At 34.1% G+C, this 132,879-nt stretch overlaps 7 protein-coding genes and 1 non-coding gene across 8 annotated transcripts; 5 read left to right on the top strand and 3 right to left on the bottom strand.

Moving 5' to 3' along the window:
- Window positions 1–15,952: 15,952 nt before the first annotated feature.
- On the bottom strand, window positions 15,953–17,776 carry LOC105968169 (uncharacterized). Its single transcript, XM_012992792.2, has 2 exons — window positions 17,468–17,776; window positions 15,953–16,517 (listed from the first exon to the last, which is right to left on the bottom strand). The coding sequence occupies exons 1-2, from the start codon at window positions 17,704–17,706 to the stop codon at window positions 16,124–16,126; spliced, it is 633 nt and encodes a 210-aa protein (XP_012848246.2). The 5' UTR covers window positions 17,707–17,776; the 3' UTR covers window positions 15,953–16,123.
- A 34,182-nt stretch (window positions 17,777–51,958) lies between these two features.
- LOC105961509 (uncharacterized) lies at window positions 51,959–55,818 on the top strand. Its single transcript, XM_088825850.1, has 3 exons — window positions 51,959–52,290; window positions 53,301–54,639; window positions 55,666–55,818. The coding sequence occupies exons 1-3, from the start codon at window positions 51,959–51,961 to the stop codon at window positions 55,816–55,818; spliced, it is 1,824 nt and encodes a 607-aa protein (XP_088681976.1).
- Window positions 55,819–65,882: 10,064 nt separating this feature from the next.
- On the top strand, window positions 65,883–69,090 carry LOC105968158 (trihelix transcription factor ASR3). Its single transcript, XM_012992780.2, has 3 exons — window positions 65,883–66,985; window positions 67,602–67,652; window positions 68,493–69,090. The coding sequence occupies exons 1-3, from the start codon at window positions 66,271–66,273 to the stop codon at window positions 68,798–68,800; spliced, it is 1,074 nt and encodes a 357-aa protein (XP_012848234.2). The 5' UTR covers window positions 65,883–66,270; the 3' UTR covers window positions 68,801–69,090.
- A 6,996-nt stretch (window positions 69,091–76,086) lies between these two features.
- On the top strand, window positions 76,087–78,791 carry LOC105968165 (2-oxoglutarate (2OG) and Fe(II)-dependent oxygenase superfamily protein). Its single transcript, XM_012992788.2, is given in 4 exon segments — window positions 76,087–76,155; window positions 76,531–77,059; window positions 77,147–77,468; window positions 78,321–78,791. Coding segments are annotated over 3 exon segments (1,032 nt in total). The 5' UTR covers window positions 76,087–76,155; window positions 76,531–76,574; the 3' UTR covers window positions 78,546–78,791.
- Window positions 78,792–97,864: 19,073 nt separating this feature from the next.
- On the top strand, window positions 97,865–105,928 carry SFC (ARF GTPase-activating protein). The gene is made up of 19 exons (XM_012992640.2): window positions 97,865–98,465; window positions 99,241–99,317; window positions 99,941–100,041; window positions 100,495–100,565; window positions 100,990–101,052; window positions 101,531–101,575; window positions 101,865–101,930; window positions 102,009–102,056; window positions 102,159–102,254; window positions 102,351–102,392; window positions 102,482–102,697; window positions 102,813–102,944; window positions 103,019–103,243; window positions 103,342–103,428; window positions 103,515–103,850; window positions 103,957–104,102; window positions 104,203–104,296; window positions 104,382–104,890; window positions 105,387–105,928. Exons 1-19 carry the CDS (start codon window positions 98,421–98,423, stop codon window positions 105,502–105,504), a joined length of 2,517 nt encoding a protein of 838 aa, XP_012848094.2. The 5' UTR covers window positions 97,865–98,420; the 3' UTR covers window positions 105,505–105,928.
- Window positions 105,929–109,826: 3,898 nt separating this feature from the next.
- On the top strand, window positions 109,827–112,007 carry CRN (Protein kinase superfamily protein). Its single transcript, XM_012992641.2, has 2 exons — window positions 109,827–111,148; window positions 111,242–112,007. The coding sequence occupies exons 1-2, from the start codon at window positions 110,277–110,279 to the stop codon at window positions 111,543–111,545; spliced, it is 1,176 nt and encodes a 391-aa protein (XP_012848095.2). The 5' UTR covers window positions 109,827–110,276; the 3' UTR covers window positions 111,546–112,007.
- A 416-nt stretch (window positions 112,008–112,423) lies between these two features.
- Window positions 112,424–114,051, bottom strand: LOC105967978 (tRNA dimethylallyltransferase). Its single transcript, XM_012992564.2, has 7 exons — window positions 113,843–114,051; window positions 113,646–113,763; window positions 113,513–113,556; window positions 113,304–113,414; window positions 113,088–113,180; window positions 112,886–112,995; window positions 112,424–112,791 (listed from the first exon to the last, which is right to left on the bottom strand). The coding sequence occupies exons 1-7, from the start codon at window positions 113,932–113,934 to the stop codon at window positions 112,664–112,666; spliced, it is 696 nt and encodes a 231-aa protein (XP_012848018.2). The 5' UTR covers window positions 113,935–114,051; the 3' UTR covers window positions 112,424–112,663.
- Window positions 114,052–119,269: 5,218 nt separating this feature from the next.
- TRNAL-AAG (transfer RNA leucine (anticodon AAG)) lies at window positions 119,270–119,350 on the bottom strand. The gene has a single exon. It is a non-coding gene; the product is annotated as a tRNA-Leu (tRNA).
- Between the last annotated feature and the right edge of the window lie 13,529 nt (window positions 119,351–132,879).

The raw sequence follows: 132,879 nt of genomic DNA, 5'->3' as shown, positions 1-132,879 counted from the left end.
TAGCCTCACACGGTTGTTGTGTTCCTAAGAATTCATTGTAGAATTTCATGAATTCTGGTTGGACCTCCTCACGAGAAGTGGTCATCGTCCCATCCGCCCGACGAATAGATACCATATTGTTCCCTTTTTTTATTCCTCTTGACCATGTCGTGGAAGAAAGTGGTTGGTCGATCACTGTTCTTTAAGTAGTGTAGCTTCGCCTTTTGATAGTAGAATCTCCTTTACAACTTTGTAAGAAACTTTGCCCTTGCCGCTCATTTAAATCTTCTTGCTGCAAGGACACATTGTTGATCATCATGAAGCTGCCTCTGAGTTTCCTCAAGTTCAAGAGATGCATGTTTTGCACGTTCCATTATGTGGCCAAATTCCTTTCGGTTAAGACTCTTGAGAGGGAATTTCATAGCCTTTAGATTTTTTATCACCGCCCATTTCCGACTCCCACAACGATCAGCTGTCCATACTTCTTGTACAATGGTCTTAAACTCCCCGTGCATTGTCCACATGTTGAATAACCGGAAAGGGCGCAAGACCGGCTCTCCATCATCGCGCCGTCTTCACTAATATCTGAGAGTGGTCCGATACCTGACCAAACGGTAAGAAGGTCGTCAAGCTTTCTCCATACGTATGTAACCAAGTCGGATTCACCTTAGCTCGGTCAAGCTTGCTCCAAACAGTATGATTGGACCAAGTATAGAAAAATCGCGTAGAGGTTAAGTCGTTTGCCCGGTTAACCAGCAACACTCCTGGATATCATTAACCATATAAGGGGTCACCACATTGCCTCCCGATTTTTCAACCAGTCGTTGTACTGTGTTGAAATCCCCTAAACATAGCCAAGGCAAAGGAGATCCTTGCCCGTAGTCCGCTAATGACGTCCATAACGGGCTGCGCGAAACAATCGAAAACAATCCATATACAAAGCTAACCTGAATTTTTCGATCCCACACCAGACAAGTTACTTTTCAATGGATCACTTGTTCCATCATTCCCAACATTTCTACCTGTACCACTGACGGATTCCATACAATAAGAATTCGGCCCGCTCTATGAAGTTGGAAGTTATTAGTCTGTTCTCAATGTCGGAATGTCCGGGTCATTATATCCAAAACCCCCGGATTCCACACCTTCGTCTCCAGTAATCCACAAACATCCACTTTATGCCTCCTTATGAGGTCCAAGACCTCATTTTGCGTGAGGGAACTATTCAATACCCTCACGTTCCAGCACACAACAATCATTTAACGATAGGAGGAACGATCCCCCTCTGCGGCAATGGAGTAGTTTGTTCGTCAGGTACACTTGGAGTCTTCATCACATTTGTTTTAACTGGAAAGACATAGTCCTTCCCTTTCGGCGTAAGGACTGCCGAAGCAAGGAGATCTTTCTTCTTGATAGTAACAAACGGGTTAACACCCAGAGTTGAGGCAGTAGGAGTTTCCAAATTCGCCAAATCATCCACCGCTCTTATGGGCGTCTCATAACAGTCCGTAGATGCATCATCATCGGCCACTTCCTCTACCCCATCTTCTGCACCCAATGCATCGCTAACACTCAAATATCGATGACAGTGCGGGTGCCCGTCCACAGAATAATTGCAGCTGCTGCCTCATTCGACGACTCATGGGGAGTCACGGCTGTAGTTTCCTCTGATAGGACGGGGTTTGCTTCCGTTTTGAGGCCTCGTCTTTGTTTTATACAACATCGGCCTACACTTCTCTGACATGTGGGACATCGTCTTTCATTTAGTGCAATAAGATGGTACGTAACTATGCTCGATCGGAACCACGTATGTTTGGTTCAAAGAGTTAATCAACGTAAGTAACTGGCGTAGGTGTTTCATAGCGTCCACCTGCACTTGAATCTGTGCATAACCAAGGCATCGCAATTCCTTTGTGATCTTGTCCACTTGGACAGGTCAGCCAATCTTTTGGGCAATCATACTTAGTGACTTTTGGTTTTACAACTCCCCCGAAAGATTACGAAGCGTCACCCAAACCGAAACATACACGATCTCCCGAATATCAAAGTTGAAGAACTTAGGAATCGTGCGAAAGTATAAAGTGGAAGTACCAAAATTATACTTCCCTGCCTCCCTTTTTTTCGTCCTATCATGGTCCGTTTCGAATTTGAACAAAATCCATCCGGTAGGATATGATGGATTTGGTACTTCGACGGAAACCCCATCATGGTTTGATGTCCTTGATTGCGTCGATTCCTAGGAATGGCCCCATAAAGTAACCAACGCTCAAGGACACACCCCTCAGCTCCAAATCTTCAACGTCTTCCCCGAATCGTAATACGTCGGAGTCATGCAGTCTTTCCATCGGGTGGAGCGCCAAGTCAGCCGACGGAGGGCGCGCTCCATTGAAGAAACTTGCCCACGTCTTCGGTGCCTCCTTGTCGCCGGTGGGAACCGTCCACGATCTTCAGCCGCCTTGGACATTTCAGCATGGGGATGGCCGGTTTAGTTTGCTCCGTTGTCATGAGAGCCTCCACACCATCCTCCAAGCCATTATCCGGTTCCTTTGGCAAGGGCTTTGCCAAACCCTTACTCGCCTCCAAACCCATATCTACCCCTTTCTTCGCCCTCCCTTCTTCGCTATGTGCAGTGGTGAGTAAGTTTTGTATCTGCTGAGAATGCACGGAAATCCTAATCCCAGAAACCCTAATCTGTTTCTCACGAGACCCGCCGCTGGGAACCGAGACTCATTGCGCCAAACGATTCAACAACCACCGTGTGGAACCCTAGCCACCGCCAAGCGCAACCGCATCCAATTAACCCTAGCCGCCACCGGTTACAACCGCTGGTTAATCCTCGTAACCTCAAGGTTGGAATCCACCCAAACCAGTGCCCCGCACCAACGAAATCCTTACCCGTGACCGGCACAATTGAATCTCACCGTTAGCCCTTAGAACTCGAACAAACCAAAAACGTAACTCCTTTCCGACAAATGAATCTCCCCTAAATTCACAATCACTAGGAGCGTGCCGATGACACGAAGTCAGCGATAGGTACACCGTTCGATTCCGTCCACCGGAGGATGAGTGTCGCCGCCGAAAGCACGCATTGTGGCCGAAATTAGCATTTGCAAAATTATTTATTGCATTTTTGTTTTTTTTTTTAATTGCTGGTAAGATTCATAATTTTGTTCGGTTTTATGTGTTTTGAGTTGTATTTCATAGCCTTAGTGGGGCATGTGAGGAACGAAAACAATAATTCGACTTAAATGAGTGAAACAAATAGAAGATGGTTGTGCTCGAGTGCCAATTAAGAATTCAAATTTGAAGTTCCAGCTTTAAGAATAATTGTTCACAATGTAGATGGAACTGGAATAAACGCATGTTGGCGGCGACACCGCACTTGTGACTTTGTAGTTAATCTTACACTTCATTATGAATTATACTCTAGCTATCCATCTTACACTATTTAAAGTGTTCTAATCAAACCTCATTTTTTAATGTGGGATAATGCCTTCTCACCTCCCACTTCCCATAATTAATCTTTTTAAGTGGTCATCTTTATGCATTAATTTCTCATTCATCCAAACTTGATTTGAGAAATTAACTACAATAAAAGCATCTACTCGATACGTAAATCGTAAATTTATATTTTATTTTGATTTCCATTGAATGAAACACACTTAATATTTGGTGAAAATTGGGCCTATACCCATTTTTTTCCAAGAGGTTTTACGAGCCTACATGCTGCACAACGTTGTACCATTTTCTATTGGCTCATTCTAGTCTTGTAGCAGGTAAAACATAAAATTTAATTTATAAATGTAGCACGAGTCATTTTAGACTATTTTTAGCAAATAATAAAACGAGTGACAAATTGAATTTTCTGTTGAATTTGTTTTTCAATGGATACCCTTACCAACTGATAAGTGTTCGTTTTGCACGATTTTTACTTATCGAATCTTCGAGTTTTGGTCTTCGTTCGTCCGAGTTTCGGCTTTATTTGTACATATTTTGCGTTTCTTGTTTTATTTCTATTTTAGGTAAAGAGAAGTTCTTTTTCAATTCGAAACAATATTGGCAGCGAAGCCAAGATCAAACCAAACACATGCAAAAGTGCATTCTCGCAGGTTGTGGCAGTGTTTTGTATTTCAAGAATAACTTTTGCATACGGTCCCTGATTGAGCTGATTCAAGTGTTCTTAGAAAGCTAACTTCATGGTCTACAAATTTTGTGAAATGAATAATTGTCGAATTTGGGCTACAAAAGGGTCAAAACAGGGTTTGAAGTTGACGCAGACGGTCAGATCGCGATCCACTCTTCCTGTATCGCAATTTGGGTTCACTTTACAGAACATTTTTCGACCAGGACCCAGATCGCGATCCAGCCTTCCTGTATCGCGATCTGGGGGGTCTCACAGAACATTTTTTGATCAAGAACCAGATTGCGATCCACCAGTCCTGTATCGCGAATTGGCAAGGCGGTGCACAATTTTCGAGGCTGCCAGATCGCGATCTAAGAAGCCCAGAACGCGATCTGGGCACATAAATCGAGACCATATTTTTTTCATTAATTTGTTACTATAAATAGATGGTCTCTTTTTTATTTTTGAAGCTCAAGAACTCTTCTTCAATTTTTTCTTCGGCTTTCATCAGTTCTTCGAGGGAAACTTCGACGAGGGTTTCGACTCGGGTTTTTCATAAGCGTTTCTTTACGTTTAGTTTATGATTTCTCACGTTCTTCATTTTGATGATATGTTTGTAATGATCTGAGCATTTTCTTTTAGGGAAATGAAACCTTGTATATATTGATTTTCATTTTTCAGATCTGTAATCTATTTGTTGTTATTTGATTTTGTTTATGTTTTCCTGTATTAAATGCTTTCGCTTGTTTGACCAACAGTTGAATTGATTGTAAATGGCTAGGAACTCGAGAGATGATTTCTCATTTGATTTTAGGAAAACATAGCTCGGGTTGTGGAAACGGAGACGTGATGCGCCTCGGGTAGCCCTTAAGGACTTGACCTAAATGCTCTCTTAATATCAGGTTCTGAACGGAGACGTCGGATCTGTGGGTAGACTCTAACTACACTGGAGACGGGGGTTATGGTATTTTAGTATCTGGGTTAGCGAATATAGAATTGACAATAGATTCGGATCTGTATATCTTGATCGATAGTACATTGGTGGATTTTACCCTATAAACCATCACACGTTGGAATTCCTCATTTGTCCTGGCGGACCGTTGTTTTTATTTATTGTTTCTTTTTAGCTTCATTTCTTCCATTCTTGATCGCCCAGATAAAATTTAGGATAGTATAATAACGGTACTTGGTAAATTTAGGAACTTAATTCCATGTGGATCGATATCTGAAATTCACTATTCTACAAAATGCGATACTGTACACTTGCGGTTTTTCATACGTAGGTTTTACGCGTATCACCAACATAACCCTAAGCCTTGTCTTTCTCGCCTTTCTCTCCCTCGCCTCTCTTACCCTTTTATCTCTCTTCTCGTTTCTCACCCCAATTCCAAACCATTCTATCTTCTCTCTTCTCCATCTCACCATACCCAATATTTTTCACCACCGTAGCCGTCTTCTTTCTTCCATATTTTACACAACGGCGATGATGGCGGCGTGTGGTGGTAGCAATCGGACGGTGGTCAATTCATATTCATATTTGATTTGCCGACGAGAAGAATTTTTTTTCATCTCGATTTCTCTACATGTCTCACGACGTTGGCGAAGAGAGACTGACGTTGGTTGCCGGAGAAGGTGGCACTGTCCGCACAAATTTGATGTAGGAGAAGGGTCGACTTTGGAATTACTGTTTTGATTGACAAAGAGTTAATTTTCATGCCATAAATGGTTGGAAATATATTGAAGTCTACTTTCTAACTAAAAAGCGGTTTCCAAAACAAAAAATGGAGGAAAAAACTATGCTCAGTTTTCTAAAGTTTGCTAACTGTACTCTCGGTACAAATCAGATGCAGCACAAGGTTCAATTTTGTAAATTAAACTGCTTTGATTGACATGGACTTAATTTTGGAGCCATACATAGTTATAAATCTCTTGAAGTCTAGTTCAAAAAAAAAATTGTTTACAAAGACGAAGGTGTAAGGAATAAATTATGCTCTGTTTGTTAAAGTCTGCCAACAGGCTATATATAGTCATACATAGTCAATATGGACTTTGTAAATTTATTAGCTATCCCTTCGATGATGCTAATTACTTAGATCACCTGGGATGGTGTGGCAAATGAGTTGGGAAAGCAAAGCGGATCAGTAGCTCGCCAAGAAGATGATCCTGAGGTCCCTGCGAAATAAACACACGTGAACTAAGGCGGGGGTTGATCCGGCGGAAACCCCTCCGACGCTCAAGTCAGATGTACGGATCGTGGATATGGCAGAGAGAATATGTGCTCTAGAATACTTGTGAATAATAGAACGTACATTAACAAATGAGTAAAAACCTCTATTTATATGTCGTTGATTGTGATTGGGTTGAGTTTACCTTGTTGGGCCCAAACCTTATTTTGAAGGTGTTTGGGCTTCCGTGTAGCACGCCCAATTATTAGATAAATTGTGGGCGTATTGGGTCGGCCCAATTAGGTATATCACGCTTGTTGTTGAATGATTTTGGTTAGATGATTTATGTTCTGTTTGATGATTATTTGTATTGAATGTTTACTTGTGCTTTGAAGATGGTGTTCATGAGAGTTGGCAACAACAACTTTAATGAGCAGGCCGATTGGAGAGAATCAACTCTTAGTCATATGTAGTCATATATAATATTATAGGTTTTTTTCTTAAGGACATTGATTCTGATGGTTATTTTAGTTGAAAATTTTATACATGTGACTTTTTGGATATATTGGTGTGGCTACAAGTTCACTTGTAATTACAAGATTCAAATTGTGAATTTTGTGTGTGGATGTTGATTGGATTGTTTTCGGTAACAATAGGCGATCTTCGTTTTTATTTATATAATTTGGTAAACATGAATGTACTGCACTATATAATAAGATTTTAAAGTTGAAAATGTAAAATACGGCAATATAAAGAAATAATATGACTATAGTTGATATAGTCACATACAGTCATATTAGACTATAGTCATATTCGACGTAGTAAACTTCGGGGGAAAAAATCAAAATTTTTAAAAATATATATATATTTTCATCAAAAAAATAAAAAATAAAGAATAAAAAAATAAAAAACAAATGCAGTCCAAAATTAATAAATACAGTCAATGTAATTACTGATGCAATAGCCTGATTTAAGTAGAGGATGGGTATTTTCGGTATAAAAAAGGGGTATTGAAAATGATGAATTTAGGGTCGGATTTAGCTCTATTTCTTAGCGGTTTGAAGGGTTTATTGCTAAAGGCTCCATTTTTTAAAGCTAAGTCTTTTAATTTATTAAACATTCATTAAATATATATTATATTGAAATTAATTTTTTTTTAAATAATCTTTGTTGCTTTTCTTTAATTCATTTACAATTGTACACAAATATAAAAAAAATAAAATTAAATTTATAAATGTTTGAGATTTAGTGTAAAAAATTATTACGAAAATACATAAAACGAAAAAAATAAAGAAAGCCAAAAATAAAAGAAAACATAAAAATGAAATAGAAAACTAATAAAAGAGGAAAACAAAATAAAGAAAAGTGGCCAAAAGAAAAAATAAAGCAAAAAGGAATATAAAAGGACGAACAAGAAGAGAAAGAAAACAAAAATAAAGAAAAAATAATTGTATTTGTTGAACAAGCGCTCTGAGCGCATGATTTAAGCTTGGGTGATAGCATGAGTCATGATGGTGATGATGCTAAATAAATAGATCACCTTAAATAAATGACATAAGATGAGTTAGGAGAGCAAAGTGGATCACTGGCTCACGAGATAGATGGTCCTGAGATACCTGCGACCAGTAACACGTGAATTAGGCCCTGTGTTGGTTCGGCGGAAACCCCTCCGATGCTCAAGTCAGACGTTCGAATAGTGAAGTAGTTGAGAGAATACGAATTGTAGTATTTCTTAGATAATAGGGTGTACCTTTAGTAAATGAATTAAATCGTTATTTAGACCTTGTCGATTGGGCTGAGATTAATTTGTTGGGCCTAAACCTTATTTCAAGGTGATTGGACTTTCGTAATAGTGTTCTTCTAAATTGGGCTCGTGGCCCAGTTGTTAGGATAGTAGACTAAAAGTCTCGCTTTTAGCTACATTTTTATTAATAAAATAATTTATTATCATTTTATGAAAATCTGCACTAGGGTATTCAATGCATTTAATTGATTGTTTGTCAATTAATTAAAAGCATAAGTCTAATATTCTAACAGTATTCGAAATGGTATGCTACGATGCACAGAAAGATCATTTTGAGATCATTGGAAGTCTAGGGACATAGAAGGAGATCGTCCATGAGATGTCGACGATTGTCGTCGGTCATCTCGTCACCAGGTGTCGAAGTGATCTTCATCTCTTTTCCTCTTGGGAGGAGCGATGGCCGAAGCTTCTTCGATGCGCACATGTTTCCCTACACGACTTAATAACTCTTCCAGAGTGGCTGGAGATTTTCCTGAAATAGATTCCTTGAATCTACCTTGCTTCAAGTTTTGTTGAATGATTCCAGAGAGCATGCTTCCTCCCACATTAGGAACTTTATGAGCTGCCTCTACAAATCGTTGAACGTTGTTGCGGAGTGTTTCGCCCTCTCTCTGGGTGATAGTGAAGAGGTACGCGGGAGTCTTAACGTAATCTTTGTTGATAGCGAAATGGTTAGTGAAGCGATCCGTCAGTTGGCAGAGAGCTTCAATGTGGGCAAGGAGTTAAACGAAGTCAATGCTCGTTCGGAGACGTTGTGCGGAAAATCTTGCACACCGCTGCATCAGTTGAGCCATATAGATTTGCCATGGCGTAGAACTTTTCAAGGTGCTCATGTGGGTCAGTAGTTCCATAGAACTGCGGTAGACTCGAGACCTTTACCCGTTGGGGTAGTATCTCATTGAGTATTGCGACAGTGAAGGGACTGCGCCTTATTGGAGGTATTGCCCTTCCACCAATAGGATTACCTATGTGGGGAAGGTGATTTGTGCGAGATATCTGACTGTTAATTTCATCCTCTCCACCATTGTGTGGAGGAGCTCGTTGGTGAGAGGCGTTGCCTCTTGAAGGTGAAAGTGGGTCTTGTCACCCAGTTCTGCACCATGGCAGTGAGTAGATTGTTGCATCCGAGACCTAGGGTCTGAGGAGGATGTGTTATCCGGTGGCGATGGAGGTCATTGTGCCACGGGTGGAGCTGCAGGGGGAGCGTTGACTCTCGTTGTGTCAATGTATTATGCCATTGCTTCAGTGGCAGCACGAGCTGAAGCTTCCGCAATCATGTATTGGAGAGCCTCTTCGGTTATCTGAACCGTTCGAGGAGCGGGGAGTGGTGGATCCTGCGGGGGATTTATCTGGACATCACTAGATGGATCCTGATTACGAGGAGGAAGTGGCAAGCCAGAGCCTCCGCGAGGTGGGAGGTTGTTAGCATTGTCACTTTCTCTCCGAGTAGATGACTCAGGGACATCATGCGCGCTACGTGATCCTGTATGCCTTCCCACATACGAAGCCATAATGATGATATTAAATAAATAGACCACCTTAAATAAATGAGATATGATGATCTAGGAGAGCAAAGTTGATCACTGGCTCACGAGTTAGATGGTCCTGAGATACCTGCGAATAGAGAACACATGAACTAGGCCGGGGGTTGATCCGACAGAAACCTCATGACGCTCTAGTCAGACGTGCGGATAGTGAAGTCGTTGAGAGAATACAAATTGTAGTATTGCTTAGATAATAGGGCGTACATTTAATAAGTGAATTAAATCGTTATTTATACCTAGTTGATTGGCCTGAGATTAATTTGTTGGGCCCAAACCTTATTTTAAGGTGATAGAACTTTCGTAATAGTGTTTTTCTAAATCGGGCTCGTGGTCCAGCAGGTAGAGAGATTGTAGACTTATTGGGCTGACCCAATTAGGCATATAAATCAAGTATATATATTCCCCTTTCCCTTCCCTTCTAATCGGCATCTCCAATAGAGTCCCTAAAATTCATGAGTTTCCATATTTTAAGGACATGGGTAAAAGGACTGAACAACAATGGAGATTTAAGGAGTTTCTAAAATAAACACCATATCTAAAGCTTATAAATATTTTCCCATATTTGAGATTGCATATAGATTCTAACTTAAAGTTGCCGACGGTAAATTAATAAAAAAAATTAAGACAATTATATTTTTAATTTTGTTGTTGAAATATTTATTTTTGTTACTTGAAATATTTATATTTATTATCTGAAATATTTAGTTTTGTTGTTGAAAATTCGAATATAAAAATTCATCTTTTTTCCTAGGTGAGACATATTAAAAAATTAAGATAATACAAATGAAAAATAATCATTGGAAATTTAATCTACGAAACTAAGCTATAATCTAGTTATAATAAGAAATAATTTATAAATAAATACATCAAATTAATTTTACAGAACTCCTCACGGGAGATGACATTTTTTTAGAGACCTGAGTTCTCTAAAAGGAAATTAAGAGGCTCGTTTAACTTACTCCATTAAAAATGTCCTTAGCCCTACCCACGTCCACTGCATGCCATTCCACCTCCACACCCCAGCCGATCACTCCTGGCTAGGGGTGTGAACGAGGCGAGCTTGCCTCTTTTATTAGGCTCAAGCTTGAGTGTATTTTAGCGAGCTCGAGCTCGTTGAATTCTTTCTTTGTTGGCTCGAGTTCGTGCTCATGTCCATTTTGTCGAGCTCGAGCCCAAGCTCATTTTATTATTTTTTTAAAATATTTTTTTAATTATTATTTTATTATTATTAAAATTTATTTTAAAAAAATTACAAAATAAACAATAAATGTAATTATAAATATGTTTTAACATTTATATTGTATTTTTATTTATTTCTATAATATTTTATATTATTATACATTATTTAAATAAAAAATAATATATAAAAATAATAAATAAGGCCGGTGAGCTCACGAACAACTAAAAACTGGCTCGAGCTCGGCTCGTCAAAAAGCTCGAGCTCGAACTCGAATTCGAGTTCGAGCTTTTTTCGAGCCGACTCATCGAGCTCACGAGTTGGTTCGGCAGGTTTACCACCCCTACTCCTGGCCCTTGAAGATGCCTTCATTATTTTTAAAATACTCCTAACTAAAACCCTAATAAATAAAAAAAAACCCTAGATGCCCTGTTAATGGCCAACTAGGTGTTTTGACAAACAAGGATTATTTTTTTGGCTGAATGATAAGTAACATTACTGTCAATTACTGACACTATAAATAAATTATTAGAGGAACATTACTAGATCATTAATTAATTAATTACCGAATAAAAAATGATAAATATTAAATTACAAGACAGTAAAAAGAAAGAGAATGATTGGAGAGAAGGTGTGTGCGTACTGTAATCATATGATATTTTTATTGGTCTTTTTCAAAGAAAAAATTATGACAAGAGGTCCTTGTTTTTATTTAGTAAGCGGCACTATATACCAATGTTTTGAAAACCGGACCGGACATCGAACCGGACAAGCAACTGGGTCACGGTTGGACCGGTCCGACCGGGGTCCGACCGGCTTTTTTCATTTTTTAATTATTTGTATGATTTTAAAGTGATAATGATATAAATATGCACACAAAGTATATGTATAAATCATAAAATATCATTTTTAAGCATTTAATACTCAAATAATGTATCAAAATTTTTAAATAAAAGTAATATATACGCATGAATTTTATACCAAAAAAATGCATAATTGAATCTTACATATACTATTTATATAAAGTTTGAATAGTCAAATTAAATTTATGATAGTAAAATAATTTACTAAAAAACATCAATACAATTAAAAGCCCAAAGCCCAAACCCTAATTTTTTCTGGCATTAACCTTGCGCCTCCGTCGTAACTTATTGGCATTACCCTCACCCTATTTCACCTAGTTAATATTCTCTGGGTTTTTTTTTCTTCATATCTCTTTCCCAAGCACTGCCATTGCCAATCTTTCAGCAAACCACACACTAAGAAATGAAGTTTTCTCTCTCTCTCTCTCTCTCTCTCTCTCTCTCTCTCATTTTAGCTTTCATAAGGAACCGGTTTTTGGTGACGGGTTTTGCCGGTTTTGGGCGGTTCGACCGGAAAATTTCCGGTTTTCAACAATCGACTCGGGTTTTTAGCATTTTTGGGTTTATGCATCGGATCGGACCGGCCTGATGGCCGGTTCGCGGTTCAACCGGTCGGACCGGCCGGTCCGGTCCGGTTTTCAAAACATTGCTATATACTATATAGTATAGTCTGCACTCTGCAGGCATATGCTCGAGATTCTCTCCTATTACTATTTCTACATATAATAAATAGTACTACCCTCCTAAATTTCTTGGTTATTCTGAATTCAAACATTTCCAGAATAAAAGTAAACAATAAATATTACTTTTCACCCACCACCACCTTTTGAATTTTTGTATGTTTTGAAATTTTAAGCACACATTATTTTCATTATTTATTATAGTTATTAGTTATCATCTTAGTTGAATGGGTAATTTCCTATAGGCCCCTAAAAATTAAATTTTGTAGTTGTATAAGTTCATAAATTTTTATTGTAAAATTGTCCTTAATAAAATAAAATAAAAAAATCTTATATATAAAAGAAAGAAACGCTAGGGCAACCCTAAGAAACCCTAATGTCATATTTGTAATTTTTTTTTCAATTTTTATCAAATTTTTATCCCCTTAATATTATTTTAAATATTATTTTCGAATTTTATCATATATGTATCCCCAAAATATTATTTTAAATATTATTTTTTTATTTTTATCATATTTTTGTCTCCTAAATATTATTTTTATCAAATTTTTATCTCCTAAATATTATTATAAATAATATTTTTTTAATTTTATCAAATTTATATCTCCTAACTATAATTTTAAATATAATTTTCAACGTTTAGCAGATTTTTATCTCCTAAATATTATTTTCGAATTTTATCAAATTTATATCTCCTTAATAATATTTTAAATAATAATTTTGATTTTAATCATATTTTATCTCCTAAATATTATTCTAATTATTATTTTCGTATTTTATCAACTTTTATCTCATTAACATTATTTGAAATATTATTTTCTATTTTTATCAAATTTTTATCTCCTAACTATTATTTTAAATTTTATTTTCGATTTTTATCAGATTTTTATCTCCTAAATATTATTTTTTGATTTTTTTATCAAATTTTATCTCCTAAATATTATTTTAAATATTATTATCGATTTTCATCAAATTCTCCTAGATATTATTTATAATAATCTGATTTTCGATTTTTACAGAAAAGGGTAAATAAATCTAATTTTCATCCCTAGCGGATTTTGTGACATCGTTTTACAGAATGTCTGCAACATTTGAATTTTATTTCTTCCCTACCTAAGGCTTCTTCTTTTGGTAACCCGACTTTAGATTTTGCTTCTTATATTCTTCTTCATCCTATTGACTGTGTGGCAATTAGTTTACATTTTTTCCATCATGGCTTATAGATAATTTCATTTTGTTAAATTATGTGTTTCATTAATTTATACCAAAGTTTTCAACTTTTATGTAACAATTATTTCATTTTATATGTTATTGGACATGTTATTGAAAGGGATGATTTGAGAAAATTAACCAAAAATGGGCGGAGCCACAAGCTATTGGAAGTCGACCTTCAAGACTTATTGTTTGTTTGCGATATTTAATTTATTGTTTATATTTATTTTTGTTTCTTAATTTTCCAATTGTTAATTCCAGTGGCAAAACAGCCTTAAAATGAGGCAGTGGAGAGGGGCTTAGTTCCGATGCAAGATGTATAGATGGCCTTTTACGATGGTATGTTGTCGATAGTTTAGTTTTGATTATATTAACTTAGTTATTAAATCGAATTACTTTTAAGCTCAACATGAAAGATATAATTGATGATTTTTTTCCTGGTTCAAATTTTCAATCTACTGGTATTATCTGATTCAATTCATTAGGAAAATTATTCAACAGCAAAGTTATGTCTTTTTTTTGTGTGTGTAGTATACTTAATAATGTTCCAGTATAATAGAATTTTGATGATACGATACATCAAACGTTTGTTTATATTCTTACAACATCAAAACAATGTAATTTGTTGTCCCGTGCATCGCACGGGTACAATTACTAGTTAAAATAACCCAAATGTCTCTCCCCATCCAAATCGATTTTAACAAAAAAAAAGGACCGCAATCTCTCACTTTCAAAATCTCTCAAAACTCAGAATCAATGCAACCAAACAAATATTATGCGAGAGTTCTCCGTGAATTGAATCGAACCCTAATATTGCTAACTTTTGTATTTTGGTCTTCCTTTTTGGAACATGAAATCACGAATTACAAAAGCAAATAAGATGGTGCAGAAACGGAAAAGGTTTTGTGAACCACACTAACATTTGACGAGATTCGATAATAATATTTCGAATATCAAATTATCGACAGTTCGAAACAATGAATCAAAGGAGTGAAATCGTGACCCGTTGCCTATAAAGAGACACAAGAACCTTGGTACGTATGTGAAAACGTCACAATCAATTACTGAAGATTGATTGATAAGTCGGGGTTAAATCTCGAAATCCTCCGATAAGTTCAGAAAAAATCTTAAAGAATTAGAGATAAAAATCTCATAATTTTATGATGATCATTTATTTATTATGATGAATAGCAAGGCATATGTATATCCTCCAAACTTGGAAGCGTTTTGGAATTTATTTTCATTTCATTTTGAGGAAATATGTTTTGGGGAAAAAAATTGAGAATGAAAGTAATGTTTGTTTATATTTTGGAAGGAGACAAAATACACTGTTGCAGTCAAATCATGTTTAAAGGTGTTAGAAAAATGTATTTTGAAGAAAAAAAATTGAAAGATGAAGTGATGTTTATCTGTTTTTTAGTGAAGACATATTTTACTGTAGCGATCAAATTATTTTACTGTAGCAGTCAAATCATTTTACTGTAACAGTCACATCATGTCTGAAGGAGAGATAAACTTTTGAAAATGTTTTGAGAAAATTATTTGAAAAGTTTAATAAATACAATTTTGTTTTGGGGAATCAATGAAAACAAAATAAAAATGCTTCCAAACATTGCTTAATAATAGTCTCTAAAATAGGGTAATAAAATCATAAATCTACTTAAATAAGGGCTTGAAACAAGTGAATCACTAAATTCAAGAGTGACTAGAAAAAGGCCCATAAACACATTTATATGAGATTATTAAGAACCAACAAATTTAAGGTAGGGCAAGCCTTCGTCTTCATTCTCTTTTGTTCTTATTTGCATAAATTGAATCCGTAACATTAATACTTGTAATCCAGTCTTATTAATTACCATTCAATGAAGCTTTCTTAGTTAATACTTTTAGGATCACTGCAACAAACTTCTCCTTGAATTATTTAGCTCGATTGTAATTAGCCTGGTTGGTATTGAGATTGGATCGTCAAGCCAATTGTTAGTTAGACCTATCATTTTGCATTTCATCCATTTGTTTTAAGATAGTTTAATCACGCAATGTTATGGTCTCTTAATCACAAGATCACAAGGAGCTGATAGTGGAGTATCGTACAATTCATATGCTTTCACAAATTTCATTGATTTTGGTTTTGAGTACTTTGCTATTATTTTATCATATATTTACATGTGTGGAAAAAATTCTCGACAAAAACGTTTTGTTGTTATCGGGCAAAATACCTAACACGGAGCACAAGTATCGCATACAAGTAATAAAGTTGACTGATCCTAAGAGTCGGATTCGATCCCATATGGAGTAACTGATCTCTTCCTCAAAATACCCAACCATTAACAAAATTTCCGTGTATTAGAAAACGATTTGTATTTGAACCACCTTAAATTTGTGTTTGGTGTATCTCAATGTGGATTACTATCACAATGAGTGCATTGTTTCTTGAAACTTAATCAAGTGCTGCAACAATGTCAAGAAGTAAAGTTTTATAAACTGAAAATAAACTTTCCTCCTTAAAAAAAGTACTATTTAATTATTAACTAAATAACAATTATTCGCTGATATGATCATATGATCTTCTTGAATAACTAGTTGTTAGACCAAAAGATGACCTCATTGACACGGTTATCATACTCAAATGGTGAGTTATAGCCGGCAACCGAATATGATTTCCCAAACGACGATTCCCACGGGGTGCCCTTTACACTCTTCTTAAGCGCCAGTGCTTCACTAGCAATATTTCCGTCGTTCATGAATCCACCAAACCTCCTTACGATACCATATTTTTGTCGAGGCAACTTGGCCGGACGGAGTTGACTGGAACCTGGAGGGTATTTTTGGTATTTTTGTGGCACGTAAAAATGGACGACGAACGTGGAGTTGCAGAAGGGCCCCGTCGAGGGGTGAACGTCTACTAAAACGGGAGCTGTCATTTCTATTTTAGCTGATTTGTAGTTGTTCCCTTGAATGTAAGCAAATAGCCTGTTGTTCATCATAATTATATAATGGAGTTAGTGCATGTCCTAGTACTATCCATCCGTGGAGCCAGAATTTTATTTTACTCCAACCGTTCCCAAATAATAAGAAAATTAATGCGACTAAAGTACCCCTAACATTAATCTTAGCTTCATTTATTCCCTCTTTACTAGTTAAAATTAATGAGGGCAAAGTTAATAAAACAGTTAATTAATGCATAATTGAAACTCTAAAGTGACATATAATATGGACAAAAAAAAACTCCCCAAATTAACACTTAATTTGGAACGGATTGAGTAATTCATTGGGAGGGTCCATGATAGTGTATATAATACCTATAAAATATTCTCTCTGTTCCACAATATCTGTCTCTTTTAATAATTTCTGTTTGTTTCATATTATCTGTTACTTTATAATTTCAATGCTGCATTAGTTACGTATTTTTCAATTGTACTCCTATTAAATCTCCAACAGCCGTTCTGCATTAATTAGTAGGCAAATGTATTTTGGTCTATCTATATCTATTTTCCTAAAATCAAAACAATATTTATTGAGATTTTTAAGACTTGTGCCAAAGTGTAAAACAACACATATTTAGGAACAGATCAGGGAATAGTATACTCCCTCAGTTTCACAATAACTGTTAAAAATATTTTTGTTTCATATTATCTGTCACTTTAGATTTCCAATACTGCATTAAATGCAATTTTTCATGTTTTAACCTTATTAATTCAACTATAAGTATTAATTATCTCTTATCACATCATTAAATAATCAAGGTTATTTTGGTCTTTCTAATATATTTTAACTAAAATCAAGACACATTTATTGAGCTTCTTAATCCTTGTGCAAAGCCAAAAACGACACTTAATAGGGAACGGAGGAAGTAATATTTAAGAAATGCTAAAGATAGAGAAAATGTAGTTAAAAGAGAAAAAAAAAAAAAAGCAGCTTACATATTGAATCCACGACCAACTGCATCAGAGTAAGTGGTGGAATTAATAGTGGGAGTAGACATCCATGTAGAAACCTCGTACTTCCTAACCTCAAACTGTTTCCCACTGTGCGTCACTTCATATTTCGGACACTCGAGTTCTTTACAGTTGAACGCCTCTTTGTATCCTTTACCCTCAGTGCTGATCTTACAGCAGAACAAAACCAAAATTACTAGAACAGATGTACTTGTTCCCCTCATTCTTGTATTAACGAGTTCTCAAAATATTGGTACGGTTTTTCTTTGCTGGATTAATGGCAAATGAGTGTATATATATATATACAGAGAGAGAGAGAGAGAGAGAGAGAGAGAGAGAGAGAGAATAAGATATGGAGAGTAATAAATTTGACGTGTTTGTACTTTGTAGTGAGTGGCTAAAATGGGCTCAACTTGGCATATGTGTACAATGAGTGGTGCACAATGAAAAGTTGACAATTATGGCAGAAGTTGGTTTGAATAAAATAGTCAAACTATGGATTGTGGACGGTGGTATATCTTCAAGTGTCAAAATTTATAACTTGTGGACGAGAGGAGTTTTGGTTTCATGTCATATAGTCAATTATGAATTATCTTTCCTTTTATCAAGACTCTAAAGTGGAAAAAATAATGGCCAATTTGCTAAACACCATCAACGCTAACTCGGGTAAGCAACATAAAATTTTTATGTGGGAAAGAAAATCTGTGTCAACTCTCTCTCAGTATTTTTTGTTTTTTTTCTAGTGCAAAAACCACCCTTGTATTTTATTTTACTTTGTATGAAATTTCATTTTCCGTAAAGAGTTCTCATATTTAATTATAGAGGGGATTTACACAAGTTTTTCTTAACAGGGAAGGATTTAGTGCATATTTTCTGCAACACCAAGGAGTTTTATGCAAAATAATTTGTTCACTTAAAACTCAAATTATTTTTAACAATTAAATCGAACATATTTATACAAATACAATATGAAATATAGAAAATTATTAGGTGCAGTGAATTTTTTCTTTTGAATTCTTGAACTTTTTATATGATATTTATTAGGGAATATTAGTTGGACATTCCTTATTTTAGACATACTAGCATTTTCCCCCCGTGCGATGCACAGGATATTATTTAAATAGTGAAATTATAAGAAAATATAGTACACTAATATAGTAAAATTTAATAATGTAGTATAATTCATATTGAATTTCTAGCTTTATCTATTAAGATTTGAGATATATTGATGAAAATTAGGAGATCAATAATTGTTGAAAATTATAGTTAAAAAATTAGTACATAAAAAATATTAAAAATAAATAATTACATAAATAGCAATAAGGTAGGATTCTTCACGAGTTAGTTTTAATTTTGATAATTATTAAAAATTATAGTTAGAAATTAGTAGAGAAAAAATATTAAAAATAAATAGTTACAGAAATATTATTAGGGTAGTTAGAAATTAGTAGAGAAAAACTATTAAAAATAAATAATTACAGAAATACCATTAGGGTTTTTTAGGGTTGCACAACGTTTCTTTCTTTTATATATAAGATATATGTGGAGATCCAAATTGTTAGATGAATATATCTATATGTCCTTGATTTGTAAAATTAATATGAATTAAATTAAATTATTAGTATATAGACAAAGATATCCTTAATTAATATTTATTTGAAAATAATGTTTTTAAAAAAAATGAGGGAAGAAATCACATATATCACTCTCCTATCTTACGGCTTTCTCCTCCTATCTCTCACTCCCTGACTCGCCTCCCTCTCTCACGCACATTTATGTCTCCCTCTCTCGGTCTCTCTCTCTCTCTCTCTCTCTCTCTCTCTCTCTCTCTCTCTCTCTCCCCTTCCTCTCCCGGCTTTGAGATCGTACACCGGGTAGATCTTTACCATTCATATACACACAAACACACACACACACCCACATTGGTATGTGTAGATCAACGATAAAAAATCACCCGGTGTAACCTTCACCGGGTGTAGGATAGATAAAACCTCCTCTCCCAAGCATATTTCTCCCCCCCCCTCGCTCTCATACATATGCATTTCTCTCTCCTCCAATATTTTAAGTATTAGTTTTTGTTTATTTTTATTTTTAATGTACTTTAGAATTTCAATATGTATTTTTCTAAGGTGTTTGCTGCTATCAGTGCGATTTTTTCCACTCGCAGTGCAAAATAATTCATTTTTTTTTTCAAATCTTCTCCTAATCTCCTCTCAAATACTCTCAACCTTTAATTTTTGAAATTGGCAAATCCAATAATTTTCGAACAATATCAGTTTGAGCACAACTATTATCATCATGGATGAAAACGGCTTCGATTTTGAGGTGAAAATACAAGTTTTTTTTTGTTCATTTCCAACAGTTTTAATCATTTCGTATTAATTCTCACGAAATAAACTCTTTCATTTCGTGTAATACATCACGAAATATGTCTTAATATCATTTTGCTGTTTGTTTCGTATGTTTGGGTATAAAATGTTACCTTTAATTACGTTTTATGATAATTTCGTGATAAAACCTACAAAATTAAAGCTACTACTTCGTAAGATTTTACACGAAATTGTACCTTCGATTTCGTGTAATGTCATACGAAATCCCTTAAATATTGTCTATTAATTTAAAATATTTATGCAGGAACTAAGAGAACAATCTCACGATCATAGTCACTTCTTTGAACGTGGTATTGTGTTTGATAGTAGATAATCGTTAAATATGTGGGCAAAAGGCACAACAATTAGTCATAATCATCAACTGGTTAATCATTGTAAAACAGAAAAATCTCATATTTTAACGTGTACAAGATATCAATCTGGACGACGCGGACTATTGAAGAAACGTTCTTGTCCGTTCAGGTTAATTGGCACAAAATCAATGGATGATGGATTATGGCGATTGAGTGTGATAATGGTAATCATAACTATATGCCGTATTTGAAAGTTTAACATATGTTTAAATTTGTATTATTTTTAAATTTGCATTTTAATGTTTAATTTATGTTTTGAAATATTTAATTTGTAGTGTTGTATTTTGCATTTTAACGTTTAACTTATGTTTTTGGAATAATTAAATATGTAAGGTTGTTTGTTATTTATTTTAATGTTTAAGCTATGTTTTGGAATGTTTAAATGTATACTTTAATTGCTACACTTGTACGTAGTTTCTAAATTCATGAAATTAGTCACGTATAATCTATATATTATATAAAAGTTTTATGTCGCTTCGGCTTTCCTACGTCTTTGATTGAGCTGATTATGTTATGTGTTTCGTCGGTCTCATATTCATTTCTTTTTAATGGTTCGCAGTTCGGGTTCATGAAGCCGGCGAGAGGCCTCCGCCAGGGCGATCCTTTGTCACCATACCTCTTCATTAGCTGTGCTGAATGATTGATTTCCATGATTCGAAGGGCAACCTCGATCGGTGCCTTACAAGGGGTTAAAGTGACACCGACAGCTCTGATGGTAACTAGCCTTTGTTTTGCAGATGACACCCTCATCTTCTGCAAAGCAACTGAAGCTGGATCGATTACTATAAAAGGGATACTTGATAAATATGCTCGCACCTCGGGGCAGGTCATCAACTACGAGAAGTCACCGATGATGTTTAGCCCAAATTCCACAGTAGAGTCCATTCACCAAATTCTGGGGTTTGAGGTTGTTGAGAGACATGAAAAATACTTAGGGATGCCTGTAACAATGGGAAAAACTAGAAAAGAAGTGTTCAAATTCATTCGAGATTGGACATGGGCAAAAATTCACGGGTGGGGCGAAAAAAAACTTTCAAAAGCAGGCAAATAAGTGATGATTAAGGCTGTCCTTCAAGCGATTCCCACGTATATTATGAGATGCCTTTTGCTTTCGATTGGTCTTATCCACGAGATGGAATCAACAATCCAAAATTTTTGGTGGGGTAACGGATCAGCACGAAGCATGGCTTGAATCGCTTGGAAGAAACTTTGTGTTTCTAAGAATTTAGGCGGTCTCGGATTTCGGGATATAAGGACTTTTAATGTTGCTATGCTTTGTAAACAAGTTTGGTGAATTATGACGGAGCCGGATCTCTTACTGTCACGAATTTTGAGAGCAAGATACTTCCCGCATCGTGATATTTTCTCCGCAGAATTAGGACAACGACCTTCCGCGACTTGGCAAAGTATTTGGCTGGTGAGGGATCATGTGTTAATTGGGCTTAGGTGACGAATTGGAAACGGCCAGTCGACGTCCATCTGGGGCGACCCCTGGTTGATTGGCGACGGCGGACCTAGGGTTTTTACCAAGAGACCGATTCATACTTCCTTCCCATATAGGGTATCAGACCTCATCGATTCGGATTTGCACTCGTGGAATATTGCATGCATTGAAGAAAAGTTATGGCCGGTTGATAAAAGTCGTATACTTGATGTCCCCATTGGAAGCTCCAATGTTGAAGATCGGTGGATCTGGCGATTCACCAACCATGGCAAATTCACGGTACGATCTTGTTATCATCATATTCTTATGTCACCATCTTCCAGGCAACGCGAGCGTAAGATGATGGCACCCTCACCAAGTGGCGCGCATGCTCATACATTTTACCCACGAGAGCCGAGCTTTTTCGGAGGAAAATCGTCGATGACCCCTCTTGTAGGAGGTGTGGGGCTGCACACGAATCGTTCCTCCACATTACCACTAAGTGTGGTGGATCGCATTTTATTTGGCAGCAATTCCCGTTTGCCGATCTATCAAGCATTCCCACCTCTTCCACCGGCCGATGGACCGAGTGTATGCCTCAAATTTGGAAGGTGAGGCTGGGTGTTTAGCGACTACCGTGATGTGGAAACTTTGGGATAATTGGAATCGGGAGAGGCATGGAGAAGAGGGTATTCAGACCGAGGACGTAGTGAGCTAGTGCCAATCATACCTAGTGCAAGTGAGTCAAGGCAGTATGGATAAAATGATGCTTCGAACAATCTAACACCCGTCCCATTGGAAACCACCGAACGAAGGAGTGGTGAAGATCAATGTGGACGCAGCATTCCCGTCGGGTGCGGAATACTACTCGGTGGCCTATGTCGCACGGAATAATCAAGCTGAATGCATGTGGTAGGGTGTCTACAAGATTCACGGGAGACTGAAACCTGTCAATGGTGAGGCATATGCGGTGCTATTTACACTAAGGAAAGCTCAATTAGCTTCATTGGAGAGGGTCATCATCGAGGGGACAACCTTCAAGTTATCACTGCTTTGCGAAATAAAAACTCAAGCTCAGCCTCGTTCGGAGCCTTTATTGAAAGTTGTTTATTTATTGCGAGAGACTTTACTTTATGTAGTTTTGAATTTATTAAACGTTCGGGAAACTCTTTAGCGCATACTATTGCTAAAAATCACGGTCATGCTTGTAAGGAAGGCCTAAATATAACCATGGATTTGGCGAATATCGTCTAATAATATTCTCGTTTCCCCTAAAAAAAAGGATATATGCCCTAAATTAGGAGTGAAAGTCGTATGGATCGGATCGGAATTAGCCTTTCTGGAAAATTTCCAAAAAATTTCGGAAGTACAAAATTAATTCCAATTCCAATTCCAAAATTTCGGAATCTTAAAATTCGTTCCAATTCCAAAAGACCCGGAAATTTCGGAATTTCGGAAAAAAATCGGAAATCACATAAGCTTAAAAATTTCAAAACTTAGCAAAATTTTTCTAAAATGTTCATAATTTTCCAAAAATAAGAACGTTCATGTCGATAAAAGTAAAACTAATAACTACTAAATTTCAATTCAAAATATAAATAAAAATAAACACAACATAATATCTAATAAAACTCTTAACAACAATTCATTATGTGGAAATCCTAAAACAAATCTTATAGGTGTATTTTTCGGAAAAATAAGTATTATATAATATTTATTATTTATAGGTGTGTTTTTTGGAAAAAAAATTTGGAATTTTTTGGAATTAATTTCGGAAATTAAATCGAATCGGTAATTGGAAATCCAAATTTATTTTATATAGTTCCAATTCCAATCCGAAAAAATCGGAAAATCTCAAAAATCGGAATTTCGGAAGTCGGAATAAAAAAAGTTGTTCCAAAATAGGAACTTTTCGGATCGGAACCGGCGAAAATTGAAATTTTCGTTCCAACTTGCACCCCTACCTTAAATGAAGGACATGTGGCAAATGTTGATGTCATAACTCCAAATTGCTTAGTTGGAGTAAAATTGATTATGTGACATCTCATATTGATTAGCTGGCTTTTCATTTTTAGTATGTTCTTAAGTTATTTCCTATTTAATATTTGCACAATCATCTAAATATTACCATATATATATATATATATATATCAATGTTGTAAAAATCGGTAATTGGGTCCGAGTCGGTCAGGCACCGACTCACGATTAATCGGTGCGGCGGTGATTAATCGGCGATAAATCGGAAATAAATCAGTTTTTAAAATTTAATATAATATATTTCTAAATAATATTTATAAATACTCCAAACATATATAAAAATATATTTAAACATAGTTATATCTCCATCATGTATATATCCTAATAACATAATAAAAGTTTAATAATCATACGATCATAATACATAAATATCCTTATAAAATATAAATAAAAAAATAATTTTTTTGAATTTACATTTATTCTTGAACATTCGTGGCATACATCATTAGTTCTTTAACAATAACAATTAACATAAACAAAATAAGGCATAAACTCATATTTTCTTTTATTAAAATCCAACTTTTATTTTGAATTATAAAAAAAAAAAGAAAAAAAAAAAAGAAAAACCAATTTTTTACCGATTTTTGCCACCGAGTTTGACCCGCCTTAAAGGTTTGATCGCCTCGGACCGACTCAGACCGCCTAAAACCGCCTCACAGGCAAAAAACCGATTTTTCAAACCTTTACACTAAAATCGTAAAAGTTTTGGACAACCTCCGCTTCGGAGACCGATTAATCAGCCGCCTCGGCCGATTTTTAGAACACTGATATATATATATATATATATATATATATATATATATATATATATATATATATATATATATATATATATATATATATATATATATATATATATTATTCTTTTCTTTAACGCATTTAATCTATATGTAAATTCAAAAAATAATTATCTTATTTATACTTTTAATTTTCGAAATATATTTGTTTGAATGTCCATTTTTTATGAATATTCAGATAAATTATATATAGGAATTGGTTTTCATTGTAATAATCGACTAATTTTAATAATTGTTTTATTTTTTAATTTTTGTAATTATAGAATTTCGGAATATGCATTCAATAAATTATATTTGTATAAAATACAACATATAAATATTTTTATTATTTCATTATTTCCTTTTATAAAATACAATGATATATTAATAAAATACAATAATGAACAATAAAATATTTTATAGATATAATATTATTGTTTTTTTTTTCTGAAAAATATATAATATTATTATTTTACTTCATATGAATATTCAATTTTTTTATGTTATGTATATAATTTCGAATTGTTATATTATGTTTATATTTTCGTATTTTTATATATGTGTAGATCACACAATATTGTATTTCCATTATACACAACATCCTCACGTATTTACGTAGATTTTGACAAAATCGAAAGGAATATAGAATATTTTATTTCCATTATATACGGAAATTGTACAAATTTACTTGAATTATGTACAAAAATATACTCTATTAAATAAAGTATATTCTACATAGAATTATGTACAAATAGAGTTATACAATATTACCATTATATTCGATTAACATTCTCAATATTTGGTCAAAATCTATGTAGAATATAATATTTGGTCAAAATCTATGTTGAATATAATGGTAATATTGTACAACTCTATTTGTACATAATTCTACGTAGAATATACTCTATATTTAAATGTATTACATTATATACTCTGTTTTATTTCATAACATCATCAACATTTTATTTCCATTATATACAACATCCACACAATTATTTATTTATTTATTTATTTTTTTGACGAGAAAAATGGATTTCATTAGGCATAAATAGCCAAGGATTGGGGAAGGATAGATCCTTCAATACAAGATGAATCTGCCATTGAAGCAAGGAAATGGGCCAAGAGATTACCAGTCCGTTTAACAAAAGAGAAAATACATGAAGTAAAGAAACGAGAAATAATTAAACATTTTTCCACAAAAGCTCCGGAAGAAGAAGATGGAGAACCACCAGCATGAAGGGCATCGATAACGCATTTGCAATCTCCTTCTGGAATAATAGACCTCCAGCCTTTTCCTTGGGCTTTAAGTAGCGCACGAAGAGCCGCATAAGCTTCACCATCAACCGCACATGGTCTCCCGGAGAACTTTTCCACACTCCACCAAATCAGCACCCCTTTCCAATCCCGGGCGGCCATTGAAACCGAATAATAATCTTGATTAATAGGAAGGGCCGCGTCGAAATTGACCTTAATCATTCCTTTCGGCGGAGGGCTCCATTGGGTTGGATAAGCAGGCTTCCTTGAGACATTATAAACCAGCAGGGCTTGCCGAAAGCTTTCAAGGAAGTTGCTGCTCCAACGCACAAGTTCATCCTCCTTCATACCCTCCTCCCCATGCAAGATTTTGTTGCGACAGTCCCATAGTTTCAAAGCCACCACAAGAGCTAAGAGAAATGTTTCATCCTGGTAGCTCCTTCGCATGTAGTTGAACCAACCCCACATCGAAAGAAATTGTTTGGAGGGGTTAATTGTAAAAGGGAATTTAGCCCAGATTTTTTCACTTCCCCCACAATCAAGAATCACATGCAGAATGGTTTCTCGATCCCTCCCACATCGATCGCAAACCGGTGAAGTTTTAATATTCCGTCAAAATAGATCCGCCCCCGTAGGCAAGATTTTCGAACTTGCTCTCTAAAAAAACATACGAACCTTTGGAGGGAGAGAGAGTGCCCAAATATTCTTCCACTTCCTACTAGATTCGCCACTACTCGAAGCCTCCCTCCCGCTTCGTCCTCCCACCAAATGATGCTGATCCGAAAGAATGTTGTGGTAACAGGATCGCACCGTGAATTTGCCGTTGCTAGAATAATGCCAAATCCATAAATCTTGCACCAAACGACTACCAATAGGCACCAATAAGATGCGTCCTCTGTCCACTGGCCAAAAAATATCCTCAATGATTGAGGTATTCCAAGAGTGTGTAGATTGATCTATAATATCAGAAACTCTGTCGGGAAACGAGATTGAGATCGATCGTCTAGTAATGATTTTAAAATTACCATCATCGCCGAGCCAAGAATCGGCCCATATAGATGTATTCCTGCCGTCACCAATTCTTCTTCGAATTCCTCTAAGAAGGAAAGAACGAACCTTGACCATTCCCTGCCACGTAGCTGAAGGCCTAGAACCCATTGCAGCTGAAAAGATGTCACTATATGAGAAGTACCTGGTCTTGAGAATTTGAGATAGTAGCATATCGGGCTGAGTCAAAACTCTCCGAACTTGCTTCGTAACAAGAGCATAATTGAAACTTCGCAAGTCGCAGAAACCCATCCCCCCTGCAGATTTTGGTGTGCACAACTTTCACCAAGACATCCATGCCATTTTCTTATCCAGCCCATTTTCCCATCAAAACCTACGAATCGCCGATTCCACATCATTCAGAATTCCAACTGGAAGAAGGAAACAACTCATCAAATAAGATGGGATCGCCTGCAACACCGCCTTAACCAACACTTCCTTGCCTGCCCGAGATAACTGTTTTTCTCCCCACCCTTTAATTTTTGCTCAAATACATCCCGAAGAAAACCAAATATTTATTTTCTAGACTTTCACATTGATGCTGGCATGCCCAAATATTTATCATGCCGGTCCACCACCTGAAAGCCTAAAATATCATGGATAGAATTTCTCACCGCTACATTAGTCGATGGACTAAAGCAAATCGTAGTCTTCTCATGGTTGATCTCTTGGCCGGAAACCCTAGCATATTGATCAAGAATCTGCTTAAATTTGCGAGCGTTTTCATCTGTTGCCCCAGAAAAGAGTAGTGTGTCGTCCGCAAAGCAAAGATTTGAAACGATAGGCGCAGTCGGCGCAACCCGAATTCCTTGTAGTTCTCATCTGCGAACTGCCCCTTGAACCATCAAAATAAGTGCCTCTGCACAGCAAATAAAGAGATATGGACGAGAGAGAATTTTCCTCATAAAAATTCATTTGATCCGATCGTACGCTTTACTAATGTCTAGTTTGATAGCCATGTAATTCGTTTTACTGCTAGTCTTTGTTTTAATAAAATGATTAACCTCATAGGCAACTAAGACATTATCAGTAATTAGACGGTTTGGGATGAAGCCGACTGCGTAGGGGAAATGATATCATTCAAGACTTTTTTGAGGCAATTAGCAATGACTTTGAAACCTAACTTGTAAACTACATTACACATACTTATGGGTCGATAGTCCGTGATTTTCTCAGGGAGCTTAACCTTAGGAATGAGGACAATAAAGGTAAAGTTAAGCTGGGCGGGAAGCTTTTTGTTAATAAGAAAATCAAGTACACAGGATATAACATTAGCACCTAAAACATGCCAATACTTTGTGAAAAATAAGACATGAAAACCATCGGGGCCAGGAGATTTGAGTGGAGCCATATGGGATAGATCAAAAGTTACCTCATCGGCTGAAAACAAAGAGGAGAGCATCTGGTTAGCTTCGCTCATCACCCTTGGCTCTAACTTCTCCAGAACCTCATCTATCTCGTTTACATTGGGATGAGTACTACGAAAGATATGGTCAAAATATTCAGCAATAATCGGCTCAATCTCCTTGTCCTTATCTTTCCAATTTCCAGACCGATCTTTCAATTTTTCCACTCGATTAATTCGATTTCGAGCCGTGGCCTTGGCGTGAAAAAAATTGGTATTTCTATCTCCATCTTTCATCCATTGCACCTTGCTACATTGTCGCCAGTAAATGTCATTGTCCACGTACAACTTCTCGAGATTAGCCTATATTTCTCGAGATTTTTCTCTAACAGAAGTTGTTTGCTCGCCTCATTCAGCAAGTGTAGTTTTTTCTGGAAATCGAGAATTTTGTTTTGTGGAGACTGAGTAGACCGGTTCCATTGCATCAGGCCTACACTACAATCTTTACTTTTGTTCAGCACATCCGTAATTGGATCAACCCCACGTTGATTTTCTCACGCATTACGAATGATCTCCTCGCATTCCTCTTTCCGGACCCACATGGCTTCAAAACGGAACGGTCGTTTCCTGATGCTCAGGCTAGAATTTCGAAAACTACTCGTAGTCAGTAGAATGGGCGAATGGTCGGATCCTGGGTATTCCAAATGTTGAACTCGGGCTTGAGGAAATAAAGAAATCCACTCACTGTTAGCGCAAAACGGTCGAGGCGACAACGAATTGTCTTGGGGCTTTCTCTTTTATTCGACCACGTAAAAGGGAAGCCTTCAAAACCTAGATCTCAAAGATTACACTCATCGAGAGCTTCCCGAAATTCTTCAATATAATGTGGAGGTTTTGAGTTTCCTCCGTGTTTTTCGTGTTATCCAAAATCTCATTGAAGTCTCCTCCGATAAGCCATGGTCTACTCCGCTGATTGCTCAAAGTACGAATTAAGTCCCAAGAAAGAGCTCGTCAATCGAGTTCAGGGAAGCCGTATAAAACTGTACATCGCCATCTCATGTTCGTACTTTTGCAAAAAACCTCGACATCAATGTGGTTAGGTGAAAGGCTCACGAGATCAACCTCAATATGTTTTTTTCCAAAGCAGGGCCACACCCCCCGATTTTCCTATCTTCTCCACAGCAACACCAAAATAATTCCTCTTATTCTTTAAATGATCAATATACTGTTGTGTTGCTTTCGTCTCCGAAAGAAACACCGAACAGGGGTTAAACCGTCGGAGCATCTCTCCGATAACATGAACTGTCAAGAGACCCCCAACCCTTGACAATTCCAAAAGAGGCTACTCATTGGTCTCTCACTGAGATGGTAACCCCTTCTTCTTCGTCAGCCGTTAAGGTGAGTTTTTGTACCATATTTTCCATAGTTCCGTCCATGGATGAGAATAACGGGATAGATGAGGCGAGGCGTAGAGGAAACGGGGTGGTAGCGATGCCTTCACAGATGCAGAACTGAAAAAAAAGATCAAGAAAAAAAAAGATCAAGAAGAAAAAAGATAAATCAGCAACCCTACTGGCCGCCAACACAAGACCCTAGCCGACGAGATAGAATGAGCAGGAATAATATATGGGTTCAAACAAACAACCCTAGAAGATAACCACCACAAAACCCTAGTCAATGAAACTTAATAGATAAATAAACCAAACAAAGCTAAAACGCACGATCGGATATGTAGAAGAATTAGAGAAAATAAGAAACATAGAATCAAAAGGAATTAATTAGATGAAGAAACAGCCTCTCATGATGAGAGAATACAATTTTTTATTCAATATATATACATTTCACCATTAATTAGTATACTACGCTCATTAACTAATATACTTATATATATATATATATATACATATATATATATATATATATATATAATGTAAGATTTTTTTGAGAATTTGTTGTCTTTTTTTTTCTGGTTTGTTTCTGTTATTTGTGTGATTTGATTTTCTTACTAATATATAAATCTTTTGAATTTTTATTTTTTTCCATAAAACATGATTCATGCTCAATACTATCTCCACATTGATTTTCATTTTTCAATACTACCGTTACATTAAAAAGTGTACAATTTTCGTATTATATGGATCTATATTACATTTTTTTTTTCATTTTTCCTTTGTTATAGATTATCATAATTATATATACATTTATATTCATAATTATTTTTATGTTCACATACGAGTACTATTTTAATTTCTTTCTTTCGGGTTGTTAAATTTAATATACTTTGTTAATGTTTTTCATATATCTTTTTCTATTTTTTGTTTATTTTTTATTTACAAGGACCAAAACCAGGGCCGGTCCTAGAGTCCGAGAGGCCCAAGGCGGAGAAGGGGAAAGACGAAAAATGAGGCCCCCTTTAACGATGATTATGTTAAAAAAAAAAACATAACAAAATAACAACATAAAAAAATACATAATATAGTTAAATCCATAATTCATAAATATTCAATACAAAAATACATTTAACAATCATTAAAATATTATCTTTCTTGCCTTCTTAGCTGCAAAATTATCGATCAGGCTCGTAAAATCAAGCTTCCCTATAATATGTTTTTCAATGGATAGAAAAGCTAATCCATTCAGTCTTTCTTGGGACATAGTTGACCGAAGGTAAGATTTAAGCAACTTCAACTTTGAGAAACTTCTCTCTGCAGAGGCAACTGTAACAGGTACAGTGATGAGTATTCTATAAGCAATCCATGTATTCGGGAAACAAGTGTTCATTTCTTTCAAATAATTCAATACTCCAATTGCCTTTTCAATCTCTTTTGGCAAAAGTTCTCTTAACATTCTCAATTCCGAAAGCAGATCTCGCCCATTAACATCAGAACATGTACCACATTTCAAATGTTCTTCAAGTTTCATACAACTACTCTCCAAGCTTTCATCATCGACAAGTTTCCATTTTTTTATATTCCACAGAAAACCAAACATGTCTTCAAACTTTTGAAAATCTTCAAATCTTACCCTTAATGAATTAAGAGCTTGATCAATCACAAAGAAGACAAAGTTTATTCGAAAGGATTCTTCGGATGTTAGGATAACATCTTCATTGTTGTTCTCATCAAAGTGTTTTTTTCGACGGGTAACTCGTTTCTCTCGAAATATTGGTTGAATACCCATTTTTTTTGCTATAACTTCAGCTTCATTCCTGGCCTTCTCATATCCGGTTTCTCTATATTTTTCGAAGAGAATAATGAGTCTTTTCAACTGTTCCAAAGCAACATCCATATGCATTTCTTCATTTTGAAGAGTCTTGCTAACAATATTCACAAATGATAATAAGTCATACCAAATAACCAAAGTTAATAAGAACTCAAAATTCTCAAGCTCGTTTGTTACGAAACCAAGAGCCTCACTGGTTGCTGCCCCATCTTCATTGCTATTAGCCAAATCCAATAAAGCATTCCTTATTTCTTCGGTTTGAAGAAGTAATGGTTTTACGCTTTCAAGGCGACTTTCCCATCGTGTTTGTGACAATGGCTTAAATGTTAGGCCACTCACATTATCTTTTAAGATGCTCCATCGTTTTGTTGAAGCTGAAAACAAACAATATATACGATGAATAATGCCAAAAAAAAATTTACCTTGTGAACAACAACCAGCCATATCACTGAGTGCAGGATTGAGACTGTGGCAGCCGCATGGTACATAGAATGCTCTTGGATTTCGATCCAATAATCTTTTTTGCACACCTTTATGTCTTCCTTTCATATTAGAACCGTTGTCGTATCCCTGGCCTCTTATATCTTTAATATCAAGTTGAAGATTTTTTAACGCCTCTTCAAGTTCGCTGAAAAGTCCAAGTCCTGTGGTATCATCTACTTTGAGAAAGCCCAAGAAGTACTCCTCCACTTTCACTGGACTTACCGTAACATCTACACATCGAATCACAAGAGTCATTTGTTCTTCATGACTAGAATCTGGAGTACAATCAAGTATAACTGAGAAATACTTTGCTTTTTTTATTTTCTCCACTATCGTGCACTTGACCTCGCTTGCCAATAATTGGATCAATTCATTTTGAATTTTGGGACCAAGATAATGAGTGTGAATCTCACTCATTTGGATTCGCCTGACATGCTCCTGCATTATAGGATCAAATATTGCCATCATCTCAATGAATTTCAAAAAGTTTCCATTGCCATCTTCGAAAAGTGTCTCATTACTACCACGCAATGCCAAGTTTTGCTGTGAAAGAGTTTTAACAAGAGCAATTATCCTTAATAGGACTTGTCGCCAATAGTCCTTCTCTCTATTCATCTTTTCTTGCAAAGATTTATCAATTGTTTCTCTTTTACGCATTCTCGTCTCGGTTTGAATCCACCACTCACGCAAATAATATGATCGTTACTGCATTCATGACCCTTTAGCCTGCTTCAAATATTTTTCCAAGCATTAAAACCTTCCGTGGCCAATTGCACTTTAACTCCATCTTGCTTGAACAATTTACAACAAAAGCAAAATATCTTATCTCCAAGTTTTGAGTAGACTAACCATTTCCTCTCTTGTTTTTCTCCATTTGTTAGTTGTTGTGTATAATGCACAGAAGAGAAATGTCTACCTTGATCATCAAGAGGGTACTCAAAGTTGATATCCGCAGCTCGTATAGGACCTCTTTCTACTATCAAGTCCTTCATTTTCTGATCTAGCTTAATCCAATTTACCGGGTCGTCTATGTTCAATTGTTCCGTATCTTCTTTTGCTTCTTCAAATGGTAGCCCACTAGCGTCTCCAATTTCGATATTATCTGTTTGGATCTTTTGTTCATTATCGACAACAACATGAATGTATTCTTCATTGTCAATCTCATTCTCGTGTACTTCTTCCAAATTAACTTCATCTTCAGCCACAACTTCATCTTCAACTACAACTTCATCTTGAACTCGGTTTATATGCGGAAAAATTTTAAAAATATCATCCTTTTGCGAGTTTGTACACTCTTCTATTCTTTGTTTTTTCTTTCTTTTCGCATCCCCGCACTCAAATTTTCTAGGACCCATAGCACTACAAAAAATATAAAAAAATACAAGAACCTAATTATTAAACTCAAAGTATAAACTCATTGTTTATCAATAGAAAAAGAAAAATTAAATTAGGACAAGTGGACAACAAATTGATAAAAGAAATATTATGAGAGTGGAGGCACAAACCTATTTTTTATTCTTTTGTCTCTCGATCTCTCTGTTGTATTCTTCAATCTTCCTATATTTTTTATTTTTTTGTTGGAGTTGAAACCCTTGTATCTTTATTCTGAGACAGTGAGTTGGTGTGCGTGCGTGTGTGTTGTTGTTCTGTATTATTCTTTGATTCCCTTTTGTTGTTTTTTTTTTTTTTTAAGTAAGACTTTATGAATGTTAAAGTAAAAAAAAAAACTGCAAGACTTTATCAATGTAAAAGTCAAAAAAAAAAAGTTGCGGGTTCTTTTTAGATGGGCCAGAACAAGAAAGGGCTCTTTTTAGTTGGGCCAGAACAAGAAAAAAAAAAAAAAAAAAACTGTGCTCTTTTTAGTTGAGCCATAACAAGAAAAAAAAAAGAAAAAATAATCAAGGTCCACAGGAATTCAAACTTGTGACATATAGAGTCCATAGAGGCCCTAAAAATTTATTTGTAAATTATAAGTAAACAAACATATATAATGAATTTTTCCAAATTTGGAGGCCCTAAAAATTTGAAATTTTCGGAGGCCCAAGGCGGTGGCCTTGCCTGCCTTGGGCTTGGGCCGACCCTGACCAAAACTAAAGTACAATCATCTTTCTACCGCCGGTGGCATAAAGGGCATCATTCTACAAGAATGATGTTATTCGAGGAGCAAATGTAACAATTAAATTATTATTTTTTAATTATGTGTTCTTATATTTGTCTATAACAAGTGTATTAAATTTGTTTTTAATACATTTTTTTTGCAGATTTAGTGTTATTTTTTTTCACCCGTGGTAGAACATCTCAACTACCTTACAGTGACTCTACAAAGGCTATGTACAAGAAAACGAACTGAAGAATTTTATTTAAGAAAAAAACTTGAAAGTGTATTTATATGTATTTGTATGAATATATAGAAATGCATTTGATTACTCTTTTAATTGATGTATTTCTTATATGGATTGATTACTTTGATTTCTTTTATTCTATTTGTCTCCAACGGTTCTATTTTTTTTCCCATTAATTTCCTTCTTAATAAGGAAATCAATTTTTTTTTTTACAAAAAAAGAATTTATTTGAATCCTTAAATAGCTGAATCATTTTATTTTTTTATAGAATAGTCAAATTATTTTCGCCGGTTATTCAGATCCGGTTTTTTTTTTTTTGGAACAATATTGAAATATATATGGGATTCCGATTTACGATACAAATTTTAATGTCCGAGACTAATTCCAAATTTCTGATTTTTTCCCCGAATATCACTCTTATATCACAATTATTATACATTTTATATTTAATTGCCCGAGTAATCAGATTTAGTGTTATTTTTTTTCACCCGTGGTAGAACATCTCAACTACCTTACAGTGACTCTACAAAGGCTATGTACAAGAAAACGAACTGAAGAATTTTATTTAAGAAAAAAACTTGAAAGTGTATTTATATGTATTTGTATGAATATATAGAAATGCATTTGATTACTCTTTTAATTGATGTATTTCTTATATGGATTGATTACTTTGATTTCTTTTATTCTATTTGTCTCCAACGGTTCTATTTTTTTTCCCATTAATTTCCTTCTTAATAAGGAAATCAATTTTTTTTTTTTAAAAAAAAGAATTTATTTGAATCCTTAAATAGCTGAATCATTTTATTTTTTTATAGAATAGTCAAATTATTTTCGCCGGTTATTCAGATCCGGTTTTTTTTTTTTTGGAACAATATTGAAATATATATGGGATTCCGATTTACGATACAAATTTTAATGTCCGAGACTAATTCCAAATTTCTGATTTTTTCCCCGAATATCACTCTTATATCACAATTATTATACATTTTATATTTAATTGCCAAAAAAAATAAAAATTTTCCGATTCGTGTTTATTCATATGTTTGAACTAACTCCGTTCTTATTTCGATCCGATCCGTCAGATTTCCACCCTTCTGTTTGAACTTACTTCCATCACTCTTTTATATTGATTATATCAATTTTATGTAGTACTGTAGATATATTCTATTTATTAATATTAAAAATAATAATTATATATTGAAGTGTTTCTAAATATATATTTTTATTCAATAAGAAGAATTGCATTACATAGTAACTCCTTTTTAACTTTTTATGTATTGACACTTACAGCGTTGTATGAGAATCCGTAATTTAGAAAGTATGTTCATTTGACTTTTGAATAGATTGGTTGTTAGATATCGAAACATCGATTTCTTTTAAAAGAAATAAAAAAATGATTTGACAATTAGCGTCTTTATAAAAGTGCAGCTAAAAATATGAAATTCATCGCATTAATTATTTTAAAAATTAATTCGTGGTGGCATTGTTAATGACTTATTGTATTTCAATAGTGCAAAGTGCTATTAATCTTTTTTCAAAGGTGTGAAGTGTCAAAATACTACATTTAAGGGGTGGAAAGTGGAATTAATTCATACGAATATATATTGAATATATATATATATATATATATATATATATATATATATATATATATATATATATATATATATATATATATATATATATATATATATATATATATATATATATACACGATGATTATTTGGTAAGTTTTGCGATATTTAAATGGAATAAATTCTTATTTTATATAATTATTGTTTAAATACGTAAATACTTTATAATAGACTACATCATTACTGTTACTATTACTATTACGATTACTATTACTAATACTAATGCTAATACTAAGACTAACACTTTTACTATTACTATTAAATTACTATTACTATTACTATTACTATTACTATTTGTATTAGCACATTAGTATTAGTATTAGTATTAGTATTAGCATGAACATATTAGTATTACTCTTAGGATATGATTAGAATTAGTATTAGGATTATCATTAATATTAATATTAAGATTTAGAGTTAGATTAGAATCATGATTATGATTAGTATTAATGTCAGTATTATTATCATTATGGTTAGAATTAGTATTAGGATTACGATTAATATTAATATTAAGATTTATGATTATGATTAATATTAGTATCAGTATTAGTATTAATGTTAATAATATTATTATTGCGATTAGAATTAATATTAGTATTAGAATTAGGAGTATGATTAAGATTAGGAGTATGACTAAGATTATAATTAATATTAATATTAGTAATAGTATTTATATTAGGATTACTATCAGTATTAGAATAAAGATTAGTATTGTGACTGCAATTAATATTAGGATTAGAATTAATACTAACATTAATATTATGATTAAGATTATAGTTAAGATTAGAAACATAATTAGGATTAAGATACTTATTAGTATTAGTATTAGAATTATGATTATGAATAGAATTAGTATTACGATCAAGATTATGATTATAATTAATATTAATATTAGTAATAGTATGAGTAATAGTCATCGTAAGTAATAATTTTGGTATTAGTATATTAGTATTACTATAGGGCATCTCTCGGTGGGGGTCTTACAAGGGATGGAATGGGTTGTACCGATTTGTACAACGTTTGGTTTGGTTGATATTACCATCTGACAGTTGGGCCCACCGATTTAATCCCCCAATCGAATTATTGTTAGTCAAGCCAAAGTTGGCTTGACTAATTATCACATACTCAATCACATACTGTAACTCATGTGAAATATTGAAAATATCCTTCGAAAATACCACAATTACGAAATTAATAAGTATAAATACTAAATAACCTTCATCTTCCCCTTCCATATATCGTGCCCTAGTTTTTTTTCAGGTAAAAATCATACCTTTCAATTTCGTTCCAATCTTCCATTTTTTTCTTCCTTCTGGTGCTAGACTCTTAATAAATATTTTATTCTCACATATTCTAGATTATCGGAGTAGTCGCCGGCGTTGGAACTGCAATGGAAGGTTGACCAAACGGGTTATGCTAACTGCTAATGGTAGAAGGTACATCTCTATTTTTACAACGTTTTTCGGTGTTTATATGGTTTAATAAATATGTATAATTTGATTGACTGGTGTAGGGTTTCGGTTTTGGGAACAAGGGAGGCACCTGATTTGAAGAACATTAAATATCGAGGTAAATTTCAGCACTTCACACTTTTCTCCTTGTAGTGTTTATATTAATTGATTCCTTCAATTTCATTCATAAAATAACAGTTTTTTGGTTGACAAACACCATCTCAGTTGCTTTTAGGTAATCTCCTGCAAGCTATTTTCGCCCACTTTTACACTGTTAATATCTACATGTATGCGCTTCTGTATAAGGGTTTTGAAACAAATTAATTTCATGTGTTTTATGGATTCTTTGTGTATATGCTTATGCAAGCATTAGAAATTTGGGTTGATATATTGTGGCTTTGGTATTTTAAGAAAACCTAAATGCATAGTCTGCTTGATTTTCCTTTTATATTTCACTTAATTATGATTTATGTTACGAAGATGAAGTGAGGAACAACATATTTTCTGCAAATATGAACAAAGTGTAATGTCTGTTGTGTTACAGTAAGTTTAGAGTCTGAAGTCAAAATTCGAAGGTCTTTTATAGTTTTCAGGATTACAATTGATTGATTATGGGTTTCATTTTGCTTAACAAATTGATTTGTCCTACAAATTAGTTTGTTCACCATCGCTCAGCTTCGTAAAAGATGGCTGAAAAACAAAGACTTTGTCTACCATTCTCAAGATCTCAAGGTAACCTAACACTCTTGATATCTTGTTTTATATCTTGTTTTAATTTAATTGTCCCTTTTTTGGTTTTAATTTAATGTTGATAGTCGCGTGTAAATTTCTGCTTATTTCAGGACTGAACGAACAGTGAATGATGCACTATGAAAGTAATTGTTTGTTACATCTCTGTCCGAATTCGGGTTTTTATTATTGAATTCAATCTGAGGATTTTAATTTATTTTTTTATTATTATATTGTGGTAATTTTTGTTGCTTTGCACAGCCTGTATTATGAACAATGAGAATTTTACATACAGTTTCTAGTGTACAGTGCCGGCCCTGAGGGTATGCCACACAAGCAGGTGCTTTGGGCCCCCCATCCCAAGGGGGGCCCCCAAAAAATAAATATTTTATCTATATAAATATATATATATAGATATTAAAGTAATTTTGATATATTTTATATTATTTTTCACACAGTAGCTGAAATTGATTGTTGGTATTTTTTTTTTGGGATAAGGGTGTTGATCAATACAAAAGGCAAGATTTCTGTTGTTGCTTATTAAGTTATATATAATCATGATTTTGTTGTTACTTCAAAAAATGCTAAATGATTGATATTATATTAATATTTTCTTGATATGATTTATGCATTTTAGTCCTATTATCTCTAATATAAGTATATATTTTAACTCTTTTATTGTGTTATCAAAAAATTTCACAAAGTTTATTTTTTCTAATATTTATGTATTTTTAATAGATTAGTATAAGTATTAACAAAAAAAGTTAATATATATATATATATATATATATATATATATATATATATATATATATAAGGAAAAAAAGAAATTTATTTTTGTCTAAACTCGCTTAGGGCCCCAATATTTGCAGGACCGGCCCTGCTAGTGTATATGAACTGGTAGTTACTCGACATATAGACTTGCTATGAATCTTCCTTTAAAAATAGTTTAATTTAATAGTTTTGAGGATTACAATTGAATATGGGTTCAATTTAAAATCTATACCCAAATCAAGAAATAGTGAACAAACTAGTAGTCAAGAAACAAGAACAATAATGAAATTAATTGGGGTCGCGATGTATACGCGCTGCGCAGGAAAGGAAACGGCGACCTGGGTTGGCAGAAGTTCAAAAGTGTTTTAGTGTAGCTGATTGCCGAAGTCATAGACATAGCATTGCATCCCATGTGAACCGAATTCTTCAGCGGCTTTGTTACTCGAATTCTTTCGAAAGTTAACGTTGTTGTAGCTCATTACGAGATATGAACATATATCCGTTCACACTAATCTAGTTTTAGGGAAAAAAAACAAATTATAGGAGAATTTAGGTTTTTTTCCGTAGAAAATTGTACCCAGATAATGAAGAAAAGGGAGAAGTATTGGTCAATAATGAGAGAGAATTGATTAAGTAAAAAAGGTATTATAAGGGCAAACCTGTAATTTACCTCAAAAACCATATAACACAGTGTTATCACCCAAACAAGATATTGTTAGTGCAGGTATTATTAGTTGCTTCCCCATAACTCCAACAAAATAATGGATTGACAATTTAGTCCCAGAATACCATATCCCATCCATAGCTATCTATCCAAACTACCCAGCCAAAGATGCCCTTAGTATTATATGTATGCGTATGAGTATGAGTATGAGTATGAGCATTTGTATTAATATTAGTTTTAGTATTCGTATTAGTATTAGAGGTGGCATAAAGGCATTCATCAAGCCTGAATAGGCGACTATTATCACTTGTAATGTTGTCTACAAGGAGTTTTTTCATGGAATATGAATGTACATCATAAAAATGTATGTTGTTATTCAAATACAAATTTGTTATTTGTATTATTCATATGTATAATTATTTTGCCGTGTTAAATTTATTTGCACTTTATGGTAATTATATTGTCGACTCCACTGATTTTTTTTTTTTTAAATCAAGGTAATTTAGTATAAATAACATTTATCTCTTACACTTTTAGGTGATTTGTGATACAGTAATGTGTATCACTGATTGCATTTGAACAATGAAAATTATGCATGTTACTCACAAGGTATTAGATGAGTTATAGACGATGACAGTGCATGTGTTGCAAAACACTACATTGATAATTAAGTTTCCTGTTAAGGATCTGAGTGTATTGGACGAGATAGTTATACCATTTTGGTCAGATAATGTATCTTATTTTTTATATCACACTTTTCGTAGTTTATATTTTCTTCTATCATTTATTTTGTTTATCTCGGTACTTCAATCAAATTAATTGATATTGTTTTTAACTTTTTTCGATTATACCATATTATACATCAACTATTCAAAGTTTTTGTTCGACTGTTTTATCTAAAACATATTTTTATTTTTTATATTACACTCATGCATCACATTAACATCCTTTTTTTCCATTCATAAAGGTTTTTGATTTACATCATCGACGTGTTTTAGTTATTAAAAAAATTGAACTTCGATTTTATTCCCGTGCATCGCACGGGTAAGTTACTAGTAGTTAAGAAAATCATAAAACTAGTAAATTAAAATACAAAACAAACTAGTAAATTAAATAGTTCGTAATAATAATAAATAAAATTAGTAAAATAATTAGTTCTTGATAATAATAAAAAAATAGTAAATTAAATAGTTTCTAACAATAATAAAAATATCAAGCAAATTGCATAGTTCCTAATAATAATGAAAAAAACTATTAAATTAAATAGTTCATAAAAATACATAACTGGCAAAAAAAATCTATAAACTACCGCCTCGCTCTCCTCGGCTGTTGCACCTCTTGACGACGATCATCGTCGTTGTCGTCGTCGTTCTGGTTGATGCCAATATATTGAGCGGACGGCTGTATACGTTGGCACGAATGGAATGAGCCTAGACCATGTCCCACATACCACCCGAAAATGGGTAGTTGACTTTGAACGTTGCACCTCATTTCGGACCGTGTAAACATGGCTCCATCGATGGAATCAAGCCGCGCCAAATATTCTGAAGAAACCAAAACTATCGGACGCAACGATCAGGCATATACGGCTCTACGATCCACATGTATTGGATTCCTGCCATGATACAATGTACGAGGGATACTCTCGTGTATATCCCGACCATACGGTAGCTACTCGACCTAAACAGAAACAAAATATAAATACATTTGTAAAAATTCATATTTAAAAAACTATAAATACATAAATCGAAAATTTTTATATTTAAAACAAAATATAAATACATAAATCGAAAAATTTCATATTTAAAAAAAATATAAATACATAAATCGAAAAATATAAATGCATAAACAACTTGCATCATCCGCCGTCATATTGTTGAGTAAATCTCGAACATGCTCGACCGTGCCTGCTTTTGGCGACGCGTTACACCTCTTCCATCGAGGCTGAAATTCGCGGTACCGCTCGCTCTCCTCCGGCGGGTGAAAGCTCGGGAAGTACTCGTATATCCAGCACTGCAATATTTTATTTAAAGATATTTAGTTAAATAAGTAATAGAAAATACATTAATTCAAAAACATTATGAAAAAAATAAGTACAAAAAATATATTAATTTACCTGAAGAAGGGTGGTGCAACCCGCCAAGCTCCTCGACTGCATATACCCAGCTCCATGTATAGATTGGCCAAACAAGCCGAACCCCCCGACATCGTGCCGACCTGATCTAGTACGGCATCCTCGAGCACGTGCATATACCACGGCTTCACCCGATCACACATCTTGTCGGGGAAGAAAATCGATTTGAGAAGAAACACCAGATATATCTGAACTCGGCGTCTCATGGGCGTGTCGGGCATCAACAACTGTGCTTGTATCATCCTCCATGTGGGGCCCCCATGCTTCCATGCCTCGTCAATCTCTTTAAAATCGAGGTTCATAATCTCGGACAATAAATGCACGCAGTTTGTCCGCTCGATGCTCTCGTCGTACCTAGGCGCGACCCCCCGTCCCTCCACATGGGCACCTAGGACTTCGTGGAGAGTGATAGTTATCTCTCCCCACGACATATGGAAGTTGTTCGTGGCTGCCACCGCTCCACGAACGCAAACAACAACAGACCATCTATGCGCGGTAGGAAAGAGCGGGCTAGGGAGTACAAACCGGTCATCCGTAGAAAATGCTTGTCTGCAGTGACATCTATGCCTAGCGAGGCGAGGGCATCTCCAATTTCTCGTAGTTGAAATGGGACAAGGAGCTGATACGGGACTCTACTCGTCCAACCGGACGTTCTAGCAAGCATTTATTTAGAACACATATTAGTTAATAAACTATTAAAATATTTTAATATAAGATACAAAAATTATAATATTAAAATTAAAACAAGTAATTAACTTACTTCTCCCCTCCAAATATATGCCGCTACGTGCGACTTGAAACTCGGAATCAAAGACGGATCCCGCGGGCCACCGGAAAATAGACCATCTAGCACAGATGGATTGACACAACTTTGACATCGACCTCCACGAGCGACAACCTAAGTCTCGTGAACGGGGTCCACCGCATCCTCCTCCTCCTCCATAGCATGGGAAGGCCCGACATCGAGATGTGCAACCGAGGATCTGACTTCACTAGCTCTCTCGGTCTCTCGCCAACGTCGTGTAGACATAGTCATGCGCTTGCGCTCTTGATGCTCGGCCTCATCACGAAGTGCTTGCATAAGTGCCTTTGAATTGCCTTTGTTTGCCATCTGTAAAATAAACTAAACACGTCAGTCTAAATAATAATAAATAAAACAAATTAAATTTTGCTCCCATTTCGTGGAAAAAGAAACGAAATTTATGCTTACATTTCGTAACTTATCTCACGAAATAGAAGCATAAATTTCGTGTCTTTTTTCACAAAATGGGAGCAAAATTCCTGAAACACACAGGTTTCGTGCACAGTACAACATAAAGAAAAACTTGAATTTCGTAAGTTTTCTCACGAAATTTAAGCTTAAGTTTCGTAGTATTACACACGAAACGTAGAAAAAATAAAAGATAGCCATAATTTCGTTAATAAAACTACAAAATTAGCTCTTTAATTTCGCGATTTTTTTCACGGAACGCATATTTTTTTCGATAACTTTCGAACTCATGAAAACGTACAGATTTTCGATGAAATTTGTTAATATACAACTATAGAACATTGGATTAACGAAATGGAGTTCGAGTTTTACCTTAAATCGTTTTCGGATTGCTCGTTTTATTCACGGTAATTCGAAGGGTGTTGGAGAGGGTTTGAGAGGATTTTGAATTTTTTAAAGAAAAGTTACAAATGAATCAAAAGTGCAAAGCAATGCTGTAAAAGTTGCACTGTGAATAGCATTTCAGTTTTCTAATTGATTTGTTTCAGCAAATAGCAAACAACAAAAAAAAACAAGCAATAAACAACAATATATATATATATATATATATATATATATATATATATATATATATATATATATATATATATATATATATATATATATATATATATATATATATATATATATATATATATATATATATATATATATATATATATATAGAAAGGTTATAAGATTACTGTAATATGAAATTTACTTGTTATAATATTTAGTATAATTTCACCATAAATATTTATTTAAATATTTTTCGACATTATTTTTAAATTTTCAATTATTTTTTCCACCAAATATTATTGTTTTTCCAAGTTGTAACAACAAACTGCAAATTGCTACAACAACAAAATGCAAAATACAATTTGCAACAACAAGTTACAAACTACAACAACAAAGTGAAAAAATACAACTGAAATGATAAACAAACTACAATTTGCAACAATAAAATAATAATATAATATTATACAGAGAGAGAGAGAGAGATAGATTTGAGATTTGTTTCCCTCATATTCCAAATTTCTAAAATTACTATCACATATATATTTAGTAGGGGTATTTTTGACAATCTGAATAAATTTTTTAATAAAAATTAAAACGTATGACTTGGATTTATTCACATAAAATCTGATATAGAGGGACCTATAGCAAATTGCCCCTATTTATTAATTTATTAATGTATTGAAAAATGATTTTTTTTAAATATACATTTATATTATTAGAATTATTATATATTAATATAGTTTATTTTGGATAAGTTATATTAAAATAACATAAATAATTTGAGTATACGTTTCAACTTCCATTACGAAAAAACTGTCTCATGTTTGGGTAATTACGACCACCCCTTCAATTTCTTATACGTCTACCATTATGATGTCAAATTTAGTGCAATCTTCTAGATTATGTGGAATATATTCTCCAATTTGTACCCGTTTACCCCATCGAGCTCCACATTTTGAAACAAGATGATCATAAGATGTGTCTATTGGCTTGTAAATACCAGATTGTGTTTTGCACAAAACGAATACAAACTATAATAAATTCCACGAAATCTAGAAGATAATGTTGAGTTTAACACCATAACGATGGACATGTAAGAAGATTCATAGTAGAGGAGTGGTTGTAATTACTCTAACAAGAGGGATTTTTTTCGTAATAGGACTTACCTCAGAGGTGATTGTAATTTATCCTATTATTTATAGACTAATGTTGCATCCAGTTGAGAAAATGAGGATTAATCGCATTTTTACATAGTTATGTTGGGAATCGGGCACGTGTACGTAGCGGAAAACAAAAATTTTATATGAAAAATTATTTCATTCATATAAACACGTACTCGAAATAAGCAATTAATTACGTACCTTAACGCTTCCAGCGAAATTTAAATTACAATATGCATATTAATTCGATAATTAAAACATATAGCATGCTCACGATAAATCATAATATTCATGCAAATGATTTCACGAAAAACATTCAAGCAAAAACATACATAAACAATTTCATGAAAACATTCGATGTTTAATTTAATCTAATTAAATTATAACCTATTACTTAACGGATCCGAAAAGTTACCTCTTGAAGCGTGAGGCGAGTTCTCGGATAGAAGCAAACTGCTAGGGAAAACCAATCTGTGTAGTTGGGAGGAGCAGCGGCGGCCGACGCGCGGATCAGCGGCGACGCGTGAGATTCACGCGCTATCTTCGGGCAGCGCGTGAGGGCGCGTGCGTTGGTGGTTCGCGGAGGAGTCTCGGCAGATTGACTTATTTGTCTTCCTCCTCTCGGATTTCACCTCGTACACCAAGTTCTACTGAATACGTGGCACTAGACACGCAAAAGTTAGAATTAACGGAAGAATAAATCAAAAGGAATTGAACTACAGAAGATTATCGGCGTGTGGGCACCGATTCCGGCGACAGGGTGACGACGACGGCGGCGCTGGAGGATGGCCGTGGACGTGAGGAATGATTATTTCGGAATCATTGAAACGTCCTCGTCATTACGAATGCCAATTCTCGATTTCCAATTTCTAAAAGTGGAAACCCTAATTCAGTGGACCTTCTAAATTTGGAAACTTCCTAATTTAGAATGTTCACTAAGATGTTCGCCTAGTTCTTTTCCTTTTCTTATTCTCATTCGTAATTCCAAATTAAGAATGTTGGGCTCAATCATATTGACTTCCAACTATACAAAGATTAAACATTTTTATCTTTTACCGTTTATTCAAAGAACTCGAGTGCACAGAGCAGTGTGACCCTCGATGGTTCAGGTGTAAGCTAGCCGTGGGTCCACAACTCTTTGTGGTTTAAACTCGTCCCTACAGTTATAATTAAGATGAAGCTCGTTTCAACTTAATCACCCAACGAATCAAGATTGGCGTCTAGCAACTACGCGTTACAAATGAAGTGCCTGCAAGAACCGTGTGATATAGTTAACGTACCGTACGATCCCTTCGAGTCATATGTCCCGATTGAACTAGAGGCATTGGTTCATCGAGAGCCCCTTAGTAGTTCAATAACCGTGTGATCGTTCTAAGTGTTGTAATCGGTACGTGCATGACTTAGAGAATCGAATTCCCTAATCATCACTTAGTCAGCTCTGGCCAGAGACTTAAAGATTACAAACTATGATAACACACAGGACATCCAAGACTATTCTAGCGATCGAATCCCCGATTACAATGCACAGATCTCCCACTAGATTTCGGACTGCACGGACACTGGCCCTTGGGGCGGGCCTCGGTGGAACTCAGGGACATGTCACGATACAGCAAGTCCTCTAGTGAAGTCACGGTGATGTGATCTAGGTCATAAGAACTAATGGTGTACAACTAACCATAGAGATCTCTACTCGATTATTGAGAACCACTAAGGTATTTCTAGGGTGCGGGAGTTCAGTGAACTCGTCAACTTACGAGCACCCACTTATGCATGCCGATATCACAATACCGTTTACTGATGAGATGCAGTACATACACTAAGTGCTAGTCTCTTAGTGGGAATGGCCGATATCCTCATTGGTGGCGTAACCCTTCGACTAGGAACACGATTTAACAGTTATAATATTTAAGTAAATATCTCACGATCTTAAAAGATCAATTACAAGTAATTATAATAATTGTAAGGTCTACATCTATGTTTGAACAAGGGACAAAAATATAGAATGCCAAGGTGTTTCATCATTAGTACGAAAAATAATGATTATTTATTACAAGAATAAATGGAAAGACCACAGCCACAAGTTGGCTAGTTGGTCACTTACTCCAACAAATTAATCATAATTACATTGTGTTTGAACTTTGTAACATGAGTGTGTATATAATTCGAATGGCACATTACAAATAAGCCCATCATAGGATACTTATTCATAAAGGGGTCCAGAAAAAAAAAACTATTTTACAAAAAAATCCACACATTGTCCAAAAGTGTGTAAAATACTAAAATACCCCCTCACGTTTTAATATGCTCCAATTTCATCGTTTAATTTAATTAAACCTCAATTTGACCCCAAATTTCACAAATTATTCAATTTTAATCCAAAACTCAATTTTGAGTACAATTTCGTCCCTCGTCGCCGTTGACTTTTTTTTTCCCTCTGGTGATTTTTCCATCAGCTTCCAGCGTTGACTTTTTCGAATTCGTTTTTCTTTTTCTTTTCCTTATGCCGCCGGAGACCTGGTGGTCAATGCCGATCTCCGGCGGCATTGAACTTTTTTTTGAATATTTTTTCCTTTAACATTTTTTTACCCTATTTAAACAGTAACACTGCAGTGGTTGACATTAAAATTGCAAATATTCTTTTTCTAATGGGTTTCTAAATATAATAATTCTTTTGAATCATGAATTAAAAAAAAAAAAAAAAAAAAAAAAAAAACAACTCTCTTTTGTACAATCTCAAGAACAGTTACAATTCAATAACCAAACAACACCCTTTTTAATGGAAATAATAACCATTCTTTCACCAAGTAAATTAAATTAAATCGATATATATCGCGCAAAAGTGTATACATAAATACGCTAATGAAAACACAAACTACAAAACTAGGATATATTTCATCATAAAAACACAAAGACACGCGCACACAAAAACACGAGCAAAAATATACGTATATCTTAAAACAATACACAACAGTACGCGCGCAAAAATGCATGCGCAAAAACGCTTATGACAACACGAATTACAATACTATGACATAAATACACATCACATGCACAAAAACACTCGTACTTAACAAAATGCACACACATATACATACAAAACAATATACAAAAGTACTCGTGCAAAAATGCATGCACAAAAAAGCTAATGAAAACCCGAACTACAATACTAAAACTTGAATACGCATCAACAAACATGCACAAAAACACTCGAAAATGAAACATGCAAAAAAATACACGTACAACAATGCAGTAAAGCACTGGCGCAAAAGTGCATTTGCAAAAACGCTAATGAAAACACGAATTACATTACTAGGACATGAATGTGCATCAAACAAACACAAAGACACTCGCACATAAAAACATGCACAAAAACACACATATGATGCACAACAGTACTCGCGCAAAACTGCATGCGTAAAAACGCTCATGAAAACATGAACTACAATCCTAGGACATAAATACGCATGAACAAACATACACAAAAACACTCACACTAAATAAAATGCATAAACATACACATACAAAACAATGCCGAAAACCATTCTTAAAAGTGCTTGCGCAAAAACGCTAATGAAAACACGAATACTGTACGAGGACATGAATACACATAAATAAATACATGTACAAAGACATTCGCACATGAAAACATGCACAAAAATACACGTGCAAAATAATGCACAAAAATACTTGCGCAGAAGCGTGTAAGATATACATAGGTCTCGTAACAAGTTTTATGATGTTCGTATCAGTAGGACTCAAGAGATCGCCTGACATCAGTTGTATTTGAATAAAAATTAACAGAAGTTTATCGAAAGTGCAAATTATAAAATTAGATTAAAAATGGAGATTTGGAGGAAGATTTCAAATACAATAAATATATATATAAATCCAATGTGATTATTCGAAAAATAGGGTAAATTCCATTTTCTCTCCTTGTACTTTGGCTCGATATAACTCTATCCCCTTCTACTCTCGATTGCATCGATTTGTCCCCCTGTACTTGAAAAATTGTCTCAATTGGTCCTCGCCTTTAGTTTTCAGGCCATTGACATTAACGCCGGTTGATCTAAGTCTGAAAATTACAAAAAAGCCACCCCTCCGAGTTTAAATAATTATTAAAAAAAAAATCTAGCTCGTTTTACTAAACGGTCTATTACAAATAAACTCATCATGGCTACTTATTGATAAAGCGGTCCAGACAAAAAATATTTTTACAAAAAAATCCGGACAAGGTCCAGAGGTGTGTAAAAGACTAAAATACCCCATCACATTCTAATATGCTCCAATTTCATCATTTAATTCAATGTAACCTTAATTTGACCCCAAATTTCACCAATCATTCAATTTTTACCCATAACCCAATTTTGACTACAATTTCGCAAGTCGCTGTTGTTGTTGTTTTTTTTTTCTTGTCTGTTTTTTCCGCCGGTTTCCGGCGTTGACTTTTTTCGATTATTTTCCTTCTTTTCTTTTTTCTGTCGCTGTTGACTGCCGGTATTGACTTTTTTTATTTTATTTTTTTACTTCAACATTTTTTGGCTCGTTTAAACAATAATATTTCTATATTAGCACAATAATATTAACAAAACAAAAATCACTATTATTGTGTAATGGAGTAATATTAATATGTTCATCGCTCAACAAAGACAAACATAATAAATATTCAAAAGAATTAATATTGATGTGGTTGAGAGTAATATTACTGTCAACCACGTTAATATTACTGTAACGACAATAATATTACCGTCAACCACAGTAATATTATTATGTTTGCAGTAATATTACAATAGTAGGAAGTAATATTGTTAGGTTTATCGGTCAACAAATCAAACAAAATAAAAAGGCCGAAAAAAAATAATATTGATATGGTTAACAATAATATTTTTTTATTTACAGTAATTTTACCGTCAACAATAGTAACATTATTACGTTGGTTGGTCAACAAATCAAAAAATAAAAAATAAAAAGCAAAGAAAAGAAAATAATAATATTGATGTGGTTGACAGTAAAATTATTGTATTTACAGTAATTGTATTGTCAACGGCAGTACAATTACAGTAATTGTATTGTCCACGGCATATGCTAGATTAGAGTGGAGATTTATGTTGAACTATGAAAGGCGTATGGTTTTGGTGAGCATGTTAGAGATTTAATTTTAAAAATCATATGTAATGTATGATATTATATAAATATTGATGGTACTATGGTTGGTCATTTCAAATCATCTAGAAGAGTGAAGCAAGGTGATCCACTATCACCTCTTTTGCTCATTGTTGTTTAACAAGTATTGTCGCAAAAGCTGAAAAAATAAGGTCAATTGAAAGCATATACAATGGGAACGAATGTGCAGTCTATATCCTATTTATTGTATGCGGATAACATGTTAATCTTCATTAATGCTAGTACACAATCTCTTTCTGGCCAACAGATAAATCTGGAGAAAAAAAAGCACTTTATATGCTTCAAAGAAGCTTTAGATTAGTAGGACTCAATATATAGCGGATATCATGGGTTGTTCCGCGAAGCAACATCCTTTCACATATCCTGGAGCTCTTTCGTTCAAAGGGGAGATAAAAGGATATACACTTTCACGCTTTAATCCACAAGATTACTAGACGAATCGAGAGCGGAAAGTTAAGTTCTTAGGGCTTTAAGTTATTCATAGATCTCAACTTGGGATATGTACTTTAGGCATCTTATTCTATTCTCATTGGGAGATTTGAAAAATTTGGTGTAAAACATCCTTTAAAGATATTTCCATGACTGCAGACTCTATTATTCATAAGGACCCCCATTACGTTCACATCTTGAGTAATCTATATCATACCAAACGTGCTTCATCCGTTTGAGAGAGAATTATTTAGAGAAAATCCAAGTTCCAATTTTGTCTCCTATAGTCAAACGTGGAATGTGGGTAGGTTGGAATAAACCGGATGAAGACCTTTTGAAATATATGTGATGGATCCAAAAAGCATAATAATACGGAGGGGAGAGGTATACTTAGAGATGCTAATGCCCATTCTATAATTATATTTTTGGGCCAAATGTGATCGTTTAGATTTTATAAGTGCTGGGTGGGAGGCTATTTGTGATGCAATGTCGATTTGTTGTCATCTGAGAACTACCAATGTGATTTTCAAAACAGATTCGTTCAGAGATGACAATTTAGCTATTGGAATGATGCAAGGCTTTGAACTAGAAAATGTTTTATCTTCTTAGGGAAAAAAAAAAACATGAATGTTGGTGGAGTCTCTTAGATCTTCCGAGAACAAAATATGGTCGATGCTATGGCCCGGTAAGCACATTACCACAACCAACGTTTGTATTACAATTCAATCCATGGAGTTCCAAGACATATCCAAACACTCATTGTTCATGATAGGGTGTGCATTCCAGTATCGTCGCTCTCATAATGGTTGTCACTAAGTCTTAGCTAGATAGTTTATTTTGCATTTCGTTGTTTTTTCCCTCTTGTTTTGAGGCTTCGTGTAACAGTTGTTTTGTCAACTTTAGAACTAGATTTTTATTCTTCTGTATGGGGGCATTTTTTCCTTGTGTTAGGCCTATAAAGTTTTTAACGAGCCCCCTTTTACCTTTTTGTGTATTGAATAAAAATCTTTTTTTGGCAAAAATATATATATATATATATATATATATTTTTGTAAGTGGCCTTGTAATAATTGCTTATGCTCTTGCGAACTCTCAAGAGTTCGCGAATATGGAGGATTCTTCCATACCTCTTGCATTGGCGTATATTGCTTAATAAAATTGACATTTTCATCCAAAAAAAAAAAATCTTCCCAGTTTATGACCTACAAAATTACTAAATCAAAATAGTGAGATCAAGTTTTTCTGACAATTTCTTTTCTATGGATAACATAGATAATCGGTTAATATTTTTGCCACATGGTTGACTGTATGTAAGATTTAACTAATTTCAACTTTTCGAAACTGGTTTTATTTTATTTTTATTTTTATATTTGGCCAAAAACACTTTATTATTAGCAATGACAATAATTGATATAGTCAATAGTGTTTTTTAAGAAGCTCATGCATTCGGAAAACTATCATCCATCGCTTTTAAGTAATTCACTACTTCCGATTATCGTTTCGGCTTGTTCCTCCAAAACTTAGCTTAGTAGTTTTAATTTATAAAATAAGTAGTACATGTAGATAATAGATTGGGGCAAGTACAGATAAATCCCAACTCAAAACAAAACATACGGGTCAGTCCCCAGCAATGTTTCACAAGAGGGTCAGTCCCTAAAGCAAACACAAATATGCAGTTCAGTCCCCAACCCCACTTTTTTTCACTTTATACACTCTCTCTCCTCTTTCTTCCCTTTATTTTCTTCTCTTTCTCTCTTCTCTCTCCTCTCTCCTTTTTCTTCCATTTTTTCTCTTTTGTTTCTCTCTCCTCTCATTTTCCTCATATTCTTTGTTACTACTTTTTGTTTCCCGACCGCGAAAAAAAACTAAAATTTCCCACAATGGCAGCAAATGGTGAATCAAACCCCTTCGCCACTGGTATTCATGGAAGTTGTCGGTACAGTGATTATCTGCACATCATTTCCCTTAAGAATGATTCGACTTTAAACGAGATCTATGAATCTATCTTAATGAAGTGGAACGATATACATCCCAACAAATTGGTGCTCCAATACTTGGATCCTCGTGAAAGAATGTTTGTCACACTGACTTCTGACGAAGACGTGGTGAATATGGTTACATTGCATTTGGTAATGCACATTAGTGTGGTCGACATTGTGGTGAGCCGCACTAATGAACTTGATGGGCGTAGAAGGAGGGCCCCCAACCACGGGTATGCACCCATTCTGTTTTGCATGCATTTTTTCAATTTGTTTATGTGATCATAGCATAGAATATAATACTACATAGTGTCGTGTTAATATAGTGATAGTGTAGAACAACTACGCTAGTAGTATCATATAAGGCTACTGATAGTATGGAATGATTGTATGTCTAGTATCTTAGAAATGGATTTCTCGTATGCAAGCATTCCACTAAAAGTACTTATTTCAATTGTTAAAATTTATTTGTAGTCCACGGTAATAATCCAATTTGTTTCATTGTTTTTGCATTTTCCAGTGAGTTTGTTAATGGCTTAATTCCACTTTCCACCCTTGAAATATACCATTTTGGCACTTTGCACCCTCGAAATAAATTAGTAGCACTTTACACCCTCGAAATACAATAAATCATGCATAATGCACCCCAAATGAATATTTAAAGCTAAAAAATATAAATTTAATATTTTTAGTGATATTTTTTTAGAACGCCAAATGTCAAATATTTGTTTTATTCATCAATCATTTTGAAACTATAAAGTTTAAGAATAAAAATACATTTCATCAACATATTTAAAAATTATATTTTTTTATCAAAATAAAATATTTTACGAAAAAAAATCATTAAGCTATTCCGTTATCAAGTTATCTGAAAATCATATTTCCTTCTAAATATTTTCACCTAATATTTTTAAACAGTTACATAAAAGATCCATTAATCGAATAATTTAGTGATAAAAGCTTATTTTTTATTTTTCTTTTGTAAGAAAATGTAGTTTTTTTTAATAATCCAGTGTAATTTTTATTTTTTCGCACTTTGTCCGCTCGAAATTAAGTTTGAAGTTCAAGAAAATAACAATTTTTTTTTTATTTTGTACCCGGAAAATAAAAACACCAATGAAAAATGAAATTGCCTTTATTATTCAATTGAGGGTGCATTGTGAATGATTTATTATGTTTTGAGGGTGCAAAGTGCTATTATTATTTTTCGAGGGTGCAAAGTGCCAAAATGGTATATTTCAAGGGTGCAAAGCGGAATTAAGCCGTTTGTTAATTCCAACAGTCCGTTGCAAATTGAGTACAATCCGCTTGGAGATTCAATTGATGCATGGAGACATTGCATGCGTGGGGAGAATCAAATTTTCAAAGATGCTAATGATTTTAGGTTTATGCTAAAAATTTACTGCATTGCTAACAATCGAACCTTTAAGTGCAAGAAAAATGATCAACAAAAGATCATAGCCATATGCATCATTGAAAATTGCAAATGGAGGGTTTATGCATCAGTTCATAAATCAGACAAGTTATTCGGCATTCGCAAATGTATTCTTGAGCACAGTTGTGGTGATGCTACTCTTCGTACAAGGGGTCATCCCAAAGCCGATGCTACGTGGATTTCGCAACATATGAAACAAAAATTGAGAGATGAGCCAGGTTATAAACCAATTGCTATTTTGAATGAGGTCCAAAGAAAGTACGGTGTGGAGCTTGAGTACTATACGGCGTGGAGAGGTAAGAAAAAACCAATGTATGACATTCATGGGGATGAGTCGAGTTGTTATGATAAACTGAGACGTTATTGTCGTGCATTAAAACTGAATAACCCTGGTAGTTATGTCGATTATGAGATTGACCCTCAAACTCAAAAGTTTCTTCGGATCTTTATTAGTTTTGGAAATTCTATTTTGGGTTTCCACCGTGGGTGTAGGCAAATGGTATGTTTGGATAAGACTCATATTAAAAATAAGTACAAAGGTTGCTTACTTTCTGCTGTGTCCAAAGATCCAAAAGATGAGTTATACACATTGGCCTATGCAATTGTTGATGCCGAGAATGATAGAAATTGGGAGTGGTTTTGTAATAAGTTGAAAGAGATTCTTGTTTATCACAATGGGGGTTTATTGAAAAATTACACAATTTTCTCTGATCGTCATTCGGGGCTTATTAAAGCTATTTCACTGGTATTTCCTGGTAGCAACCATGCTTATTGTTTGCGACATTTGGAGGATAACTTTATAACAAAGGTTCGAAGATCGTATCCATTGCACAACAAAGCATATTGGGTGAGTATTCTACATAAGGCTGCAATTGCTCCTACTCGGCAAGAGTTTGAGGAACATATTTCTCTTATAGTTCAATCAATGCCTCGTGCGGAATCATTTATCCGAGACTCGGATCCCAATCGTTGGGCCAATGCATACTTTTCTGGAGATAGATTGGGAATAATGAACAGTAACCAAGTTCAATGCTGGAATGGTTGGGTTAAAGATGAACGATCTTTGCCAGTTCCATCCATGACTGATACAATACGAATCAAAATAATGAATATGATAGGTAATCGATGGGAATATTCTTTAGTCATGGTTGGTACAGTGTGTCCAAGAGTTGAAAATAGATTATTAATCAACTATATGGCCTCTCGTTTATTAAAATATACCAGATCCAGTTGTACGCATTATGAGATGTATGGAAAGGATAAGTCGTATGATGTTGATTTAGAGACTAGGACCTGTACATGCAAATCTTGGCAGTTGGATAAACTTCCGTGCAAACGTGCATGTGCATGTATTGAGTCGAAAGGATACTCGGTATTTGAATTTGTTGATCCTTGCTTCCGGGTTGATTTGTACAAAGAAGTATATAAGTACACAATTAACCCAATTCATTCATTTGATGAGGAATTTGATTTGTACAATGCACAAACAAATCATGGTCCGGAAGATGTATTTATTAATGCACCTGGATCGAAAGCTCAACCAGGCCGTAGAAGGACGAAAAGAATTCCATCGCAAGTCGAAACCCGTGTTACGAAGTGTGCACGGTGTGGTAAACCTGGACATAATCGCCGTACGTGCAAACAACCAGTCCCGTAGCAACAATCAGTGATGACAAGGTGGAGGAGAGCACATGTGGTTGCCCATCTCCCCCACAAGGATTGCAATGAATCAAACGTGGCTGTTTCTACTTTCTTTTTATGTTGTTTGAACTTTGTTGACATGTACTTTGTACTATTTATCCATTTGCACTATGTTTTATCTATTTGTATTATGTACCATGATATGACTATTTTAGTTACAATAGGGCGCACTGTTTTAGTTACAATAGTATTGTTGTTACGTTCATATGGTATAACTTACAACATAATATAGTTCACAGAAGAATAATAAATGAATCGATTTGAATTTTATAACCGTTACAATAATATAGCCGTTATTTTTGTCGTCAGAACTTATAAATAACACGTAATTATGTTCATTGCTTCTCATTCATGGCTTCTTCCAGTAGCAACTCTCAAAAGAGTAGCTTAAAATATAAAAAGGATAACTGCAAGCATCGTGATTGTGGGGAAAAAACAATAATCATGGTTTCGGAGACAAGTTTGAATCCAGGGAGGCTATTTTACTGTTGCCCAGACCATGGCTATTCTCATTGGTGTGAGCCATTTGAAATTGGGCAAACTTTCTCCCACAACTATTCTCGATATGAAGAAAGTGAAGCTACGAGTGGATCGACGAACCAAGTTCATCGCGAAAGTAAAGTGAAGAATTCCAATGATGAAGCTGGAGTAATTCAAAGTTTGATAGTGTTAAACCTAGTAATATTTGCAGTTTACATGATTTGTCAAACCTATGTAATGTTTCTTAACTAATCACCATAATAGTACGAGTTAGAAGTTAGTGTCGTGTATTGTAGCTTGTTAAATCGTATTGTAATGTGAATGTGTAAGTACTTTGGGTACATCTTAATAAATTAACTCTATCGATGAATCAATTATTGTTGTTCGTAAGAAATGTACTCATACAATATAGTTATAGTTATTGTTGTTTTACAGTTCTATATATCACGTGCACAACTCACACATAGATCGTACAATATCTACGTATTATAGTTCCCACAATATAGTCCTTATGTACTTTATTAATGGTACCCTTGTTATAGTATCATTTGAGTCAATACGACCATAGAAAACCATCTCATCCATCATTTATTCATTTTGTGACTCATTTACAAGAATTGAGACAACTTGGGAGTTGATAGGTGTTGAATATGGTCACTTGTGATGAAAACAACCACTTATACATAGAAGCGTTGTAGATTAGTAGTGTATCTTGTAAGGAGTTTGATACATTTGTCCCTTTTTGGACCCCAAAGTCAAAACTAACCTGAAAAAACCTTACAACCTTAATTTAAAACCTATTATATGTCTTTCCCACACTTATGGATCACAAATGTATAAAAACAATCGAGCAATTCAAGTAATCAACATTATGGTATTGGTTGGTGTAACGACTAGTATATTTGGTGGCGTGTATATGGATGGACGGAACGGTTGTTTAGTATCCGTGTGCCAACGATATAGTCCTTATGTACTATACTAATGGTACCCTTGTTATAGTATCATTTGGGGTCAATACGACCATAGAAAACCATCTCATCCATCATTTATTCATTTTGTGACTCATTTACAAGAATTGAGATAACTTGGGAGTTTATAGGTGTTGAATATGGTCACTTGTGATGAAAACAATCACTTATACATAGAAGCCTTGTACATTAGTAATGTATCTTGTAAGGAATTCGATACATTTGTTCCATTTTGAACCCCAAAGTCAAAACTAACCTGAAAAAACCTTACAACCTTAATTTAAAACCTATTATATGTCTTTCCCATACTTATGGATCACAAATGTGCAAAAACAATTCGAGCAATTCAAGTCATCAACATTATGGTATTCCTCATTTTCGGCAAATGGTATAGACGGGATAGGTTATACGCATCGACAAGAAACTATCAGAGTATTAAAAACCAATGTACAAAAAACTTAAACTATTCAAAATAGGTGTCACAACACCACAAAAGGGTACAAGTTAAATACCATCATCGCACAAAAACACTAAACTAAAAGTACTTGTTCATGCAAAGACAGTCAAAAGCAGATTTTTCATGACAATCACAACTCAAAAACACCCATAAAACAGATTGTTAAAAAATAATCAAAAATAATTTTAAAAATCGTTCAAAATATGTTCAAAGCATCAGCATCTACTCGCTCTCTATCCACTCCCTGGTGCTTTAAGAAGACAAGTGCTAGTTTTGGACGGATTTTTTTGATCAAGCAAGTTTTCGCCTTTTCCAAAGTCTCAGCATCATCTCTAGCATGGCAATATGCCCACATGCAGACAAAAATCCCGCAATCATCATTCCCATCTTGTTGTCTGCATCCTTCTACCCATTCGACACGTGAAGGTATCTCCAACGCGGTTTTATTTTCAATCACCCTGCTATAATAACTCGCCTACAAAAATATACTATTATATTAGTATACATGTATTCTCATTACCATATTACAGCACCGTTCAATCACAATACCCAAACTATGGATTAATAAAACATATACCACATTCCCCAATATATAAATTATAGAAGTAATCATCGATTTGAGGACTTACGATATAATTTGCAATTCATGGGCTCGTCGGAGAATGGGCTAGGGAGTTCCAATGCCGAAAAACTTTTTCGTTAGGGTCCAATACAAGCAAGAACCAGTGGATTTTTAGGATTTATAGGTATCAAAACATATTTTTTTTGGTGTAGAGACGTGCTATTCCAAGCTTCTCAACTGCGGTAGATCCAAAATATGTTAAGCTAGCTCTTGAAAAACGTACCCAACTCTGTATCACCCATCTTTTTGAATTCCATTCGATCTCGTGCCAGTATCTCATGCTAGGAAACATAATAAAAAAATATATAAGATAAACCCAAACAGAATGCAACATATTTGTTAAACCAGGTTATACCTGGGCAGGGGTCTTGAGATAATCAATCTCATGCCCATGCTCATCCATGATCGCTTTAGAATTTAACAGACTCATGTATATGTCGATATGTTCCCCACTCAGATGCTGATCAAACAAAAGATCGCACATATGCTTTCCAGTCTATACATTTGGGCCTCTTTCGATCACAATTGCACTACAATAGAAATAAACATGCACTATTTGTTTAGTACACCGATACTACATAAGAAGTAATTATATACCATATGTTCAGTAAGTTAGTGATTTTACCTCAAATCAACATCAACCAAGTACCCATCCAGTACTGCCCTCTCTACATCAGTTAGTACATCTCGACATACATAGTCTGTTCTCCCCCGGTACGTAGAATTATCTACGACAACCTATATCCAAAGTAATCATTAGTGATAATAGTAATAATAATAATGATAGTTATTATTAAATTATAATCATAATTACTGTTGTGGGCAGTTTAGAAGAGACTACGCTGCGTTCTTCCTCGATTGTCTTCTCTTGCCTTCAACCTTCTTTCCCTCTCCATGTTCAGCACTTCTTCCAAGGTTTCTTCTACTTTATCTTCTTCTTCTTCTTGTTCTCCTTCTTGCTCTTTTTTTCCCCATCTCCAAGTTCTTCAACAGCATTAAAAAATTTATCTTCCTTTTCCACTTCTTTTTTCCCTTCATCTTGCTCTTCTATTTCTTTTTCCTCTTCAAAAATAAAAGTTTTTCTTTTCTTGTTCTTCCCTTTTGTCTCTTCCAATCTCACATTCTTCCCCTTCACTTGTTGTGCATTTCCAGAATGCTGCTGCAGTTCACATAAAATAAACAATGATTAGTGTAATACAACAACATCACGTTGGTTTACAAATGGGACATGTCCATCTCATTAATAGTACTCTTTACTTACACGCCTGACTTCCACTTTTCCACCGACCTCCAAAGCTGCAGCAATAGGACCAGATAGTTCTTCCACATGTGAAACCAGAAACTTTTTATCTTCTTTGTGCACGGAGAATGATATAACCTAATAAACATATAAACATGTTTATTAGGTAAGCAAGTAACACAATGAAAATATATAAATCAAATTGTTACCTTGTCTGGTGTGAGTTCCCTAAAAAGATGTTTAGCCTGACCTTCATCGGTTGGTATTTTGGAGTCAGACCATCGAAAAAATCTTGGGTATTCGAAAACGCTTATTGCGTACCCCAGAGAACTGATCCTTTCACTCACCCATGCCAACAATCCAATGGTGCAACCATCAAAATACCCTCCTGCCCCAGCTAAGTGTGCCTCAATATTTTCAATGAGCACATCATACACCAACTTTCCCCACGCAAAATCTCCTACGCGCTCCATTTGTCAACATGTGGATAAACGTACCCCGACAGTTGAAATTTTCCCTTTGGCAATAAGAAAGTATTGCAAGCGCAAATAATGTATAACCTACTAAAATCCTCAGTGGATTGTTGGTCGGTTTTAACAGCATACTCCTCCAATTTTTCAGCAATTTGATGACGCTTTACTTGGGTCAATTTACCCCAAAAAACACGTCTAGTGAAAGGAGTTTCTATTTCCAGGCTTTTATCGATGGGCACCCCCTTAAACTGTAATCCCATCATGATGCAGAACTCCCTAGGATCAAATACGACGGGGATAGTTTTACCTCCAAACCAGAACGTACGTTCCTCCACGTTGTATGTCTTCTTCAACAGATTAGACACATTTAAGAAAATATGGTATATCTTAGGCATGTTTAAGAAATGCCCGAAAGGATTTTCCTCCAAGGCAGCAAAATGTCTGGCCGTCATCATTGGTTTAATTATGTCCATTTGTTCTTTGAAGGCGCTAGGAGAGCACCTGCAAGCTTGTTGGGCATCATCAACTGCAAGTGTATTACGATTATAAAGAAAAAACAATAATCAGAAAAAATACAATTGTAAAATAATAATGGTACTATGTAGTTATTGTAATTATACATTCACTATGTTGTATAAATACCATACACCTACATTACCTATACTACTAGGAAATACTACATATACTATTTAATTACATCAGAAGAAATGCCATTACCTTGTTTTGATACCTTCTAACTACAATAGCACTACCGTTGTGTAGTAAGACTTATATTATTTAAACACATCTAATGCCCAAAATCAAACCCTTGTTATGATCAAAAATGATTTGGGGAAATACTAATGTGTCAGGCGAATGATACCCAAGAGTGAAAGTGTTCAAAATCATGCAATTCAACAGCAAATGAACAACTTTTGCAAACATAAACAAGAAAACAACATTTATTGGAACCAGTTGTTCGACTTTTTTACTTGAGAAAACCCCAATCTCGCCTTTGGATACTACCCACTACTGGAAATGTTCAAAATCATTCAATATGAGAACATGCAGTTTGTTTTTTGCTAACCTAAGAAAAAAAAAACAACAAATTTCATAATCGATTCCTGAATCCTTGCTTCTCCTTCCCCTTCTTTGCCCGCACCATTCTTCTACTTCGAAAATTATTACTTTACTTTCCTTTGTTGTCTACTTTCTGCCTTGTTGTGGTTATTTATACAAGCAAACAAAAACCGAAAAACCTGAAGAATCGCTTGCACGAAGAAAAACTGCTTAGAAACCGCTTAGAAAATGGTTCAAAAATTGAATGACAACGGATAGTTAAAAAGGTCTAGAGCGTGTCTCTCAACCGGCGCGTGAAAAAGTAGGTGAAAAGGTTTGTCAGAATTCGCAGGTGATTTAAAAATAAAGTAAAGGGTTTTTCGGACTTTGCACACCAGTTAGAGAGTTAAGTGCATATTTATATTTGATTTAGGGTCCAACATGCTTATAAAATGTTGTTGGGGACTGACCCGCACTTTATGTTTGAGTTTAGGAATTTATCAGTATTTGCCCCTAATAGATTATATATCATGTTTTAGAAAGAAAAAAAATATTTGAGCTTAACACAAGCCTTCAAAACCTTCACCATCTACCAACTTTAACTTTTTTAGATCTAATAAAATCCAAATTGTGCTTCACACTTTAAAAATCTTCAAATATATCTTTACTGTTGGTTTTTTGCCCAAATGTGTTTTGGGCCAGAAAGCCCAATTTGCTCCATTTTTTATACACCACCATTGAGTTAAGCCCAAGAGTGAATAAGTGAGCCCAAATCTATATATGAGCCAAATCCATCCGTTGGATTTCTGGCTGAATCTGGACCGTTTATTCCCTCACTTAAATACTCTCTTCTCTCTCTTCTTCACCCTTATTCTGAAACTCTAGCTTTTACTCCTTCTCCGCCGCTTCTGCTTCTGTCTTCTTCCTCCCTTGTACTGCATTGACTCTGTCATGGCTGGAGGTCAAAGAGCACGGTACATGGCTGACTTTGACTCTCCAGTACAGCCTTCACCGGCTCTATTTGACTTCTGTCTCTATAAATACTGGCATGGAGGTTGGAAGAGGATAAGACACAGATAAAACCCTAGACTCGACCTAAATCTCTCAGTTTTTCAATTTATGAGTTCTAAAATTGGGGTTTTGGTGAGTGGGTAAGCTTGAGTGCTTGATCTGTTCTTTCCTTTGTGGTATTCTGGGTGAAACTAGGGTTTGTGTTGAGAGAGAAAGAAGATATGTTCTTCTTGTGGTACTCTGGTGGTGTATTGTGGAAAGTGTGAATCTCTGGTGTGAAAATTGGAAGACTGAGCTGATATTGTTAATATATTTATCTTTCAATTATATTCACCTTTATTTCTATCTTTCTGTTTTACTTGAGTGTATATATTCTCCTTAGCAGTAATCAATACTGCTTAAGGGGAACTTATACAAATTTAGGCTTTATGGAGCTTGGCAGATTTATAAGAGTCCGACGTTAAATAAGAGCCCGATTGATAACAAACATGACAAATTCAATATTTAAAATTTCTTCTTCTTATTGGGATTTGTATTCATTCTCATTCTAATCAAATTATCTTTATGGCGATGGATTCAGTTTCATTACATTTTTATTTATTTGTCATCACCTCTAATATTACAGTTCTGGCTTAATAAAGTATTTTATTTCCTAAGAAAAATCTATTTATTTGTACTCTTCAAATATATAAGTTTTTTCAATTGTTCCAAAACTTCATTCGTGTGCTTGTTTTTATAATAATGTGTCTCCTAACATTGTTGACATAAAATACTAACATGGACAACCAAACTTATCAAAACTCAAAGCTTTTGAGTTTGTTTATTATAAAACATTCAAGCTCACTAGTTATTGTCACATCTTCATCATTGTGTGTCAACTCAAATAAAACATTCCTCACTTCTTTAGTTTGTTGTAGCAATGATTTCACATTTTTAATGCAGCTTCCCTTCCTCTCGGGAACATTGACTTAAGAGTAAGACCATCAAAATTAGCTTCCATAAGGAACAGAACAAAATAAAAAGTAAGAAAAAATGTAATAGGAAATTCTTAGAGTAAAATATTGATTGGATTTGAAAATTTTGTCTTAAATATTTTTTTTAATAAGGAAATTATTGATTTTTAAGTTTTAATTCAATAATAAGGGGTCCTAACTAAATAAATATGAATGTATAAAGGGTACTTTTTAACTCGAGCCTCTAAAGTTTATAAAAAATTGAGGGCTCAACTCTCAAGGCGACGAACATCTTTGTGGTCATTCCTCGGAATAGCTTGTGGTTATACTCTTTATTATAAGTGTCTTTTTGTAAATATGCCGTATATTTTTTTACTACAGATCTACACACAATGGTGCGGTGCGCTTAAATATACGTATTAAACGTACACGTATATAATTAAATCACGATTTGGTGAAAGATGAAAGATGGAATAATAAATCTAAGTTGGTGGTGTACAAAAGTTGGGAATTTTCATATGGTAGTTTGGTCCCCACAATATCACAAGGAGAATATGACATTGTACCAACCCCTACCCTTAATAACAAAACGTGTGCTTCAGAAGACCCATTCCTTTGAAGTTTGAAACCTCCCATTTTACTAAGTAGTAATGCCGTCTTTCCTTTGGGGTCAAGGGCATTTTGGAAATTAATTACTTGTTGAATGGGCAGTTTGTCCAGACAATCAAAGGTGGCCCTTACTTTATTTTGGGGACCATTTATTGGCATTAAGCAAAAAGATTATGTGGCTAATGATTCTTTTAATAAGGTATTTAAAGATGGCAAACAAGGAGGAAGTGGTTAAAAAGAAGTTGGTAAGCATAGGATAAGGTTCCATTCATGGCTCTAATTTTTATTGCTATTTATTGTTGCCTCTAGTCGCCATTGACTTTCAATTATGTCTAAATTGAAATGGAACTTTTTTTAATTGATTTCTTTTTTGAATAAAAACTACTTTTTGAATTTTTTTAAATTTTGATTTCTAGGTTTTGAATCGTTTGGATTTGAATTGGACTAGGGGTGTAAACGAGTCGAGCTCGAGCCGAACTCGTCTTATTTCGTGAGCTCGAGCTCGAGCTCGCCACAACTTTACAAGGCTCGAGCTCGAGCTCGAGGAACCTATAATTTTCAGCTCGAGCTCGAGCTCGTTGTGTTTCTAAGGAGCTCGAGCTTGTATACGAAACGAGCCCGAGTTCGAGCTCGGCACAACAAAAAACCCATCCATCAAATTTATTTTTTGAATTAGAAAAGTAATATTATTCTTTTTTATTTATTATTAATAATATCCATTATTATATATTATTAATATGTATTAAAAAATATAGAAAAAAGGTAAAGCTCGCGAACCGGCTCGCGAGCTGTCGAACAATTGAAATGAAGCTCAAGCTCTACTCGTCGAAAAGCTCGGGCTCGTGAGCTCGAGCTTGAGCTCGAGTACGAGCTTTTTTCGAGCAAGCTCCAGAAGCTCGCGAGCCGGCTCGTCTTATTTACACCCCTAAATTGAACGCGTATTTGAGATTTTGATTTCCGATTCGATTTTGGATCTGCAAATAATACTAAACATTCCACCATTTTTCCCAAAAAATAATACTGTTTATTAATATTAATATGTATTTTATCTATCGGTGAATAATTAAATATAATTTTTGGATTACGTCGATTTTTATATGAAAATTTTAAATTTTCAGATAAACTATTCTCCCCCCGTTTGGATTGGAATTGAAACTAACATTTTACTTTTTTACTTTTAAAATATTAGAAAAATTGTTACTTTTGATTCGTTCCATCTAATTTCATCACATCCTTCCAACCACGCCACAAACTAATGTTTGAAACGTTAATAGTCACATCTTAAATTACTAAAATAAATAAATGGAAGGTAATTAACATGCATGTTTTGACTATAAGATTAGGTCGAAATATATGGATTTCTTTTTGTAAGGGTTTTTGTGTTTTTTGCATAAGTCCCTAACTAACCATCTTTATTATTCTAGGCTTATGAGTATATTTCTTTCGTCAATAAGTTCATCCCGTTAATATTTATTATAAAAAAAGGAAAAATTCATGTATATAATAAAATTACCCCCAACTCTTTACACTCAATTCTTAATTGTAACCCGAATTTAATCAATTTTGACCACAAAAATCCAATTTTAACTTTTTTTTTCAAAAAATATATTTTTGCCGCCGGTCTTTGGCGTTGACTTTTCGATTTTTTTTTCTGGTCTGTTTTTTTCGCCACCGCTCTCTGACGTTGACTTTTTTTAGTGGTTTTTTTTTTAATTTTTTTACGCCCGTCGCTAAACGTTGACCGTAATTGTGTTGTCATTAACAGTAATTATACTGTCATTGAAAGTAAATTAACGTAATTATACTGTCACTGACAGTACATTAACGTAATTGTACTGCCGTTAGACAATACATTTATGTAATTGTACTGTCGTTGACAATATAATTAGAGTCAACGACAATATTATTTTTTTTTTGTTTTGTTATTTTTTTAATTTTGTTTGATTTTTTGACAAGTCAACATAATTATATTACTGTCGTTGACAGTAAAACAACTGTAAACACAATAATATTACTGCCAACTACATCAATATTATTATATTTTGGATTTTTTTTTGTTTTGTTTGACTTATTCACGGAATAATGTAATAATATTACTATCTATTATTGTAATATTACTGTAAACACAATAATATTATTGTGGTTGACGGTAATATTACTGTTGTTACAGTAATATTATTGTCAACCACAATAATATTAATTCTTTTGGCTTTTTATTATGTTGAACGGTCAACATATTAGTATTACTCTATTACACAATAATAATGACTTTTGTTGTGTTAATATTACTGTGCTAGAGATTAATATAACAATATTACTGTGTTAAACTGTAGTATAATTAATTTTACTGTGTTTGACAGTAATATAGTTAATATTACTGTCAACCACATCAATATTGTTGTTTAAACAGGGCCCAAAAATACGTTAAAGGGAAGAAAAAAAAGTCAACGCCGAAGACCAGCGGTCAACGACGGCGACAGACAAAATTGTCCATATAATTGTGTTTTGGGTCAAAATTGAATAATTTATGAAATTTGGGGTGAAATTGAGATTAAATTGAATTAAAGAATGAAATTGGAACATATTAAAATATGATGGGTTATTTTAGTCTTTAACAAACCTCTAGACCATGTGTTGATTTGTTTGTAATTGTCTGAATTATTTTATGAATAAGCACCCATTGATGGCCTTATTTGTAAAATGCCATATTTTTTAAACTTGTTTATTTACATTTTAATTTAAAATGGAAGAATTACTAAAGCACGGCAAAGAAAAATATCCCAACTAAAACGCGTAGGGTCACAAAATTCCACCCAAGGGAAAGTGACTCTCCAATAGTAAGACAACAATTTGATTTTTTCTCAATTAATTAATTAAAGAGTGCCCTTAATTTATATGTCCAATTTAAAATTGAGAAAGTAACCCTCATCATGGGAATAATTATTGAGTACAATACTATTTCTTATTTGTTAGATATTGGATTAAAGGTAAAATATTAGCCTAATCTTAATCATCATCACTAATACAAAATCTTGATTAAGCTTAAGGGGCTCTCTCCCACCCAAACAAAAATATAATAAAGAAAAAAAGAAAAAAATGGGAACCTCTTTCTTCCCCTTCGGAAGGAAGAACACCGTTTAAAAAGAAAACGCCGTTTATTTGACCTAGTCCGTTAGCCACGTGACCTTGAAGACTTTTATAAAGCGAAAGTCACGTGATCTCTCGAATGGCGCTGGAGCAGCTGAGTTTAGGTACGGGACCCGTTGACGGCGGAGCAGACGGCCGTCAGCCGTCCGGGGATGGCGGCGGCGGTGGCGATGAAGGAACGAAAACAGCGCGGCTGCCGCGGTGGACTAGGCAGGAGATTCTGGTGCTGATTCAGGGTAAAAGAGTGGCGGAGAACCGCGTTAGGAGAGGCAGGGCATCCGGGTCTGCTTTCGGGTCGGGTCACATCGAACCGAAGTGGGCATCGATTTCTTCCTACTGCAAGAGGCACGGGGTGAACCGGGGGCCGGTCCAGTGCCGGAAGAGATGGAGCAATTTAGCCGGAGATTTCAAGAAGATCAAAGAGTGGGAGTCAAAGATTAAGGAGGAAACGGAGTCGTTTTGGGTTATGAGGAACGACTTGAGAAGAGAGAGAAAGCTGCCTGGGTTTTTCGATAGGGAGGTCTACGATATTCTTGACGGCGGCGTCGGCGCCGGCGGCGGTGGAGAGGATTTGGAGATGGGTGGAGAATTATCTCTAGCTCTGGCCCCTGCGTCGGCGGCGGTTGGTGAAGAGGGGGATCAGGAGGCGTTGTTCGATAGTGGGCGGAGCACGGCGGCGGATGATGGGCTGTTCTCGGATTTCGAGCAATCGGGTCAGGAGGAAGCGATTCGGAGCCCCGATCGGAGTAAGGAGACTCCGGTTAAAGATATACCCGCTCCCACTCCGATTTCAGGTAACCTGAAAATGCAACGATTGTATATTCACAAATCGGAAATATTTGCTTCTCTTATCGACTACCGTGCATGTTATGCTTATGCTTATGCATGCAGAGTTATGCATTTGTTGTGGATGAAGTACACTATAATAATACCACGGTTTTTAACTTGGTTCTGCATTGATGATTATCGAAATCGAAACTTGATGTGATTCCATTTAATTCGGTGATCTTTTATATTTTGTCTTTGGGCATGTAGATATATCTATAAAGGATATTAGATTTTTTTTGTAAATGAGTTTTTTGTCTGATTTATCTGATCGCGTGGTGATAAAGTACAACAAATGTATGTATATATATATATATATGAGGAGGATGTCCACTTGTATATAATGGTTGTTGAAATTGCTGGTTTGTATAATTGTATTCTGTTTGAAATACCAGTGAATGTTATAATGATATCTTATATGTAGTAGTATTCATCGCGCATCCTAACTTATATAATTTATACGAGAAAAGTTCCATCGTTGTATTGAAAGATGGGACTGTCACGTGTGAACATTACTAGCTAAAATTCATAATGTTGTTAATATGCAAAATCTGCTCGTTTTGACATTTTTTTTTTTCATTGCAGTTGCAGAGAAGAAGCGGTATCAATTGTTTCACGAAGAATCTCCTGGTCAAGGTACTTTGACCTGCACTAATATAATGCGTCTAATTGTTGGTTAAGGAAGATAAGCTTTTTGTTATTCTTATGCATTTTCATTTCGATGGTAATGACTCGAATATAATGATGCTTTTATTTCATGTAAATATTAAAGTGTTCGTTGTTCATAGTCGGTTTTTGAGCGTCTGCAAAATCATTTTTCTCTAGAAATAAGTTGTTTTAAGCCATAATCTCAAAAGCATGTATGAGATAGCTTTTATGGTTTAAAAGCACTTCCGGAGGTAACTAACTATCAACGGTATTTAACATTCATAACCTTATTGTTTTTGTCTAAATGATTATTTTTTATATATTAGATAATTTCATTAAAATAAGCTAAAAATTAAAGTTGATTTGCAAACACCCCAACCTTAGGAAATGAGCATTTGTTTTCATATTTAAGTGGTGTTTGCAAATTTTTAGAAATAGATTATGAGCTTTTTTCTGCACATAATCAGTTTTTAGGAGTTTGCAAAACAAGCTTCTGCTTTTGCTTCTCTTAAAATAAGTTGCTTTAAGCTATAATTTTAACAGCACCCATGTACCTGTTTTTTCTAATTTAGTTTTTTTTCCAGCTAATTTGCAAACACCCCCAACTTTTAGAAATTAGCACTTAATTTCAACTTAACTCACAATCACTAACTTTTGCTTTTAAATAAGCTCTTACCATAAAGGCTTTTGCAAATACCCGCTTCGTAAAATCGACGCTTGCTTTGCTATTTTCTGAAAATCATGACTGGATCTTTATGCAGATGAGAGTTTATTTTTTCTGCTACTTTCGTCGAGCCATATTTTCTGAATATGGCTTTTTATTTGTAGGGATAAATAACGACAAACAACCTGAATCGGAAGAAGCCACTGCTCAACAAGGAAGGAAAAGAAAGCGACGTGAAACTGATGTAGACGAGGGAGAAACTAATACAAATACAAATACAAATACAAAAAATATTGAGCATAAATTGGTCGAAGCTTTAGAGAAAAACGGGAAATTATTGAGCTCACAAATCGAAGCTCAAAACAGCAATCTTCAGTTGGACAGGGAACAAAGAAACGAGCATGTCAATAGCCTAATCACCGTCCTGAATAAGCTTGCCGATGCTTTCGGAAGAATTGCTGATAAATTGTAGCCATGCATGCTGCTAGGTGTATATAATAACTATTTGTTTATACATACATACATAAATTCGAGGATTTCTTTTTTATTTTCTCTATCATATAACAAATTCGAGAATGGCTTATTTACTTTATTTTATTTTGGGAGTAAACCTTTTTGTGTTGGGTTATTTTTAGATTTATTGTTACAGGTGATTGATTGATTCTGTAGTAATGATGTAACTTAATTGACAATGCTACACATTGTTTTCCTTTTAACTTCATTGTACGAATTTATATATAGAGAGTATTTTAGTGTGGTAAATGATAATCCTTATTTATTGACATTTTTATGCTTTTTAACTGTTTCGATCTACAATATTTTGTACGGTAAAAAAGGGTACAAAATATTGTAGAAATACAATATTTTACTTGTAGAAACTGAAGTTCAATAAAATTCCATTAGTTTCTTTCAAAAAAAAAAAAAAAAAAAAGGAAAATACACAGACATAGAAATGGCGATAGAGAAACGAACACGGAAAAATGGCATGTTCCAAAAATGGGAAATTGAGCTTTGGGGAAACGTGTAATATTAATAGTATAGGGGTATATTTATAATAGCGGTAATATGTTGGGACTTGGGAGGCCCTCAAGGCCCTCAAAGGAAACCTAATTTAACATAAATGATAAGTTCAAATTCAATCTTTTAATTAAATTATTTGTTTGAAATTATATAGGTGCCACACCCCTAAAATTTTTTTATATATTGCTCTTATACCCTAAATTATCTAACATATACCATCACGTTTATTCAATTTCACATTTATTTCCTCTCTCTCTCTCTCTCTCAATTATGATGTGGATCGACCAACAAAGGAAAACAATAGTAACCAACAACAAAACAAATATGTAACGTAGCTCCTCTTCATGTTGATAGCAATACGGAAAACAAAAATATACCCAATTGAAATTGATTTCACAAAACTAAAGTCATACAAGTCTAAGATCTCATAATGACTAATGAGTTGTTTTATTCAACCACGTTTGATAAACTCCTCTCTAGGATGATTTTTTTTTTTTCTCAAACCACGTCTCATAACTCCCTTCCAAATCTTACAACCTGATATATGAGATTTATTCAATGCAATTTACGTAATTAAATGCTTCCATAATTAAATAATTTATTGTTGAAGGGTGTTTATGTCCATATGCTTATAATTTTAATTCATTTAATTAAAAAAAAATTGGTCAAAGGACCTATAGTTATACTAACTAGTAATCATGCCCGTGCGTTGCACGGGAAGCATTCAACAAAAGGAAAAAAGAATAATTGTTTAAATAACTGATGTACAAATTGTAATAAAAAATCAATCAAATAGTATTGAAATATATCTCTGAAATTTAAATTACTCTACTATTATCTTATTTAATTGTACCACATTTTTTTCATCCTACAATCGGTGTACACACACACGCCTGGTGTCGATATATAAAATATATGTTAAATAATAAATAATACAAAGGGGACGACAATTTGAAATACCAATTGTTTCTTATTTCAATACCGCCTAAATAATAAACATGTAATGACATTTATACCTTTAATGAAAATCAATATCACACAAACATAAAAAATCTCATTTTTCTTTCTTTATTACTCCACACACAAACCCGTCATACCGCTTTGTTTCTTCTTTACAAACCTTCCTCCCACTCATGTTTCTTCTTCTTCTTCTTCTTCTTCTTCTTCTTCTTTTTCTTTTTCTTCTAATTCTTCTTCTTTTTATTTTTCTTTAGTTTATTCTTCTTCATGCCTCTTCTTATTTTTCCTTCTTCTTCCCGCTTCTTCTTCATGCTTCTTCATGCTTCTTCTCCTCCTCTTTTTCTTCCTCTTCTTCCTCTTCTTCTTATCCATCTTCCGTTTCTTCCTCTTCATCCTCTATCTCTTCCTCATCTTCGTCATCCACGTCTTTTATCTCTTCTTCTTCTTCTTCTTCTTCTTCTTCTTCTTCTTCTTCTTTTTCTTCTTCTTCTTCTTCTTCTTCTTCTTCTTCTTCTTCTTCTTCTTCTTCTTCTTCTTCTCCTCCATCTTCTTCTGCTTCTACTTCTGCTCCTCCTCCTCCTCCCCATTCTCCTTTTTCTCCTTCTCCTCCTTGTTCTTCCCTTCTTGTTCTTATTCTTCCTCTTCCTCTTATTCTTCTTCCCTCTTCTTCATTTTTTTCTTCTTCCTCTTCCTCGTCTTCTTCTTCATGTTCTTTTTTTTTCCCCTCTTCCTCTTCCTCTTCTTCTTATTTCTCTTCTTTTTCATGTTCTTTTTCTTCCTCTTCTTCCTTCTTACAATGAGAAACTGCCTCCTCTGAAAGCGAAACGAAATTCTACTATCTGACGGTGTTAACGACAATCTTGGAATGAAGACCTTCTATCTGACATTAGAACCTGTTATTATTTTTGCTTCCAGAACGTGATTTTCCAACCGAGTAATGGTCAATCTTGTACCATTACACAACCCATTGGACTGGTCTATATTCCTCAACAACATAACTGGAACACCTCTCTTCAGCTTTAATTCATGGTTTGGCAGACCTGAAGATGTAATAGTATTCAAAAACTCTGGAGTATGAATGTCATGATGTGAGTCGACACTCTCGCAGTACATGGACTATCGACACTAAGATAGACTCTTTCATCTTCCGGAATCAAAGACAACATGTAATCATTAATCTTCTCAACGATTTAATTTGTAGGTTCTAATATAGTTTGTTGTTGTAAGAATTCAGAATCCATGATATTAGCGAGCAAATTTGGGTAAGATTTTTCAACAATCGACGCTAAATGGTTACCCAATGATTTTATGAGCAAATGATGTGATGATGGTTGGTCCAATGCTTATAATTCTGCACTAATGGTAGTGATTCGAGCGTTCCCACTGTTTGGACCAAGCATGAAGTTACATAATATGTATGTTTTTCCTTGAGCTTTGAACTTATTCATATGTTGTTTTTTTATGGTGGCATGTATCTTGCCGCCGTGCCATAAGTATCTATACACATATATAAATTATCAACACTACACAATTATGTTGTAGAAGCGATAATGATAAAAAAGAAAAATCATATAAAGAAAAAGTTTTGCATATCACCTTAGAGTCCATGAGCAGCATGTCGAGACTAACTATTTCATCTTTGTTTTCGTAATGCGGAACAAACCACAATAACATTACTTTTACAATAACTCTGCAATCCATTAAACTCGAACTAAAGTCAACAATATTGCTGATATTGGGAGCCATTGTGCAACTTAACAGAAGTTTAAGTTTAAGAAGAAACAAAATATGGAGATATAAAGAATGAAAAGTGAAATGAAGGTGTAACAATGAAATATATATATATATATATATATATATATACTGAAATATAAAAAACCGACAAAAAAATTGTAAAAACAACATTTAAACCCGAATTTATAGTGGGAGGACTAAGTAGTGGGTCAATGTAGTTGGCAAATGAAGCCTAGTGAGAAGTTCATTGAAACCGAATTTGCTTTTAGTGGGAAGTTTATTTTACATGATTCTCTCTCCCTCCAATATTAGAGGCCATAATTTGTGGAAGAGGTTATATATTGTTTATGAATTATGTACCAAAGAAGATAAAATATTGGACCCGACAGTTAGTTGTATCAATTATTTATTGTTATTAACTTTCTTTGTTTTTTATTATTTAATTTACTTATCATGTAGTTATTTAGTTTATTGGTAACCATGAAATAAGGAAGTTTATTTTGTATATATTCTTCGTGTATTCAATTTTGTAAAATTGGAGGAATTTTTTTGGTTGAGAAAATCGCATGAAAAACTGTTAGGATATGAATTGTCGAAAATACCCCTAGGTTAAGGTCTAGGGTTGTAAGTCAAAATATATTCCTTCTATATATACTAGTAATCGTGCACGTGCGTTGCACCGGGTCGCATTCAACAAAGGAAAAAAAGTTATTGTTTGAAATAAATGATAGTACAAATTGTATAAAAAAATTATATATGTGAAATTCAAATTACACTGCTATCACCATATTTCAATGTTATCATAATCGGACGGGACACAAAATTGGATAGACGGGTCACGGTTGGACCGGTTCAACCGGGGTCAACATGAGTTTTTTCATTTTTCTATATTTTTAATTAGTTTACTATTTTTACAAATATAAAAATATTGTTCTCTATGTATTTGTTATGTATTCCTCTTGTTATCTCACATTTTTATTCCAATATTTATAATACAATTTTAATATACCATTTTTTCTCCCTCTCATTTTTCTTCTTACGTCATTCCATCTTCACTCACATATCCCACCCCCAACATTTCTTTCTTCTTCTTCTTCTTCGTTCTGCAACCTTCTGTTCTTTTTTTCTCCTTTTTCTTTATGTTCGCAGGAAACATGATCTGCCTCATCTACTCCTCTTTCTCTTCGTTTTTTTTTTCTCCATCTTCAGGCTTCACTTCATCTCTTTTGCTCAGCTTTGTTTTTTCTTCAGCCCACAGATCTAGCCGAACCACAACTTCAATTGAATCACCTACGACCCATATCCAACTATCGAAGGCAATCCCCCCCAGATCCAACCACCACAGTGATCCTTAGCCCAAATCCGACCATTTACCACCGTTATAGGCTAAACCCGGTTCGTTAATGGTTTCCGGGTCTACCGGTCGAACCGAGGTTTTGATATACTGACCCTAATTTATGAATTTTCTGGTTTCTGTAGTAAAACCATACCGTATAGTTGGCGGTTTGCGGTCGAACCTGTCGGACCGGCTGGTCCGATCCGGTTCCGACGACATTGTCTTATTTTATTGTAGCATACACACACACACACACACACACACACACACACACACACACACACACACACACACACACACACACACACACACACACACACACACACACACACACACACACACCGAGTGTCAATATATAAAATACATGTTAAACAATAAATAATTCAAATGTAACAAAGGGAATGGCTATTTCAAATATCAATTGTTTCTCACTTCAATACCGCCTAAATATTAAATAGGTATTGACATTTATACCCTTGATGAAAATTAATATCACAAAACATAAAAATTCTCATTTTTATTTCTTTAATATCACACACACAAATCCCTCGCACCCCTCTGTTTCTTCTTCACAAACCCTCCCTCGCACGACTACTACTACTTCTTCTTCTTCCTCCTGGTTTTTCTTCCTCATTCTTCTTGCTTCTTCTTTATTGTTCTTCTAGCTCTTCTTCTACATCTTCCTTGTTTTTCTTATTCTTCTTCTTCTTCTTCTTCTTCTTCTTCTCATTCTTCCTCTTTTTCTCATTCTCCTCATGCTTCTTCTTCTCCCCCCCCCCCCCCCCCCCCCCTCTTCCCGTTGCTTCTTCCTCCTCCTCCTCCTCCTTATTCTTCTAAATAAATATGAGAGCAACTCCAATGGTACAACATTGAAATGGATCGTCAAATATTTATTTGATTCTCATTTTATATTTTGATACTCATATACTCCAACTGCAAGCATTAAATGGATCATCAAATTTTAAATATAAGTATAAATATATTTAAAATTGACCCATATAAATTGATGATAGGTTTTTTGGGTAGTTAATGTTTTGATTCTTTCAAGATGCACTTTTACATCTTCGGAAGTTGAATATCAAAATAGCTACCAATTTAATTCCTCCATTGAAGATGAAAATTTAAGTTTTGTAGCATTATAATAGAAGTTTTACCATTTAATTCTCCTATAGATTCCTCCATTAGAGTTGCTACGAAGAAAGAAGAGTAAAAACAATACTAACTATTAAACAACTTAAAGAAAAAGGGCATGATGAATTATTAAAATACATGATGATAAAGAAATTCTAATAAAGACAAAATTGATAAACGTATATGGCATATACAAAACACATACACACGACAACGAAAATGTAAACAACCAACTAATTGCGAGGCATATAGTCTCTCAATAAAATAGCACAAATACACCATAATGCAAAATAATAAGTACGCATAATTAAATGAGCCTAGCATGAATATTTGTAGATGTACAACACGTTGCCAAGCATTTGGTGTATGATGTGAGATGATGATGGTTTCTTTTCTTCTTTACTTAATTTTTTCCGTTTAATGTCTTAGAATTGTTGAGTAGCTGCAAATAATGGTCAAGAGAAAACAAAAAAAAAATGCATTATTCTTAAAGTGAGGATGCAACATCTCGAACGAATTAAAATATAGCAACAAAGTCTTGTAAGTTATAAAACTTAAATATTATAAATAAATTATAGCAAAAAAAAGCTTTGAACTAACAGAAGCACATAATAAATATTGTCTGACATAATATTTTTTCCTTCTACCGAATTGTGTGAGTAGCTCGCTCCAACCACGAATTATTGTTGATACGAACAGGCTTGCTGCAAAAGAAATTTACAATATGTCAAACACAAATGCAAAAATAAATAAATAAACGGCATAACACAGTTATTAAATAAACGAAGAAGAAGACGAACAAAATTTTAAATGAGAAAGAAGAAGAAGCTTGGCAAAAAAAATGTGATTTTTTGTGGAGTTTTCATGAGTTTAAATAGAAGAATGAAATTGGTAGGGGTTGAGATCATGGTGTGATAACTTCTACCATGATAAATTAGTGGAGGGTTTAGTGGGTGGTTAGAGTGGAGAAGAAAAAAAAAAAAAATATATATATATATATATATATATATATATATATATATATATATATATATATATATATATATATATATATATATATATATATATATATATATATATATATATATATATATATATAAATATAAATAATTAGAAACATACCTACGGTATATTTAAATATATGAGTTGGTGTTTAAATTACAAATTAATTAATGATTAAATTAGACATTTATTAATTTATAAAATTAACCCTAGGTTTAGGTCTAGATTTTAGTTCAAAATATCTTCGTTTTATATATAAGATAAGATCTAACAAATTGGATTCATACATATATAAATTTGAAATAATGGGATATAACTAATTATTCCTAATTTAAATGATAAATGGATACCCATAGATAATCGATTATTACTCGTAATAATTTTGATACTCTGAGAAGAAAATTAAATGATTTTGGTATGATTATGATTTCCGTGAGAAAAAACATTTAAAAAGGAAAAGATACACTCTAAATCATGGACACTTGTCAAGTTTTCACTTAAGATACCCAAAAACAAAAAATAAGAAGAAAAGGGGAAAAAAAAAAAAGACAAGTTTTCACTTGTCTATTCCATTGTCGTCGTCTTGGATTCTCTGTTTTGCTCTCTACGCCACAACTACCCTTGAGAACCAGCAAATTAATCAGGTTCGGATTCTCTACTCACAGTCAAGATCACAATTTTTGTTTTTTCTTTTCTTTAATCGCGTGTTTAAATTATATTAAATTAAATTAAGGTGAGGGCTTTTCATTTTTCTTTTTTTCACATCTGTCTTGATTCTTCAATTCAAGTTTTTTCTCTTCCGGGTATGTATGAATATGATGGCGCTATTAATCGTTTTCTTTTCATTTCATTTTTCTACATTATATATTTATTTATTTTTAATTATGCTTAGCTAATTGCGTTGCAACATATATATGTTCACACGATTGTGTTAGTGTATGTATCTATAATGAAGAAAGAGTATGTATTATTATGATGCATTGTCTTATCTACAAAAATAATTTCAATATATTCGACAGATTAAATAAATCATTTTGAATCCCTTATCAGAAAATCTCGTAAAATGGAAGTTGGGGGTAATCAAATTAGAGTGCAGTCGTTAGTGCAAGAAGGTAAAGTTGTAGTGCCACCTCAATACGTGCAGCCGCCGCAAACCAGACCGCATCGTATTCTTCGCGACACAAACAAGGGCGACGATGTCGTAAATCCACCCGTGATTGACCTCAGCAAAGTCAACTCCTTACACGAAGAATTGAGACGAGCGTGCAAAGAATGGGGAGCGTTCCATTTAACCAACCACGGAATTCCGGTTGAATTATTGGACGAGATGAGGAATGTGGGACGCTCGTTTTTTGCAGACTGCACTATGGATCAAAAACTCAGTTACGGGTGCGACCCCGATTCGCCTGCTTCCGAAGGATACGGAAGCCGAATGCTGGTTCAATCGAACGATACCGTTTTGGATTGGAGAGATTATTTCGATCATCATACGTTACCGCTTTCTCGTCGGAATCCGTCCAAGTGGCCCCACTTTTCTGAAAATTACAGGTGAATCTGCTTTCTTGATTAATTTTATTTTTCGGCTTCGATTTTGCGCTATGTGTAGAGACTGATTGGAAAGAAGTGAATGGGCAGAAAAGTTGTGGCGGAGTATAGCGATCGAACGAGCAGCCTAGCTGAAAAATTGTTGGGTTTGATATCGGAGAGCTTAGGGCTAAATTCTTCGTGCATCAAAGATTGTGTAGGTGAATTTTATCAGAATATTACGGTGAGTTACTACCCGCCTTGCCCGCAGCCAGAGCTCACTCTTGGTTTGCAATCGCATTCCGATTTCGGTGCCGTTACGCTTCTGATACAAGACGATGTGGGAGGACTCGAGGTGTTGAAAGATGGTGAATGGATCTTTGTTAATCCGTAACACGATGCTGTTTTCGTTATTTTGGCTGATCAAACCGAGGTATTGTTCGATTGGCTAACATTTTTTTTTTCTTCATTTTCTTACGATGCTGTCACTGCATGTTTTGCGCAAATTTTGTGATTGCCCGTGGTTTTTATGCAAAATCATTTGTGTTTTTATGCAAAATCAAAATAGTAACTAGTTTCTGATATAAATAGGTGACTAGATGGTGGAGACTAGGGGTGGAAATTGGAACAACATTTCCGATTTCCACCAATCCCGATCCGAAATTTTCAGATTTTGAAACAATATTTTTTCAATCCGAATTCCAAAATTATTTGGATTGGAATTAGAATATAGATGAGATTCCGATTTCCGATCTGATTTTTAGTTCCGAAAACACTTTCAAAGTTCTGATTTTTTTTCCGAATTCTGCAGTTAAACTACCAATATTATTATGTATTTTTATTTTATGTGACCAAATATTAGAGATTTCTGAATTCCGCCGGTCCCAATCCAAAAGTTTCCGATTTTGGAACAGTTTTTTTCATTCCAATTTCGAATTTCCCATTTCCGATTTTTCCAAATTTTTTTTGGAACGGGATTGGAACTAGCTAGTGTTTCACATCCAAGATTTTATTTATTTATTTAAAAAACTAATTCTGAAAGGTCTAATTCCTATCCGATCGGTCCGATTTACACCCCTAGTGGAGACTATTGCGTATTGACCCCTCGTGCGTTGCATGATAATATGATGCTTCTTTAGGTGTTCTGTTTCTCGACAAATCTGGTGTAGAGACTTGAAAAACGTTCAAGACTATTTATATCTGGTGTCGAGAGGAGTGTTCTTATGCTGATAGATTTGATTATCATCGTCTCATTTTATTATATATTATTTCATTGTACTTACAGATTATAACAAATGGAGAATATAAGAGTGCTCAACATAGAGCTATAACAAATGCCAGCAAGGCGCGGCTTTCTGTTGCTACATTTCACGACCCTGCAAAGACGAAGATAATAAGCCCAGCTATTGAGCCGCATAAATACCGACCGGTGATGTACGGTGACTATGTTTCGTCATGGTACACTAAAGGCCCCGAAGGAAAACGGAACATCGATGCGCTTCTGCTTTAATTCGAAAAAAAAAGAAAAAGGGAATATGCAGTTAGAATATGCTAATTTAATAACTATTATTTAATGCCATATGTTTTTGGTGGTGTAGTTTAATTGAATTTTTGGTGCAAAAATTCTCATCAATAAAGCAGGGTATTGTCTGGAGCTTTGTTGTGAAGTGTCCCCATCTGTCTGACCTTTATTACTTTATCTTTTCTAACACTCTTTCTTTCTTTCTATTTTATTTATTATTATTGTTTTCAGAAATTAATCTCTTTATTTATGTAGTACTTGAATTTAATTTTATTAATTGATCTCGTTCTTTTTCTGTCCCACTGCACTCTGCAAGCTTTTCACAATTTTTACATCCTCTGTTTCTTGGTTGTCTGCATTGCACGTGCCTGTTGTTAGACACGGCCATAGGCCGGTTTTCGGCCCGGAATTGGCCCGTTGACGAACCGGCCTGAACTGTTGACCAGTGAATCGGCCCGTCGTCCTCGGGACGGGCCCAGATCTAGATCTAGAAATAGTTGAACCATGAACCGCGGGGCCGGCCCGGCGGTTCACCCGGATTTAAAAAAAAAAAAAGAGAAAAACAAAATCAAAAACAAGCAAATAACGGCTAGTGAACCGGCCGTTATTTGTTTATTTTTAAACCCCCCTTCCCATTTTTTCCTATAAATACCCTCACACCCCAACCCAATTTCTCACCAATTCACTCACAATTCTCTCTACTTCTTCAATATCAAAGTTTAGTAAAGTTCAATTCTCTCTTTAGTTTTTGCATTCTCGAATTTCTCTTCAATTGTTAGTCCAAAAAAAAAAGTTGTTTTGCATTTTCGAATTTCGCTTCAATTGTTAGTAAAAAAAAATCAAAAAAAAAAAAAATTGTCTTACATTTCCGAATTTCTCTTCAATTGTAGTAAAAAAAAAAAATTGTTTTTAATGTTAGTGAAAAAATGTCTTCAAGTTCACGTCGTAGCGGAAAAGGAAAAGGAAAATCCGTAGTTCCTCCTGAAATGGACTACAAGTATGATGGTACATGGGAATGTGATTTTCCATCAATTCTCAATACCTACACCGAAGACATACCGATCATTCTCGAGTTGGGCGACTACACCAACATACTCGACGATGATGACGATGAGCCGGAGGAAATTCCACCGCCACAACCATCCGGGGGTTCAGTTCCTAGGGCTAGGGCCTCTAGGTCTAAGCGGCCATCTCAATCATCAACCACCGAAGGGATCAGTCCCGGTGATGATAGTGATCTTTCTAAATCCGACATTTGGAGGTTGCATTATAAAAAAATTGAGAAGGCGGACGGGACTTGTCAAGCTCAATGCAATTATTGCAAGGTAAGTCCGTTAGTATCCAAAAAAATAGTTTTCTAGTATTAATATTCGTAAGCTAATTTAATATTTATTTTTAATTTGTCTAGTCAAACTATGCCTTCATAAAAGGAGATGGATATGGATCTTATTGGCGGCACTTGAGGAATAATCATCCCCAAGTTCTCGGTATCGACAAAAGTCAAACTCAATTGCAAACCGGATCTTCACAGGGAGTAACAATTCTTCTTTATTTTAATATTCGAAACAAAAAGAAAGAGAAGGTTGGGCTATGGTTAATGCTATGGGTCACCTTTCATTACGTTTTCACGAGATGTTCATACCCGTTGGAACTCAACTTATAAATTGTTAAGCCAAACTTATGAATATCGAAATTTGTTATGCAACTTTTTTAACACACAAGTGCCTGCTGCTGGATTATTTGTTTTAAACAATCAATGGGGTGCATGCTTTGAAATATGTAATCTTTTGCAAATTTTCTCATAAGCTACTAATGTCTTATCTAGTTCCTCAAATCCAACAAGTCATTTGGTTATTTATTATTTGTGCAATTTTGTCGAGGGATTTATGAGCGCTGAAATAAAAGATTTTATATATAACTGTGTGGTTGAGATGGAAAAAAAAATGGTTGAAATATTATGAGAAAATTGATGAGATATATTTGGTTGGTTGCATTTTGCATTCTAGATTTAGGACTTAATTGTTAACTGAGTTGTTAAAGGTATATTACGATCAATTGTTTCTGGAAACTAATATTATCGTTGATTTTGACCCTAATGCTCCTCCTCCTCCTGTAAAACCTAATGTGGATCTTATTATACTTCAAGCTACTAGTAGTTTGCATGCAATGTTTGATGAATATGTTAGTGAAATGAGTGGATCTCAAAATTTACAAGTTAATCTAGAGTCTACGGATACTTCCCATATGACGACGGGCCAACGATTGGTGTTTGAGCGCTTAAAGCTCCCGAGGTCCATGGGTTCAAGTTCCAATCTTCGATTGGAACTTGACCAATATCTAACCATTCGTTTTAACTTTCCTCATGATGAAGATCCAAGTGCCTTTCCAAGTTTGATGTATTAGATTGGTGGAAGTCAAAGAGTTCAGCGTTCCCCATTATGTCGATGATTGCAAAAGATGTTCTCATTTGCCCCCATGTCCACAGTTGCAGTCGAAGCTGCATTTAGTATCGCGGGCCATATATTGGATCCAAGAAGAAGCAATCTCCGCCCCGAAAATTTAGAAGCACAAGTTTGTTTGGATAATTGGGGAAAACACAATTTCTGACATAGAGACGACCACCTCGCTGTTGATGATGATGACGATCGCGATGAAGCGTACGTCGAAAATGGGACTTCAGTTTCAGCAAGTCGTGCTTCTACTCTACACACTCTGTCTAGCGACGACTAGGGAGGTAAGTGAAGGTAAGAGAACTATGTGGACTTTGATTCCGTAATGGATACGTAGGCAACGTCATTTTAATTCGAAATTTTTAAAATTTTGAAATTAAAATTAAGTTCAAGTCTTTTCATTTATTTCCTTTTTCTTTTTCTATTTAAAAGTAATTCTTTTAATTTATTTATTCATCAAGTATTTAAAAAAAATATTCAATAATTTTCGGCCGGTCCGGAACCAGAATGAATCGGCGGGCCGGGCGTGTGTAGTACAGGCCGGTTCCGATTCCGAAAAAGTGAACCACGAATCGGAGTGAACAAGCCCGAACAGGCCCATGGCCGTGTCTACCTGTTGTTCCTTGTTTTGCAATCTCCCATGGTAAAATTTACCAAGTGTAAACTACCAAATAATCTACGTATTTTGCAAATTAGTTATACATACTATATCTGACAAGGGCAATTTGAGAGTATCAACATATATCATCCATGCAGGGGCGGATCCAAGGACTTTTCGTTGAGAAAAATACATAATATACAAATAATAAAAATAAGTAAAAAGAAATATCTTAATTTTTTGTAGCTCTCATATATTCAAAAACATATTACAATCATTTAAATTGTGTTTTATGACTCTTCAATGAGTAAAAATCATTTATAATAGAGTATGTACTAAAATTATCAACAATTGTCTTCTCTCCACTCTCCAAAAACCTTATCATCCATTTTGTTATGATGCCTGATTGTAGTAAGCTTCACAATAAAAAAAAAAAACTCGTTTTGTAGTAGCAGTAGAAACTAAAAGAAGTAAAATTAGACGAATCAATCTATCAACAAAGTAATGCACTTCAGCTTTTTTCGGTCTTTGTTAATCATTCACACACTGCTGGAAAACATGTTACCCCGTAAGGGGAGACCTAAGTGGGTGGAGTAAGAGAGTTTGTGTCATTTGACTTAAGTCTGAATTTCCTAAATAACGATCTCTAAGTCGAGATCGTTGCACGTGGTTAACCTAGTTTTGTTTACATCCCTCGTGTGATTTGTTGGCTATTGCACGAGAGTGGATGTTTACTCAGTGAAATGTTGCATCTGAAACTTCGGAAGAAAGTCTGCATTGTGTTGTATGTAAAATCTGCAGGATAATATTTTTCGACAAAAGTGAAAATATCATCTACTTTAAAGGACTTATCTTTCCCCAAGATTAAGCCGGTCAACACAGGGCTTTGACGGCTGGACGATAGCTTACCGGCTAGCTCCATTGAGTATGAATCCTTATTATCCAAATCACAATTAAGATTCAAGAGTTTTAACGTTCGATATTTAAATATGCAACTTAACTCTTTTAATTATGTATACATCGTGTTCACAGAGATATCAAAATGAAAAATGATGTTCACTTGTAATATTAATATCTCATGGTGGATGAATCGACTTTACTAGGCCCTTGTAAGCACAATTTATATCAAGCACTTTTCACAAATGTTTTAACATCGTTTATAAAAGTATCACATCCATTGTCTTTTAGTTTCCAAAAAAATATATTTTGTTGTTGAGACTAAATACATAACATTTAAAATATCTTGGTATCTTTTTTGGAAAACTGACAAAGAACAATAGTTGTTCTTATTACCTCTTTCAATAAAAACATGATAAAAATAAACTTACATGACATCATAGTTGTATAAGCAGAGTCAACATCGTCACCTTAAGAATAATTTGTTCCATTACCTATAATATTTTGAAGCACAGTTCTAGTTGCACCAAACATTCTTATCAAACTGCAAATAGAAGAAAAATGATAATTTCCAGTTCGTTAAACTACCAATCCAGATAGCTCAACTACAAATCTCAAATTCATTAATGGATATCGAACGAGAAATTTCAGATTGTTGTGTAGTAATTAACTCGGCATTTTGCTTACAAGAAGCACCCATACCATTAACAATGAAGTCCAACTTTGAAAAACAATTGATGAATAAAATCCACCTTTCTAATGTCGTAATTAATGCCAAATGAAGTCAATGCGCAAAATAATGCATGTGATATGCATACATGCAATCTTGTAAAAATAAAGCTCGTAACTCAATTTATTCACCACGCATATTATTCGGAGATAATCGAAAAAACGTTTTACGATAATACCCATATTGTCAATATATTTCAGAACAAGGTCATTTGTTCTTCTACTGAATCGTCTTGTGCTTCATCAACAAGAACACAAAATTTAGGATATATATTCTCGAATCTTCTTTGTCGCTATAAAAACAATAATATGCAATAAAACGCACATTAATTTCCATTGTTTATCTTCTTTCAGTTGCGAAACCCTTCCAACATATATGTATTCGCAGAAAAAAATGACATTTGGCTTCTAAAAGAAAGATTGCATTGTAAATGATAAGCAACATTTTTGGTAGGTAAATACTTTGATCAAGAAGAAAATTTGGAAAATCAAGAATATTAGAATCGTCGACGATTGTTCCATTGATTGAATAACAATATTCATATAAATAAACATGGCCCCAATTCGATGTAAGCAAGATGGATTTCATCTTATTGATTTAATGGATATGTTCACATTTGAGTTAATTTTTTTGGATCATGTTCTAAAGAATTGCTATTAAACTCATGATTAAATTTAACTACAATTTTGGTAATAGAATGTTCTGCAGGTTCTTGCTCATGTATGAGTGATGAACTACCAACATTAGATGATGACGGTTATTTACGAGGCACTCGTAAAAATGCATCGATTATTTCTTTTTCTCCTTAATTGTGGTAATAACATTAAAAAAATATAATCTGAAATCCAATTAATCAAAATATTCTAACACTTGAAATATCAAAATCAAAGAACCTGTAAATAAATATCAAATATATAATTTTAAAATCCAGAGAGAGAGAGAGTTTGGTGATTACTCTACACAAGAGGAATTAGAGCTTTGTGTTGGAACAAAATTGTGTCTCATGTGGATCTCATGTCGAGTTGTGGTTGTCGTTTGTTTTTTATCAAGGAAGAAAAATAAAGTTCTATGTTGTGATTAGAGAAGAAGCTAAAGTCATGTGATATGGGGCAAAAGTTTTGACTTACTTTATTTCTAATTAAATTTGAAAATTCAAATAATATTGTAAAAACTCAAAGTTCTAGATGGGCCAAATCTAATGCATAAGTAATAAAAGAAAAAAAAAATCAAAATCACGTGCATTATGGGTGCGATCAAAATTTTTTTTGTTGTCATGCCTCTGCATCTATGGATTGTGCATTGGAACACCATAATCATACTTTGGTTATGATGTTTGTGGTGTGATGGTAGTCCGTGGTGAATACATTCTACATATAGTTCGAGGTTTGATCATGCTCGACGATGTATTTACATCTTAGGGTTAATGGTGGACGACCGAGATTTGGCTCCGTTGCTCAATCTGGTGACCACGATCCAATCAATAAAATAGTTATTTCAAATGAATATATTGCGTATTAAGTCGGACTAGGTTAGAAGCAGGGCTCCATGCGCATAATATTTATTAGTACAATCCTTCTTGAGACCCTGATATGCCCCGTGGTGTCCTGGATGGCTCCACAATTGGAGAATATGGTAGATGTATATGATATATTTGGGGTGCATGTGCACTTGAATTATGTAAATGAAATTGACACAGGTTGTCTGGTAAACTGTATCGAGGTGTCTTCTTTTTATCTTGACTTCGTTCGTATGCAATATCCAAAACTAGTGCCTCCGCGTTATGTCAGGCTCCTCCTCTCTGACGGTTGAACTCCCTTCCATGTTGAATCCTTCCAATCGATGGACCTACCTCCTCCCAATTTTTTTTAAGATCTCTTCTATTTGCATAGAAGAAACAAACTTGCGATAAATCATGAAACTTTGTGTTTCTTCAGAAAGCCTTAACGTCGATATATTTTCTCTTAAAAAAAACATGTTTTTCACGATGGAGCAATGTAGAGACCAAAACATTTCTTTCAAAAAAGGCAAACTGGAATACGTTGCATAATGCTCTTTTTATATATGTTTGAATCCTTCATGGGCAAGAAACCTATTTGGTTAGAAAATCACGACCGGATAAGAAAAATGAATTCTATAGAATATAGGAGACTAGCTCATTCCTTATAACATATCCAAGTAATGACAATATTAGAAAGAAATATATATATATATATATATATATATATATATATATATATATATATATATATATCCTAGATACACGGCATGTGCAATTTAACAAGGAATTCTTGGACTTCAAGTTACTTCATAAGAGGACTTGTGGAGCTGAATTTTCTTTTGAAGCACATGTTTCTTTAAGAACACGTAGAATATCAATAGGATTCTAACAGCTATCATTTATATAGGATAAGGAATGATGGCATGAATATTTTGAAGAAGAAATTTATTCTTGGTAATGGTTTTGTCATTTTGTATTGTAGTGTTATGCTACTGAAATACATAGCTTATCAAGATTGACTTGTGCAACTTGAATAAGTACATCAAGTGTATGTTCAAGTACGTCAACAAGGGCTATGATGGGGTTACAACTACAATTTATCAGTTTACAATACAAATGTACGGTGCATAAAATTGTGATGAGATAAAGATGTGATATGATCCAGCCATGCATTGAAACTAGTGCCGAACTAGCCGGATTGCAAACTCTTTCAATGCAAGCTGAAGAAGATGGTGACATATGCAAAGAAAGAATATTCTGCATTATTGGTGCCATGGGGATGAAAGCGGTTCTACTAATGAGGGATGCGATGACATCTTCTTCGAAAGGCTAATAATGAATTTGGCACCAATCACAATGGCTGATCATGAACAAGGACTTATATGTACTCCGCTTTATACTTGTCCGAATTCGAGGACGAATCCTTTGAAAGAGGGGGGAGTATAAAACGATTCTGACAAACTCCAAGATGAATAATTGAAAGAAGCGAAAGCGTAGGAGTTTAAAGACGTTACTCGAGTTGGCCTTGAAATATAAAGGCTTCAATCAGACCTTTGAAGATTCAGTGGTGTGGAATTGGAATAAAAGAAAGAGATTAATTCATTGGAAAAGCCGACTTACATGCATCCGAAATTATCACCTATCTCTGGCATCTTTACCATTCGGGTTATAACTCTCTCAAACGACGTCCAATTAAGGTGATTCAAATTGCTATGGAAATCCAACTGGAAGTTCAACAATTTTCATGTTTTGAGCGGAGAGAGATTCGAAGTGTAACAATGTCTTAATTGAGCTGGAAGTGCATGCACGTGCACAACCAAATGTCTACGCAAGTTTAGAAGAGTGATCGAGAAGTCGACTTGATGTTCAAGTTATTTAATTTAATTATGCACGTTTTTATTTTACGATTTACTATGATTTTATTATTTTAGAGTTCTTTATGGTTAGAATTTTCTTATTAATTAGTTTTTTATTATAGTTTTGGTAGGAGTCGTTTTTCTTGTGAAAAAATAGTCTTTTTAGATCTTGTAAATAGGTTGCCAAATTGGATTATTTTAATGGACGAATTTCGATTAATATTTGAGATTATTATCTCTATTTCTTTAAGAGCTTTTCAAACATATCGGAACCAAGGTTCTTGCTTCTTTATAAGCAACGGGTCGCGGTTCCAACCCTTTGATTCCTTGTTTTTTTGATGTTTTGATCTTGCTTCCGCGTAAGGTAGTGGAACTCGTAACAAGTTCTACGGGGTTCGTATCAAGATGTATTATGACTGCAGGAACCTTTTGGCATTCGAGGCCACTTGAAGCACATTGATATTTGATATACATTACAAAGATCCTCCGTGACTTAGCTTTCATCTGCTTAACAATCAAACGGTTGTATTCAATGATAACCAATCGTTACAAAATGTGTTGAATAAATTGTATGCTAAACTAACAATGTTCTTTGCTTGTTGAGGTAAATAAGCAATTTATCGAAACTTAAAAAATAAGTAAGCAAAATTTCCACATCAACTCGTGCACAAAGGATGATTCTTACATATGGGAGTCAAGAAAAAAAAAAGAATTTTCAATAGGGATGGTTATTTCCTCATGAAAAAAGAGAAGACTAGTAGTTGAGGACATTACTTGCTATTCAAATATATTGCACAAGTTATGAGGATATCACAATAGTGGATACGTTGTTTACCCAAATTTTAGAATGCATGTTATGCTTTGGGATTGCTGGACGATTAGAAAGAATATATGGATATTATAAAATAAGCAAGTAAGGTAGACAAACAAAGACTATACATTAGAAGGATGTTTGTTATTATCTTGCGTTTGAGTAGTTTGAGCAGACCATAACAAGTTTTGAAAACACTGAAAGCGTCATAATAATTCAAGTATCTCTATTTCTTATCCATATTATTTTCATTGCTTAAAAATTTTAAACCTTAGTTTTATTTATTAAAATGATCTACAACTTTCTGATAAATGCAAGCACGCATAAACTTTTTGTGATTCGTGTATTCATATTCTGCACGGACAAGTTTATTTGCAAAATAATATTCTTATTGCTTCTTCAAGATTGTCTTTTTCAAAGTACTTTAATATACATCTATTTTATTTTTAAAACATTTATATGATTGTTGTTTAAGTAATGTGTAGCGCTAAGTGAACGCGATACATGAAAACGTGCATGTTGATTTATATGTAATGTCATCGTTGTCTACTATAACACGCACTGTTTTGATTGATAAGATTCACGTTAATGATTCGAACGCATTGAATGAAGGAGTTGTAGCATTTGGTACGAATGATGTATTGTATTTTGCATATCACGTTTTTTTAGTCAATAATTTCATTTTATACATTACAACATTGAAGACTATGAAAATGGTTGTTTGAATTGATGTATTCTTATCTATAACACTAAAATTATCAAGTATATGTATTTAGATGATTGTTATGAAAAATTAATCATTTTATTTTTATGTCTTAAAGTGCATTGTATTTCAATTATCGATAGTTTTTGTTTGATTATGTTTTACAATATGACTTTTTAATCTTGAAAATGATCCAAGAGCATCACACTGGTGAAATACTAATTATATTTTTAAATGTTAAAAATGGTTACATGTGTTTGGAATTTTTTGAGACACACGGTTATTTTTTTACTAAGAATAGACCTACCATAGTTTACCCATTTGAGACAATTCATCATTTTACATATTCCAACTTTACCCTTATATTTACTATTTTCACCAATTTGCACAATTTTTATTTATTTATTATGTGATTTTTTTTCTTCCAATAGCTAGGTTCCGTTGACTACTAAAATTTAATTGATTAGTGTATTCGCCTACTAAAATCATAGTTGAATAGCGTATTATGATATGCAACCACTAAAACAAATATTCAACTACTAAATTATGCTATTCAACTAATCACTATTGGTATTCGTGTACTAAACTCGTAGTATTCCATTCAAGACCATTTCATGCCAATATTTACAAAAAAAGGTACATCAAAGATTGCCAAAACTTCTTTCACCAACAATATTTCGTTTACAATTTTCAATAATACCATAAATTCAAAAAATAAATACAGCACAATCTATATGTATTTTTTCACCAAGCCCACAATCAAGAAGTTGAACCACTATCCACGATGTAAAAGTTATAGCAATGATTGAAAGGTGGCCCCACCTACAACCCAAAAATCTCATTAATCAAGAAAATCAATATATATTTAAAATACAACTAGTAAATTATAGTGATCAATTACTAATTCATGGTATCCAACTATTGACTTGTGGCACTATTCAATACAAAAATATGATGTCTATTACGATTTTAGTGGTTGTATATGTTAATCAACTACGATTTTACAAGTCGACAAAAATGCCGAAAAATGAAAAAAAAAAACGGAAAAAAAAAACAAATAAATAAAAGAGGTATAGAGTACAAATCGAGAGATATAAGGGTAGGGGTGCAAGTTGGAACGAAATTTCCAATTTCCGCCGGTTTCGATTCGAAAAATTCAGATTTTAGAACAACTTATTTCATTACGACTTTCGAAATTTCGATTTCCGAATTTTTCCGATTTTTTTGGATTGGAATTGGAATTATATAAAATAAATTTGAAATTTTCGATTTTCGATCCGATTTAATTCTGAAAATTCCAATTTTTTTCCGAAAAATACACCTATAAATAATATCTATTATATAATACTTACTTTCCGAAAAATACACCTATAAGTTTTGTTTTAGGATCTTGACATAATGAATTGTTGTTAGAAGTTTTATTGGACATTATGTTGTGTTTATTTTTATTTATTTTTTTTAACTGAAATTTAGTAGTTATTAGTTTTACTTTTATCGACGTGGATGTTCTTATTTTTGAAAAATTATGAACATTTTAGAAAATTTCGGTTAGGTCTCGAAATTTTAAAGCTTATGTGATTTCCGATTTTTTTCCGAAATTCCAAAATTTCCGGGCATTTTGCAAATGGAATGAATTTTTAGATTCCAAAAATTTTGGAATTGGAATTGGAATTGATTTTATACTTCCGAATGTTTTTGAAAAAATTTCGAAAATGGTAATTTCGATCCGATCCATCCGACTTTCACCCCTATATAAGGGCATAGTGGGCAGTTTCAAAATGTGATGGGGTGATGTTAACTTGCACCAAAAAGGCGAAATCCCTCGCCCCCAGGGCCCCCATCCCTTGGCCCGACAAGGATTGATGGAGGAATGTAAATCATGGTAACTCAACGGCCCGTTAAGGTAGCGGACCCGGACCTGGTGCCCACAAGGAACCAATCTCATTGGAGTTGAAATTCCCACACTGCGGCTGCCAGGATTCGATCCTAGGACCTTGCACCAACTTACCACCTCCGGAACCAGTTGAGCTACACCCATGCGGGCATGGGGTGATGTTAACTTAAACTATGGCATAATGGGTATCCCAAAATAGCAAAAGTGAGCCGGCGTCTCCTAAGTTGAAATACCGAATGCGGGGTTTCACTAATTTTCCCTCGTATTAATAATGGCTTCTAACTAACAAACAAGAAATGGGTAAATTACAAACACCCCCCTGAGGTATGGTCGAATTACAAAAACACCCCTCTTGTTTGGATAATTACAACCACCCTCTCAACTCCTCAAATTTAGTGGAATCTTCGAGATTATATGGAGTATTATCACTCTGTACCCGTTTTATCCCATTCAAACTCTACATTATGAAGCAAGATGATCATATTATGTGATTTTTAGCTTGTATATATCAGTTTGTGGTGCATCGGAAACTGTATTTTTTACACAAAACGAGTACAAACTAGAGCACATTTCACGGAATCTAGATGACTATGTTGAATTTGGCACCATAAAGGTGGAGGTCTAAGAAAAAATCATAGTTGAGGGGGGTAGATGTAATTATCCAAACAAGAGGGAGTTTTTGTAATTTGACCATACCTCAGGGGGTGTTTGTAATTTACCCAACAAGAAATTGAACATGTAACTTGAATTAAAGAATTTGAATACATGTCAGTATTTCTTATTTATAATAGAAAAACAGTTCACATTAGTTGGATGAATTCATTAAGCAATATATTTTAAATATTTTGCTATTGTTTGAGGTTATCGTGATAGATTTTATACTCATATTACTTGGAATTATTTAAAATTATTTCTCCAGAATTTTTCCTTAACTTGTAATTTTTCCAACCAAATACATTTTGAGAATTTGTGATTAAAAATAATTTTTTTTTGAATTTGTTATGCATTTACAGTTTTTATTACAACGAAAAAACTTAATAGGGAAAAAAATGAAGCTGCACTTGTGGATGATAATTGAGAAAGTGCACAAAAAAAAATGTAAGTAGTCAAAAAGTAAACTAAAGTTGTCACACCACCATTCTTTTTGTTTTTTATTTGTTCCGAGAATTCTTGATTCATCTTTAGTAGTGCTATATAATATAATTTAATAAAATCTAATTAATTGTCCCATCTCCTCAATCTTTGGCGATATAATAGTAAACAAGTATTATTATTATTTGAGTAAACTGCAAAAAGTACCCTGTGTAATCTTAAAATAGCAAAAATCCCCATTGGATAAATAAACTAGCAAAAATCCCCATGTGAAATTATTTAAATAGCACACTCGGCCAATTGATCATTTGAGTGTTGACTTCATATAAAAAGACACAAATACCCCCTGGATTTTGCAATTAATAAATTCTTATATTTTTTAAATATTTTAATTATTTTATTTTTGTTATATCTTAATTATAAAGTACAACGGGGTCTTTAATTTATTTTTATTTTTATTATCACATAGTTTTTGTATATATTTTAAATTATGGCTACATCAAAAGAAATTTAAATTCCGTTATTATATATTTAAAAAAATTTATACTTAATTTGATTAATAAATTTTTAAAAAATTTTAGGGACAATTTTGTCATTTCACGTCCAAAAACCTACTACCAGTCGCACAACCTGCGAGTGAGCCACACTTAAGTCAACCGGAGGGTTTTTGCCTTTGACTAAATTTCACAGGGGAGTTTTTGCTATTTGGAGATTACACATGGGTACTTTTTGCAATTTACTCTTATTATTTGGCAGAACTGCAAAAGATTTGAAAACACTTATATGCTTCATATGTCTGGTGGATATCCACAAATAACTTTCCAATAATCACAGTTTGCAACTGCATAATTTTTTGGGCGTTAAAGATATAAGTTTATGGTGACAAAAACTTATTAAAACTTAATGACATGCTCAACTAAGCATTTGCTTCACATTATTTATAAAATTCATTCCAAAACAGCCAATCTAAATACAAGTTCAAATTGCATCCCTCGTTTTTTTTTTATTTTGCATTTAACATCTTTATTTTGCATCTAACATTTAATTTTTTATTTCTACATAATTTATGATTTTTTATTATTTTTTGTTTAATTTTAGCCTTTTTACACTATTAAAATATGGGTCTTAAGATATAGGTCCCTGGTGACAAAATTAATTTGAACTAAATGACAAGTTCAACTAAACATTTGCTTCACATCCTTTATTAAATTCATTCCGAAAATACCCTTTCACTCATCTTTCTTTTTTCAATTTTCACTCTAGCACTTTTTACATTATTATAAACAATATTTTTTCCTTATTTTTCGAATTTCGGGTTTCGTTAAATAATTCAGCAGATTTTTAAAATACTATGGTATACTATGTTGTACTATGGTTTACACACAACTATCAAAAAAATATTTTATTCTACAGACTATTTTTTTTTTTTTTTTGTTGTCAATACTGTAGTAGACTATAGTCTACTACAGTGTACTATGGTATATTAATTAAGGTGTCCTATGGTATTCTACGGTATACTATGGTATACTACGTTGTACGACCAAACCCTAGCATCCTCAAAGCATCAGCCGTCAAACCCTAATAGCCAACATCTGCAGCCGTCACAACCTGTAGTCACCTACCAACTTGGGAAAAACCTAGATCTACCACTTTGAACACAAATCAAGCACAATCTCTTGAAGATCATGAAAATCATATTCAAATGGTAAAAAAATATATGTTCTCCATCAAATCTCCGCCATATTCACATCCACGCCGCTGCCTCAACCACCACATCCCGTCGCCGCCTCGACCACCACGCGGCACAGCCCCCGCCGCCTCGACCACCATAGCAGCATAGCCCGCCGTCGTCGCCTTGACAATCACAACCCCTCACCCCGCCTCGACCACCACAACGGCACAACCCCCGCTGCCTCGACCACCACCACAGCATAGCCCGCCGCCGCCTCAATAATCACAACCCCTCACCCCTGTCTCGACAACCACAGCCCCTGCCGCCGCCGCCTCAACCACCACAGACCCCGCCGCCGCCTCGTCTATTATTGTCCCTTCATTGTGCTACTAGTCATGAAAACAAGAGAGAGATATAGAGATAGATAGATGAGAGAAGAAAAAATTGTAAAAGACGATGTGCAGAACCGTTTGAGAGATGGAGAGAGAGAGAGAGAACGTGGGAGAAAATTAAAAGAACGAAATTAATGAGAATTGGAGAAACGTGAATATATAAGTTAGAGAATTTAGGTTAAAAGGGCAAGATAGGGATTAAAAAAAAATTAGGGATGTGGCTCATATATTATTTGAAACTAAGGATTTAATTAAAAAAATAAATTTCGACTTGTCATTTAGTTCAAATTAGGTTTCGTTTGAGGGACTTATAGCATATTACCCCTATAAAAAAACTTATTTTTTCTTATTTTCTATACAATATTGCAAATTACAGAAAAAAACTTATTTTTTTCATTTTCTTTAATTTAAATTTTCTTTGCTTTTTCTAATTTTTTTTATATTTTATCTTATGTCGACAATTGTAGACATTTATAGTCACCCATAGTCACTATCTTCAGTAGTAGACATCTAAAACTTGAATTCCACTTCACTGCACGCCCTATATTTGCACAAATATAGTACAACAAATTGTAATATACTATGGTGTACTATGATGTACTACGGTTTACTATGGTGTAATACTGCGAACCCTATCAGCCAATAACTACCAGCTGCCGTCAAACCCTAACATCCAACAACTTCCAGCGCCGTCAATCCCTAGCAATCAACAATTTCTAGCCACCGTCCATGTATTGCAACCAACAAATCTCCAACTGCTGCCAAATGTTGTATGCCAAAATCTAGCAGCTCACCAACCCTAGTTGCCCACATTGAACCCTAGATGCCATTGTCGACGCATCCCATGCACCATCGATCTGACTTCACACCACCTTTTCCAATCGCCATCGCCATATGCGTTGCCTCCTTACCTCCATAACCGTCCCCCCTTATGCCATCGCATCCACCGCCATAGTTGTCGTCATCGCCATAGACACCATCTCCCTCAACCATGGAGTGGAGGGAGGGAGAGAGAGAGAGAGGGAGAGAGAGAGAGAGAGAGAGAGAGAGAGAGAGAGAGAATAGATCTAAGAGAGAAACCTGAATATTTAGGTTATAGGATATAGGGTATAAATGTAAGATATGGATTAAAAAAATTAGGATGTGGCGCAAAGTAGTTAAATTTAAACCTTTAACACTATTAGTTTTATATAATTATATTTAAATATGTGTATTATTAAATAATATAATATTTGCATTTAATCACCAACTTATTATTATTGTGTTATGATTATTAATAATTGATTATTATAATTATCGTTGTTGTAGTTTATGGTTTAATAGTGAGAGTGGGGTGAACTTTTTTTTAATTAAATAGCTCTATTTGGTTGGAGATAATGTAAGAAGGAAAGCTCTTGGGAAGACCCCTAAATTAAAGATATCCTAAATCTCAATTAATCGAAAGGTAAAAGTAGTGAAACATACAAAATTATGTGTGAATTAATTACGTGAGAACACATATTAAACTACACTAATTATGTTAAGATTGTATTCGCATAATGTTTGTAAATTAATCTTATGCAAGTTTATATTTGTAGTGAATGAAAATTGTGTCGATACGTCTTAGGTGTTCATATTAAATAACGGAAATTCAATATTCTGAAGTAATATTGATTTTACATTGTGATGTTAGTTTTACGTTTTTTAACGTTTTATTTTTTGGTCCATTAATCTTTTATTTTAATTAATTAAATTGTGGGTAATTCAATTATGGTATTAAGGTGATTTTATGATAATTGATTTGTAACGTTGAAGGCAATAAAATACCATGATGGGTGGGATTTTTCTTCTGCCGTTACAAATTAATCGTGGCCCTCTTCTCTCGTCTATAAAAGAAATCTACAACTCTTCTGCTCAACCATCAGACGCAATTGAGAATTCCATCAATTACAGAAATACTTAGTGAGTTGTGATATTAGAGAGACAGAGAGAAGAATGTGTGCTACGACTAAAGTTCTCAAGGAGATTCGAAGGAGGCCTGGCTAGGCTCGGCTTGTAGATAACTATTGTTCATCGTCTCTATCGAAATCCATGGCGAACGGTATGTCGATAATCTCTATTACGTGATTATATTCTTAAGATGAATTTGATTTCAAGATTATGTGATTAAGGTTTTTCCGCATAAAATTAAATAAAAGTCTTTCATGTGATACAATCAATGATGTACGGAAACTTCTAAGCTTTTCATGTTGCGGATACGTTTTAGAAATTGAAATTCAATGACACCTTTCCACAGTGTTCCAGTGTTATTTCTATGAATATTTAAAAGATTTGAGGACGTTTCTAAAAATAATGAAAATTTGGAAACGCGTTTCCACCCAATAAAATCCATAACATATTTCAAATAAATACTTAGAACTGCATGCCTACTTTATTTATATTTTTAAAAAAATTGTCTCTTTTTCTCTTCTAGTGTTCTTATATTTTTATAGATGATAATGATATACTGAAACAGATTTATATATCCCATATGAATAGGGACTTGTAAATTATGTATAACTTTTGATACACATCTATAATTTAGGATAAACATATATGACAATGTTTATAATATTTCTTAGAATTTATAAATGCACCTGTATTATTTTAATATTTGCATGTTTTCCCACATTCTCGTATCTGAATTTTCGATATATAGGGTTTCCCTATATTCGTTTTCCCGTTTTGCCGTGTCTGTTTTCCTATATCCTGCTACATAGAGTAAAATTGAATATACTTTTATGATTGTGTGTTGTATTTCGTTTTTCTTCTTTTCTTTTTTAGACATTGGAATTGTATTTAAATAAAGTGGAAATGAGCTATAGGTTCATAAGGTCATCTCCAACAACTTTTTTTATAAATGGATTTTTATATCTATAATATAAGGGGAACAATATTTTAGTACACCACTTTTAACAACATATAATCATTGTTTATATTTTACATAATTAGTATATTATATTAGTATTTAAATATTTTAGTAAATGTTTTTATAAATTCTTTTCCATATTATATAAGAAATTAAAATATGTATGCTATAAAAAATAAGTATTGTATATTATATTGTTAATAATTATTATTTTGAAAATAAATTTGAAATTTTATTATAACTAATATACATTTAAAATTGAAAGATCTACAACTTTCATGTTTTGAGAGAAGAGATATTCGAAGTGGAACAGTGTCGAAATTGAGCTTTAATTGCATGCACGTGCACAAGCCCAATGTCGCGAGTTAAGATGGGCGATCGAGAAGTCGACTTGAAGATCAAGTTATCTAATTTAATTATGCACGTTTTTAATTTAGGTTTTATTATGTTTTATTATTTTAGAGTCTTATGGTTATGATTTGCTTATTTATAAGTTTCCTTATTTTAGATTAGGTAGGAGTCATTTTCCTTGTGAAAAATGAGTCTTTTTAGATCTTATAAATAGGTTGCCAATTTGGCTTATTTTATTGGACGAATTTTAATGAATATTTGAGTATTTTGAGAGATATATATTGGCAAGGCCATTTTTGTTTGTTTTTTAGGCTCTTGCTTAATTTGAAGAGGAGAACAAAAAAGAAAGAGCCAAATAATATTCATATTTAATTGAAGATAAGGACAATAAGAATATGGATGTTGTAATATTATGTAACTATCCAAATTTAATGTCTCATTCCACCACAACCTTAATATTACATGAGTTAATGAACTACACCCAAATAATTGAATCAATCCAATACTTTAAGTGGACCTCTCATTTCTTAACCTTATATATATATTCACATTAATATATATATATATATAATAAAATGCAATAAGGGTCCTAGATCAAATACAATAAAATATAATTTATCAATTTTTTTTTAAAGTATGTACATTTACCAATTACAAATGGAAATTAAATACATATACGCTCTATAATACCTAGGGGTGATAGTATTTCGATTTATTTTTCCGAAGTAAAAAAAAACTAATTTAAATTCGTTCCAAGTTTTTTTTAGAAAATCAAAAATTGAAACTCAAAACACAGATCACTAGGATCAATGGAATACAAAATTAAAAAAAATAAAATCAATATACGGTATAAATTACACAACAAATATAAATTTTCAAAAATGTTAAATTAGACTGAAAATTAGATAATTTCGACGATAATCCAATTATTTCCGAAAATATTGAACATGGGAATTTTTTTAAATCAAATAAAGAATATTCTAAAACCGGGAATGGGTCGACATCGGCATAATTCAAAAATATCATTCCTAATTTAAAATAAAAAAAAATATTTAAAATAGTTAAGTGTGTATAAAACACTTTAGAAGGAAAAAAAAGTGAGAAATGAATAATTATTTAGCTAAAATGCAGAAAACAATTAAAAAATAAGAAATAAAAGCAGAACAAAAAAAAAAAGAAAATTACTGAAACTGTCTCACTGTAACTGTCTCTGGTGTCAAAGTGTGTGCCCCATTGTCTTGTGTCTTTCTTTCTTTTAAAACATAAACTTTTTCTTTTTTTTCTTTTTTAATTTAAATTTAAAAATAAAAATATTATATATATATATATATATATATATATATATATATATATATATAAAGGTAATTTTGTATTAAATTGGTTTAACACACTGTCATGAACTCTTGATGACAGCAATTTCCAGTTCCACTTCTACACTTTTCTCTCATATAAAGTGACACTAAAATAATAATAATAATTATTATAATAAAGTAAAAATTAAATATATACAATTTAACACTCAAAATATTACAACTGAAATTAAATAAAATCAAACTAGAAATTATTATAATTGAGAAAACAAAAAAAAAAAGGTCTCCCCAAAAATCAAATGTTGCTTCTTCAACAAAACATTCATCAGTTCCCAAGATTTCTCCATTAACACACACTAAACACATTTTCTCTCTCTCTCTCTCTCTCTCTTCTTCAGTTTCCTTTTATCTAGGGTTTGGGTTCTTCTCCGCTCCTCTGTTCTAGGGTTTTGTACCAACAGAATTTTGATTTTCATTCCCCAGTGGAACCCCCCACATTTTTGTTTCCTAGAAAAAGTGAACATTTAATAAATTTTGTTTATATTTTTATTGGAGCTGGGATTTGAGTTGGATCAGTTAAATTCCGAGATCGGAGCAAAAAAAAATCAGGGTTTAAGCTTGAAGAGGCGAAGATCGAGTTTGTATCTGTCAAATTGAAGTGCGATGTTGATTAGTAAGAGTTTGAATTGAAGAGAAATTAGAAGAATTGGGGGTTCGAAAACATGCATTTTGCTAAGCTTGATGACTCTCCTATGTTCCGTAAACAGGTTCTCTCTCTCTCTCTCTCTCTCTCTCTCTCTCTCTCTCTCTCTCTCTCTCTCTCTCTCTCTGTTTTTACTTTTTTTTACTTCTCTCACTTATTTTACTTCAATCAGCTAATCTGAGTTAGTATTGGTTTTTCAGTGATGAATTGATCAAAACTGAGTTGGGGATACGTTGTTTGGATTGTTATTATTACTTCTGATTTGTAGAAATCAATAATTTATTTAACTTAATTCTCTATAAATAATTGTGATTATGCTCGTCTCTCGAAGAAGTGGTTGGTGTTTCTGTACTTACGGTAGTTATCTATGGCCTAGCATTGTAATTTGATGGTATGTTAGGTTCAATTGTTTCAATTATGAAGGAAAACTAGTCCAATTTTTTCGATTTCTATTGGTATTCTTGTTCAAGGGAAAAACGAGGGGAGTTCTTAGGTTATGGAGTTTTACTTGTCACCGTTGTGATTTGTGATTCCCAGTAAGGAATGTTTGAATAAATCTATTTTGAAGGATGTCACGAGTAGTTATTTTTGTCATCAATGATAATAAAACGTAAGGAGATGTGCATTGAATTTGACTAATTTGAACTCATCGTATTATAAGACACGGTCCAAGGTGATTTGCAGATATAGTTAAACCTTCTGGAAGAAAGCCAGATGATTGAAGTCTTATAAATTTTTAGTTTCTTGAAATATAAAATTCTGTGTTATCCACACACGTGTAATTTGATTTTTCGTTTCGTTTGGTAGTTTCCTGAGAAAAATGCTCTGTGTGTGAACAGATACAAACCTTGGAAGAAGGTTCCGAATCCTTGGGGGAACGATGTTTGAAGTTTTACAAAGGATGTCGAAAATACACGTGAGAAACAAAATTCTTATTTTTCTGCTTTTGTTGTCTTCACATTATAGTATCTTTTTAAGTTAATAATTTGTTTGTAAATCAGAATTAGCATCGGAGTATCATTCCTTAATTTTTTATTCAATGTTTACTGCTGTTAATTTTTAGTGGTAGCCTCGACTTGAGACCACATATATCATTATTTGTCTGGCATGTGCTAATATTAAATTAGCACTTTGGTTAGGTCATATAATTCGAACCGTAAAATTAGTTTCACTTAGACGACAAAGAAAAGAAGAGGAATATATACTGTTGGCTAGAGAAAGTTATCTCCAAAACAATTGTTTTGTGGCTCTGATTGAAAAAGATCAATACAAATAGCAGTGAGAGGCACTGCAGTGTATCCTTTCTGTCTGCAAGGGGCGTTCCTCTTAATGGCCAAATTAAATATTCTTATTTGAAAATCGAAAAAAAAAATTGGCTTCTGAAATGTGGGCAAGGAGCGCCACAGGTGTTGTAAGCTGTCCGATTTATATATTCTTTCGGAGAAGAAATTAAAGAAAAAACGTTGATCTTGGATGCATTCCTATTTTTTATTCTGTGGTTTCTGAGTATTTTCGACTTTGCCAACGTTTCAAACGCAGGGAAGGACTTGGGGAGGGATATGATGGGGACATAGCTTTTGCGAGTGCACTTGAAACTTTCGGTGGTGGGCATAATGACCCCATCAGTGTTGCCTTTGGAGGTATAAATAAAATGTTTTAACTTTTATCCTGTTTGTAATGTATATATGCTTTGTGTACCATTCATCTTGCAGTATCGGCTTACATTTTAGCAGTCATAATCTATGTGTAATAACTATATACGTAAGACCCTCAAAAGTCATTATGCATGTGCAATAGTTATACATGTAATATCCTCAAGTATTAGTGCGTCGCATTACCTCTTTTATGACAGGTCCATTTGTTTGAGTTGCTGGATATAAAATCTTAGTAATTTAAGCATTTGTTTGCACATCCTAATGTGTTTTTTCTTTGTTTGGATTCGAAGTGCTTCTCGTATTTTTATTTGATCGTATTGGGGTATGGTACTCTAAATTAGACATGAAGCAACTAATTTCATCTTTGCATGGTAGACGAGCTTGTAGTAATATTCTGATTAACATTGATGCTCATAATTTAAAAATATCAAATTGTAGGTCCGGTTATGACAAAATTCACTATTGCGTTAAGGGAAATTGGGACGTATAAAGAAGTTCTTCGATCTCAGGTAAAGTGATCGCCTTGGCATGAGTTTTCTGAGATGTTCTGTTTTTATTTCACTTACAATTCTCGGCCAAATCCTTAAACAAACACAATATAAGATATGCAGATTTTGTATGCGAGATAAGGGATCTATTGAAATAAACATTTTTGGTTTTAAAATTTCGTAGGGATTATATTATGGCTGTGTAAAACATAATGTTTGTATTTCTTTAAATTATGAAACATAAAACTTTGACGGACAAACCTAGGTACATTTGAATGGTCTTCGAAAAACTTTTCTTTTTTGAGTAGTTAAATGTCTTTTGGTAAACGAGTAGAGGAAATGCTAATAATACATAGGGAATAATGTATTATGCAATAAGACAATAACCTATATTTATTTAACCATCTGTTGCTGGTTTCCTTTTCTTTCCTTTATGAATGTGCAGGTCGAGAACATGCTAAATGAGCGATTGCTGCAGTTTGTAAATTTAGATTTGCATGACGTCAAGGTACTATATGTTTACCCTTCTTTACATTTTAAAACTTCGGTGGTGTTTGCAAAAGCTTTTGGTTTTGGTTCGCAATCTGTTTTGGGTTGTTTGCAAAATGCAGCTTATGCTTTTGCTTCTCTGAAAATAAGCTGTTTTAAGAGATAATCTCAACAGCATTTCTACATCAGCCTTTTTGGTCTTAAAGCTACAACTGTACCCGTATTTTTTTTATTTTTTTTATCTATATCCAATTTACATAAGGACATTTAAGATATTTTACAAAAATAAGGTGAAAATTAAAGTTAGTTTTGTGAACACATCAACTTATATTTCTTCTATGAGTTTATATGATTACCTCTGTTTTTATGTGTTCGCCCGACTGATATATTCACCCTGACTTTGACAGCTTTTGTCCACAATCTTCGTGATTTTTGATTGTTTTTCTTTTGTTAATTGATTTATGTTCTATCATTCAATAACGAATACTAATATGCAGGAGGCACGGAAACGCTTTGACAAGGCTAGTCTTCTTTATGACCAGGTGATATTTCATTTCGACTCCTCCATTCCCGCTTTTGCATTTAGTGCCCCAAAGCATTATAACAATGCAACTTATTGAATTTATAAATAAATAAATAATCTTTCACCATGCTGCTTCAAACTTTCTTGAATTTCGGTCCAGTTGGTCTTTCTTGAATTTCGGGTAGCAATAGGTTATACCCGATATAATTTCTCTCTCTATAGGCTATAACCATTTTTTATTATAACTAGTATATTGTTCATTATGTTATGAGCTAATATAGTGTCCTAATACTTACATGTTGAGACAGGCTCGTGAGAAGTTTCTGGCATTGAGGAAAGGCACAAGAAGTGATGTAGCGAGTCTCCTCGAGGAGGTAAATATTAAATTTTAATCCATAAATTGCATATTAACTCCCTATGCTGCCAATTTCTAATTTTATCCAATAATCCAGGAGCTTCATCATGCACGATCAACGTTTGAGCAGGCCCGGTTTAATCTGGTCGGTGTTTTTCAATTACATTCTGCTTATCTTTAAATTATTCTGGACGCAAATTGCAATTTTATAAACACACATCGTGCTTAACGTATGTCAATCGTCCAGGTCACTGCTCTCTCCACCGTTGAAGCAAAGAAAAGATTCGAATTCTTGGAAGCAGTTAGTGAAACAATGGCTGCTCACCTTCGCTATTTCAAACAGGTAAAAAAACAAAACGGTCCAACTTCGTACACCTAATAAAAACTTTTTTAATTTTTTTCTTTTACACGTCTCATTTAATTCTCTGGTTTCGTGTAGGGTTATGAGCTGTTGCATCAGATGGAACCATATATTAACCAGGTTTGTCCTGACGTTTTGCTTTCTAATTGTTGCAGAAGAATTAAAAAAAAGATGATGTATATAATAGATAATGCATATATATTGTCCAGGTCTCGACTTATGCAAAGCAATCGAAAGAGAGATCAAACTACGAACAAGCAGCACTTAACGAGAGAATGCAAGAATATAAAAGACAAATTGATAGAGAGAGCCGTTGGTCATCAAATGTTTCGAACGGATCACCAAATGGAGATGGTATACAAACCATTGGTCGGAGTTCACATAAGATGATAGAGGCTGTCATGCTATCTGCTGCAAAAGGAAAGGTCAAAGAATATTAACATTTAAACAAATAAAAAAATAAACAAACCCCTCAGTTGGATTTTATATTATTCCCTTTTTATTTGCATTCCTAGCTGAAGCCTATTAAGATCTTTTCAGGTTCAAACAATTCGACAAGGCTATCTCTCGAAACGGTCATCGAACCTTAGAGGTGATTGGAAAAGAAGGTTCTTTGTTCTTGATAGCAGAGGAATGCTCTACTATTATCGTAAACGAAGCAGCAAACCTTCTGTGAGTTGATATTAGTTATATTCTTGCAATGATTATTATTACGAAAAAAGAACCCTTATACTATTCCTTATCAGGGATCGGGCAGTCAACTTTCGAGTCAAAGGAATAGTTCAGAACTGGGGTCTGGATTACTAAGTCGTTGGCTGTCTTCACATTATCATGGTGGAGTCCACGATGAGAAATCTGTTGCCCATCATACGGTTAACCTTTTGACTTCAACTATTAAAGTCGACGCCGACCAGTCAGATCTAAGATTCTGCTTCCGTATCATTTCCCCTACCAAGAACTACACTTTGCAGGTCTGTTTTTCTTGACCCGTTAATTTATATTTAGTGTTTGATGTTTGCTGGTTTTTGTATGGGGTAAAAATTCTTTTTCTTTTTGCTTGTCAGTGCAGGCAGAAAGTGCCCTCGATCAAATGGACTGGATTGAGAAAATCACGGGGGTGATTGCCTCGTTATTGAGTTCTCAGGGTCCTGAAAGAGTACGTTTTTTTTCTTCTTTCTTTTACATTAGTTCTGTCATTTTCTGACATTGTTAATGATTGAGAATTTGTTGTTATCGGTACAGGGTTTGCCTGCTAGTCCAATGGGCAGTGGCCATCATCGGTCAACGAGCGAGAGTAGTTCGTTCGAAAGTGCTGACTATGACCATGGAGCTGTTGAAGAATACACATCCGAGAGATTCGCCTCTTTGCATATGGACCGTCCTTTGAGAATCTCACAACAGCAAAGAACTGCTTTAAAAACCGAAAAGCCAATCGATGTATTAAAGAAAGTGTGTGGCAATGACAGATGTGCTGACTGTGGTGCACCTGAGCCAGATTGGGCATCCTTGAATCTCGGCGTACTTGTCTGCATAGAATGCTCGGGTGTCCACCGTAACCTTGGTGTGCACATATCCAAGGTATATAAATAGTCAAAATAGGTCTTACCCATTTATCTTTCTTTATATTTTATGTTTAAGAATATCACATATAAGTGGTTCTTGTTTTGCTTTTTTGGTACACTAGGTAAGATCGTTGACTCTCGATGTGAAAGTTTGGGAACCGTCTGTTCTGAATCTGTTTCAGTCTTTGGGCAACACTTTTGCAAATTCCGTGTGGGAGGAATTACTACATTCCAACGGTGTTTTCCAAGTTGATCTTGGTCCCTCGGGGTAATTTTTTAATTATTATTTTTGGGTGTAGAATTGTCGTATAATTTAATTTGATGTTATATTCTCTGTATGTCACTTATCTATTCCTCTTTTTGTGAAGATTATATCGGACTAATAAGCAGCAAATGGTGTACTTCAACAAGCCTAGTCCTGCTGATTCGATTTCTATTAAGGAAAAATTTATTCATGTCAAAGTAAATCTCCTTTTTTTGTTGCTTTCTTTTACTGTTTTGGTTAAAGTTACCTTCTGATTCAGATTTATGTTTTGTTTTCTGACAGTATGAAGATAAATTATTTGTTCGGAAGCAAAAAGAAAATCAATCAGTGGCACAGCAAATGTGGGATGCTGTTCGTGCGAATGATAAGAAGGGCTTGTATGGTCTCATTGTTACTTCAGAAACAGATATTAATGCTATTTACAATCAATTAGAAACGACAAGTAACCCTTCTCTTACACTTGCCAAAGTAATGCTTTTGCAAGAGCAAACTGCCATCGACCCCTACTCTGCTGAGTTGTCATTACACAAGACATTTTCGGGGTCTTCTTTAAACCCGACAAAAAGTACAAGTGATGATGTCATTGTCAATAATAGTGTAATAATAGATGATCTTGATCTTGATGGTTGTTCTTTACTTCACCTTGCTTGTGAAACTGCCGATATTGGAATGATTGAGCTTCTTTTGCAATACGCTGCTTATGTTAACGCTACCGATTCCAAGGGGCGGACCCCACTTCATCGGTGTATCATTAGAGGCAAAACTACTCTGGCAAAACTTCTCCTCACAAGGTAAAATTTTCATTTACATTTATCTATCGGAAATAATACCGATTTGACTTCAAACGTCATTTGACCAATTTCTAGTCTGATTTTGGCAAAATTCAAGCACGGAAACTGTACTATTTTGAGCTAGCTTTCTAATACATCTTGAATCAGCATAATTGGATGTCGGGTGACAGGGTTATGTACGAATGAGTTACATTTTGAACGTTAGATAACTCAAACCATCAAAGTTCCAGACAGTATTCATTAGTCCATGCATATCTTTCTAATCAGACATCCAATTTTTATTGATTCAAATTGAACTAGAAAGCTAACTCAAGGAACTATAAATTTAGTGTATTTTGCCAAATTCAGACTCGAAAATGGTCAAAATTACGTTTGAAGTCAAAACAGTATTATTAAAACTGAAACGACATTTATCACATCCCTTTTATTTATTCATGTCATTTTACATATATACGGATGTTTGTTGTTATTGAGTTGTGTTATGTTTTGAATTCAGGGGAGCAGATACACAGGCCGTGGATGAGAAAGGTAAGACACCTTTTCAAGTTGCGGTCGAATCAAATTTTGATGACGTTGAGGTTCTTGCATTGCTGTCGGACACGCATCATCGATGAAGTCATGATGATGAGGTTAAGAGATATAGAGAGAGAATGAGTCTACTGTAATTATGTATTTATAGCTTCATCTCCTCTTTTCTCAATATTTGATTGCTGCCCGAGCCTATGATGAATTCGTGGTTGTTTTAGTTTGGCTGTGTTGTTTAATGTTTGTGAGAACTAGTGGAACAAAGCTTTAGGTCTAAGAGACTGTAACGTAATGTTGATTCACCTATTATTTGTCACGCGTCTTTCTTCTGGTGATGATTGGCGGTTTGAGGTTTTTTTTTTCTTTTCTTTTTTCTTCGTCGGTCGGTTTCTCTGTTTTGTTGTAAGTAAATGTTAGTTTTTCCGAGTTAGGATGTGAGGGTTTGATGAGTTGTAACTTTTGTGTATACACTTTGATTTGGAATTGGAACAAGAAGAGTTTTGCCTTGTTGCATCGATTGTTGTGAATTACGACTGCTGGATTTGGTGTTGCACTGAATTTTCTTTTTGATGTATTCTTTTCTCTACTGCACAATGTCGATATATAATTGATCGAAAATTTCTACATGTGTTACACGAATCCCGTTTGTCATAAACAGAAAATGCAAACTTGTACACGATTGAATTGAAAGCTACTACAGATTTTTTCCGACTTCTTGATTTTGATACTCTAATCAGCTTTCAGTTTCTGACGTATTCTCGGATATATGAATTCTGTTATGGGAACTTGTTTCGACTTTCGATTTACACTACCCGTAACAAGTTGTGAACCGCAGTGCAAGCTCTTTGTTTATGGCTCTGAAACCCGTTATAAGTTATAACACTATTCCTTCGTGTTTTGAAGCACGGAGCTCAATTAATCGACGTTCTTCACCTAATTTTTTGATTTTCTTTTTTTAATTCAGTATGTATGTAACATATTGATCATTGTTGTATAGTCGATAAATTAATAATCTCTCGCTTAGATAATAATTTATCTTGGTACAAACTCGGTCACAACGTTCTAAATTATTAACTTCATGATTTAATATTCGGCCAAGTTAATAGAATTCCCCTAGTCTCAACTCAATTATATTAATTTATAAAGGTTTAATTGTATAAAATTTAACTCAAATATATCAGACAAACTAACCATAAAATTGAATGTTCACTATATTTTTTTCTTTTAATTTATGTTTGGAAATATACTATAAATAAATAAATAAATAAAGGGTAAATTACAACCACACCCCTGAGGTATACTTAAATAACTTTAAGGTCCCTGTGGTATCGATAATTACACTCACCCCCTTGAGACATAGTTATAAACTCCAATGGTATAATGCATTGGATACGTTATTACGATAGAGTTCTAACGGACTATTGGTTTCAGGAAGTGGTGAAGACAACAAAAAGTTATGGGTGATTTAAAAAATATTGGGGGAGCCATGTCATCCCATAACTCCCCATAACTCTATGTTATCTCCACAACTAGCTAAAAGTAATAGTCCATTAGAACCCTATCGGAATAATGTATGCAATGCATTATCCCGTTAGAGTTTTTAACTACCTTTCAGGAGGTGAGTGTAATTATCGATACCACAGGGACCTTACAGTTATTTAAGCATACCTCAAGCGTGTGGGTATAATTTACCCATAAATAAATAAATAAATAAATAATTGGATTGCAAATAGAAATCTAGAATTTTATGGAGCAATTTAAAAAAAAATGGAGATATAGTTGGCGAATGACCAATTTACCCCCAAAGGAAGAAAAAAACATTATCATTAGAATCGTACAAAACTATCCAAAAGTGAATTTGGTAAAAAGGAAAGAAAAAAAGTTGGAGAATGAAGAAATAATGATATTTTGCATAGAGAACATAAAAAGCAGCTTAAAAAGCAATTTCTGCATATATTCTCGTGTAGTCAGATCGACGGTCCAGAATCACTCTCAAGTTAGACGGTCCGGATGTGGGGGTTGTACTCCTTTTAGAGCACAAGGTTCGATGTTTTGCTTTCGGCCTTAAGACAGGGACACCAGCTAATCTACGTGTTTGTGGGTCCCACCCCCTCTCTCTCTCTCTCTAAATGTATATTTGCGCGGGAAAAAGTAAAATGCTTGTTCCATGGCTTCGATTCGTTCAACAAATTTCATGGAATTATTCTCAAAAATTCAATTTCATGAAATATTTATCAAAACTATTGCACCCTAAACTTTTATAAATTTATAAATTCAATTCAATTTGGATTTCAAATTTTATTAATTTACAGAGGTTTATTTGTACATACAACACTTATTGTTGAGTGTGAACAGATTACTTCTAACAAATAATATTTGTAAATAAAAAATGGACTCTTTCCTTCTCATATTATTCATCGTCTTGAAAAAATAGTTTATTTCAAATTATTTTGTCACTTTAGAAATTCATAAAATATTATTTCCTTCTTACCATTTTATTTGTCTTTTTAGAATTTTTTTTTTTATTTCCTGACACTTTGGATTTTCAGTGAAGCATTTAATGTATTTTTCTCATATTTGGCCTTATTACTCTTAATAAAAAATAGGAGAAATAATTAATGAAACTGGTTTTTTAGTCATTTTATTATGATTTTCCCAGAATTCATCCACATTTATTAATTTTCTTAATATGTGCGCATCAACTCAAAACGATAAATAAAATAGGAAGGATGGAGTATTATATTTTTTCTCAACTCATCGTTTACTATTCTTAATTTATTGAGGGAATTAATGGTGAAACGACGATAAATAAAATGAGGTATTTTAATCACTTTTTATATTTTTATATAATTCAGTCATATTTATTAAGTTTCTTAATATATGAGACTATTTTGTATGTTATGTAGAATGAGAAACATTTCTTATTTATACATCCTTCATTCCCTTAGCATTGTTCGATTAATTTGGATTGAATTTAAATATAATAATTCCTAATGTTTAGAAAGATGTTCAATTTATTCTATTTGATATATAGTAATTAAGATTTTTACCACACCTCCTTAGTTGTTCGGAATTACGACGGATAATGTATTTGGTGGAAGGTTAGCAAGGTCTTCGGTCAAATTAGCCCAATAGATGGTGAAAATGCACAGTACTACAAGCAATTACTACTGCCCAAGCATTGCAATGGAGGAATATTATAGTGGAAGGAGATTGCTCACAAGTTATGGATGCCTTGCGCGAAAAGACTCGAACTCTCATGTCCTTGGAAGCTATTTTAGATGAATGTTTTTATCTGTCTTATTACTTTTCAGTTTGTTCTTTTTCCTTCGTTAAAAGACATGGCAATCACCTTGCTCATGATCTTTACGTCCATCTCTGGGACAAATTGTTTAGAAGGATCATCTATTCCTTCCAATTTGGCCATGAGTGCCTAATAATATTTCGTTTTTTCCTTAAAAAATGTTAAAATTTGGTATTAGTAACTCCATAGTGTATATAAGTTATTAGTACTTCCAATTATTGTATTATTTGAGTGATAAGATCGTTTATTTTCCTTTTCATTTTAATAACGATCTATAAAATTAATGTCGAATGGATGATAAATACCATTTTCTGAATAGTAATATTTATTTTATAATTTTCATGTATTAATCTCTACTATTTAATCAATTGAATTTAATTGAACTAATCGAACAAGATACAGTCTCCCACAATAATACACCAAAGTATAGTATAATAGGACGTACACATAATAACTTGAACAAAATACTTTCAAAAAATATATCGAAAAAAATTATAATATTAGTTTTCATAATTGAGTTCGTAAAACATTTTCTTTCGGGAGAGATAATTTTTAAAAAATATAATTTTTTATACACTAAATTAATTTAAGGGTAAATTACAAGCACCCCCCTAGGTATGGTCAAATTACAAAAACACCTCTCTTGTTTGGATAATTACAACCACCCCCTCAACTCCTCAAATTTAGTGGAATCTTCGAGATTATATGGAATATTATCACTTGTGTACCCGTTTTATCCCATTCAAACTCTACATTATGAAGCAAGATGATCAGAATATGCGATTTTTAGCTTGTATATATATCAGTTTGTGGTGCATCGGAAACTGTATTTTTACACAAAACGAGTACAAACTAGAGCACATTCCACGGAATCTAGATGATTATGTTGAATTTGGCACAATAAGGGTGGAGGTGTAAGAAAAAATCATAGTTGAGGGGGGTAGATGCAATTATCCAAACAAGAGGGGGATTTTTGTAATTTGACCATATCTCAGGGGGTGTTTGTAATTTACCCTTAATTTAATTTGTGGCAAATTCGCCTTTACGTTAAAAAAAAAAAAACCATTTACAAAAAATATTAAAATTGGAGTTATTCCATCAAATCATGAATTAATCCAATTGTGGGACAATTGCTCTAGAAATTTGTTTGTATGTAAGAAATGTTTCTTTTAGGATATCTCACTTCAAGGCTAACCGAGGTAGCACTCTATATTCTTCTTGGGAGAGATGCAGTGAAGTAGAGAGAGAGAGAGAGAGAGAGAGAGAGAGAGAGAGAGATTGAGCCGAAGGTGGCCGCTGCTTTGAAAAGAAAAAAAAAAGGTTGGAATAATGTGATGTAATGATATTCCTTCTCTCTTCAATGCAAAGATTAGATTTTTATTTGGTTTGATTTTTTCTGGCACTGTTTCTCAATCAAGTCAAGTGGGTACTCTCTGCTTCAAAAAAAGCTTCAATCTTTTTTTGACCCATTTGGGGGTTTTCAAGATTCCCCTGTTCAAACTTTCTTCTCCGGTTTGAATTCCCATTTCACAACAACAAGGTACGAGGTTTTCTCTAATGGCGAACAGGGCACAAGCGGTGGTAATAACAACCACAACCACTACTAGTACGAGGTTTCAGGTTTTGCCCTTCATTTTAATCTGTCTGAACAACGTCTTATCCGCTGAATGCATAGATAGGACTAGCAAAAGCGAGCCCCCCAAAATCAAGAACCGGCTGCTTTTCAAGATTCTGCTGAGTGTGTTCTTGGGAATTATTACAGGTTTAATCTGCGCCCTTTTATTCGCTCTCTTAGCAAGATATTTTCTCAAGTACATTAACAGAAAAACCCCAACCCCCAAACCCCTTATTCTCTTCTCTCCGAAAATCTCTCCCAAAACACTAAAATCAGCTATGTCAAATGAACCCCACTTGCTTGGTTCAAGCTCCAATGGAGATTACTACAAGGTTGTCCTAGACAACGGCCTCACAGTTGCAGTTAAAAAGCTCAACCCCTTTGTTCCGAATACGTCGGCGACGACGAAGAAGAAGAAGCGAGTTAAACGGGAGCTCGATACGCTTTCGATCCTACGGCATAGGAATTTGATGAGTTTGAGGGGTTATGTGTTTGAATCTAATATATGCTCTTTGGTTTACGACTACGCCCCGAATGGGAGCCTTGAAGATGCGATGAGGAGCGCGAGGGAGGATCGGTTGGAGCTTAAATGGGAGGTTCGTCTTCGGATTGCTGTTGGGATTATTAGAGGGCTTTACTATCTTCATTTCAATTGTGAACCGCAAAGGCTGCATTGTAATTTGAAGCCTTCGAATGTTATCTTGGGGCCGCAGTTCGAGCCTCGTTTGGCGGATTGTGGGTTGGCTCCGATTCTTCCGGATTTTTCTCGTGCGGGCTCGTGTTACACTGGACCGGAGTGTTCTCTGAATTGTCGGTATGAAAAAAAAAAGCTCGTATTAAAATTTTATAATGAATGGAGTTGGCGATTATTTGATATGATTCGTTTTTGTTTTGTGCACTATTGTAGGTATACGGATAAAAGTGATATCTTTAGCTTTGGGGTGATATTGGGTGTTCTAATAACGGGTAAAGACCCGTTGGATCCGATGTTTGGGGAAGGAGGAAGCAGCTTAGGGCAATGGCTAAGGCAAATGCAGCAAAGTGGGGAGGTTAGAGAAATGATAGACAAGAATATTTTAGGACAAGAAATTGAAGAAGACGAGATGGTTATGGCTGTTAGAATTGCAGTTGTGTGCATGTCGGAATTGCCTGCGGATCGACCGTCGAGCGATGAACTCGTTTCAATGCTGACTCAGTTGAATAGTTTTTGAATCGAAGACATAGAGAGAGAGAGAGAGAGAGCTTTTGGTTGTTCTCACGGCTTATACGGGGATGCTTTGCGTACTTAGGTTTGCCGTGAGAGCAACCAAATGAGCTCCGGTAGTGATTTTCTTGATTTCACCGATTAACGAGCAAAATATTATTATATATATATATGTTAATTAATTAGGAGTTTTTTTTTTTTTTTTTTTTTTTGGTGTTGCAATAGTTTTCCATGTTGCTGCTAATTGATGTGGTATGAAGGAGGTGTTGAGATTGAAGCAAATTCCAGTTTCAATTATGGAGAGAGAGAGAGAGAGAGAGAGAGAGAGAGAGAGAGAGAGGAGAGAGAGAGAGAGAGAGATGAGCATTAATGTGGGTTTAGATGGTAATGGAGTGGTGGGGTTTTGTGTTTGTGGACACTTGATTTTGAACAAGGCCTCACATCACAAGCACCTTATTTTCTGACTCAATGTTGCTCCACTTCATCTTTTCCAGTTCATATCTTTAATTCTTCTTATTTTATTTTTGCCTAATTATTGAAATTGTGAATTAGAGATGATTTTTAATATTGATCCTTTGAAATTACAATTTTTATTTATTGGTAAAATGTTACAAATTGAAGACCACAATATTTTGAAAAAGTTGAAGTTGGTGATTGTGAACAAATTTGAAAGAAATATTTATTTCCAAAAATTAGGGTATTTACAAATGTTTGTTACAAAGTTAATTTTGAGTAGTTGAATTCATAAGTTTATATGTTTGTCAAATAAATGAAAATTACCAGCTTATTTTGGTAAATTATTTCAATTCATCCTTAAAAACTAAATTTACATAAAAAATGATAAGAGGGCTTTAATTATGAAAAAATTATATTTTTAGTCCCTAATACTGACACAATTATCACTTTTAATCCCCATTTGCGCCAACAAATAACACTTCAATGTTACCAACGTACGACAAATTTGGTCCCTCCGTCAGTTTAACCATCGGCAACAGTCAACAATCGAATTATGGTTCGAATTCAGATTATATTCACAGTAAATTGCAATAAGACCCCAATAATATTTTGATATGCTAAAAAAGTCCTTATATTAAAAAAAAAAAAGGAGAAATTTCAGAAATTCAGTTAATTTTCAACTTGTTCAACAATACCCTCCAGTACCAGATATTGAAGTGCTATGGAGTACTTGGCCGATCTCGTTTTCTTATCCGAACTTCTTTTCTTAAGAATAAACGATCCCGAACCATCCCTTTCTGCAATACAAAAAAATTAATTATACGAAAAATCAATCAAATGCAGAGCGCGGAAACTAAAGGAAATAACTCGACTCAAAATTTTGCAACTGACCTTTAATAGTAGTGTAAATGCAGGGAATCCATCTCTTGTAAATATAGAGCAACCTCGTGGCATCACCTTTGTGAGTGTCCGACAATACAAGTTCGCAACGACTCCTTTTACTGCCACAGTTTAATTTGTATTCAGTCAAATCAGTAAAATTTAATTATAAATTCAATGACATGATTATGAATAAACAATTTTGCTAGCTCACTTGGCGTGTTCGATGGCATTTCGACAAAGTGCTAAAACACGGACCATAGCCAAGTCTCTTCCTCGTTGGTTGTTATATCTCTCCTGGCAATTCCTTTTTTTTTTTTTTTTTTTTTGTTTTTTTCAGAAATCGAACCAATTAGCTTATTATATTATTTGCAAATTTGCAATCCAAACAAAAGATCAAACCATAAAGAACAAAGAGTAGTAAGTAAACCTTTGATCGAAAAAATCGGGGAAATCGTGGATAATAACCGAAGCAGGAAATGTATGGTGCAAGTGGAATGCAGCAAAATAATTCTTGATCCCTTCATCATCATCCACATACCTTCGTACAAATGTAAAACACAAAAATAAATTAAATAAAAATGTTACTACATATAACATATGTACTACTCAATTAATCAACGAATCAACATATTTTACTTGATTTGAATTCGTCGGAATAAATCGGAAGATGGATCAACGCCCTGAATTGAATTGAATTGAATTGAAGAGGGGTTTTAATTAATTATGAGAAAAAATAAAAAAAACAAAATAATATAATATAATAAATTACCTTAGAGAGGAAAGGAGGTCTGGTTTCTAGGGTTTGTCTGCTGCAAAGAATAACGACGGCGCCATTGCTCTCCGCTGCACAGTTTAATGCGAACTGGAAAAGCAGTGAGGTTTTACCACTGCGAATCAAAAGTTAAGAAAATCGATTATTCAAATTAATTAGGATAAACAAAAATGTTGCTGGAAATTTTCGGTTACGAGGAAGGCGGGCCGGAGAGGAGAGTAATCGGGTCGGATTGACCCGGAAGCTCGAATTTTGTCCTGTCCGTCGAGAAAAATCTCTCCACCATTTTCGCCGCTCATACGAAATCATTTGCCAAGGAAAATGCACTTGTTTTTATATTTGGGGGGAATTTGCTAAGGAAAACTCAACCATATATATGTAATATATCACAATTACCACATTGAGAACCGAATTTAACCTTGATTTCATAATTTAAACCCAATTTATTTCCATTTCTCAAATTCTAATTTTTTATTTAAATAAAAAATTGATCGATACAAAATTTATAGCAAACTAGTAATTTACCTTTGCGATGGGGAATCAATTCTAAGTCCAATTTTTTTAATGACTAAAACACGTTGATACTGTAAATCAGATACACTCATGAATGAAAAGAGGATGCTGATGCGATGCGATGCTTTGCTTGCGGGTAATATAAATAAAATAAAAATATGTTTTAAATAAAATAATCGAACGAAAACTTTGAATACTTGATATATAATACGTTATAATCTAAAAAAAGTAAAGACAATATCCATTCCATTTGCTTTAAGTACCGAGATAAACAAAATAATTGATAAAAGAAAATATAATATAAGAAAATTGTGCTATAAAAATTAAGATATATTATTTGACCCAAGTTTGTTTATTTATGCATGATCAAGGGAACCACATATGGTTGTTCTCAAGCGTATCATTCGCTACATTCGAGGCACTCTCGACCACGGTTTTTATCTTTCCACTACTCCGGACTTATCTCTTGTCGCTTACTCCGACGTCGATTGTGATGGATGCCCTGAAACTCTTCATTTGCAATCAGACTATTGCGTCTTCCTCGGCAACAACCTCATCTTTTGGTCTTCCAAACAGTATGTCACTACTTCTCGGTCTAGTGCAGATGTTGAATATCGAGCTGTCGCAAATACCGTCACCGAAATAACATGGTTACGAAACCTTTCAGAGTTGCTCTACTCTCCTCCGCAAGCCACCATCGTTTATCGTGACAATGACAGTGCCGTCTACCTATCCGACAATCCTATTCAACACTCTCGCACGAAACATGTGTAAATTGATATTCATTTTGTCCGCGATAAAGTTGCTTTATGACACGTTCGAGTCCTCCATGCCCCATTTGTTGGGATGTGAAGCCCAGGATTCAATGAAAATTCGCAAGAGGTTACAGATTAGCCGGTTTTATTTTATTAACATGCTTTGATTAGATTCGTTTAAAAAGGAATAAATCTAATCTAGCAGCTTACAGTTTACGCAAGCAGATTCGTTTCTATCTTCGGCCCGCGAGTGAGGATCCACACCAAGCCTTCAATCCTCGAAATACTGCTGTCCAGAAATTTCCATTCATCTTCCTTCACCGATATCTCCGAGATGGTTAATCTGATGAAGAAACCCTTCGGTCAGATTATAGTACTATGGGTTAGGAAGCTACTGTATAAATTTCAAGCCCATCGAATGAAAGGTTGATTTATGGCGAATTGCTTCGCAGAACTGCTCAGAAAATTCGGGAATAAATGTTTGCTCTAAAAACCTATAGTCTTCTATTGTAGATCTCAAATTAATAATTCTTCTACAAGGGTGGACTTGTACTTGAAGAAATCTAAATCTATAATCGAGAAATTTAGAGAGAAAAGAAGAAGATATAAATACTTTCTCTCCAAGGTGAAATAGGCATGTAGTATTATATGTCTCTCTCATCAACCTAATCTCTATTATATATAGCACAAGGGATTAGAGTCACACATAGAGAAGATTATATGGAAACAAATCCCACTCCTTCATAACTCTATATATTCGAAAATTGCAATCCAATGGGGACTTGGTTTTCGGCTATATTAATTCCAATATATAATATTGGTTGAACTTTATTTTCTCGATTAATTAGAAAATCCATTGGGCTACAATTGGGACTAAAGGAGAAAATATAAATCGGGCAACTAATAATTAATTAAATCCAAACTCTTAAAAGAATTCATTTAATTAATCATTAAATAATTATTTATTTTCCACTACCAAATAATTATTGAACTCCCGTTTATATTCTCAAATATTACATTCGACCTCCGGTCGATCATTACTTAGATTCTCCCCACATTAAGATATCTTATAACCACCAAATAATTTATTCACTGCTAAATAAATTAAATGGTTTCTTTTCATGAATCTTACCCTCTTAACTTATTTGAGTATGCCGGATACGAAATCCACCTGGCCAGGACTTCGCATAAACAAATCTTATAAGCTACTCAAGGGTTATTATCAATCTCATATTTCAGAGATGTGGATTCCTTTTGATAATTAATTTCCACCTATTAATTCTTAATGTTTCTACCCAACGCACTGGAGGCCATTTGACTCAATATATAAATCTCTCACATCGTAACATCAAAGTAGAGATCATCAATTAAATGTGTACGTTAATTATCTAGGGATTAAGACAGTAAGTAATATACTGTCAACTAGAAATAATACAGTTTCATTTATGAACAGTGATGATACAATTATTTCACTTTGTCCGGTTCAACACATGCCGGGTGTGCTAGCACAATAAATCAAAACAATAACTACAAAAGTTATTCTCTGTTTACAGTGATCAAGACCAATCACTTACATATTGTGCTACAATCTTTTACCAATGGATAGTCATTTCCATCTAGATTGTGAACGTTTATCTTTATATTCTAAACGAACTTTCGAAATGATCTTTCTGTGCGCCGTAGCTTACCATTTCGAATACTATTAGAATATTAGACTTATGCTTTTAATTTATTGACAAACAATCAATTAAATGCATTGAATACCCTAGTGCAGATTCTCATAAAATAATAATAAACTAATTTAATAATACAATAATAAAAATGTAGCTAAAAGAGAGACTTTTAATCTACTATCCTAACACCATTTGCCTACCAGTATGCTGATATCTTCACGAAAAGCCTTTGGACCCAACTATTTCGAGAGTTTGTCTCCAGTCTTCACGTCATTTTCATTCCCGTTTCGACTGCGGCGGTGTATTAGCCGACTATTGTTATTATTATTTATTATATTATTCTTGTAGATATATTTTGTAATCTTTGCACGTGTATCTCTTAATTACCTTGTGTAATTGATTAGGGTTCTCTACATGTAACTATATATATCAATAATATACGTGAGATATACAATTATCTTTTTCTCTAATTATATTCTTCATATATCAACCACATTGATATTACTGTCAACCACAACAATATTAATTTTTTTGGCCTTTTATTATTTTTGTCTTTGTTGACCGGTCAACATAATAATATTACTGTATAACACAATCATTTATTACGTAACATAGTGATTTTGTTGTTTTAATATTACTGTGCTAGATAGTACTATAGCAATATGTCTGTGTTAAACAGTAATATAGTTAATATTACTATCAACCACAAAAATATTACTGTTTTTTATGAGGACAGAAAAATGTTCAGAAAAAAAAAATTCAACGTCGCTGGAAACTTTCATTGACTGCCGATCAGCGGCAGCGGCAGCGGCGACAATAGGAAAAATAAAAAAGTCAACGCCGGAGACTGACGTTCAACAGCGGCGGCTGACAGTTAAAATTAGAGTCAAAATTAGGTTAGAGATCAAAATTAAATAATTGGTGAAAATTGAGGTCAATTTGAAGTTAAATTGAGTTAAATGGATGAAATATGAATATATTAAAACGTTAGAGGGTATTTAGTCTTTTGTACAGCTCTGAACTTTGTGTGAACTTTTTGGTAAATAAAGTCTGGACTTTTTGGTAAATAAAGTTTTGACATGGACTTTTTGTTTTATTCTTATAATTCTTTCTACTAATTATAATTCTTCATTTTTATTTGCTACCATCTATATCTTTTATGAGTTAGTGATAAGTGATGACATGAAATAAAAATTATTAATTGTGTCGATAGCATGAAAAATAAGTTAATATATGTTATTATATTACTCATTTTTAATAATATAATTTAAATTTGAACTGTATTTTTATATAAAATAATATCTATTAAAAATTGGTAATTAGTTTATATATGAAAATATTCATTAAAAAAAAGATATTTCAAGAGATCTCGGTAATATTAAAATAAGTGATCACATGAAAGAATCCTTTCATTTTAAGTTGAGTTCTTGCACTTAGAGCCTGTTTGGCTAAGCTTATAAGTTGTTCAAACATCTTTGTAAAATGTTTAAGAGCTTATAAGTTCTTAAAAAGTGTTTGGTAATATTTTTATAACAGATCTTAAGAATTTTAAAAATAAGCTGTTGAAGACCTTATACGCAGTTTTTTTAAAAGTACATACCCGCCAACTTTTTTATTTAAGATCTTTTTGGTTTAATTACTTTAGATTCAAAATACTAAAATACCCTCAAATATATTTTAGCATATTCCCTCAACAGCCTCCTTCGTCTAATATATATCGTTAAATTATTACTCACTTGCGTATTATGTTAAATCCTAGGCATTATTGGACAAGAAATATTTCAACGCAATTGATTATTTTTTGGTAAGTACGTGAGATCGATGATTATCAATACGTGTATTTCAACTTTTCCTTTTGTTTGGCTTGCTCACTTTTCATGAATTTTATTAGCAATCATAACCTATTTTCATTTTTGATTTGAAACTACTGGAATTCTTGATTTGAAACTACTGATAAATTATACGGATTATCTTAATAATTAAATTACTGGTATTTTATATCTTATGTGTATGATTTTTCAAGATGACACTTTGCAATTTGTTTCCATATCAGTTTGATTTCTCTCGATATTAGGTCTTGACGAAACATATTTTTTTAATTTTTTTAATTTATTTTGAAAATGAAATAGATTTTTTAATTTTTTTTATCGAAGAAATAGAACTAGATTAGAAGAATGAAATATGGGTTTGTGTGTTAAAATTTGATTCTAGTTCTCTTCTACTAAGATTGAAATGAAAATGTAAGTTATTGGTCAGTTTTTTTTATTTTAAAGTAGGTATCAAGAAAGAACAACTTCATGGGTGTTTATGTCATTTTCGGTCATTACAATAGTAAACAGATCTTATAATGCCAAACAGTTTAAGAGCTTAAAATGAAAAAGAGCTTATAGGTTCGTTACCAAAACACTATAAAAATTAATTTTACAAATAAGACGTAACAACTTATCGGATCTTAAAATAACTTATTATATGTTATAACTTTTAGTTGTTTAAAACAAGCTTAGTCAAACGGGCTCAATATGGTTCCAAGTTTTAAATATAATAATTAATTTGTTTTTATATATTATTTTAATTATGTAATCTTTAAGCATGATAATGTGAACTCATAATTTAAAAAGTATACTAAAAAAGGCATGATAATGTAAACTCATAATTTAAAAATATAGTAAAAAAATTAATATGTTGACAGTGGGATTCGAACCCACGCCCTTTCGGACCAGAACCTTAATCTGGCGCCTTAGACCAACTCGGCCATATCAACATGTTCTCTACAATTAGAATTTTCGTTTTTAATTATCATTGTACTGATAATCTATACACACATTTTTTAATTATAAAAAATATAAATTTCATCATATATTGATTTGAATGAATTTTCAAACTCTATAAATATATTATATTTGCAAGAAATTAAAATACATACCAATTAATATTATATCAAAATATATGGAATGATGAATTTTTAATTAATTGATAAAATGTAATTAATATAATTTATATCAATCAATGATATACTCTATATTTGTTTTCATTTCCAGGCATGTTTTTTTTTTTGAGAAAAAGATGGCTATATTAGGCACACATGGCCAGATGTGAAGGGAGAATATACCCTTCTAGAGTATCTGAAACAGAAAAAGCAGCTAAAGCATGAGCAAGATGATTACCCTGTCTCTTTACAAAGGAAAAGGAACACGATGATAAAGAATTAACGAGAATTAAACAATTATCCAAAATGGCCCCAAAGGAGTGGAGCGAATGGTCACCCTTACGTAAAGCTTCCATTATTTGAAGGCAATCTCCTTCAATGATGATATCCTCCCACTGCCAAGAGATAGCCAATAAGATGGCTTGGCGCACCGCTTCGGCTTCACCTTCAACTGGGCGAACACGGCCGGCAATCTTCCTTACTTTCCACCAGACACAATCACCATTAGCATCTCTAACCACGACAGCGGTATTGAAGAAATCTGCACTAGGCGGAAATGAGGCATCCACATTAAGTTTTAGAACTCCTAACGGCGGCGGCTTCCAGGCGGTCAGGTGCGCGATCGTCTTGACTGTTACATGCGCGAATCGGGCATCTTGAAAGGTCGCCAAATAAGAGCTACACCAAACCACAATATCGTCCAGCTTAATCGTATCTTTGCCATGCAAAATACAATTCCGACGGTCCCATATTTTCCAACACAATATTACAGCAAGAAGAAATAATTCATCAACCAAAGATTTAGAGAGAAGATCAAACCAAGCCCAGAAAGACATTTCCTCGCCCATGTGCCGAATTTTGAAAGGACCTTTCATCCACAGCTCCTTCAGCCCATTACACCCGTAGATAGCGTGAGCCGTTGTCTCGGGATATTGACCACAAATTGGGCACATCGGGTCTAAAATGATTTTTCGTCTGAACAACTCCACCTTACATGGGATAATCTCTGAGCATGCTCGCCACACAAAAACACGGATCTTTGGTGGAACCTGTAAATGCCAGATTCTTTTCCAATTTTGACTAGGAGTGCCACTAGGTTCCCCATAGTGGTCACTTGAGAAAGAATAGCGACTGAGTCGTTCCATAATAAGGTGGTAGCAAGTTTTAACTGTAAACTGCCCCGTAGTTGACGGGCCCCAAATCAGGCGGTCCCGAGTAGAAGGGCCCCCAATCGGAACCGCAAGAATACGTGCCTTGTCCACCGGCCAAAAGAGATTGCTTATCAAATCCACATTCCAGAGACTTGTAGACGGGTCGATGAGGTCCGAAACGGAATTAGGGAAAACGGAGTGGACTGGTCTCGGAGTGAAGATTCTTGGATTATCGTCTTTAGAAATCCAGGGATCCCGCCAAATAGAGGTAGAGGATCCGTCGCCAATACGAACCCGAATTCCTTCTCGGAGGTATGTACGAGATGCAAGGATACTACGCCACGTCGCCGAAGGACGGTTGCCAGACGTTGCCGACCATAGATCATTTGTAGGATAATACCGCGCTTGGAGAATGCGGGTGAGAAGAAGCTCGGGTTTCGTAGCAATTCTCCAAGTTTGCTTTGCAACAAGAGCCAAATTAAAGGCTCGAAGATTACGAAAGCCCAAACCCCCTGTATCTTTGGACTTGCAAAGTTTGGCCCAGGCCATCCATGCCATCTTCCGACCCTCGTTGTTACCCCACCAATACCCGCGTATAGCTGCCTCTAGCTCTTCTAGTAGACCCAATGGGAGAAGAAAACAAGACATGACATATGATGGGATAGCTTGAAGAACGGCTTTAATCATTACTTCTTTCCCCGCCGACGATAATTGTTTCGAATTCCATCCTTTTATCCGAGACCATACACGATCCCGAAGATATGAAAACATTTCTTTTCGCGACCTCCCCATCGAAGCCGGCAAACCGAGATACCTATCAAACTTCTCAACTATTTGGAATCCCAGAATAGAATGTAATTGGGTTTTTTCTTCTTCAGTAGTAGAGGGGCAGCAAGTCATGGTCGATTTCTCCAAATTAATCAGTTGCCCGGACACTCTCGCATATTTATTAAGGATATCCTTCAGAGTATGAGCATTAGTCTCCATCGCCTGGCAGAAAATAAGGGTGTCGTCCGCGAAACAAAGACTTGAAACCAACGGAGCCGTCGGAGCCACCCTAAAACCCTTGATTGTCCCATTCTCCGTAGCATGTTGCACCATCGCAATAAGAGCTTCAGTACAAAGGATAAAGAGGTAGGGCGATAAAGGATCTCCCTGTCGAAGGCCACGAGAGGGGGTAATGCTTCCACACTGAGATCCATTAAAAAGAAACGAATAAGAGACTGAAGTTGCGCATAACATGATAAGGTCGGTCAAGGGTCTAGGGAAACCAAATTTGCCCAAAATTTTCCGCAAGAAAAACCACTCAATACGATCATATGCTTTACTAATATCTAATTTCATAGCCATAAACTTAGATCGTTTTCTAGAGTTAGTTTTAATATAATGGTTTAATTCATATGCAACCAATACATTATCGGTTATTAAGCGTTGCGGCACAAAAGCAGATTGGGTAGGGGAGATAATATCGCTCAACACCGTTTTAATCCGATTAGCAAGGGCTTTAGAACCAAATTTATAGATAACATTACAAAGGCTTATAGGGCGATACTCAGTCATTCTCTCAGGGTTTGAGATTTTGGGAACCAAAACAATAAAGGTAGAATTCATAGCCGGGGGAAGGGTTTTATTATTCAAAAAATCAAGAACACAACTTAACACACTAGAACCAAGAATGTGCCAAAACTTGGTAAAGAAAATAACAGGGAGGCCATCAGGACCCGGGGATTTAGTCGGAGCCATTTGGGAAATAGCTCGGATTACCTCATCAGCAGAAAACGGAAGGGAAAGCAGATGGGCAGCCTCACCAGAGATCCTAGTTTCCACATGCTCCAGGACCTCGTCAATCTCTCTCTCATCTGGGTTTGTGGTCCGAAACAGATCCTCAAAATATGTAGATATGACACGTTCAATATCCTCCCTGTCCTCCTTCCAGACCCCGTCTGCGTCCTTAATTTTATGCACCCAATTGCGTTTCTTACGTGAAGTAGCCTTAGCGTGAAAGAAAGATGTATTACGGTCCCCTTCTTTGATCCATTGGACTCGACTCCTTTGCCTCCAATATAGATCAAGATCCCCGTAAACCCGCTCTAGTTCTACTTTCAATTCCTTTTGTTGTTGAGCACTCTCAGTTGTTTGAACTCCCTCGCTCAAAATATGAATTTTCTTATGAAGTCGTTCGATTTGCTTTTGCGGATGTTTCAGAACCGAACCGCTCCACTGTTGAAGTGCAGCCCTACAACCATCCGTATTCTGCTTAACTTCGTCGAAGGGGTGCAATCCTGTATTGGTCGCCCAATATCGCTTAACAATATCCTCACATTCTCCATAGCGAAACCACATAGCCTCGAAACGAAATGGTTTACGTCCAACACCCATTTCCGGAGAAGCCCCTCCTTCCGGCTTTAAGAGGAGCGGGAGATGATCGGAGCCTGCAAGTTCTAAGTGGTGGACAGCTGCGTTTGGGCACATCTGATGCCAAGAAGAATTTCCGCAAATCCTGTCTAGACGACATCTCACAGTGCGAGGAGATGTCTGCTTATTAGACCATGTGAATGGTGGCCCGGTAAAACCAAGGTCTGAGAGGTCGCACTCAACAAGAACCGACCGGAAAGCTGTAATATGCGAAGGAATCCTTCTGTTGCCCCCACTCTTCTCTGAATTGTCCAGAATCTCATTAAAATCACCCCCTATAATCCAAGGTAATGAGCGTTGGCTATGAAGCGAACGCACTAATCGCCAAGTCTCAAAACGTCTATGTGACTCTGGGAAACCGTAAATTCCTGTAAAACGCCATTTGGAGTCTCTATACCCGTCCGCAATCTCCAGATCAACATGGTTGCTAGAATAGCTGATGAGGTCAACTTGCACGTCCTTTTGCCAAAATATCGCCAGGCCACCCGATTGGCCAATTTTATCAACTGATAAGCCGAATAGGTTCCATTTATTCTTAAGCTTATTTACAAGGGTCGATGTCGCTTTCGTTTCTGAAAAAAACATCAACTTAGGGTTATGAGTTCGGAGAAGGTCTCCGATTGTGTGAATTGTCAAGGGTGCCCCGAGCCCTTGACAATTCCAGAATAAGGAATTCATGGCGATCGGCGAGTCTGCCCTGCAGATCTCGCCGTTGAGGTAGAGTCTTCATCACGAAGGCTCAAGGATTGTCGCTTGACCGTACGCTCTCGCTCTGTGTCTGCCACGTCTTTAGCCCTTTTGTGTTTGTTGTTTTTCGTGACCGAGATGAACTTCCTGCCTATATTGTGAGTCTCCAATGATCCGGTGAGGACCTGGATCGGGTTATTTATTAATTCCACGTCATGGATGGTTAGGGGTGTACTATTCTCCATTTGGGGAAGGTTGGGTTGGCCTTCAGCACGAGTCTCTCTTGATTTGAACGGAAGAAAATTCGATTCATTTGCATGTGATGCTGAAGTAGTCCTCTTTGCCAAAGTATTCTCGGAAATTGGTTGGAGTGGAAGCCAGGTATGATGTTCATCGCGCAAATTTGGGGCCCTCATCCATATCCCATATGGCAGGTTATCACCAGGATCCGTAAAATCGTCTTCGTATCTAGCTGGACACTTATTCTCGCTATGCCCTAATACTCCACAAAGAAAGCAGAAGGCGGGGAGTCGTTCGTATTTGAAATCAATCCAGACTTTCGTTCCCTCCACTTCATGAAGATATATCCCCCTCTTTAGGCGTTGCTTGACATCTAAAAAAACCTTAACTCGCATATACTCCGACACGTCGAGGGTTTTCTCATTTAGCAGCTGGACAAATTCTCCAATTCTAGAAGCGACTCGTTTAGCCACCGTTGGTGTTTTAAGGGTTGGTGGGATCCGATATAATCGAACTACGATATGCATCATTCTAACATCGATCTCCTTTGCCATCTCTCCCGGAACAAGGTCGTGGAAGATAAACGCATGCCTCTCGAGAACCCAAGGACATCCCTCGAGAGCGTGCTTCTTGTCAAGGACGTGGTTGAACTTGAGCAGAACTGTATTTATCCCAAGAGGTTGCTAAATAAATTTTTTGATAGATTCAATTGAATTATTAATGATTTATTTTATATATAAAACTAGGATATACAATTAATGTCATTTAATCGAGAAAATTGAGTCCACAATACTTCATTAATTAAAAAAACCCCAATGTCCATAATTAACCACCTAATTACCAATTTATTAAAAAAAAAACCAGATTCGGTTTCATCAATTTTAATTGCATAATTGAGAGACAATTATTCACGCTTGAGACATATATGCAAATTTACATAAATTAGTTTATTTGTTTTCTCTATTACATTTATCAATCTACCTATAAATATACTATTCAACACATTCACATTTTGCATCTTTTTAGTTTTTCGGAGATACTGCATGTGGAATATCTTAGCCCTTTTTATAGTATATGTTTAATTATTGATTTATTTTGAATTTTGATTCCTTTATTCAACTGTATTAAGAAATCCGTCCATGTACATATATAGCCCCTTACAACTCATTTAAAAACTAAAACTGAATTATGCAAACAAAATTTGAAAATACAAATTTATTGGGATAATAAAATTTATATCGTCCATTATTTTTATAGATTCTTAATTATTTATGATAAATTGAAGTATCTTGATTTGCTTATTTGGTTTCTAGAATTGGATAATTAAGGGAATTGACTTTAATTACATTAAAACTTCCAATAAAAGATAATAAAAACTACTATACTACATACACAATTAAAATCTCTTAATTGATGAACAATATTATATACAAAATATAAATTTTATTATATTTAATTTTATTAATTAATATATTAATTATAGAATCAATTAGAATCCGCTCACGTAAATATATAACCCTTACAACTCATTTAACAAATTATAAAAACAGCCTTATTCTAGGCGGGCCTTTTTAAATTTTATGGCTTATTTATGTAAAGTCTTTTATTACGCAGGTTTTACGATTTTATTTTTCTTTAGCTATATTACCCCTGTGAAAAAAAAAAAAAAAAATCACCCATATCCCATTGTATAACATGTTTTGAAGCACACTGTACATATTGTCATTTTAATCTTTGACCAAACATAAAAAGACGAGAATGCCCCGGGGATTTATTGCAATTAGTAAATCATATTAGTGTTTTAATATTATTTTAATAGTTTTTCAATTTTAAACAAAAAATTCAAATATAATAATAATAATAATAATAATAATAATAATAATAATAATAATAATAATAATAATAATAATAATATAAAAAAAATGAGAAAAAGTCTTCATCTTGTTCCCAGCAGAAGTAGACACGGCCACGGGCCGGTTCGGGCCGGTTCCGGGCCGGTTCGGACCGGTTCCGGGCCGGTTCGGACCGGTTCACGGTTCACATTTTCCGGAACCGGAACCGGCCCGTGGCGTGCACGGTTCACCGGGCCGGGTCGGCCCGGAAATTTTGATTTTTTTTTTTTTTTGTTTTTTTTTTTTTTTTGAAATATTTAATGAATAAGTAAATTAAAAGAAATACTTTTAAATAGATAAAGGAAAAGGAAATAAATGAAAAGTCAATTTAAAAGCACAAGTTTGAAATATTTGATGAATAAGTAAATTATAGGAAAAATTGGGGTGTGAGGGTATTTATAGGAAAAATTAGGGGGGTTGGGGGCAAAAAAAATTCAAAAAAAAGCAAAATTGGGGTGTGAGGGTATTTATAGGAAAAAATTGGGGGGGGGGGGGGAATTCAAAAAAATTCAAAAATTTTTTTGAATTTTTTTTTTTTTTTAAATCCAGGTGAACCGCCGGGCCGGCCCGGCGGTTCACGGTTCATCATTTTTCAGAACCGGGCCCGTCCCAGGTGGGACGGGCCGGTTCACGGGCCCGGGCCGGTTCCGTCAACGGGCCGGTTCGGGCCGGTTCCGGGCCCAAAACCGGCCCGTAGCCGTGTCTAAGCAGAAGCCCAACCCCAGGCACTACCCCACCCTCCTGCACCACCACCAGGTTCACCAGTCACCACCATCACCACCACATCTTTTGATCCACCGTACAAACCCCAAGCAAAAAATTTCAACAATTAACACAATACATTCTAAAATCCAAATTTTGAATACATTTAAGGGGGCCATTAAAATTAATATCAATTTTTCTCACTTTAATACTAGTGAGTTTTAAAACCATTTTTTATAGAAGTTTTTATAATTTTTTCTTAGTTTAATATCAGAAATAATTTCTTTTATTAGCAAAGTACTAAAATACCCCTCATCAAACAAAATACAATTTATACAAACAAAACCTTTTTTCACCCTTATTTTCTTTTTGAGTAATTTAAGTCATTACAAGCGGAAGTAGGGGATGGGGAACTCCGACCCTAGACCTTTTAGCCTATTGTTAAGGCCAGATACCAATTTATACAAACAAAACTTTTTACCCCCTCATTTCAATACTAAGGATAAAAAAACAAAAACAACCCTCTCTTCTTCTCCCCAAACCCAAACCCCTTAAACCATCTCTTCTTCTTCATCTTCTTACAAATTCTCCAAAAATCTCCAAATTTAAAAACATCAAAACATCACAAAACTTATAAAATGGTAGTATACATGGAAGGAGAACCCATTAAGGTATGTATCGGTCATGTCTTTTTTTTTTAGCTTCGAAGTCGATTTTGAAGTTTTTCTTTTTTAAACCCGTCGACAATTTTCGACACATACATGTCGAAATTTTGAAATTTTTTGACATGTATGTGTCTAAAAAGTCATGCTGCGAAAAAAAAATTAAAAATTTTGTAAACGAACAATGTTTTTTCAACACTTACCTGTCGAAATTTCTCAAAATTTCGACATGTATGTGTTGAAATTATTATTTTTTTTTTCTATAAACATATTTTTCGACACGTTAGTGTCAACAATTGACAAAAAAATCGACCTGTATGTGTCGAAAATTGTCGAGGTTTAAAAAAAAAAAAAAACTTCAAAATCGACTTCGAAATTCAAAAAAGACATGAATACATACATTAATGTGTTCTCCTTGGTCGTAAACTACCATTTCGTTGTCGTTTGACTTCATTTTGCAAGTTGTGTGAAGTTTTAATTTCTTTAATTTTGAAATTTTTTAGAAGGGTTTGTTGTGAGGAAGAAGAAGGAGGAGGTTGAGGGATTTGTGAAGAAGGAGATGGGTTCGAGGAGTTTTGTGTGTTTGATATTAAAGAAAGACAAAATGAAAATTTTAATGTTTTTATGGTATTGACTTTTATTAAGAGTATTTATGTCATTACCTATTTATTATCAAATTTTTATTTTTTTTTGGTATTGAAGTGAGAAAAATTTGGTATTAGTTTTAGTCGCCCCCTACATTTAATCCACTCATTTTGATGGCCTGATGAAAAAAATAAAATTTGACCTAAAGTTAGATTATATTAACATTATTTTCTCTCAATTTCTTCCTCTAAATCTTCTAAGATCTTCTACCAAAAATGGGAGGATTGGACGATCTTCTCACAATTGAGGTCGCCGCCATGTAGAAACGGCCATGGGCCGGTTTTGGGCCCGGAACCGGCCCGTTGACGAACCGGCCGAACCGTTGATCGGTGAACCGGCCCGTCGTCCCCGGGACGGGCCCTGTTCTATGAATTAGTGAACCGTGAACCGTCGGGCCGACCCGGCGGTTCACCCGGATTTTTTGAAAAAAATCAAAAATAAAAATAATTCAAAAACAATTCAAAAAAAAGCAAATAACGGCCGGTGAACCGGCCCAGTGAACTGACCGTTATTGCTATTTTTTGAATTTTTTTCCCTCAATTTTTTCTTCTAAATACCCTCACACCCCATTTTTTCCTATAAAATTAAGTTAAAGTCCTTTTATTTATTTCCTTTTGTTTTTTTCCTATTTAAAAGTTATTTTAATTTATTTATCCAATAAGTATTTTTTTTAAAAAAATATGTATATATAAATATAAATTTCCGGGCCGACCCGGAACCGGCTCGGATAGGCCCGGAACCGGAGTGAACCGGCGGGCCGACCCGGCCCGCCGAACCGTGTGTAGTACGGGCCGGTTCCGGTTCCGGAAAAAGTGAACCGCAAACTGGCCCGGAACCGGCCCATGGCCGTGTCTACCGCCATGCCGATGAATTAATTTTAAATTAAGCCAATCAATTACGATCCATTAATTATCGATGAATATCATATTTTTATATAATGATTTGATTTTTTTAAAAGATTCAATAGTATATGCTTTGTATACATTGAATTGTAACAATATATATTATAGTGCTTTAAATACATTTAAAAATCTGATAGTATATTTAAATATTAATCTATTAATTTGGCCAAGATATCATACTTTTATTGTTTGATTTGATAAATGTGAAGAATTTAATATGAGAGGGTAACAATAAGATCATGATGCGTACTTTCTAGACGCCAATTATAATTCTTTGGGTTTATACCAATAAGATCGGCGGTTTAGATTACAAGAAGTTTTGATCTTAATCGGGATATACTTGAAACGGGTTTGTATAAGAGCAAAGGGTTGTTCGAATTACAAAGAGTTTTGAGCACACAACTAACTTACACCTGAATTATTGAGGATCACACTTCTTCTCACGGGAATTCCTTAATATAGTGAATTGAGATCAAAGTTGTTAATATTAGCATGATTGGAGGTCAATAAGATTGAATCCGAGATTCGTAATAGTCGATTGCGAATTAGATCGAACAGAGGAAAGCGTTCCCATAGATAGTGAGTGGACTTTCCAAATTGAATTTTTTTCTAAATCGCAGGTGCATTGAATTAGAAGTTTTCAATTTTGGAAATTGAAAAAATGCAAATGGTACTTGAATTAACGAGAAAGTTCTACTCGCCATGAATATGTAATCGCTATATTTTTCGGAAGTACAATTAGAGAGATATTAGAGTTTGAAGAAGGGTTCTTCAAAATCCTAATAGGCTCGAGCTTAGACTGCTAGGTCAAGTAAATGACTTGGCTAGCAAGTGACAATAATTACCCGTAAATAAGAGACTTGGCGTTAAGGAATTAACACACAACATTCACCGAACCCCTATAGCCGACCGCCCCTCCCTTCTCTCATATCCCTCTCGGTTGCTGCCGCCATCCGTCATCGGCCAACGCCCCCACCAGCCATCTTCTCGTTTGTTCATTCGCCGCATTAGCCTAATTTTATTTCTAATGCAATAATTCCATTGAAACTCCACTTTCAAGGTGAAACATAATCCCGGTGATTGAAGATGGAGATGATTGTTCCCACGAGGACTACAGTATGACCACAACCAGGTTCGAAGGAGCTTACGTATACCATGTACGCCCTCGAAAATTGTAATGTTTGATTTATTAAACATTCGAGCATGCTATTAGTTTAATCATTTTAATTCAAATACATGATTTACGTGCTTCGTATGTACGTAATTATTTATAAAATTGGTTTATAGAATTCACATGATTACATATTTTTTTAAATTCCACAGCATTGAAGTGCATGCTTTCCCAACAGAGAAACCCGACACGAATTTGATGTAGCAGAAGGGTCAACTTTGGAAATTAAACTTCTTCAATTGACAATAATTTAATTTTTGTGCCATATATGGTTTGAAAGATCTTGAAGTCTAGCTTCCAAAATTGTCCAAAGTCAACCAACTAGACTCGGAAAAATTGACAACTTTGTGATTTTTTGTATTTCTGCCAACACAGTAATTTGTCCATTATTTTTTGCCATTGGTATTTTTGCTTGATATGTGGCTGCTTGGATAAGAGTTGGTAGCAACAGCTTAAGCATGCATACAACAATGGCAGGTAACTAATGCAATTTTCATCTTCAAGATTCTCTAATATAGACTTTTATTTCTAGTCATATATAATCATACATAGTCATATGTAATGATATATGGTCATGCACAAATTGTAATTTTTTCGATACAAGGAATTTTAGCAATAGAATGAGTTAAAGAGTTGCCTGCACGCTTGATGAACATAAAATTACACGAGTGATCCAAACAACGAAAATTCAGCTTCTCCATTACGAAGGGCGTTGATTACTTGGATACAATCTCCTTCCAGAATGACGTTCTCCCATCCCTTTTCCTTTGTCCAAACAATAGCAAGTTTACTTGTACTATCAAGATCCAAATTGTGATTTTTTTTGCAGTGGTGTTGATTGATATTTTTTGTACATAATAGGCTATATTCATTTTTTTTAACAGGATATAAATGATTGTACACTACCCTATATAATCGAGTATATTATTTTAAGTTTGGAAATATACAAAACGATAATATAAAGAAGGCCAAATTGCAAAAAAAAAAAAAAAAAAAAAAAAAAAAAAACAAACACCCATGAGAAGGGCACTTAATTAAAAATAGACATCTTTTTTTTTTTTTCAAATATATCCACTCCATTTAAACTTATCTCCTAATAAGGAAAATTCTTTCATATATACCAAAACTACCCCCAACTCCGTCAGACCCTAATTCAACTACAATTTCACGATTTAAACCCTAATTTAGCATCAATTTCACCAATTAACCAATTTTAACCTTTATTCAAATTTTGAAAGCCAATTTTGACCACCGGTCAGCTGCCGTTGACCGCTTGTCTTCAGCGTTGACTTTTTACTTTTTTTTTTCTTTTCGAAAAACTATTTTCATTAATATTTATTGTCTTGTCCTGCAATACTAATGTCTCAAAGACATTAATATTACTTTGTCAATATTAATATTATTGTCCTAACTGCAATATTACTGTCTCAGACAATAATAATATTGTTAAGACAATAATATTAATACTGACATAGTAACAATAATGCACTAATTAATTTTTCGTTTTGGCCTTAATACTAATAATAATAACTGTGTTAATATTAATTTATTGTTTTGGCCATCAATATTACTTATTACTGTCTCAGACATAAATATGTTGTTAACAACAGTAATTTAAGGGAAAAAAGGTTTAATTTTTTTTAACTCCGGAAACTTGCCAAAAAAAAATCAACACAAATTTTATTTTCTTAGAAGAAATGTTTTCAAAAAATTGTGAAATGGTTATTAATGTGATATATTTGTTTAAATCCATGGTTAATTTGTAATATTGGTGAAATTAGAGTTTAATGGATGACTGTGATTTAAATTATACAATGAGGGTATTATAGGAAAAAAATGAGGATGTGTTTATTTACGAAACTGCTTTTGGTTTAGACATATGTGCATTTAAGTCCTCCTTGGAGTTATGCAATTCGCTCTATAAAGCGCTCTATAAAGAAAGAACATGACTATCATTGACTTTGGTCAACTATAGTCATATTCGACGAAGAAAAACTTGAAGGGTAAAATGATTGGAAAAACAAAAAAAAAAAAATTTAAAAAAATTTATGAGAATAAAAGAAAATGGGGTTTGAAAAATGATTAATGCTATAATAGAATTGCTAACGCATACGAAATCGATAAATCCAGATTACACAATTACTGATGCAGTATGCAGATTTATGTAAGCAATGAGCAAATTTGAAATAAAAATTGCTAGAAGTATACAAAGAAAGATTTTAGGAGTACAACTAGTGCTATTTCTTAATGCTTTGAAAAACCTCTAAATCTTATTAATAAAAGTAAGGTTGCTCCTGCTAAACCCTAGGAAATTTTTCCCGCTCCTTTGATAGTTATAATTTTTATTTATTTATTTAATTATATATTTTTATTATTTAATTTCATTTAATATAATCAAGGTTAATAAATCTACTAAGAATCCAGATTTTTTGACCCTAGATTCACGTAACTTATTAATAAAAGTAAGATTGCTCATGCTAAACTCTAGGAATTTTTTCCCGCTCATTTAATAGGTATAATTTTCATTTATTTATTTGATTATTTATTTTAATTATTTATTTTTATTTAAGATCTTATTAATAAAGTAAGGTTGTTCCGGCTAAACCCTAGGAAAATTTTTCCTGCTCATTTGATAATTATAATTTTCATCTATTAATAATAAGATTTTATTGTTTTATTATATTATTATAATCAAGTTTAATAAAGTCGTTAAGTATCTAGACTTTATGACCCCAAATCTACGTATCTTTTCTCACTAAAATTGTCATTTTACTTGATATTAATTTGATGGAAAAAATATTTAATTGTTTAGATAAACATTTGGTTCTTATCTTATTAATAAAAGTAATATTTTTCCACTAAAATTGTTATTTTACTTAATATTAATTTGATGGGAA

The sequence above is a fragment of the Erythranthe guttata genome, chromosome 11 (genome assembly GCF_056151865.1).
Source record: "Erythranthe guttata isolate IM_541 chromosome 11, IM_541, whole genome shotgun sequence".
Taxonomy (NCBI): Eukaryota; Viridiplantae; Streptophyta; class Magnoliopsida; order Lamiales; family Phrymaceae; genus Erythranthe; species Erythranthe guttata.
This window is presented reverse-complemented; position numbering and strand designations above follow the sequence as displayed.

Coding starts and splice junctions, on each gene's coding strand:
- LOC105968169 (XM_012992792.2), bottom strand. CDS start 17,706: ATGAGGGGAACAAGTACATCTGTTCTAGTAATTTTGGTTTTGTTCTGC. Junction 16,518..17,467: donor GTTGGTCGTGGATTCAATAT/GTAAGCTGCTTT, acceptor GATGAACAACAG/GCTATTTGCTTACATTCAAG.
- LOC105961509 (XM_088825850.1), top strand. CDS start 51,959: ATGGCAGCAAATGGTGAATCAAACCCCTTCGCCACTGGTATTCATGGA. Junction 52,291..53,300: donor AGGAGGGCCCCCAACCACGG/GTATGCACCCAT, acceptor GTATATTTCAAG/GGTGCAAAGCGGAATTAAGC. Junction 54,640..55,665: donor GGGAATATTCTTTAGTCATG/GTTGGTACAGTG, acceptor GTTTGAATCCAG/GGAGGCTATTTTACTGTTGC.
- LOC105968158 (XM_012992780.2), top strand. CDS start 66,271: ATGGCGCTGGAGCAGCTGAGTTTAGGTACGGGACCCGTTGACGGCGGA. Junction 66,986..67,601: donor CGCTCCCACTCCGATTTCAG/GTAACCTGAAAA, acceptor TTTTCATTGCAG/TTGCAGAGAAGAAGCGGTAT. Junction 67,653..68,492: donor CGAAGAATCTCCTGGTCAAG/GTACTTTGACCT, acceptor TTTTATTTGTAG/GGATAAATAACGACAAACAA.
- SFC (XM_012992640.2), top strand. CDS start 98,421: ATGCATTTTGCTAAGCTTGATGACTCTCCTATGTTCCGTAAACAG. Junction 102,698..102,812: donor TATCTGCTGCAAAAGGAAAG/GTCAAAGAATAT, acceptor AGATCTTTTCAG/GTTCAAACAATTCGACAAGG. Junction 104,891..105,386: donor GCAAAACTTCTCCTCACAAG/GTAAAATTTTCA, acceptor TTTTGAATTCAG/GGGAGCAGATACACAGGCCG.
- CRN (XM_012992641.2), top strand. CDS start 110,277: ATGGCGAACAGGGCACAAGCGGTGGTAATAACAACCACAACCACTACT. Junction 111,149..111,241: donor GAGTGTTCTCTGAATTGTCG/GTATGAAAAAAA, acceptor GCACTATTGTAG/GTATACGGATAAAAGTGATA.
- LOC105967978 (XM_012992564.2), bottom strand. CDS start 113,934: ATGGTGGAGAGATTTTTCTCGACGGACAGGACAAAATTCGAGCTTCCG. Junction 113,415..113,512: donor TTCCGACGAATTCAAATCAA/GTAAAATATGTT, acceptor ATTTGTACGAAG/GTATGTGGATGATGATGAAG. Junction 113,181..113,303: donor CCCGATTTTTTCGATCAAAG/GTTTACTTACTA, acceptor AAAAAAAAAAAG/GAATTGCCAGGAGAGATATA.